Source organism: Erigeron canadensis, chromosome 6, assembly GCF_010389155.1.
Source record: "Erigeron canadensis isolate Cc75 chromosome 6, C_canadensis_v1, whole genome shotgun sequence".
Taxonomy (NCBI): Eukaryota; Viridiplantae; Streptophyta; class Magnoliopsida; order Asterales; family Asteraceae; genus Erigeron; species Erigeron canadensis.
In genome coordinates this window covers 1,972,120-2,116,298 of record NC_057766.1, presented here as the reverse complement: position 1 = coordinate 2,116,298, position 144,179 = coordinate 1,972,120, and the positions used below count along the sequence as shown (strand labels likewise).

At 33.3% G+C, this 144,179-nt stretch overlaps 10 protein-coding genes and 1 long non-coding RNA gene across 17 annotated transcripts; 3 read left to right on the top strand and 8 right to left on the bottom strand.

The window, feature by feature from the left end:
* Positions 1-27,390: 27,390 nt before the first annotated feature.
* LOC122603079 (F-box protein At5g07610-like) lies at positions 27,391-31,168 on the bottom strand. The gene is made up of 5 exons (XM_043775691.1): positions 31,107-31,168; positions 30,475-30,797; positions 30,184-30,410; positions 29,640-30,023; positions 27,391-27,908 (listed from the first exon to the last, which is right to left on the bottom strand). The coding sequence occupies exons 2-4, from the start codon at positions 30,762-30,764 to the stop codon at positions 29,659-29,661; spliced, it is 882 nt and encodes a 293-aa protein (XP_043631626.1). The 5' UTR covers positions 30,765-30,797; positions 31,107-31,168; the 3' UTR covers positions 27,391-27,908; positions 29,640-29,658.
* Positions 31,169-36,956: 5,788 nt separating this feature from the next.
* On the bottom strand, positions 36,957-38,022 carry LOC122605123 (14 kDa proline-rich protein DC2.15-like). Its single transcript, XM_043778004.1, has one exon. It carries the CDS (start codon positions 37,957-37,959, stop codon positions 37,174-37,176), a length of 786 nt encoding a protein of 261 aa, XP_043633939.1. The 5' UTR covers positions 37,960-38,022; the 3' UTR covers positions 36,957-37,173.
* A 16,913-nt stretch (positions 38,023-54,935) lies between these two features.
* LOC122605727 (ATP-dependent zinc metalloprotease FTSH, chloroplastic-like) lies at positions 54,936-60,004 on the bottom strand. The gene is made up of 5 exons (XM_043778686.1): positions 58,658-60,004; positions 57,521-57,767; positions 55,897-56,080; positions 55,331-55,502; positions 54,936-55,243 (listed from the first exon to the last, which is right to left on the bottom strand). Exons 1-5 carry the CDS (start codon positions 59,945-59,947, stop codon positions 55,022-55,024), a joined length of 2,115 nt encoding a protein of 704 aa, XP_043634621.1. The 5' UTR covers positions 59,948-60,004; the 3' UTR covers positions 54,936-55,021.
* Positions 60,005-65,232: 5,228 nt separating this feature from the next.
* LOC122603076 lies at positions 65,233-66,001 on the top strand. The gene has a single exon (XM_043775688.1). It carries the CDS (start codon positions 65,303-65,305, stop codon positions 65,999-66,001), a length of 699 nt encoding a protein of 232 aa, XP_043631623.1. The 5' UTR covers positions 65,233-65,302.
* A 20,153-nt stretch (positions 66,002-86,154) lies between these two features.
* Positions 86,155-89,044, bottom strand: LOC122603075 (disease resistance protein RUN1-like). The gene is made up of 4 exons (XM_043775687.1): positions 88,118-89,044; positions 87,750-88,037; positions 86,705-87,643; positions 86,155-86,601 (listed from the first exon to the last, which is right to left on the bottom strand). Exons 1-4 carry the CDS (start codon positions 89,042-89,044, stop codon positions 86,155-86,157), a joined length of 2,601 nt encoding a protein of 866 aa, XP_043631622.1.
* Positions 89,045-91,038: 1,994 nt separating this feature from the next.
* On the bottom strand, positions 91,039-95,125 carry LOC122605452 (disease resistance protein Roq1-like). 2 transcript variants are annotated; one of them, XM_043778403.1, is made up of 6 exons: positions 94,584-95,125; positions 93,131-94,205; positions 92,764-93,051; positions 92,381-92,668; positions 91,706-91,769; positions 91,518-91,602 (listed from the first exon to the last, which is right to left on the bottom strand). In XM_043778403.1, the coding sequence occupies exons 1-5, from the start codon at positions 95,093-95,095 to the stop codon at positions 91,749-91,751; spliced, it is 2,184 nt and encodes a 727-aa protein (XP_043634338.1). In that variant the 5' UTR covers positions 95,096-95,125; the 3' UTR covers positions 91,518-91,602; positions 91,706-91,748. The 2 variants fall into 2 exon arrangements, with proteins under 2 accessions (XP_043634337.1, XP_043634338.1); XM_043778402.1 differs by having other exon boundaries at positions 91,039-91,602; positions 91,706-92,668.
* A 1,100-nt stretch (positions 95,126-96,225) lies between these two features.
* On the bottom strand, positions 96,226-97,370 carry LOC122605454. The gene is made up of 2 exons (XM_043778405.1): positions 96,852-97,370; positions 96,226-96,586 (listed from the first exon to the last, which is right to left on the bottom strand). Exons 1-2 carry the CDS (start codon positions 97,001-97,003, stop codon positions 96,379-96,381), a joined length of 360 nt encoding a protein of 119 aa, XP_043634340.1. The 5' UTR covers positions 97,004-97,370; the 3' UTR covers positions 96,226-96,378.
* A 1,055-nt stretch (positions 97,371-98,425) lies between these two features.
* Positions 98,426-101,683, top strand: LOC122605453 (cinnamoyl-CoA reductase 2-like). Its single transcript, XM_043778404.1, has 6 exons — positions 98,426-98,679; positions 99,062-99,237; positions 99,687-99,872; positions 99,961-100,123; positions 100,635-100,836; positions 101,414-101,683. Exons 1-6 carry the CDS (start codon positions 98,574-98,576, stop codon positions 101,577-101,579), a joined length of 999 nt encoding a protein of 332 aa, XP_043634339.1. The 5' UTR covers positions 98,426-98,573; the 3' UTR covers positions 101,580-101,683.
* Positions 101,684-103,695: 2,012 nt separating this feature from the next.
* Positions 103,696-107,445, bottom strand: LOC122605856. The gene is made up of 2 exons (XM_043778814.1): positions 106,751-107,445; positions 103,696-104,551 (listed from the first exon to the last, which is right to left on the bottom strand). The coding sequence occupies exons 1-2, from the start codon at positions 107,276-107,278 to the stop codon at positions 103,787-103,789; spliced, it is 1,293 nt and encodes a 430-aa protein (XP_043634749.1). The 5' UTR covers positions 107,279-107,445; the 3' UTR covers positions 103,696-103,786.
* A 4,285-nt stretch (positions 107,446-111,730) lies between these two features.
* LOC122605094 lies at positions 111,731-115,261 on the top strand. Of its 4 annotated transcripts, none has more exons than XR_006324548.1 (5): positions 111,731-112,027; positions 112,302-112,418; positions 112,991-113,119; positions 113,993-114,080; positions 114,671-115,261. It is a non-coding gene; the product is annotated as an uncharacterized LOC122605094 (long non-coding RNA). The 4 variants fall into 4 exon arrangements; XR_006324547.1 differs by having other exon boundaries at positions 114,631-115,261; XR_006324546.1 differs by having other exon boundaries at positions 114,626-115,261.
* A 441-nt stretch (positions 115,262-115,702) lies between these two features.
* On the bottom strand, positions 115,703-122,703 carry LOC122605316 (coiled-coil domain-containing protein 12-like). 3 transcript variants are annotated; one of them, XM_043778234.1, is made up of 6 exons: positions 122,626-122,703; positions 121,995-122,178; positions 120,546-120,678; positions 120,320-120,434; positions 118,688-118,765; positions 115,703-116,123 (listed from the first exon to the last, which is right to left on the bottom strand). In XM_043778234.1, exons 2-5 carry the CDS (start codon positions 122,156-122,158, stop codon positions 118,689-118,691), a joined length of 489 nt encoding a protein of 162 aa, XP_043634169.1. In that variant the 5' UTR covers positions 122,159-122,178; positions 122,626-122,703; the 3' UTR covers positions 115,703-116,123; position 118,688. The 3 variants fall into 3 exon arrangements, with proteins under 3 accessions (XP_043634169.1, XP_043634170.1, XP_043634171.1); XM_043778235.1 differs by lacking the exon at positions 115,703-116,123 and adding an exon at positions 118,049-118,346; XM_043778236.1 differs by lacking the exon at positions 115,703-116,123 and adding an exon at positions 118,420-118,475.
* Between the last annotated feature and the right edge of the window lie 21,476 nt (positions 122,704-144,179).

Here is a 144,179-nt window from a genome sequence, read left to right as displayed (position 1 = left end):
ATGACCAAAAAATTGGAATAGATTTTGATGAAACATTCTCACCTGTTGTGAAAAAGGTTACCATTAGATGTTTGTTATCTGTCTGTGTGCAAAATGAATGGCCTATTTATCAGCTTGATATCAATAATGCCTTTTTATATGGAGATCTTGTTGAAGATGTCTATATGCTTCCTCCTCTTGGATATCATTCCAGTTCTGACCCTAGGGTTTGCAAGCTAGTTAAGTCCTTGTATGGGCTTAAACAAGCCCCAAGAAAATGGAATGAAAAGTTAACTAGTGCATTACTTGAAAATGGCTTTGTTCAAAGCAAAAGTGATTACTCTTTGTACACTAGGACTATTGGAAAGACCTTTGTTGTGTTACTTGTCTATGTGGATGATATAATTATTATAGGTAACTCTATTGATGAAATTGAAAAATGTAAATTGTTTTTAAGTAAAAGTTTTCTATCAAGGATTTAGGGAAACTTAGATCTTTCCTTGGAATAGAAGTTCGTGATGAAAAAGTTGGCCTTTGTGTTACACAAAGGAAGTACTGCCTTGACTTACTTGCTGGATTTGGTCTTCTTGGGTGTAAGCCTTCTCAAACACCCATTGAAACCAGTCTTGTGCTTGATAATGATGATGCCAAGGGTGCTCCTTTAAGGAACATCACTGAGTATCAAAAACTTGTTGGAAAGCTCATCTATTTGACTCTCACAAGACCAGATATTGCATATGCTGTTCATATTCTTAGCCAGTTCATGCATAACCTCATGACTTACATTTGAAGTTAGTCATGAGAGTGATAAAGTATTTGAAAGGTTCTCCAGGTAAAGGCATCCTTTTCAAAAAGGATGACAATCTTTCCCTCTTTGCCTTTGTTGATTCTGACTGGGCCAAGAAGGTGACTGCCAGAAAGAGTATCACTGGATACATTCTCTTTCTTGGTAGTTGCCCTATCTCTTGGAAAAGCAAGAAACAGCAGACCATCTCTGGATCTTCAGCTGAGTCTGAGTTCAGAGCACTGGTTGCTGTAACATGTGAGATAATCTGGGTTCAAAAAATCTTAGAAGAATTAGGTGTACACAAAACCAGGCCTGTAAGTGTGTTCTGTGACAGTAAGCTTGCAATTCAAATTGCAGCCAACCCTGTCTTTCATGAAAAGATGAAACACTTTGAATTAGACCTTTTCTGTATAAGAGAAAAAAATTCTTTTAGGAATCATTGAAACAATTAAAGTTACTTCCGAAGAAAACATTTCTGATATATTCACTAAAGGTCTTCCCTTGAACCAACATCACAAACTATGCATGCATCTTGGACTCTCAGACCCCTTCTCATGATCAAGCTGAGGAGGGGTGTTAAATTATACATCTTGATCACTCATTAACTTGGAAAGTTTTATTGTTGGTATATTTTGTCAAGTTAAAAATAAGAAAGACCATCTTTGACTTATGCTGGAAGATAGGAGTTGGAGGACTAAAGATGTAAGAAGAAAGAAGAAGAGGGTAAAGATACAAACATGTCTGCCTATATATTCATAGCTACTGTAGCTGTTAGGGTTACACAACACATCACACTTTGGGCGATTATTACCGTTATCAAAACCCTAATCCCTTATATCATCACCATGTTTGTTCTGATCATGATTCTGATTATGTAGCTATATTGTTGTCCCTTATCTTTCACTATCAGTGTTGGTTATTGTAATCTTTTATTATTGAATGTTCTTGTTTATGTTTGAAACCTCTTTATTCTGTTTAATAAACTAAATCTTTCGATTATATTTCTTGTTAATCTTGTTATTTCATCAGTATGGACGCCCTGAATCTAGATTGAAATGCGAAACTTGTTTGTCATTCCAATATACTCCGCTGAGAAAATCTCCACAAATCCATCCCATGGAAAAATTGCTACCAATTTTCCATTGACCTGTTTCTGAAGAGTAAATATGTGTTTGCAAGAAAAAAAGTTGTTGAACGCGAGCAGGAGCTATCAGTCGAATATGCACTAGTTTGTAGTGAGGCGAATTTGTGGGATCAAAAGCCAATCTGTGTTTGTCCCAAAAACCATCTAAACTCAAACCATTCGGGTCAAGTGGGAAACTCAAACCAATTTACCCAAACACGACCTCACATATTAAATATCAATTTTAGAGCATTACGACCCCGATAATACCACTTTGCTACCCCGTTTGAGATTTGATGGATACAATTAGATCGAGTGTTTTTGAGTGATATATTCGTCATCCTCGTGAAATACTGAATCTAGGTATATAATCTAATCGTCCAATAGTTAACCATGCAACAAGAAAATCAAGAAAATAGGGTTCGAAATTTTCGAACAAGTTTTTCCTAAGTTCTTCGATTTTGATGTTTTCTGGGTAAAACTAAGGGTTAGGGTATGTTTATCACTTGAATACGAACGTATAGATACAATTTTTACAAGTTTTGGTTGGGTAAATCGCGAAATCGCGTTAGGGAAGATGAACAGTGCGACAACCTCGTATTTAGGGGTTTGCTAGCCCAGAAATACGACCTCGCAAATGTCAATTAATTTTGACTTATGTTGACTTCCAGAATACGAGTTGGATTTACGACCTGAACCAATACGATCCCAAATTGGAAGATACGATATCGTATTTTAGAGTTTGGTTTACCGTATTTTGACCTTGAAATACGACCTCGTACAATGATGAAAAAGAGAGGGAAAAAAATGAATTTCTGATGCTGTTGTTTTATTAAAAAAATGACCAACCCATGTAGCTGCTGCAACTCGAGACTTATAAAGTCACAAAAATAATGTGGGCCTTGGGATTGATTTTGACCAATAGACTCACCTAAATGGACTAGTGATATCAGGAAAAATAAAATATATGTGTTAAAAATATACAAGTATTTTACAATACTTTTTCTTGTACTGATATTCTTTTGATAAATCCAAATAATGTATCATTGAATTCATGGACATGGTCTAATAAATTGGTAGATTTTTATTGTAACTGCTATTAGAAATTAACAAAATGATCTAATTAAGGGTGTTTTATTTTGAATTGATAATTAGTTGTATTATATTTATAAAATTACAATACTATCCTTACACATGTTAATTAAATATTAGTTCTTTCAGTTCTCGATAATTTTTTGATTCTCATTTTATCTTTTGACTATATATATATATATATATTAGCTTATTAACCCGCATAACATGTAGATAATTTAAAAGTATATCTATTATGATAAAACTATGTACATGATGAAAATCTAAAAGACCATGTATAAAATATTAGAGTTTTCAAAAAAAAAAACACCTATTTTTTTAAATAATTTTTTCGTTGAGAAAAATTATGTTTTCAAAGTTTAAATGGTTTAAACTTGCATTTTTAGGTATATTTCCTTCATTCTTAGTTGGTTAATTTTTACATAATTTTTTCGTGTTAGTTTAAACAATCGTATATTACTTTTTATTTATGGTTTGTTATATGTTAATTTTATTTCAATTTACTATCTGTATTTATTTTTGTTAAAAATACGGATTTTCTTCATAGTTATTTAGTTTTAAATATATCTTGGATTTTAAATTGATAAGTGTATGAATTTAGTTTACAATTTATATCAACATCAGTTTAAATTTAACTTTTTTTTTTACCAACTCCTCCAAAGAAGAGTTGGTAAAAGTCATGGTCACAAGTTTGAAGCTTCTTACCGCATGTGATAGTTTACTATTTGTAAATTTGACATGATACTCACGCAATATATTAGGATGGGTTATATTATGTCATAAAAAAAATCAAAAATCAATAACATTAGTTGAGAAATACATAATGATATGTGATACTATGATACTTTTTTTTAGATTTATATTATGCTAAAAACCTTTTTGTTTTATAATTTAAACAAGACATTATTTAAATCCAAATATATCTTGTAATTTAGATTGATTAATGTATTCATTTAAGTTTACAATTTTCCTTAATATGAATGTCAAATTTAAACTTTTTTTATCAGCTCCTTCAAAGAATAGTTAGTAAAAGCCATGGTCACAAGTTCGATCTTCTTACCGCATCGGAAAGTTTACAACTCTTAGAACTAATATGATACTCTCGCAATATACTGGGATGGATATATTATATCATAAAAAGTCCTTAATATTAGTTGAGAAATACATAGTAATATGTGATACTATGATGATTACTTTTTATTTTTTAATATTTATTATTATTTTTTTTTAAGATTGATATTGTGCTAAAAGTCTTTTTGTTTTATAATTTACACAAGACATTATTTAATTTCAATATCTTGGGTTTTAAATTGATAAGTGTATAAATTTAAGTTTATAACAATTTTTATTACAAAAAGTATAAGTTTATGTAACTAAACAACTTTAACATAAAAATTTAGTTTTGTTACAAATTAAAAGTTAAAAGCATTATAACTAAAATCGTATTTTATATATATATATCACATAATAAATATTTCTTGTATGCATTTTGTTTTATACCGTTAATATGTTAAGATATGTTAATAAATAAGACTAAACATTTGTATATAGTGGATACAATAATTTTTAAAATAATGATAACATTATTATTTTTTTATATTTTATTTAAATTTGTTAATATTTGATATTATAAAAAAGTAACATGTCATTAATTATATATTTTTACTCGCGTATTACGCGGGTTAATAATCTAGTATCTATAATATAACAAAGTATTCTGGGTATTTATATAGCAAAGTATTATGGGTTTGTGAAAATCGGAATGGAAATATGGATCTTTGGTGATGATTCGCATGTGTCTGCAATTCTGCGAATGGTATGAAAAATGATTAAATATAATTGAGTTACATGGAATATGGTTAAATATGATTTAATGACATGGAATATCCCATAAGCATTAGAAAAGAAAAGAAAATGAATTTAAAAATTAAAGGTAATCAGTACTTGAACACAGACCCCAAATATGGTTTTCTTTTCTTTTTGTTTTTTTAACTTGAACGTCAGTCCAATTTTTAAGCATCACAAAGGTACAGTAGCTTATCACACAAGCTTGTTAATTTGGGATTTAAGGCTTACAATAATAGGGCAACAGAGAATGGCATATCCATCCATGACTAATTAGTGTCAAATCTTAATTAACAATTACATCATCCTAATAACTTTTGGGCCTAATTTTAGGTTACTTAACCCAATGTCCTTGAGTGCTTGAGATCTCTGTATAGTACATTCACATATTGGCATATTGCTACTGATGTGAATCCTTTTTCAATCGTGCAAACGAAATATTGTGACAACCTAGATATGAGTAATTAACAATAATAGTGTTATTAAAAATATATGTGAAGGCCTAGAGCATCTAATTTCTTTCACAACGTTAGATATGAAAAATAAAATGTTACCCAAAACCAGAAAGCTGATTTACACACTAGCAAAAGATGCAATGAACGGAAAGATGTGGAATTCAGCCAAATAATGTGTATTGATATCACAGAGCATGTGGTGTGGAGAGTCTTCAACAAAAGATTGTATTTTACAATATTTCCGCATACCTCCATCACAACAAACGATCCCTCTTCTCTTCCCCCCACCACAATAAACAGGACCTTGAAAGGAAACCTCCCCGTAGAGATTGTCTGCATTTTAAGAAATGCCGCTAGACTAGCTACTGTCTTCATAATCAACAATGTATCGAACTGACCACCCTGAATACCCATCCCTCATCTCATATATTTTTGACTGTTTGTGATATTGATAATCCCTCGCACAAGCAAGTAACAAACAACCACGGGACTCAAACAAGTTATTATAGTTGTTCCAATGCAATGCAAGGTCTTCGGGAGTAGTGTGGTTGTATCTGGCGAATGCTCTACATCTAACTTGAAATGCCTAACCCGATTGCTGACATCGAACCAATGTAACGCGTCGTTCCAGTACACTCCTCTGTCAAAATTCCCACTAAACCATCGTCTAGGATATATAACACTACCTCTTTCCCAACGACTAGTTTCTGAAGAGTAGATCCGTGTTTGTGACCTATCTGTTGAGCATGCAGTACTTTGTAGTGGGGAGATTTTGCAGGATCAAAAGCCAATCTCATCTGGTCCAAATTTCTGTTGTGATTTAAACCGTGTACTGATGGAAGCATCTTAAACACATTAATGGATGGATTGTATACGTAAATCTTGTAAGATCGATTAGTGCTGTTAACACACAGAACCAAACCATTGCAGGACTGCAAAACCTCTATATTGCCTGCTTCTGTGCCAAAACACCCAAAACTGAATGCTGATGGTTTCTTCTTACGAAATGTTTTTGAAAGTAGTTACGGAGAGGACTTCTTCGCTGCAGAAAGAGACCAAACGGGGAAGGGATATTAAAAAAGCGGGTGAGGAGTAGATTGAAGAAAGCAGGGGAGGTGATGAGAGATAACCAGCGTTTCGATACGGATTTGAAGATAACAAGTGTGAGAACAGGCAAGCGGAGTAAGATCTCGATCAGAAGATCGTCGTTGAACACAACTTGGTGTACGGAGACTGATGATCGGTTGTTGTTCCCGTCGTCATCTGTCATCCGAAGCAGCCTTTTGGATGATGATGATGATGATGATGATACTCTGTTGTTGTTAACAAGGTCGTCGGCCATGATGAGATGAGAACGCAAATCAGAACCCTATTTATCTATCTCATTTCAAACTTAACGACTTCTGAGGTTTTTAGTGAACCTAAAGGAGGTTCGGTTCAAGACTTATAAGATGCTAATAGATCCGAAATTTGTGTTTTGTTTTGACACCTTTATTTAAAATTATACGAGTACTTTTTAAGATGGGAAAAACATATACTGATAAAACTAATTTATAACCTGTTCCTTTTTTTTTTTTAGCTATTCTAAACAAATACATATAAATCCTCATTAATCTTTAGAGGTACCTAAGTTAGGGATCTGATTAGACAATCCAACTTGAAAAACCGGGCTAGGTTGTGTATCTTTGATATGCCGACTTGCCTACCTGATTTTCTTTTTGTTGGGATCGGGTTAGGATTTTCAACCTTTAGGTTGACCCGCTGACACGATACTTTTTTTAATTTATTCTTTTTTAAAATATACATGATACAAATTATATTATATCCTTAAAGTAAAATTAAAGTAAATCACACGAACGATACTTGAACTAGTTTGAAATTACTTTTTTTTTAGAACAGCAAGGGTCGGATCACGTGATATCTGGACTAGATACCGTGGAACTACCCGATCCCCACCCCCCCCCCCCACCCGCCCCACCTGGTAAAAGCTCTACGAAAGTCAGGACAAAATCCTGACGGACAATCGCAGACCGAGAATATTGAACCTGTGACCTCTTGGACAAAAGTCCAGATGTACAACGACTGAGATAATCAGTGAAGGACTTGAAATTACTTTTTTTTAAAATGACAAGTGTTAGATGTTGATCATTCAAATTTTATAAGCCATCTACCAATTATGAAACATAAAAAAAAAAACAAATCTTGGACATCTCCCAAGCTTTACAGAGACATACAATTTGTTATAACTCCAAACAACTAATATATGACCAAGAACTAATCCTTCCATTTTAGGATAAGTGGGTGGAACCCTATCGTCCCATATACCATATGTCTCCATACACAAAGCGTACAAAACATAAAAGTTATGTCCGGTGAAACATCATTCTCATATATTGATTATAAGATGTACTTTTTTTACTTGTCTTTGATGAATTTCTAATTTGTGACCTGGACCCATATGATCATATGGTGGCATACCAATGGGTTTCACCCCTTTGGTTAATCCTTCCATTTTCTCCTTTGTACCTCATATCACCAACGATGACTTTTTAAATTTGTTTACCTTAAATTCTTTCAAACCTAGATAGAGAATAGTAATATTTACAAACTTATTGTTTAATAACACAACAAAAAATTATATGATCAAAGTAAATCTAAAATATATATAAGACAGAAAATGGAGACCAAAGTGTTAATTAAAATGTCAAAATGTTTTCTTTATGGTTACATTTGTCATTTTATTAAAAGACTTAATTCTTTCAAACATTAAAATACATCTAAAAGCTATAGCTAACAGCTTTCAATTAGATCAATAACTATGAGCCACCACCCGTTGCTTCTAGTTATCAACTAGTTTTGTCAAACATACCCTTAATAGTTAGAAAGATTTTACATTCTGATCATATAATACAGATTACATATTGCATCAATGATATTAAAGATTTTCGTATATAGTTCATACCATCAGATTTAAACCCTATCAGTTCTAAATTGAATTTCATAAATAAAAAGTGAGAAATCCATCGAATTGGTCTCACTGGCACATGGCTCTCCATTGCAAATTTACATAACCATCTAGCGAGGTCGAATTTACATCTGGGCAGTTTAATAAAAGGCAAAGTGGGGAACCGTAAGCAAATTAGATTCTGATTGATGCTTGGATTGTTTGACAACCATATATTTCCCAACATCTATAAAATTGATGCAAAGAAAAACCGAATGGTGGGGGAATCAGTTGCACGAGAACATGGCACCAAGTGGTTGAAACTAAGGGAGTTTCAGAGTTGGGGAAAAGTTTCAGAGTCTGTCATAAAACTAAGGGAGTTAAATCAAAAGGCTTATGCATTCTTCTGAATCATCCGCCTACTGTAACATTCTTCTCAATCATCAATCTATTGTCCTAACTCTGATGAGGTGTATGTTGAGCAGGCTTGTAAATAGAAGGTATTAATGTGGGTTGCAACTATAGTTGACGTTTTTTTAGGGGTGTCTCGAAGGAAATTGGTTGAAACATAAACTTTAGGCTACCGACTTCTAAGGCTCCAAAAAATTCACTAGCCATGGCCACATATATAATTTTCTTTGTGACTTGTGAAACCACTATCATTCAGTTTCTGACCAAATACGAATTTTTTATCCTCCTTGTTACATTAGATTTACTCAATATATAGGTTCCATAATGCTTATTCTTGTTGCTTTTGTATATTAACTGTCTATTTTTCATCTCTTCAACCAGCCAAAGGGCTGGTCTGACGGGTTGGGTAAGAAGTCAAACTGGGTACCTTTTCGTACTCCTGGAAATGGGTGGTTGACCCAAGATAGTTTGTCCCAAAAAAAAAACATTATTTTGTGTGGAATTAGGATGTCAAATTAAAATTGAAATAAGAGGCTTTATGCATTAACGATATACTATAAGAGGCTATACACAAAAGAACTATTCTTAAGTAAATCTGTATATGAATCCTAATAGATTTTGGGCTTGATTTTAAGCTAATTGATTCGTTATCCTAGACCTGGAAATCTCGATATACAGTACAATTAACATATTGCCAGTGCTATGAATCCTTTTTCAATATAGCAAACGAACATCGTGACAAATATTGGGTAATAGCTTTGTGATAATGAGTAATCAACAATAGTGTTATCGAAAACATGACTAAAGATGTAAAGCATCTAATAGCTGTCATGACATTAGATATGAGAAATCATACCCGAAACCAGAAAGCTGAATTACACACCAGCAAAAGATGCAATGAACGGAAAGGCCCTGTAATAACGTCTATCGATATCACAGAGCATGTGGAGTGTCTTTGACAAAAGGTTGTATTTTACAACCTTTCCACATAACTCCATCACGACAAACGATTCCTCTTCTCTTTCTCCCGCCATAATAAGCAGGACATTGAAACCAAACCCCACGGACTTCTTCCGCCTTTCAAAGAATGCCTCTATACTACCCTCGAATACCCATTCGTCATCTCATGAATTTCCAATTGTTTGGGATGAGAATTGCCCGCACAAGAAAGTAACAAACTACCACGAAATTGTTTGGGATGAATTTCCATTCGTCACCTTACCACTTGTTGCATTTGAAACATATATTTACTAAGATTTTTCCATATACCTCTAGCATAATCACATTTGAAAAACAAGTGATCATGGCTATCAAGACATCCATTACAGAATACACATTTTAATTCTGCATTACCACTCCTTGTCACCATTTTGTCTTGGGTTAATAGTTTTTCCTGAACTGCAAGCCACATTATGAATGCATGCCTTGGAATCAATTGGTTAAACCAGACCACACCCCTCCACTCAGCTCCACCTCAGGCCAATCATCTCCCAAGTCATACCAAGCTTGTCTTGTAGAAAATTCTCCTTTCTGATTATTATTAGACTGCCACATTATTTTATCCTTTCTCCCACTTCCAAAATTAGGCACCTCAATATTGTTTATACAAGGAAATATCTCTCTCCATCCCTCTGGTCAATTCCAACTCCCATTCACGCCAGAAATCATACCCGAAACCAGAAAGTAGAATTACACGCCAGCAAAAGATGCAATGAACGGAAAGGTGTGGAATTTAGTCAAATTTTTGTCCATATCACAGACCATGCGGAGAGTCTTTGACAAAAAGTTGTATTTTACAACCTTTCCATCTAGGTTCATCACAGCGAAAGATTCCTCTTCTCTTTCACCAACCACCATAAACAGAACATTAAAATCAAAACCCCCGGTAGACAACTTCCAGGTTTTAAAAAATGCCTCTATAATAACCAACAGGTCCCAGGATCGGAACCTGGTTCTGATACCATGATAAGAAACATAAATTAAAAGATGATAATTGTATTGATTTTGTGATGATTTTGATTACATCGTCTGCCTCTATTTATACTATGACTTTGATACATAATTAAAGAAATAAAATCAGAGCTTTGATTTGTATCTTGGAGCCAAAGTTGATATCTTCTTATTTTGGAAATAATGATTTGATCTGATCCAAAATCTTAATTCTAACATTCATATCTAACAACGTATCTCGCTGACCACCCGCAATACTCATTCCTCTTCTCATAAATTTCCAAGCGTTTGGAATTATGAGGATCACGCGAACAAGCAAGTAACAAACAACCACGAGACCCAAGGTTTCTGGGGGTGTTGTGCTTGTAATGCGTGGCGGATGCTCTACATCTAACTTTAAATTAATATTTCTATTCATAGTATCATTAATCCAATAGATTGCGTCATTCCAATATACTCCCTTGTCAAACTGCTCATAAGACCATTCTATCGGAAACTTAATATTATCACCTCTTCTCCAACAACCTGTTTCCGAGGAGTAAATCCGTGTTTGAATGACACCATGATTTATTTTTCGAACAAGAAGCACTTTGTAGTGGGGAGATTTTGTAGGATCAACACCCAATCTCATCTTTTCCAAAATTCTGTTGTGATTCAAACCACGTACTGGTGGGAGCATCTTAAACATATCTAGTGTTGGATTGTATACGTAAATCTTGTGATCGGGATTAGTCCGGTTAACACACAGAACCAGACCATTGCAGGACTGCAAAATTTCCACATCACTCTCGCCAATGCGAGAACACCCAAATAAAATTTTTGATTTTTTCTTCTTGCTCTGGGGGATTCTGCTATTTAAGGACACGAAATTGTATTTATATTTATAATTGGGAAAATTACGTATATAGATTAAAAAGGGATGTCATTTTACAATCTAGACCAAGTTTTCAAAAACTTCCAATTTAGACTAAATACCCGTGATGTACCAGCAGAAACCCTACGGAACTTTTTAGCCACTAAAAAAGACACACATGTCCGCTCCTCATTAGACACCTTGCACTTCCCCAACGCCCTTCTTCTTCTCCCCTTCTTTTCTTTCTCATTACTCTGTAACATGCTTCCCTCAAAACAATTCATAATACATCTCTGATAGATAACCCTTAAAGGGGGTTAGGCTCCAAGAAACATAGAGAACAAAAGAGACAATTAATTGCCAAATATATTTCTTCACTGTGAATTTTCTTAATGCAACCAAGTACAATTTATTAAAAAAAAACTAAAGCAGTTAACTTTCCCTAATTTAACGCAGAAATGGAAAATTCTATCCTAGATACATGCACTTTATGCGGATAAACGTAATACTTTAGAAAAATGATAATAACAGTCTTTAGGGCTGTCACTAACAACATATTACATGCTTAAAAACTTGTATATTATATACTAAAAACCACCCCTGATTTTTCTAACAGCAAGGTACAAATTTTAATGCACCCAGTTAGTTTTTACTGACAACCCTAAGGGCTGTCACTAACAAAACCCAATACTTTAATTAACTAATATGTAAAACTATAAATCATGATATTGCTTTGTTGACCACGTCCATAACTGATAGGAACGTATCAATCTCACAAATGAAACCACCATTTCCATGCTTCTTTCCCCCAACAACATCAAATATAATAGTTTATAGTATTTTCTTCTTTTTGCTTTTTCGCCTCTTTTCATTTGAATCAGAAATACCAGATAGATTGGTTAGATTGGTGCTCTTTTAATGTTTAGTTGTATCTAGAACTCCCCTGTACGTTGCTAGCTACTTGCTAGTTTTTTATCCCGTTATAATATTACTGAATGTTCAAAAAAAAAATAATCAAACTTAACTATTGATTAATCTTTACATGGTAATTGTTTTTAAGTTATATTAAGACATCGTTAAGTGTTCTTCTATATTTGAAAGGCTCGACCCTCGCTCAAAACTTAATCCAACAGCATAAGGAGATCCTCAAGGAATATTTTTCCCATTATGAGATTTGGAATGGACGGGAACAGGTGTTTGGACGAATTGTTAAGGTAAAAATATATGGCATCCCTCTAGCTCTAAGGGACCAAACCGTGTCAAGAAGGTTGCAACTATGATTGGAAAAGTCCTGGAACCTTCTCATCTATCTACTGCCGATGGAAACCTCTCCCAAAAGAGTGCCATCGTTCTCATCAACGCCCATTGAAAAGTTGATCAAGAGGTTCTGTTAAGATGGAAATCAAAGTCTTTCATTACTAGGGTGGTAGAAGATGGAACTGACTAGGTTCCATCATTTCTTAATTCCCCCGAGTTGAACGATTCCGGCGATTTCTCGACGGAAAACCCAAAGTCCCCCCAAGCTCAGATGAATGCATTAATAAGGAAAGAGAAACAAACACACATAATGGATATTTATTCAAAAATGGTGTTTCCAATAATAATTCATTGCCTGACAACCCTTTGGTATCTGACATTCCTGTCTCTCCTAACCTTTCATTTTTCACTTTCTCTCCCTTTAGAAACCAAAAACAACATAATAATGTGGGACCCGTAAATCTTCCTCCACCTCCACCCCAATCGTCACCCATGCAATAAAAAAAAAACTCCTGTTACCCCTCAAAACTCGAGAAAAAGACCCCGCCAACTTTCCTCTATCATGCACGAACCTCCACAAACCCCCTCCTCTCACTTCTCTGACCTCCACAACCAAAATCATACTAGCATGTGGTTTACTGCTCCTCCTCTTCAAACCAATAAAAGCCTCTTGGTAAGAAATACCCTAGATCCTATCTCATTCCAACAACTGAAATAAGGATCAAATTCATGAATAACACTTTCATACTTCATAACCTGCAAACACAAAAATATAATATATATATATATATATTAGAAAATACAGATCAGTTAAATAAATTCAAGCTTAAATAAGTAAAAACACTAGCCAATAAACCCCCCTTATAACTCCAACCCAACCCACCAAAATAATAAACCAAAGACCAGAAGCATTACTTTTGAGGTTCCAATAGCCATCAGCATCACAAGTACGTAAGGCTCAACTTGCTCCAGAAGAAAATTTCTTAAGCAAGCATCTCCCTAAATCTATACCCCATATTATTCTTATAAATACATTAACTACTATCATCTTATACATTAACTAGCATCTCCCCTGTATGCATGAATTATTTGGTTCGGGTTAATATAAAAGAAACAAACTAGTTTACTAAATAGGGGTTTGTATGCTAAACACCTGTTCAGTCAGCTTTTGGCTCATTCGACCTGTATGATCCATTAAAGATAGGACATAACCCGGATTAATAAGTTAAATTTCTCTAAATTGCTCGCGTTAGTTGATCCATAAGTAGTCTAATTATTTAATTGTGTCTGGACTGTTTAATCCAACAAATAGTTAGATACGACAAAAAAAAAAAAAAAAGGAAAATGATTGCATACCAATCCCAAGTAACTCAACTCACAAGCCAAATATGTACAAAGATGTACGTAGAGGCAAAAATAATGATTAACACTTAATTATGAAAAAAAAAATACTTTAAAATGTAGAAAAAAGTGACTGTGAAACGTCAACTTCTATTTTAACCTTGTCGCATTATGCAACCCCCGACCCATCTTTCTTGCACCTGAAGAGCATGGGAAAGAGGATTCACAAAAAGGGTGCCGAAAATTTAGCAGCCGATCACATAAGTCGACTTTGTAGGATTCAGGCCCCTCAACTATACACACAAAAAACACTCAATATATATACGGAGTATTTTGTATGAAGATTGAATTTGAGTAAGATGGAGAATACTCGGTCACAATCTAGACCAACTCTTCACATGACCCGTTTGATAAATCACAACACAACTTGACCCGTTATAGACCCGTAAACAAACCCGATTAATTCCAACAGACTTTTGAACCGAACGAACACCTCATGATGATAGACGATGGAAAGAACGACGAAGTACCATAGGACGACGACTTTGCAAACTACCTGGCTGTAGGAATTATTCCAAAAGGCCTGGCACAAAAATAAAAGGAGAAATTCTTTTCTAACTTAAAGAATTACTTTTAGGAAAGCCCTGCGCGGATGGAATGATAAGAAGATGTGTATATGGTGCTGAAATGCGAGAAATTCTTGACGACTATATGTCACTATGGAATAGCTAGAGGACATTACGGACCTACAATCACGACGTCGAAAAAGGTTTCTGACGTTGGCTTTAATTATTAGCCAACAAATTTCAAACAAGCATTCACACTCAAAAAAGCCGTTGTGGATTACACATTCGGTCGGTGTTCCGGTATCTGTTACTTTTAAGATTACACCTTTGTTGGTGATGGCGTATTAATCTAGAGTATATATATAATTAGTAGCATATAATAGAACACTTAAATAGCATGCATGTAGTTGGTCTTAGAATTTACACGTAGAATACTAATAAGGTAAATGTTCAATATAAAACAACCGACTTTTGATTTCCCACAAACACTTAGTACAGATATTACATGGGTATTTATTCAGATTCACATAAAACTAAAAGAAATCACACACAGAGCTTAGGCACAACGGAAGCCAAGTGGCATTTTCTTGTTACAAGTTTTAAGAAGCAAGATAACATACGCATCAAGTTTGAGCCCCAAAACATTAGGTTTGATAGCAGTGCATAGGCACTCCGCAGCCTCAAGGTTACTAAGGCCTTCAAGTAAGGCGCAACATGGCTTTGCGGATGAGGGCAGTATGAAATTAACCAACAAACCATGCAGATTGCTACACTCCGCCTTTAGTTTCAAGGTGTCTTTAGAGCATTTATTCGTAGATGGCGTTGGTGGCGGTGGCGTTGGTGGCGGTGGCGGTGGCGGTGTTGGCATTGGCATTGGCGATGGGGTTGGTGTTGGTGTTGGTGTTGGTGTTGGTGTTGGTGTTGGTGATGGTGTTGGTGATGGCGTTGGTGATGGCGTTGGTGATGGCGTTGGTGATGGAGTTGGTGCTGGTGTTGGTGATGGGGTTGGTGTTGGTGTTGGTGATGGTGATGGTGTTGGTGATGGTGTTGGTGTTGGTGCTGGTGTTGGTGCTGGGGTTGGTGCTGGTGATGGGGTTGGTGCTGGTGTTGGTGTTGGTGTTGGTGTTGGTGATGGTGTTGGTGATGGGGTTGGTGTTGGTGTTGGTGATGGTGTTGGTGATGGTGTTGGTGTTGGTGTTGGTGATGGGGTTGGTGCTGGGGTTGGGGTTGGTGTTGGTGTTGGTGACGGCGTTGGTGTTGGTGTTGGCGTTGGCGTTGGCGTTGGTGATGGCGTTGGTGTTGGCACTGGTGTTGGTGTCGGCACTGGTGTTGGTGTTGGTGTCCGCGATGGGGTGGGTGTTGGTGTTCGCGATGGGGTTGGTGTTGGTGATGGTGATGGTGTTGGTGTTGGTGTTGGTGATGGGGTTGGTGCTGGTGTTAGGGTTGGTGTTGGTGTTGGTGACGGCCTTGGTGTTGGTGTTGACGTTGGTGACGGCGTTGGTGTTGGTGTTGGCGTTGGCGTTGGCGTTGGTGATGGTGTTGGTGTTGGCACTGGTGTTGGTGTCGGCGTTGGTATTGGTGTTGGTGTCCGCGATGGGGTGGGTGTTGGTGTTCGCGATGGGGTGGGTGTTGGTGTTGGCGCTGATGGTGGTGTTCGCGATGGGGTGGGTGTCGGTGGTTTTGGCGTTGGTTTATTACCTAAATTGTTACTACAATTCGCGCACCCACTCAGCATTGCAAAGAAGATAATAATTATTGATAGTGAAACATTGCTCTTAGAGGCCATCGATCTCTATGGTGAACAACAAAAAAAACCCTTTAAGATTAAGTATGCAGGGGAAAGTGTAGTTAAGGATGATGGGTGAATGTAGAGATTGAAGGGTTTATATAGGTGCAAAAGTTTAGCTTAAGGTCAAGGTTTTACTACTGTAGCATTAATTGGTAAGCATTAACATGCAAATGGAAATTTGACATGTGATCTAATAATTCAACAGTTTGGTTTAATGTTGATTTAAGCTAGATATTAGATTATGAAGCTTTGTTCATCGAAATCCTCATAGCATGCAAGGTAAATGATGCCAGAATATTGTGAACAAAGAGAAACCATACAAATAATTAATTGAATTTCGATAAACCCTAAAAGGGTGCCCTTAATTAAACGGGACTTCAAAAGAATCCTCTATTTCTTTTTAATTCATATTCAACAACTAAACAAAACCATACCTATAAACAACTATATATAATAGTAATTAAAACCTTAAAAATAACTTCAAAGAAAAGATAAATCTTTCCCAAAATATATCTTCTAAAAATAAGTAAACATATTAACTAAAATAAATATAAATAGTAAAACAAACGGGTAGAAAACAACAATATGTTGTTTTTGACCGATCAATATTCTTGAACGACTAAAACTTTTGACTTCACATGTTGATCGAGGAACCGGTAGCTAAGCCAGAAGAGCTGAAGGTCTGATGGAATATATATCTAAATCATTTCTCCCTCTCTTTAAAAAAACTCGTCATCGAGTCTTGGTCCCAAGTCTCTAACTCTGAAACTTTCGAACCCGTCTGTGTTTGAAACTCAATCTTTTGTTATATTTTGAATTAATTAATACTTAATATTATTACATATCTATCTTATTTTCTAACTAAAACAGAATTATGAAAAACTCATTTGGCACCTCCAGGATCTATCCTGAAAATATTTTCTCACCCCTCTTTCTTAATTTAATATATTTTTTATTTTCTCTTTTTTAAATAGATAATTCTTCATTTTCGTTAACATTATCATTTAAATTATTTATTTATATTACTTATTAAAAATTATATACCCTTGATGAAAGTTATAAATTTTAGATACGCGAAACGACTAATATGTCTTTCTTACATATTTATATCATTTATTTATAACTCCCAAAATACATACACCACCCCTCTATTTATATCCTCTTTAGATCATTGCGTAGGTACCCTCTGATATTCTTTTAAATTTACTTAATAGATATAGATTATTACATATTTATTATAATTATTTTAAATTTACATTAACTTTTAATTTGTTATTGATTTTGAATATTCTCTAACTATAATTGTATCTGCGTGATACATATTGGTGAATAATTTATCAAACTTTTACTTTTTGTCACCAACCATTTTTGGGCATTTTTTATGTTTTTTTTTTTCTTTATTTCTAACTAATTTTTTTTTTATTTAATTACAATGGTTAGTACCTTATACTGTTAACTTGATGTTAATTGGTTGTTATCTTCTTAGCATTTGCTATTTGATAGTAGGTGTAATATGATACGGTAGAGTATGAAAAAGTGAAGTGATTGTCTTCATTTAAAAAAACACGATTTTTGCAGTTAAATTTAATCAAATGGATATTTTATAATGTGTTGCAGACACTTGCAGTGATATTAGAAAATGATAATGTTCTTCAAATAGGGCAAGTTTACTCTATTAAAAAAGAAATTTCTTTATATTGTTACCATTTGTAAAATTATTTTTACGACGATATATTGAAATTAATTGTCCGGCCATTAGAGAGGACCTAAAACTAGAATACTATTATGGTATTAGTGTTTGATGAAGCGATGTGATTAAACTAATACAAACTATATATATATATATATATTTATATATATATTTAAATGTTAATTTGCAAACAAATATTTGTATGAAAACCAAAAAACAAATCTCAGCCACTCATTTTGTTTGATCTCAACCATTAATTTGAAATCTATATCTACTTTTTCTCTCCTCCCTCCCTTTCCTTCCATTCCCGTTTTCCTCCACCACCACCAACATCGCCATCGCCATCGTCGTGGATGGCGGAGCTCGTACGGCTAAGGGTGCCGCCTGTAAGGTAGGTCACCCCCATCATTGATCACCGTTAGTAGCTACCTCTTATTAATTTCCTTAAGGTCGCACCCCGATAATAACCAACATTTGTAGTTTATTAATTTCCTACACCTTGTGTATAGTTTTCAATCACAGTGTGATTCAAACACCATGTGTGTGTAGTTTGCAGTCTCACTAAACACAACTTGTTTGGCATGCAACAATGACGATTTAAACACACTATGATTGTGCGTTCCAATCACATAGTGATTGTGCAATCATAATGTGTTTGGTCGGCGACGATGGAGGCCGACAACAATACCCCTGTATAACCGGAAAAAGACACGACGGTGGTGGTGGCAGCGGCCAATCAGAAAAAGATGTTCGGAGATGGCGGATGGTGGTGGAGGAAATGGAAAACAAGATTAGAGGGGTGAGTAAGGAGAGAGAAAGTAGATCTAGATCTTGGAAATGAATGGTTGAGATTTGTTTTTTCAGTTTTCACCATTTTTCTTGTTTTCAAATTATTACACTTCATATATATATACGAGATGGGTACCCGCGCAATGCGCGCGGCGGTGGTGCTAGTGACGGTGGTGACAACGATATGGTTATTAATCTAAAAGTAATTGACGTAAATGGTAGTGTAGTTATTTTGTGGTTAAGAAATGTATATGTTGTAAATAACTTTAAAAAATATATATAGAGAGATATTAGGTGGCCGGAAATATCTATATTAATTAACAAAGGAGATAGATAATTTGAATAAATATGGGTGTAAAATATTTTAGGGATATATTAGGTAGATTTAGTATGTGAGTTAGGAATATGTTAAAAATTAAGGGTATTCTGGGTATGTTAAAAATAGAGAATTAAAAAGAATAGAGGGTAATTTGTTTATTAATATAGTATATATATATATATATGTTAATGTATTTATATGTATGTTCTATATATATATAGAGGGATGGTAATATAAAGTTGTATAATACTTAAGTTTTGGTGTAAAATACTCATATATTAATTTTTTTAATTCATAAAATACATGAGGGCCCAGTAATTTATTTATTTAGAAACAAAAAAATTTAAAAATTAATATATAAAGGGTTTCACACCTAAATTTAGGTGTGTGACAACCTTATATTTACTTTTTTTTCATATATTTATTAAGCTAAAGCAATTTTTCATTATAATATAATATAATATAATATAATAATGTATTTATATTTATGAATACAACATTTATTATTTTAAAGAACATTACAAAACTACGTTTATTACTTTGCATTTGCATTTCCAATTTTTTGATAAAAGTTAAACGTTGTTTTTATATTCTCTCTATTCTTTATTTTATTTTTATATTATTTTTTTGTTGATTTGTGTTACAAAAAAATTTATCAGACAGGATATAATTAGTGAGAATATTCATCTTTTTTAAATATAATATAAGACTATCTATTGTTGTCACCACTTATATTCAAAAGAAATAATTCGATTATTTATATGTCTCGTCCGATTGACGGGGTATAACCAAGTGTCTTATATATAATTAAAAAAAATAGATAATTATTAAGAAAATATGGATCTTTAGATGATTTTCAAAACTTATTATAGCTTTTTGATAATGTTATGAATATTTTAACTAGTTTAACAATTCAAATTCAAAATAAATTTAATATTTAATGATTAGTGAATAGTGAATACTATAATTAGATATTAATGATGTTTAAAAAGGAAAATGAAGAAAATTTGACTTATTGGAAATGATTTTGTATTACATACCACAAGATAATGATGGAAATTTTGACTTACGATCATTAATACCTAATTGAAAACATAATGTTTAATTTTCTTTGTTATTTATGCATATGTTTAATATAAGTTGACGAAGCCCCCTGTTACTTTGTAGTTTTGTAGCTAGTATCTCTCCCACATATACAAATACAATTTCTATCCTAACAAATATAATCTTACAAGCATTTTAAACAAATATAATTCAAAGTAAAAATAATGTTTAATTATTAGTAAATATTCCCATTAGACATCAATGATGCTTAATAAAGGAAAATGAAGAAAGTTTGACTTATTTGGGCATATATTCATTTGGTTTTAACAGGCCTATCATTAACGTGAATAAATTAGTTATATTTTTATTAAAGGAATAAAATTTTGATATGAAAAATAAAAGATTTTATACAGGTTATTGACAATCCTTAGGTCTGTCATTAAAAAAAATCTATTTCATTTTACATACCACAAGTCCATTTAGATATTAAAGAAAAATTTGACTTTTGATCATCTATAATCTCTTATAAAGCATATTGGCTTAAGAAATTAAGCATTTTTTCATTATTTCTAAAATACCCTTAATTACTTTTTAACACTTTTCACATTTTCCTATTTCTTCTAATATACATTCTAATGCATGATGTACCATACATCATAACCACATTACATCAATAACTTCTACTATTCACCAACGTCGCCGCCACCACTGCCGCTCACCACCACCACTCGTTCCCGCTGCCGCCATTACATCATCGTCACCGTCGCAACGCACGGGTACTTTTCTCTCGTTAGTATCTAACTAAAGAGAAAATGTTTAATCTTCTTCTATCTTACTATTATCTTAATAAGGGAAATAAAGTGATGACATAAGAAAAGCTTATAGGGCCGCCATCTAGGCTAGCCAACAATGCTTTTCTGATGTCATCATGATGTCATGATCCACTAACAAAAAATTTCATTAATTAGTATCAAGTATACTAATCTCTCCGTCCCACTAAAAATGTCACATTTTAGCTTAAATATATTTTTGTGTATTATATAATTATTGATGAAATTTATACCCAATGAAATTATATCTAAAACTCAATCAATTCATATAACTTTCATCAACTACTATATAACATAAATAAAAATAATTAAGGTCAAAGTTGATAAAGTAAAGATTTTAAATATTCAAAACAAGACACATCTAATGGGACGGATGAAGTACTATATATAGCTTTAAGGGGATGTGAATTCATGGTTATAAAACATATTATTTATAATCTGATTACAAAAATAAACACATTTTACTCAAATGTTAATTAGTTCATGTAACATCCCGAACTTTCTAGTTAACGGTTGACTTTACTCGTTAAGTCAAAATTCCGTGTCTATTAAGTCTTTAGATGATTCAATGTGTCGATATGTTTATTATGCTTTAAGTGCAAGGCTTTAATGCCTTAATGATTGATGTGTATAAGTGTTTAAAGGTATATTTAAATGCCTTTAGAGGTTCTTACAGTGTTTAATGTGTTGTAAGTGTTCCCTATAGGTGTTTTGAGCTTAATATGAGTCGTTTGGTAGCTTAGGGACTACTTTTGACATAGGGTTAAACTCAAAAACGGGTTAAGGGTCTTTTAAACCTACCATTAGACTCATAATACAGAGATTATACTCTTCCTTTGAAGCCCTAGCTGTCCCCTTGGTTCCATAGCATTCTATTATTCGATTTCATCGTCGTTTGGGTGATTCGATGGTGTTTTGATCAAGTTTTGCATCCCCTTTGCTATCTCCAGGTAATTGATGATTAGTCACATTGATTTTATGCATAATAAGTCCTTTCAACCCATTGATTTCTGGTTTTAGGGTTTGGGTTGGATTCAATTACGTTTATAATTGACTTTAGGTCATTACGGGTTTTAAATCGATTGTATAAAGTTGGTATATGATTCAAGGATTAATTGGTGTTTTCAATGAGTGATATTGGTCTTATTTTAAGTGTATTTGATGTTCATAAGACCTGGAGATGTGTTAAAGTCGTTTGAGATGTGTTTGGTTAGGTTTTGGGGTTGTTTTTCACGACTGGTCGTTGTAACTTCCGTTAGCTGGGTAATTGCGATAACACCGCCACTGTAATTCCCGTTACAAATTTTCATAACTCCCGTTATGCTTGTAACTCCCGTTATATATTTTCGTAACTCCCGTTAGGGACTGATTTTGTTAACATTTTTAAACGACCATAACTTTTGAACCGTAACTCCGTTTTTAAGGAATAAGCTATCCACGGAATTGTAAGAGAGTCTATTTTTTTTATGGTAATGATTTTTAAAGTTGAGGATGATGTCAAGTTTACAGAAAGGTTAATTTAGTGAGTGATTTCCATGTTCCGTCGAGTTATGTAAGCTCTAAAGTATTAAACGAACCTCCGATGCATCAAGTCTTGTCATGGGTGATATTTATAGGTATCTAGGCTTGAGTCATGACCATAAATAGTGGGTAATTGATAGCTCATTATGTCGTTTAATGATTATAGGTAGTCGGGAATACTTGCAAAGCTCGATAACTTACGTTATCATTTGTTGTGTGCTTCTACGAGGTAAGATACACTACTTTGACACGCTGAGGGTTCAACAAAAACATAGTTTTCATATAATAACTTCCCCAAATGGTATCTTGTTTGCTTATGGGTATTCGGGATTATACGGGAGGTGATATGGGCTATGTAGATGCATATTGAAGCCTGAAATGCTACCCCATAGATATGTGACGTTATGATATGATATGAAATGCTTTGAGTTGTTATGAAATACATAATGAAATGAACTATGTTATGCAATGAAAGATGATATGTAACGATATGTTATGAAATGTCATGCAATGATATGAGATGTAATGATATGCTATGAAATGAAATGTAATGTCTTGAGATGAATTGAAATGTGATATATGTGATGATATGTGAAATGTGCATGATTACATGGCTTGTTCATCTAGTTCACTAGACTTATTAAGTTGCCATGACACGTGCACGTTTAAGGGCCCAAACGTAAAAGATGATACGTGATGATGTTTAGGTAACGTGGACACCTAAACTATATGTGATGTAAACCGAGCTCGTATATGATATGAAAGTGTTAAGCTTAACCCATACTTGCCCTTGCCCGGTGAGTGCATATATGGTTGCTTGGGTGGCTCCTTGCAACGTAATTACGTGGTTTGAGTATCTCCGGGTGGAGTGATTACCCACCAATGTCTTTGAACATACGGATTACTCATGGATTGGCTTGTCATTCCTTAACGACATTGATGTACTACTGAATGGTGGTTCATCTAGTCGGGTGCGACTTATGTCACACTTAACGAGATGCATATGCTATATGATGAGATGCGTGACTTTTGTCACAATTATAAAGATGTTCAAATGTGATATGTGATGATGCAAAAGATGACTAGGCACATTTAGGATGACTCATCCTAATATGAATGATGTTGATGATATGATATGTAAGTGTGATGATATGCTGAGGATATGTGCCTTAACGACTTAATATGACTTTTATATAATGTTTTAAATGGACAAACGTTTTATAACTTATGTGTTATCTTACTTAGCTAATTCGTTAGCTAACACTTTCTCTTTTAAATGTGTTGTGCCCTCAAGTCCAACAATAGTGAGCAGGTAGATGTGAAAAGATGTGAGGTATGGGTAGATGATCTTGAAGCTAGCTATAGTTTACCCATAGTGGCTGCTCGCTTTAGACATTTGCTTTATGTTTAAATATTAATGACTTGTATTGATAATGAACTCGGTTGTTTAATGTTGGGCAACCGATGGATTTCCATTTAGACTTATTTTGATGATATGGCTAGTAACACCATTTAATGAATAAACCAAACAGATTTTACTGGTTTGGACTTTTAAAGTTAATTCCGCTTCTTTTAATTCCGTTAGGAAAAAGTTTTTGAAAATCCTTAATTTTAAACGATGGGTGTTACAGTTCACCTTATCGGATATATAAAACAAACTATTTAACCGACTCGCATTTTACGTGGGATCTAAATCTATTACTATTATATAAAGCAAAATGTCTCCTCCATTTTCTCAAAAACAATTCATCTATCCAAATAACTCTCCTTTAATCATTATTTTAAAATCTCTACTTGATATACCTATAATACCCTAACCATTTAACTCCTAAAATAACTACACTTCTTTCTTTTACATCAATAACCTTTGCATCAATAGCCTATATTACTCGGACTGGCACCATCACCACCGGTCGCACCCACCATACAGCCGCTACCACCGTTGTCCCTACCACCATCGCCCACACATTGTGTGGTAATCCGTCTAGTATTACTTAGGCATATTATATATATATATATATTGCTAATACTACAAGAAAAAAAAATTAAACTTATTTTTTTAATCTATATCATGGAAATTCATAAACAAAGAAATCTCAACTATTTAAATTAAAAATCAACTTTGACTATTTTAAATATGATAATTTTCTATTTGATTTAATGTATACTTCTAATAACTAATACCTTGGTAATGAGTTTCAAATGACTTGTAGCGTTTCCAGAAAAATTGATTGGATCACAATGCAACATGAATACAAAATACTTATATATATATATGGATGCATTTGTTCTTTTTCTTGAGTTTTCCAGATTATTTAGGTAGTTGATGCGTTTAAGAGCGGGAACAGTTATAAGACGTTTTTCTACAAGTCTAAGCAGGCTCAGACGTAAGAGAAGACTCAACAGATCAAATTCATCACCTGTCACTACTAGAAAAAACACCTTTAATGACACCGAAATCAGTATCATAAAAGGGGTCAGATGACACGCTTTTTGGTGTCATAAATCGACCTGTCATAAAGCTTTATGACAGGCATTTGGCGCGTCATGAATTTATGACACGCTTTTATAACACTCTTTTATGACATACTTTTATGACGCTATTTTATGACACCAATAATTGCGTGTCATGGTTCAATTTTTTTTTTTTAAAATATTTTTTAAAAAATCATTAATATTCACACATTAAATAACAGTTAATCTAGCTCATAATACAAATAAATACACAAGTGAATGCCGTTGGTTTCTTCTTCTTCTTGCCTGCGGGGACTCTGCTATTAAACGACACGAAATTGGTTTCATGTGGACGGACATATTCTGTTTTCTGGAGAATGAAGCCACACGGTGAATGGATATTTGGAAAGCGGATGAGGTGTAGATTGAAGAAAGCAGGGGAGGTGATGAGAGATAATCAACGTTTGGATACGGATTTGATAAAAAAGAGCGAGAGAAAAAGGTAAACGGAGTAAAATTTTGATCAAAAGGTCGTTGTTGAACAAGACTTCGTGTACGGATGATGATGATGTTCCTGTCATCATCTGTCATCACCCTTTTGGTTGATGATATTCTGTTGTCCATGAGAATATATATTCTGTTAAATTCTTTTTAGGGCCTGTACAACAATAATACATATATTTAAATTTGAATCTGTACCTTAAATTAATACAGTAATAATTAAACTAGACAATATACAATTAAACTTGATTAACAAAAGAGCAGTTACACATATCGAAAGGCGGTGAGCAATAAAATGTGAAGAAAATACCCAAAACTAACAAAACAAAAATCAACCCTAAAACAACAGTACATAATTCTAGAAACTACATTAGCAAGACATGATAATTAAATTAAACTAATACTAGTATATACTGGTAATTATAATTATATAAGCCTATCAAGGTAGAAAAGAAGGAAGGAAAAAGGTCAAACCAAAGAGTCAACTTTGACTTGTAGAACTAAACAACAACAACTGTACTCAATCCCTGAGCGGGATATGGGAGAGGTGAGCTGTAGGTAGTCTTACCTCTACCCAAAGGTAAAGAGACTGCTTCCATAAAATATGTTTAATTGATGAGAATAAAGTATGCTTTACTACACGAACAGTAAGAGTGTGTGTACTTACTGATGAATGGGAATGGATTCGGAGGAGATGGGGTGGTGGGCGTGTATTTCCTGGGGATAGGTAAATATTACTCCCTTCGTTCCCATTAGAAGTGTTACATTTTGAATATTCAAAGTCTTTTTTTTTTAACTTTGACTATAAATATATATATTTTTGTTATATAATATTTGATGAAATTTATACAACTTAATCAATTCATATAACTTTAATCAAATATTATATAACATAAACAAAAATATATAAGGTCAAAGTTATAGAATAAAGACTTTAAAAATCCAAAACATGACACTTTTAGTGACACGGAGGGAGTATTTACTAAGGTAGAATGTGTGATGAGTTTCTAACCTTACTTTTCACCAATTTTTATTTCAACCCTCTGATTCTCATTCTCAAATCCCAACCATCACTCATTTTTATATTCTGTAAAAAAGAAAATATCTATAAAAAATAAACATTTTTAGTCAAAGTTTTAGTTAAGGAAACTTATTTAGGTTTTGAATATTAAAAAGATTTAGCTCTTAAAAACTTTTAATAAATGCAATATCGTTAATTTTTAACGCTAAATATTCATATACTTAACTGCCAACGTAACATGTGGCATCATAAAAGTGTCCACGTGAACTAGTGACATAACTTTTACCATACCAATACTAATAAATCATACTGTAATAAAATTGAAGTCTCCATTCATCGTAATGTAACATTGTATTTATTAAAATAACAAGTAATATATTGGATGATGTATGATATGTTTTACTCCTCCGTCCTATTTTAATTGTCTTATTTTGACTGTTCAAGTCTTTTTTTCCGACTTTGACCATAAATATATTTTTTTTTGTTATATATTAGTTGATAAAAGTTATATCAATGAAAGGTACATTTAAAACTCAATCAATTTATATATGTTATATCAAGTGTTGTATAACATAAACAAAAACATTTACGATCAAAGTTGATAGAAAAAGACTCAAAAAGTCAAAATATGACACTTAATATGAGACAAAGGGATTATATACTTATTGTAGCGCCCGACTCATGTTCAAGTTTAACCGATCTTCATTCAAACCCAGTTTTATAGATATAAAAAGGTCATTTTTTTGGTTCAACCGAATATGACCCGGTTCAACCAATACAAAGATAAACACATTTGGAACCTGTTATCCAACTATCGCAATATGCCACCATAATTTATCTTGATGATATAATAGTTGCAAGATGAAAATTACAATAGTTGAATTTGGAAAGGAGAATATAAAACAAGTCAAAGTACTGACACAACTTTCTCAATCATAAATTAATCTGAAGCCATTCTACTTGGTGGATGGGAAACTAGGACATTTATTAACTACTAACCTTCAGATTTTGGGGCTCAAGAGACTTGAGATAGTTCAACAATTCATTTGATCCATTGGCAGATATTCTTTCTACATGACGATTAAGTTCCTCAACTTCTGCTTCAAGCAACGCAATGTACTTGATTGCATCTATTTTCTCAGGACCGGAAACATTATTCCATCTGATAACTCCCCCTGTAACCTTTTTTCTGTGTACCTGACGCAAAATCTGGTGTATCCTTATATACCATCATGGCACCCATAATATCTTCTTTCGATACACCCTTTCCTTTCCTTTGATCACGACTAAAAACCAGGAAAACTGATGTTTATCACCTGTCACCCGGTCATCCCATACGGCAATTCCCTGCAACAACGAGAATCACAAAAACATCATTTCTTTTCCGTTTTCTCTTGTCTAACAACAATCCGTCTTTCACTCATGCCCTCCGCCAACCTGACACCACCGTCGGTGGAGGCAATCTCCAATCTTCAAACCCGCTTACCAAACCCCTCTTTGATACCAAATCTAGGTTTCAACGCCCCAAATAAACACACAACATACTCACTTTTGTGTTCGTATGTGTATATAGAAAAGATAAAGATATATTGAAACAAGACAGACGGGGACAAATCCAATCCCTTAATTCTTTGATCCCAATTCAATTGTTGTTTGATGTAATAATACAGGTGTCATAAAGTAAAACATGCAGAGGAGACGACAAAACAGCAAAAGCATTCTGTATTTAACTTGAGGAATAATAAACATAACTACATAATATATTAACAATGGGATGGGTATACTCCTGCCCGAGTATACCTGCGTCAACAGGATCAGAATTAGAACTGTGACCCGTGAATAACCCGATTAAGGGGTGAAATGTTGATTGGAAATGTTGAACTGTGACCACTGTGAATTAATAAACCGTCAAAGATGCTTATTCTTGTTGCTTTTGTATACTAGCAACGGTATATTTTTCAACTCTTTAACCAACTAAAGGTTTTTTTCAGAGGTAACAACAGGGCTGGTCAGACGGGTTGGGTAAGTAAAAATAGGTACCTTTTCGTACTCCTGGAAATGGGGTGGTTGACCCAAAAGAGTTTGTCCAAGAAAAACGTTATTTGTGTGCAATTAGTGATACACTGTGGGTGACTTACGACTTGTTGAAACCAAGTGACCTGTTACAAATTTTACATTACCCGAATGGACTATTCTTAAGTAAATCTGTATATGGATCAATAGCTGCCTCTAGTTTCTATTAGCTTCGTTGATACTGTGTTTTAAAACATATGTTCATCTAGTATTCTACTACTTCCGACTAAAAATGAAGTTTCACATGCAGAAGTTACTGTTAATTGTTTAACACAGGTACGAATCTGGTTTCATGTAGATGCTGCATATGCTGGAAGTGTTTTTATATTTGCCCAGAATACCAACATCATTTGATTAATGGTGTCGAAGAAGCCTACTCATTTAACATGAACTGCCATAAATGGTTCTTAACCAACATGGATTGTTCAGCACTACGGATAAAGATTACAACATTCTCTATCTGTATCTGTACTACTTTGTAAAGCATATGGTTCTCTTAATTTTCAAAATTTTCAATACAAGGAATTTAATAAATTTCCCTCCAAGTAACTACTATCTATATATAGATAACTTCATTTAGCTGTATACGTTTGTGTTTTTAAATGTAAAGTTCAGTTTTTGAGCATCACCAAAGGTGCAGAGCCAGAAGCTTATTAGACAAGCTTGTTAAGTTGGGATTTAAGGGATACAATATGGCAACAGAGCAACAGCATCTCCATCCATGGCTAAATAATGTCTATCTTAACTAGTAATTACGAAATCCTAATGACTTGTGGGCTTGATATTAAGTTAATTAACCTATTGTCCTTGGGTGCTAGAGATCTTGACACAGTACTACTAACATTTCCTAATGATGTGAATCCATTTTCAATATAGCAAACAAGAATTGTGACAAACTGGATATAGCTTCAACATAATGAGCAATTAACAACAGTGTTATCGAAAACATAAGTAAAGCGTAGCACATCATAACTCTGACAAGACATTAGTTATGAGAAATCATACCCGAAAACATAAAGTAGCATTACACACCAGCAAAAGATGTAATGAATGGAAAGGTGCCAAAGTTAGTCAAATTTAGGTTAATATCGCAAAGCTCCTGGAGAGTGTTCGACAAAATATTGTATTTTACAACCTTTTCATATAGGTCCAACACAACGAATGATTCCTCTTCTCTTTCACCCAGCACAATAAACAGAACCTTGAAACGAAACGCCGTGACAAACATCTTCGGGGCTTCAAAAAAGGAGGCTATACCAGCTTTATTGTATTTAATAGTGTGTCTAACTGACCAAGAATACCCTCTCCTCATCTCATAAATGTTCAAGCGTTCGGGATGACGATTGCTTGCACAAGCAAGTAACAAGCAACCACGAGACTCGAACAACTCTTACCTGATGCTATCCGAGGCTTCTGGGGGTTCTGTGCTTGTAATGTATTGATGCTCTAAGTTGAAATGCAGAACATGAAAGTAATTATTTGACCAATGAATTGCATTATTCCAATATACTCCGCTGAAGAGTAAATGTATCACCAATTCTCCACGAACCTGCTTCTGAAGAGTAAATCCATGTTTGAATGGAGTGTCCTCGTTGAATGCCACCAGGAGCTATCACTCGAGCACGTGGTACTTTGTAGTGAGGCGATTTTATAGGATCAAAAGCCAATCTCATACGGTCAGAATGCTTGTCCAATTCCACACCATCTACTTGTGGGAGCATCTTAAACATATTTATGGATGGATTGTATACGTAAAACCTGTCAGGAGGATTAGTCCTGATAACACAGAGAACAAGACCATTGCAGGACTGCAAAAATTCCACATTGCTCGCGTCAGAGCCAAAACACCCAAAAGTGAATGTTGTTTAGTTTCATATGGATGGTTATATTTTTTTTCCTGGTGAATGAAGCCACGTGGGGAATGGACATTTGGAAAGCGGGTGAGGTGATGAGAGACAACCAGCGTTTGGATACGGATTTAAAGAATAAGAGTGAGATAACTGGCAATCGGAGTAAGATTTCGATCAGAAGGTCGTCGTTGAACACGACTTGGTGTACGGATGATGATCGGTTGTTGTTCCGGTCATCATCTGTCATCACCCTTTTGTTAGATGATATTCTGTTGTCCATGAGAATATATTTTGTTCAATTGTTTTTTAGGGCCTGTACAACAACAATAAAAGTATTTAAATTTGATTCCGTACCTTAAATCATTAATAAAGTAATGGAATAACTAACTAACTAGACACTATCAAAAATCGGTGAGCAATAAAATATTATTAAGATGTCAAGAAAATACCCTAAACTAATACCACAAAAATCAACCCTAAAACAACATTACATTAAAAACGGAAATGGCTTAGGTTTCAAATCATTGATTGAGGCATGTCAAGTATGGGCTTGTAATTCTAGTAACTACATTAGCAAACAGAGTATGTTTTACAACAAGTATAAAAGAGTGGGTGTACTTACTGATGGATTTGGAGGAGATGATGGAGGGGTGGGCGTGTTATTCGGAGAGTGTGTGTATTTACTGAGGATAGGTAAAATATTTGCTAGGGTGGAATGTGTCATGAGATTCTAACCTCACTCTCCAGTCCCCACCAATTATTTCAACCGTTCGATTATTCTCATTTCCAAATCCCAACTATCACTATTTTTAATTTTCTATAGATGAAAAAATCTTTATAAAGGAAACATGTTTAATCAAAATTTTAAGTAAAGAAACTTATTTAGGTTTTTAATAAAAAGGATTTGTTCTTTAACAAAATTTTAATAAAAGTTTTATCGTTAGTTTTTAACGGTAGATATCCATTAAACTGTCAACGTAGCATGTCACGTCATAAAAGTAACCACGTGAACTATTCACATAGCTTTACATTTATACGTATTTTGTCATTGGGTCTTTTGTTAGCATGCATAAAAAATTACATTTCTTCTTTCATCATAAAATTATGAACGTCAATGACAGCCCTATGGGAGTATGGATTATCATTAACAATACCATATTACTCGTAATATTCTTGTTTTTTACCAACAATTAATGAATTGAAGCTGTTAGAAGCTTCGTGCATTTCATTATATGTAAATTGTAATAGTATTAAGAAATTAAGGTTCATTGAGAAGTAGTCCTTGTGTATTATGCTCAAGGTATTTCTGATATCAACAATAACATTAGAAACAGGTTAGCTCTTCTTATCACTTACAAACAAAATATAAGTTGCAGTTATATACCATAGATCTATATGAATGATCATACTTTTCTAACAAAGCATGACCTCTGCTACAAAAGATGGTCTTATACGTACAAAAGTTGAATTGTTGTGGTAGCCCGTGATTGGCGCTATCTTTGCGCGTATGGGTGTCGGCTTATTTTGTTCTGCAGCCTTTTGTGCTTTGGTAACACACATATCCTTCATTCATCTTTTTTTGTTACATGGAAATGCTAGATTCGGTTCCTGCATAATCGAGTTTAATTAAGTTGGCTGATCAATGGTTCCCCCGAAAGTCTTTGCCTGACCCATATCAGCTTATAAGAAACCTTTTTGTTTATAACTTGTAGAGTGATCGACATAAATCGTCCTTGTGGTTTACCCAAACAGTCAGGTTTCATCCTTTAACTTTCAAAACCTCAGGGATAATCCTTTATAGGATGATAAGGTTCAAATTTAGTCCTTTCCATTAACCGACGTTATCCATTATCCGTTAGTGCCCTCACGTGTAAACCACGTGAGGGTAGTTTTGTATTTAGCCACCCTTTGACTTCCTTTGACTCGCTTTTCTCTCTCTTTTCCTTATAATATTAGCAGATTCATATATATATATATATCTATATATATTTCCCCCTTTTCACAAAAACCCTAAATTAAAAAACTAAATCAAACACAATCCCAACACACACACTTCCTTCTTCCATGTAAAACCTTGATTTTCTGAAACAAATATGACAGGGTGTCCATTGTATACCATTCGTGTGCCTGGTGAAGATTGGGACCTCGACAGTATTTATCGTGAGTATATGTTTGTTTAATTTTGCTCTTTAGTTATTCAAGTTTCAGTATTTAACCAATTTTTTATGTTGTAAAATGCAAACAGTTATGCTGGGTTGTTTTCGATGAAGGTTCATCATGGAGGTTTTTTCACACCATGGCCAGGAATGACATATGAAAAGGGTAAGATTAACTATGCCGATTGCATTAATATTAATCAATTTTCAGTTCATGAAATGGACTCCATTATAGAGGATTTAGGTTATGTGGAAGGGCAAAGGATGTTTTATTACTTTTTGAAACCAGGATGTTCATTAGACGATGGTTTGCAACCCCTAGCTAGTGATCAGGATGTAAATAATTTGGGTAATTATGTTGAACAGACTAATTTGTTTAGTGTTTACATTGAACATGGCATGTCAAATTTAGATCAGTATTATATGCCTGGATCATTAAAAGTTATGATTGAAGAGATCCCTGATGATACACCCACTTCATCTAGGCCTAGACCATCAAAACCCATGAAAAATAAAGGAACTTATAGGAGATTGTTGCTTGATTGGAATGAGAAAGAACCTGTTTTAACCCCTAGTAGTCAAGAGAACATACAAACTGACATTTGGAACCATTTTTGGATATAATTTCAGTAGCACGTTGACACATTTCTGGATCATGCCATCCAATGAATCTACATTTGGAACCCTGGTAACCAACAATGCCCAATTTAGGTCAAACTGTATAACCAAATTACAATTAATTTTTTAGTACAAACTTCTTTGGGACAAGCAAAAAACCTCCTTCCTGGGTTTCTGTCAGTCCATGATGTTCGTAGTATTGCTTGCTTACCGCACCAACAAAACACCATTCTTGATTTTATGATTGATCTGCTATGATACACAAAGAAAGAAATAATATATGGTTTTTAATTTAGGGTTTTTGTGAAAAGGGGGAAATATATATATATAAATATATATATATATATATATATGAATCTGCTAATATTATAAGGAAAAGAGAGAGAAAAGCGAGTCAAAGGAAGTCAAAGGGTGGCTAAATACAAAACTACCCTCACGTGGTTTACACGTGAGGGCACTAACGGATAATGGATAACGTCGGTTAATGGAAAGGACTAAATTTGAACCTTATCCTCCTATAAAGGATTATCCCTGAGGTTTTGAAAGTTAAAGGACGAAACCTGACTGTTTGGGTAAACCACAAGGACTATTTATGTCGATCACTCTAACTTGTAAGAATCTTTTTGTGTTGCCTCTGAAAAACACTTTAAAAGAAAAGAGAAACATAATATATACTTTAGAGATAAACAAAGACTTGCAAATTTACTGTCTGCAGATGTTCACATGTGCTTGAGATAAAACAACTAAGATCCCTTTCATGTTCTGCAGATAATTTCAGATGCTATTCTTGTATAATAACAGTCCAAGGTTCTTCTAAAAAGCGAATGTTGACGTATAATGCATTTGGATTTAGATATACTTCAGATAACTTTAATTTAACTTAACCCTTTTAACCCATTAACGAAAACTGAATTAATGAAATGGTTTTGTGCAGAGCTGGCTATAGCCTCAATTCCTCAAATATTATAAGCAAAACTTACTGCTGCAATCGAATTACAGTTGAAGCTAACTGCCTCTAACGTCTTGTTTTTTTCCACTAACTATTCGATGTGGTATATGTTTCGTCTGATTGTTTCACACATTTTGTGGCATATTTTACTGAAGCAGCTATTATAAATGACATAAAATATCAAATTCTACATTTAGATGTTACAACGTAGCATATTGTATAAACATACCTTTAAAAGTGTGTCATAACTCATGTATATATACTCGTAAATCAAACATAAGTAGCCTTTTAAAGTTAATATATTGAAATTAACTCATGGGCTGCAAGATGTTTGTATGGGTCTTAACATGGTTTTACGAAAATGGATTAATGGATTTGCTTTACATGAAATGGTTTACATTTAGAAGTTTATTCCTCCCTTTTACTATTGTATTGGACTTACTCAAATTATATCTTTTTTCTACATACATATGTAAAAAATGCATAACAAATATTAGGCAACTAGCAACTGCAAGTATCAGTCCAGTTTTTGAGCATCACAAAGGTGCAGCTTACAATATGGCAACAGAGAGCAATGGCATCTCCATCCATGAATAATTAGTGTGAATGTTGATTAGTACAGTTATTAGTTACAGAAATCTCAATAACTTTTGGGTGCTAGAGATCTCGATACAGTACATTAACATATTGCTATTAATGTGAATCCTTTTTCAATAGTGCAAACAAACATTGTGACAAGCTGGATATAGCTTCAACATAATGAATAATAAGAAAAATAGATTAGATAAATAGTGTAATCAAAAATATAAGTAAAGGCGTAAAGCACATAATTTCTGTCACCACACCAGATAAGAAAAATAATAATCAAAACCAGAAACCTAAATTATACACCTGCAAAAGATGCAATGAACTTATTGTTCAATAATAAATTTTTCAAACTTATTGTTCAATAATATAACAAAAAAAATTACATGATCACCTCTTTAGCAAGATATAACAAGATAGAGAAAACCATGAATGAGAAAATCAGTGTTTTATTTACAACTTTTTGTGGGAGTTTTCAAATTAAGAGGTGAACTTGGAGCCTGACTTGGGACCTCCTAGTGTGACGGTAACGAAAGTTTTTAAATTGGATTTGCCCAGCGAGACCTTTGGGGTGTTGAATTCTGTATCTCAGAGGAAACACTGCTTGTTACTACTATTCTTGGGTTTTATATCCAATTATTTGTCTGCTACCCATCATCATGTATTACAGATTACATGTTGAATCTATAATGTTGAAATATTAATAAAGATGTTTGTGTGTCGTTCATACGAGCTGATCATATAGGTTGATCAGCTTTAAACTAACAGTTTGAAATTGAATTTCATAAATAAAAAGTCTGAAATCTAGACAAGATGAAGTTTAGTTTTGCCGTTTTTCCATCAATCAAAAGGCTTACGCATTCTTCTCCATCATTCATCTACTGTCCCATCCCATCTCGATAGGTTGACCAAGCCTGCAGATGCATAGTATATAATGTGGGATGTAACAATAGTTGCCCCATGTTTTTAAGAGGTGTCTCAAGGCCGGGTAAATCATTGAAGTTACGAATTTTAAGTCTCTAAACAAATTGCTAGCCATGGCCACATATAGAGTTTTGATTGTGACTACCATCTTTTGTGACAAATGAGGCATTGAGAACTAGCAACTGTAAAAGTTTGTATTGTTTTCATTTTCTAGTTTTTAGCTTGAATGTCAGTCTAGTTTTTTGAGCATAACGAAGGTGCACTTATTAGACAAGCTTGTTAATTTTGGATTTGAGGCTTATAATATGGCAACAGAGCGATGGGTGCTAGAGATGTCATACAGCTGATGTATGAAGTCCTTAGGTTGTCCACCTAAGCAAACAACAATCCCAACCTTGATTTTGTTTGATGATTGTCCAGGAGATACAGGACGACGAAGATAATTAAGATGACAAGACTGAATGCTAGAGTGTGTCAATGAAGTATATGATGCTCTCCTCACAGCTCTGAATGAACAGAACGACGACAACCGGAGTGGCAGATATCAAGTGCCTTGGGCTACATTTGTTGGAATGGTAGTTTTCAAAAAACGGTTCGCAAAAAGCAGGGAGTCAAATAGGGCCCTGTTTCCTGAGGTTGCCAAACTCGAGTTTCTGAATCCCAATAACATTTGGGCTTGATTTTAAGTTAATTAACCGGATGTCATTGAGTGCTAGAGATCTCAATACAGTACAATTAACAATAGTATTATCGAAAACATAAGTAAATTAAAGCACAACAACAGATAAGAAAAATAATACCGGAAACCAGAAAACTGAATTAGACACCTGCAAAAGATGCAATGAACGGAAAGGAGGAGCGGACTTCGGTCAAATATGTGTCGATATCACAGAGCAGATGGAGAGTCTTCAACAAAAGATTGTATTTTACAACCTTTCCACATAACTTCATCACAACATGTAAAATAAATCACAAACTCATGACAATCTGCTATATGCAATAAGCACATAACTAAGATTCAACACCAACAATGAAACGAAAAGGAGCAGCTACATTAATAATGAAAGAAAAGGTTTTGTAGGATCAAAAGCTAATCTCATCTTGTCCAAAGATCTCTCCCATTTCGAACAGTCAAAGTTTAAAGTAAAAGACTTTAAAAGTTGAAATAAGACACTTAAGATGGGACGGATGAAGTATATATATAGTAAATGTTCAATGTCAATATAATACAAACGAGATCTTCCAAGTTTCAATTCATTTCCAACAAACACCATCAGCTTGCTAGCTAATACATATTTTACATAGGATTTTATTCAGTTTCACGCATAAGATAAATAATAGAAAGCAAAGAAATGAGATATCAACCACATGAGCCTTAAAGATATCTAAGCTCTTACGTACGGTAGAAAAATAACACACAAAACCCGCAAAAGAAATAACACACAGCGGCTTAATAATTAGGCAGTACAGCTGAAGCCACTAGGGAGTTTCTTGTCACAAGCATTGAGAAGCAACTCAAGAGAGACAGGCACATTAAGGTTGACCCCCAAAACATTAGCTTTGATGGCTATGCATAGACAAACCGCAGCCTCAAGGTCAGCAACGCCTTCGAGTAGGGTGCAACATGGCTTTGTGGATGGGGAACCCAATATGACACCGACCAACCCACCGAGTAGGTTGCCACATACACCTAGCTTTAAGGTGTCTTTAGAGCATGTAAGCGATGATGGCATTGGTGATGGGGTTGGTGTTGTTGGCATTGGCATTGGCGATTCTGAGGGGGTAGGGCAGATAGCGGTAGGTGGCGATGGGGGTGGTGTTTCGGTTGGTGTTGGTGGGGAGACATCAGGGCAAGGAACCGTAGGTGGCATTGACGATGGGGTTGGTGCTGGTGTTTCCACTGGTGTTGGTGCTGGTGTTTCCACGGGTGTTGGAGCTGGTGGAGTTTGCATGGGGTCAGGGCATGCAAGCGTAGGTGGCATTGGCACTGGCGGTAAGCTTGGTGTAGGTGTCAGTGCTGGTGTTGGTGATGGCGTTGGCGATGGCGTTGGTGTTGGTGTCAGTGATGGTGTTGGTGCTAGCGATGGCATTGGTGTTGGAGGCAATATTGGTGTTGGTGTTGGCAATGAAATTGGTGTTGGTGTTGGTAATGGGAAAGGGTCACCACAAGTCCCATGTCCACTCAACATTGCAAATAAAAGAATGTTTAGTGCAAGTAGTGAAGCATTGCTCTTAGAGGCCATTGATCTCTATATATGAACAACAACAAAAACCCTTTTAATATTAGGTATAGGAGTGTGTAGTACTTAGGGATGATGGGTGAATGTAGAGACCAATTGAAGGGTTATATATAGGTGGAAAATTAAGCTTGGTTTAAGGTCAAGGTCGTTTTACTATAGAGAGCATCTAATTAAGAGGTAGACATTCACACGCAAATAGTCGATCATTTGATATATCGACATGTTATTTAGCGTCCTAGCTGATAATGTATCAGATTCAGTAATCCATCTTATCAGATCCAATGGTAAAAACTTTACTAATATTTATTAGGTAAAATCTAAACAAAATGTATAAATTAAATTTAGATTGAGTCATTGACCGAACACTTTTAATCGTGTTGTGATATTGGTTAACGGTTTTTTTTTGTTGACGTTTACTTGTAGGCTTCAATATTACCGTATCGATCATATATAGTTACAACAACGCTAGCAAGACAAACATCCAAGATTATGATTGTGATGGATCAACTATGATATGAAATATTTGTATTAAACCTAAAAATTGATTCCATTAGATATTAGATGATGAAGACTTGTTCATCGACATCATGAAAAAGCATGCAAGGCTAGGGAAAATGCGAATCTAGGAAAGTCATGATACGTTAATTGATAATAATTTGTCTGTAACTACAACATTTATAGGTTAAGGTTGTAACTACAACATTTATAGGTTAACGTTAAGGGGTTTTATTGCAGTTGTTATAAACTCAATCGTTTGTTATATTATGAGTAATTAATATAATTAAGACTTCATCTATAAATCTATAAACCCTTATAAAGAAAATAAGGTTTAAGACTTTAAACACTTTTTATAATATCTCTAAATTACCCCTAACCTTAAAATAAGTAACACACGTTTATTTTACACTACTTCTTTGTCTCCCTTTCTTTCATACTATAACTTTCCAGTGTGACAGTGTCCATCATCACCGACACCTCGGTCATCGTCTTCCGTATCCATCATCACCACACTTATCGTTTTTTAAATGGTACCGCTGCAACGCGCGGACACTCATCTAGTATTATATATTGCATACATATACATATCAGTGTTCGACTTGGTTAATTAGTCCCATCTTTGTTAGAAATTTAATAAATTTAAATTTATAAACTCATTATATGTCACCGGGTTGTAATAATTTTAAACTAAAATTTTTGTGAAAACTATAAAACTGACCAAAATACACTGTGATTTGAATTTAATACAATGTGTTTTTAATTTTATTTTTTTAAGGAAACATATTGTGTTAAGTGAATCACAATATGTTTGAACAATTTTTTGATTTTCACATGCTATCAAAAACACATTGTGATTTAAAACTTAACACAATGTGTTTTTAAATTACACAATTAAAACACATTGTGTTAAATTCAGATTACAGTGTGTGTTTTAAGCAGTTTTTTTTATTTTCACAGAAATTTTAGTTTCAAATGAATATTTCACATATGTAATGTCACCAATAGAATAAGTAAAGAGAAACATGGAATAGAAAACTGATTATTTGTTAATTTGTTCACCTCACGTATCAAGTTAATTTGTATATTTATTTCTAATTTGTTTATAGTTTTCTCAATTTAATAAGTGTTGATTTTTAATTTTTGGGTTTGTTTGATTTTTAGCTAAGGGCTTAATAAAAAATAATGTTTTAATTTTTGGTTTGTTTGACAATAAAAATTGTTTGATTATTACCTAGGGTTTAAAAGTTTATTATAACAAGCAAATGCATATAGCTTTTTTGGAACGGAAATGCATATAGCTTAAGTTTGATATCTGAAATTTAGAGCAGAAAATTGATCATATTTTACTAAACAAATTTGATTATCAAATGTAATAAACTTTGATCTTAATTTATTTCTTTAAACAAAGAGAGGTTAAATGTATTTTTTTATTATTTTATATAGAATATAAAAACTGGTAATTTAACTTAATAAATAAACGTTATAACTACTTATTAGTTAATTACTCAATTCATATATATATATATATATATATATTAAGTTAAACATTTTATCCACTCAATAAGACAATAATAATTAATGGTTGAAAAAACAAACAAGGTGAAGTTAGTTAAATATAAATAGTGGTTTATTCGGAAAAAACAAACAGGTTGAAGTTAGTTTTTTTTTTTTTTTTTTTGAAAAGTAAGGTTGAAGTTAGTTAATTATACTAATATACCGTAATCGATGATTTCTTAACAAATTAAAATATTAAAATTTTCATGTAAAATCAACTTTTTTTAAAAAAATCCATAAACTTGGCTTACTACATGTAGCTAGATCAGATAGTCACTAGCGGGTGACTTCCTCATTCCCGACTAGATTTCGTCATTCGTGACCATATGTTATTTAACGTTCAAGTATATTTTATATTTTCATTATTGGTAATTTTGTATATATATATTTTTTGAAAGGTTGTTGTATTATTTTATATTAAGAATAATGAGATCGGTTAAAGAATTCAACCAAGAAAAAAAACATTGCAATATATATTCTCAACCACTCAATTCAAAAAATATCAGCTCTTTATCTCTAGATATATAATAACTAAATTAGATTTAACCTCTCGATCAAATTAAAGATTTATTGATGAAATAAAGATAAAAAAAAAACATTACATTTACTACTCAAATTTGTTTAATAAAATATGATCAATTTTCTTTTCTGAAATTTCAGAAATTAAAATTAAGCCATATACATTTCCGTTCCAAAAAAAGCTATTTGCATTTGTTTGTTACTCGATCGTATATAATTATAAATAACGGTAATCTTATGAAATAGTTTAAACGAATGACACGTATTGGTAGACCCACTTCACAAACAAATTTGTCACATCATTTTTTGGCATATTGTATAAAGCTGTAATAAATAAGACAAAGTGGGGCTAACACACAAGTACACAACCCACTAAAAACGATTTCAACAGTTAATTTAATTAAGATGCTCATATAAATATAAATATATATATATATATATATCCATATTAGGTCTTTTACCCGCACGATATACGACTATTTAAAAAGGTTATTCGTATTGTTTAGTTATATATGTATTAATAATAACTATTGACAATTATAACTTGTTTTTTAAGCATGTATATATAAATTTATATTTATCGGTTATGAAACTATTTATATATATATTGAAATAGATTAATCCAAAGTACTTTAACTATTAGTCGATTAATGAGTAAAACAATTATTATTATTATTTAATATGTATAATAAAATTATTTATACCAACCTTTTGGGACAATTATACATTATCAAATATTCATATTTAATATCACATATTATACTTCATACAATACCAATAAACATAAAATTAAATTAAAGTGTAATGTAACATAAGACCAAAATAATCTATTACTTTTACAAACTGATATGTAATCCATTTACAACAACATATATTTAAGAAAGAAGTTGTTCATAATAAGATAAAAATAACCAAATAAAATATATCCAGAAAGCTAAACTTATATTCAAAAAAAAAATAGTTAACACAAAATTGAAATGAGATATAAAGATAAACATAAAAGATGTTGGGGAAAAACCAATCTAATGGATGTTGTTGATGATGAATAACTTATAGGAGAAGAATTAGAGATAAATAAAAACGGAATTTACAAATTTCATACGAAACTATGAAAGGAGGAAAATCTGTCTTTTCAGAAAGATTTAGAAGGTATAGTTTTATGTATAGTTTTAAATATTAGATATTACATTATTTACTGATATTCTTATATTATTAGTTTGAAGATCTAAATTAATATATTACTATATTAATAATATTATAAATATACGGGAGTAATAGTTAAAATTTGGTTGCCAAAATTTGGGATTTGCATACATATGCAATTGATATATACCCATGATATAAAAAAATTGATTTAATATTGCTATTTTAATATTTCATAGATTGTTACTTTGATCGAAAATATGCACATTAGACTATTATTATATTGATATTTTATAATAGTTTTGATTAGTATATATAAATGATAATAAAAAATAAATATTGTGAGGAAAAACGTGGAGATGCCACATAGAAAAAATCCTATGTGGCAATGTTTAAAAATAATTTTGAAGTGAAATAGATGCCTTTAAAATGTTAGGATAACTACTGTTTTATAAGATGTATAGATAGATATATGTCGTCGTATTACTGGAAAAATAAAAGGCTAGTAATCATCTAACTTAAATACTATGATTGTTTTAACTTTTACCCATCGAATTATTTTATTGAATATAAGGGTTAGTTTAAATACAATTTGACCTCCATGCTACACTCGCATTCAGGTGGAGTGGACTGAGTATTTTTTTCTGTCATGTTTCAAATTGGGGAAAAAATGATCACCTGAAATTTTTTTTTTTTTTTTGTGATATAGGGATATATTGTTTTCGTGTAGAAAAATTTCGATATACTCGGTTTCGACCCTCCATTTACCCGAAAAATAGCCTTAGGGAAAAAAACATTTAGATCCCGACCCCCCACTGAAACTTTTCAAGCTTCGCCACTAAAGTCAACAACACAACATATAAAATTTTCTCTCGAGTATATATATATATATATGTAAATACTTCAAAATTTGAGTTTACGATCCGTAACCAATGACTATTTACCGTCATCCACTATGCTTAAAAGTTTCGATTTTGATGTGATTTTAAAAATTTATAGTAAACCCAAAACTCTAACTAAACACATTATATTTATCATTGTTGTTTATTATAATTTAGCTTCAATTATCGATTTACTTTAAGTTGAATTTATTTCATGTTTACGAATCATACATATGAGACATATTCGAATTTCTTTATGATACTATCTATATAGCTATCCTAATACTCGTACGATGTACGGTAGCTATATATTATATCATAAAGAAATTTGAATATGCTCATACATTATTAGTGAGTATGAAATAAATTCTGGTTAAAGTAAACCGATGATCGAAGCTAAATTATAATAAATATAATACGAGTATATGTTTAGTTAACATTTTGGATTTACCTTAAATTTTTACAATCACATCTAATATACGTAAGTTGATCTTTTAGTTAATATTATTTATTATTATTAAAGCTTTTCTAAATGTATCTCATATAGATATGGATAATAATATGAAAACATTATATCTTATAATAATTAGAATTGTAGTCAAAGACTAACAATATAGATGTTGGTTTAACTTTTTTTAATTTATTATACTAAAAAGACATTTGTCACTTTAAGGCAGTGTCACGTGTTATTAAATAAGGGTTATAATCTTGTTTTAGTTTATTAATAGATATATATCTTTAGTAATATATAAAAATTATCACACTCTTTTTTTTCTAACGCTTTTCAACATTCTTTCTTATAAAAATGTCTCCATACGAAATGATTTTTCTACCCTTAATGAATTAATTAATTTTCCTTTTTTTATTTAATTATTTAAACATTCTCACTTAAAATACCTATAATAACTTTAACGAAATAATTTAAAACATAAATCTATCAACTCCTAAAATAACTACACTACCCTGTTCTTTTACATTAATTGTTTTTACAATAATAACAACACTGCCACTATCCGTCACGCCACCACCGCCGCCGCCACAACCACAGTGCCGCCAACACCACACCGCTGCTACCATCATCGTCGTCGCATTGCGCGGGTAAAATGCTAATATACTCGTATAATTTTAGCTATAAAACAGTAATCATTTTAACTACTTTTCTTTTGAATCTAAATTTAAATTTGAAACAATAATCACGTCCCTTTTATCTTAAATGATAAAAACTTTTATAGTTTAGGATTATATCATTTCGAAAAAAGTTGAATAGTTAGAATGAATTATGTAAAAGTGTCCGATGATAGAAAAATTATATACATATATATTACAATAAACTATAACAATATTCATGCATGGTTTATAATGAATAATGAAGAAAATTAAATGTTTAGTCTTATAATTAATTACTCGTATAATATAATTAGCTTTTCAAATACAAAGCTAGAGAGCTTAAATTTAGTCATGCGATAGCTAGCCAATAATGATAGCCACTAGCCAGCGGTTAGAAACGTTCATGATTTTATTAAAGAATATGAGTTCAATCTTTAGGAATTGTGATAGTCTTGAAGTTTTCCTTCCGAATTTTCTAATCGTCTAAAATACATGTAAAGTTTTACCTTTAAATGGTGAAGTTTGTCTAACATCATATACTGACTTATGATTCGGGAAAAAAATTTCATCCAACATTTATCAGGTATAACTTATTTAATTTAGATACTCCTAATACATAAGAAAAAGCACCAAACAAGTCAACAGATAGAATAGCCATTAATTAGCTATCAAACACAATGAATAGGCCAAGTGGCATTTTCAACATATTTATTACACGTTCATCCGTTCATGCTGTTTTTTATTATACGAAAAATAATCTAATATACACCAAAATGTTCTTGTTCTTAATACTTTTGTTTTAAAAACTGTTCCATGCAAATAATCAAACATATAAAAACGTGTATAGACGATAACACGTATTTATACCATTTACATTTGATACTTTTGGGTTTTTTTTTTACTTAGGCGGATCATTGGGATATACCTGGTAGTGCCTAAAGACAAGTAGAGTAAGAGTAACTTTACGACAAATTTATAATGCAGTTTTTAAATGTCAGGATTCTGTTATATAAAAAAGAATTAGTAACGCAACTTGTTGTCCCGTTTGTTTTCTCTATATCCATATAGAATGCTCGATCGAATGTTAATCATTATTATAATTGTATATCTAAATATCTAGCTAGATTTATATTAATAGTATAGTAGCTAGAGAGATAATATTCTTATCAATATTTTTTATACTTTATTAACACATATAACTTACATGTAATTTATATATGAGGTTGTATACGTATATATATGTCAATAATGCATAGTTATGATAAAAGTATTGCATAACGTGTATTCGTGTATTCACAAACAAAAAAAAGATATACATTCCATATATATATATATATATATATATTTACTATAATTTATGATATATAATGGGGTTGGCTGACCCCTCTCTTCACAAGATATCTCCGTAGTCCTCACCACACACATGTGATTCAAAACCAATGTCTTCTTGTAACCTCTTTCTCTGATTTCCAGTGATGAGAAGAAGATGTCAAAAATCAATGGACCAAAGTTCGTGTTCGACGATCGTCGACTTCATTGCTTCACAAGATGCTAAAAGAAGAAGAAAACCAGTCACAATCATTTAGTGTGAATATTTAAGGCGAAAACTGTGTAGCCAAGATGAAGACAACATTAGTACTTGTATTAGTCACGATGTATTGTCGACGAATTATAATATATGATGCCCCCCTAAGATATAATTCGATCTTAGCTAGACTCACACTCGAAACAAAATATCAAACTAATAATTATTTGCTGAAATGAAATACGTGGGGACTAATGACGAATCGACCATACTTGGCATGGTTTGGAATTTTAAGACGTGACTTTCTATTTTGTTGTTGCTTAATTGAGACAACTATGACTGAAGAACCAAAACACGCTATAATAATTCATAATATTAACAGTTATTCTGCAGTTTTCAACCAAGTAGGAAGGAGATGAGATGTAAATAGTCTTAAGACAGTTTAATTTCAAGAGAACTTCTAACTCGTGTACATGATTCATTGATATTTGTACTATTAAATTTGATATATTTACTACCAGTATGCAGTATTGATTTGTATAGTCAAGTATAAAACTTGTACATTATGGTAAATAAATCAAGAATAGTGTGGTACGTTTATTACTTCCATTCATTTATAGATAATTAGAGACAAAGGCATAACTCACATTGAGCCATGCCATAAGTAAATTTCTCTAAATTGCCCGGGCTAGTGCGTGGCAAAACGGCAATTGACTAATTAAGACCTTGTGGTGAGTCGTAGGGTTGAGAGCATTAAGAGTCACTCGTCACATACTTGTGCAATGTGGTCCTAATAGTGATATTAGACTCGTGGTGATTTTTGTCTAGAGGCTGTCGATTGTTCAGAATGGTCAATATTACCAATAATATATGAAATCGATCCGTTTAATCAGATATATCTAATTAATTAATTACTAAACTAGCTTGTGTTTATAGGGTCGGGGTTACTAGATAATGTACATTTTTTAATTGTTTTTATGCTAAATTAAATACATATAATCTTGTAACTACTAGTTTACAATAATATATAGGTTGTAAAGAGTACGTGTTAGGCTGAGATTTCTCGATCGCTTGAGAATCATCTTGTTGCGAAACCTTATTTTTTGGGTTGAATTTTTGTAGGTGTGTCAGTGAGTATATGTCACCCATGTTTGTGGTCCTTATATGAACATGTACGTACCTTTACCTTTGACCCTTTGTGAAATCGTTGTAACTTTCTTTAATTTTCTCTCGTTACGTACAAAATGATTATATACTTTTATCATAAAAAAACAATTTAATTTCTTTTTATCATTCATGTATTATGAGGGTTTCACAGTTAATCTTAAGTGTATGAGAACTCTATATTCATTTTATAGACTTCCCTTTATTTCAAGAATCAACTTTTTTTAAAACAATTGTGGAAACTTTTAAGTTATGTATTAGATTACATGTTTTTAAAGTTTATTTATATGTGAAATGTTATAAAAATGTATGTTGTAGAAAAAAAAAAAATTTTAAACCTTTCAAATAGTCTGTTGTGAATGAATATGTTCAGGTTCCGTTCACATGTAAACAAACGGCTATATATATATATATATATATATATATAAGATTTTGGGAAAAAAAAGTTTCTTCTACAACATTTTTTTTTATAACATTTCACATGTGAATGAACAAAAAAGATAAAGTCCAATACATAATTTAAGAGTTGTCACCATTCTTTTTTAAATAAAATGGTTTTCAAGATAAGGGTTCAACCATATAATGTTGTTAGCTAATCTAAACTTATATGTGGAACGCCCACATCTTAAAAATTAGTATTTGAGATATTTTTTGTTTTTTAAATCAATTGGTTGAAGTTATCTATAGCTAGAAATTATTTTTGAAATGTTATTTTTATATTTAGTAACAACCAAAATTCAAAAGAAAACTATAAAGAATAGATTTGAATTTTAAATGAACTATAGAGAATAGATTTAAATATTAAATGAGTCAGAAATCATTTTTAGTATAAAACTTAATAATTACAAACTCAACTTCTATAATACAATTATACATTCAAAAAAACAAATACCCTTGAGGCATCCATTTACAAGTATTTATTATCTTTAAATTTCTGTCTATATCTATACTTTTTTATAAAACAAATTCTTCTTCCCCTTCTTAATTTTAAGAATCTGAAATGATACATTTACCCTCCATCTTAATACATCTTTGATTCTATTTTATAAACTGTTACTAAAATGGCCTTAAAAAGAATTCAACATCTATCTCTCCAATCGCATAACAAAAACCCTAACTCAAAATTTGTCCCCTCCTCCCCCGCTTTCATATCCCCCGCAACAATTTATCACATCTCCGACCGCAATAAAATTACTTTTACGTTGTCGTTATCGCTGCATTACGCGGGCATCAATCTAACTTTTATAACCCATTTGCATTTAATATATATTGTATTTGATTTTACTTCCCAATTTATCATTTCTCTATTCAAAAGAAACTAGTTATCTATATTATATTATAAAATAAATCAATTTTTAATTTTTAACTTAAAATTTCAATAGTGATTTTAAGTTTCAACAATGTACACATTCTAATGCATGATGTACTATACATTATAGCCACATTACTGTTGAGATTTCATTAGCCGAATAACAAAAATTGCGTCGGGTTACTGACCCAGTTTGGATGACAAATCAAAATTATTTTCAAATCAAATCAGAGTGCGTAACGGAAGCGTGTTAATGAACTGGTAGCAACTATTAAAACCATGTGGTATCATTTTGAAAACAATTAATAGTTCTAACGTCCTATCTCAGAATCACCATGCAATGCAATATAAGTAACTTAAAGTAAATACAAGAAAACTAACCACGTTGCGGTAGACGAGACCCTCCATGATGTGGAAAGTTCCGGAAATGAGATTCGAAGAGTGAAAACCCTCCGTAGGTGCGTACACGAATAATGCCTCAACCAAGGATCTGCTAGACACCTTTAAGCTTACGACCGCAACCGAACGAAACCCACTTGATGAACCCTAAGGTCGAATTCGACCTCCCTTGTAATAAGGGAGTCGATTTTCGTATCCCTCTTAAGGTTTCTTGAATTCGACTACTTGTTGAAACTCATTTAGGGTTTAACTAAAACCCTAAATAATTAAACCTAAAACAATTTGAGGTTTTTGTTTCTTTGGTTTAGTGATTTCGACCCACACATAAAGGAGAAGAAAATTTCACCTTTAAGTTTGTGTTTAAGGATTTGTGAATGAATGAATTAATTAGGGATTTCTTCGGGTATTGATAGGGATGTCTTCTAATCAAATTAGGAAACAAAAATCCTAAAAATTTCTCCCTAATTTCATCCTACCCTTCCTTGGATTGATCAAGAACCACCCCAAATGCTAGGTGGGTTGGACCGAGCTTTCCTTATTTGATTAATTAACTATTAATTAATTAATGACTTTAACTATTAATTATCCAACTCGTTAACTTATTTAATTAATTAAACTAATTTTAATTAATAAGTTATTTATCTATCAATTAAAACTAACTTTAATCGACTACTATAAATAACAATTTTCGGTTTATCCGTTTATCCTTAATTAACTCGTGTTAATTTATAAACGTATAATTTAATTAAAGACTACAAAATCAAATGCGTAAATGATGAAATATCATTTCGTAGCTTTATGGTTAAACATTATAGATGTCAATTGTGTATGACCCTACGGGCTCAAAGATCTGAGACATATAGTTAGTCATGTCTACGAAAGTTCACACAAATTCAATAAATACATCAATAACTTCCACTACTAACCGGCGTTACCGCCACTACCACCAATCTCTGCCGCCGCCGCCGCCGCTACCGCCGCTCGCAACCACCAACCTTCAGCGCCACCGCCATTACATTACCATCACCACTGCCACCTCCATCAATGTCGCAACGCACGGTACCTTTCTCTCATATATTCTATAGGAAAATGATTAATCCTACTAACAAAATAATCTAAAACTCCTCCTAACTATTAAATAATGAGATGTGGAAAAATCAAGGGTCAATATTAGAAAAGAAAATTAGTGTATATCACATGTCACCTTCTTATAGTTTTAAAACGATTTTATGCTAATATTGAGAAAATTTTATCATTTTCCCATTCTAAAATGTCAATTGTGCTTTCATTTCATGTCCAAATAAGTGTTATTAGAAACTTAAAATTTTGTTTTAAAAAATAGGTTCTGCTTATATAATAACCATATCTTTTTTGGAAAAAAGTAAACATAAAACCGACTTCTTACCAACCATTTCAAACTAGTTCATTAAAAAACTGACACTAATTAAACCGGTTAACCGACCTGGTTGTTAAAACACTACCGTTATCTCTATTTTCTCTTATTTGAAATTTTGTTTTGGTTTTCACCTTTGAACATGTGTGTACTAGATTATATCCCCAGGTATAAATTAATTACCAATCACATATGAGTTTTATTTTATCATATCAAATGATAAATCAAAACATATGTAAACTCAAATAATTTTAATAAAAGCTATTAAGATTTAACACTTTATAAAAGTTGATTCTATTACTTATCAATAAACTTTACAATAAAACTAAAAAGACATACACTCATATTATGTATGTCAAATTTGAAAGGAAAATGATTCTATTGTATGTCAAATTTGAAAGGAAAATAAAGTAGACTTTAGGTAAAGGGAGGGGGAGGGAGATATAAAAACATACAGGTGAAATTTAAATCGAATATGAAAATTTTAATATTAAAATATGCGTGTGAAATTAATATAATAAAGAGTTAATTGCATAAATCGTCTTTCCGGTTTTACCAAAAAATCACGTTTCATCCTTTAAACTTTAAACTGAAACTGGTAGTCCTTTATACGCGGATAATGGTCACGTTTCGTCCTTTAATCTGACGGATAATGGTCACGTTTCGTCCTTTAATCTAACAGATGATGGTCACGTTTCGTCCTTTATACGGTCGACTAAAGGACGAAACATGACCATTATCCGCGTATAAAGGACTACCAGTGTCATTTTGAAGTTTAAAGAATGAAACTTGATTTTTTGGTAAAACCATAAGGACGATTTTTGAAATTAACTCTAAAATAAATTTTTTTTTTTTTGAACAACAGTGGTGATTGAATTCAGCGGCATGCCTCTTAATCGTCTGGTAGAGATCGACCATGTCACCAGCACAGTCAATCTGAGGGCATGACTAGAGGTGGAACTCCCACTATCATTCTGGAGGAAACTAGCTAAATGCTAGAGAAAACCCCACGCTCCACCTCATTGGCAAAGACTTCCCAATATGCCTTTACAAGGTTTTGAACCCGTGACCAACATTTTCTTGAAAGACATTAGGGGCATTAAATGTTTAGTTGGGATAAATCCCAAGAACAATAAATATCTTATTTAACATTGATAATAGGGAAAATATATATTACAAAATAATCAAGTGATTTGTGAAATAATATTAGAAGTTAGAAGTTAGAAATCATGACTTATCTTGCTTTGACTTTTTATCTGCTATTTAAAGTTGATAAAAACAAATTCCCATATAGAAAAATAATGTCATGACGAATGAATTGTCATATGAGCACATATTTAATTGTCATCATATTAAAAAAAAAAAAGGAGTTAATTACAGAAATTGTCCATGTCGTGGTACTCAACTTGCAAGTTTCATCCCTAACTTTTATAAATTACAGTTTTCGTCCAAAATAGTTTGCTCCGTTAACACTTTTAGTCCTACTCTTAATCACGTGTCAAATACGTGATGGATAATTTCATCCTTTTTTGGTTATGGTGAAGGGTATATTATCTTTTCATCTTTTTAGATCAATACACCATCATCATCATCTAAAACAAAACCTAGAAAAACAAATATCATCATCACCTCTGTGTCAAAATCAGATCACCAAATCAAAATAAAAACAAAACCAAATCAAAGCAAATCTAATACCAACAATAAATTTTAATGAAACAAATCAAGCCCTGTATATCATAATTTATTTCAACATTATAATCCAAATCATAGATAATTATGATAAAAATATAAAACAAATGAACAAAACATCAGCTAGTTATAGATCTTATGATAGTTTCCATGAAAATCATGATGCTATTGATTATGGGTCGTGTTTCCAGTATGAACTTCAAGTTCTAATGGATACCCGCATAGTCTTCGGGGAAGATGTAATAGGGACTTTTGTGAATGCCTGCCACCGCCGCTCAACCACTGTCGGCTACCACCCAGCCACCGTCCGGTCATGGGCAGGTGGCTTATGGAGCGACTAAGTCATAGTAGACACCCAAGTCGAGCCAAATCATAAATCCATTGCAGGTGATCCATCTTGTTCAAAATAAACAATCTTGGAAGCCTTTGATCTGGGTGATGGTGATTTTTGAAATGAAGCAGAAGTATAATTTATTTTATTATCATATGGTCTCGGTGAAGAAATATATCCGAGTAGAGGATTTTTTTGTAATGTTACAAGTGAACTCAAAGAGCTTTTTGGGTTGTATATGAAGAAATATGGTTTTGATTTGTATATGAAGCAAACAAATGATATTTAATATATATGGAGGTTTGAATGGCAGTATCAATTTTTAATATGTAAATATCAAATCTTTATATGGGAATTGCTTGAATTTTTGGGTTTTTTTTTAAGGTTTAGAGAGTTATTGGATCATTAAAAAAAATCAAAAATTTGTTTTCATAAAGAACTTTTGATGGATTTAAGGGTTTTTTGTTATTTTAAAAATCTCTTAAATATGAAGAACAACATATGAATATATGATGAAAGAAAGAGAGAAAGTTAAAAAACAATGAAAATGGGGATTAAATTGTGTGGTTGGGGTGTTAAGGGTAGAATTTATGAGATTACCCATCACATGCAGATCATGTGACATGGTTATAAACAGAAGTTTAATGGTAGAACTAAAAGTGTTAACGGACAACAACTGTAATTTATGAAATCTAGGGATGAAACCTGCAAGTTAAGTACAACGACAGGGACGATTTCTGTGATTAACTTTAAAAAAAATAAAAATTATCATAAAATGATACATAAGCCAAAATAGAGTTACTCAAACATTTAAAAAACCACATTTATCCTATGTACTAAAAACCAACCTGTTTTTTACAACCAGGTAATGCATAAGGTACAAACAGTGTCTTTACTAGCCATAATGCACATGATACAATTTTCTTATGCATTAGACTTTCCAGTTCTAAAACATGTCAAAAATCATTCTACTGTAAATCCTTTAATTAAAGTTTAAAACCCGTTCTACCCCATTTTTCACAAATAATACAAGAACATATCTATATCCAATTCCTACAAAAAAATCTTCATACTTTATCAAGAGAAGCAATCAATACACATTCATGAGCTTCACATGTTTGTCGGTCACCACCTCATCTTGATCTATAAACCCGGCAAGCAAACACCACCGCCAACAACCTTTAGACCGCCGGTTAAACACTACTAAACACCACACCACCTCATCTGGATCTATAACACCACCGTCCACCGGGAACCACATCATTTGAATGTATACCACCTCTGACCATAAATATTGTTCCTGACATCAGCATAGGGTGCGAACAGGTTCTGATGCTATCGCGCTGTATCTTCCGTCAACCACCATGTGGTGCCAGAATCCACTGAGTATGTGTAAAAAACGGGTGAGTAGCAAAATCTGTTTGGTATTTTTCAAAGTGTACGTAGATGAAGAAGATTTTAGAAGCAACTAAATTAGGTTTTTTAATGGATGAAACTAAGTGAGAAATGGAATTCAAAGAAAATGAAAAGATGGAAGATGGAAAGAGAGAGCGGTGATTAAAGGGAAAAAGTATTGAAACAGTATTTCCTTGAAAAATATACAATGCGGATGTTCGGTATCACAGGTCACAGGTGTCATAGCTTTGCCTATTACGTGTACAATTTTCTTTTGTACTCAGTGTTAAAATGACAAAAATAGTGTTTCTAAAATGGAATGTACTTATTAAATGTATTATACATAGCAAAAGATTTGACATGTAATCACTAGATTAAAAAATTGACATGTAATGAGTAGATTAAAAATTAAAAAATTAACATCTGATTAGTGGGTTTATAAATTTGACATGTAAATATGTAATTACTAGATTATTGTTTTCATATAACTTGAAAGCATAAAAACTTCTCTTTTATTAGATTCATAATCAATAAACTAAGTACAATGATTTATAACAAAATCTGCAATTCGGTATTTAAGCATAAACTTTACTTGCATTATGTTCATTGTACCCGCAGCGAAACGTTCGCTGCGGTTAAATAACCTAGTAAGATCTAAAATTTCCTCACCTAGTTATTGTATAGGTATCAAACAAGTTGTAAAACATCTCTGAAGTCTCTTTGTATTCTTCTTTGGGCTTTTTTGGGTTGTCAAGCATTAGTCTAGTTTTTTATATGAACTGCAGAAAGCCTTTATTCAGCAAAATGATAATCAAGTATTCAAGAAGCCAACGGCCCAACATTGATAATAGTAAAAAAAAAAAATATTGTATTAATGGCTAAATATTATGCATTTATGCCACATCTATTCTACTCCTAAAAGTATTTACATGCCTATGTCAAAATTTAAATCTTTGTCTTTTCTCTTAGCATTAGGGGGAGAGGATTCATGTCTCCCAAATTTTCATCTCTCGTAAATCTCATTAATCAAATACATTCAACTCAATTTTTCTTTTCAACCCTCCCAACCATTTTTAATGGCATTCATGACCTTCTCAACCCTCCCAAATTTTATTTATTTATTTTTTATTTAATTTAATCAAACTTTTTCTTCTCTAATAAAAACTTAAATATTTCAATTAAAATTAAACTAAACATCACATAAACATGAATTAAAAAGTACATAAATTTAAATTCTACTTTTCTAATGAAGATAACTAAATCAAACTTGCAACTAATGGTGGCGAGTGTCGGAAGAGGTGCCGGTATCTTCAAGCTCGACGTACACTTGATTAAAAAACTGAAAAGTACTCCCCGTAGACAAATCGTTTAACTCCGGTGGAACACAAAATGAAGAAATGGGGAAGAGGAATCCATTTTTTAGTAATGTGGTGTTTTTTTTTGGTGAAAGTGTGAAGATATGGTTTTGTTTGATGATTGTTTTGGTTAAAATGAAGTGTATATATAGATAAAGAGATAGGAGAAAATTTTTTTTATATAATTAGTGTGCAATGGTCAAAAGTGGGCTGGACCCCACCTTCCACGCTTCCCCACGCTCCCCTCCAACGGTCGAAACCATTCATCCCTCGCAGGGCTTAAAGCCCGTTGAACCTCATGCCGCTGGGAAGCCGTTTTGATGGCGGTGGTGTTACTTTGGTGGGTTGGCCATGCCGGCTATGAGCCCGCTCCCACTCCTCTCCCCCTTAGTGGGTTAGCCCCGCATTGATTGGTAATACCTATTAATTATTATTATTGATATGTAAGTCTACAAATTTTATATAGATAGATTCATATACTTGTTTAACAGATGAATAAATATAGACATATATATAGTGATGTGTAAATGAAAATTTAGTTGATATGAAGTAACTGGTAACAATTTATCTGATCATATAAATTAGTTCATGAAGAAGATAACTAAAAGCATATAAAGCAATAATTTTCTACTCTTCTATTAAACAGTTTCCCTTTTTTTTGGTTATTGTCTCCCCTAGATAGTTGAACAATCACAAACATGATCTATGTATCATAACTTTAAAAACTAATTACAAGTCAATATATAAGATAATCAGCTTTAAACTGCATTCACTTTACATTAACAGAGTGTAAAATGTGACATCTAAGAAATGTAGAGTTCTGCTTTCCCATCAATAAAAAGGCTCATGAACTCTTCTCCGTCGACTGTTTCTTTCTCCATAAGGAGTTGAGCAAGCTTGTGCAAGATATCAATTTGTGTGGTAATAATTGTCGTTGCCCTCTCGTATGCCCTTTCAACAAGTTCCCTCACTTCAGCATCCACAATATCGGCGGTAGCCATGGAATAATCTTTTTGGGATGACATCTGCAGATAATTTTGATATTAGGGGCCAGAATATTTGCCAGGGAAAATAATTGCTTTGAAATATAAATGCATGTATATCTTTATTACCGATTGTCCCAAGAATGGATTTCCGCCACCACCACCAATTGCTACCTGACCAATCTTCTTGCTAAATCCAAACCTCTCAACCATCTGTCTTGCCACACGAGAAACTTGCATAAAGTCATTTGATGCTCCTGTTGTTACATTGTCTTTTCCAAAGATAACCTCTTCAGCAACCCTGCAATGTAGTTATGGGTTTCAACCAATTCAGTACCAAACTGACAACCACCTCCTGTTTCCTTAAAATTTGAAAATTATTAACCTAAAGTAATGCTAATCTATAGGGTTTGAAAAGGCCAACAAACAGACAGAACATGTGGGTTTTTGTTTTCATTTTTAAGAGGACCAGAACCAGATATGACTTTTAGAAAACTTAAATCAAGAACTGGTATTTGAAAAGTTCAAGAACCATGAACTGAATTGAATATAGCTAGTTTGAGTTCATGAAGATATACTGGCATTTATGCCTCTAGAATATGTCCTACAAGGACGTTATTTCTCCTACAATCTTAATGGAAAGAATCCCCGAGATGAACTCTACAAAAAGTTGAAGAATAAGAATGTGTTTTTACCTTCCACCGAGAGCGACAGCCATTTGGTTTTCAAGGTAGCTTCTGCTGTATAAACCAGACTCGAGCCTTTCTTCACTTGGGGCAAAAAAGGTGAGACCACCTGCTTGACCACGAGGAATGATGGATATTTTTGCTACAGGGTCATACTCTGGCATGAGGGCACCAACTAGGGCATGCCCGGCCTCTGCATATTCAACATAACGCTTTTCTGTCTTAGTAAATGTCTAAAAACTAACTGTCCTTATGAAAAAAACAAAATTATATCAATATTTTTACGATGATGACAGTAGGCAATCAAAGTGGCTATTTTTGCTTAAAGACGTCCCAAATAATGAAAATTTGCAGTGTGAAAACAATGTTGTATCTTTCTAGACATGATGCCTAAATTGTGGACGAAAATCAATGAGATCAATGTACAATGATTCAATGTAAGGTAGCTCAGAGCTTAAGGTTTTTCCAAAGAATAAAAGTATACACTTCTCAGCCATTCAAAAAAAATAATGCTTCTCTTAAGAGAGTGAGGGTGTGAAAGGTTAAGTTGTAATGTAACTAACTAATGTCTTTTGAAAAACATGTTTTGCTCATAGCATAAATGCAAAACGTCTTGAATCCCCTTTCATGAGCATGGATCGGAAATATAAGATGACTAACATCAAATTACAAAAACAAATGGGTAAAATTCACTTGAAACTTGAGAATTTCCCGAAAGATTAAATAATGCAATTCTCACCAAAAGAGTGGATGTAAAAGGTAAAACATGTTCTGGTTATTAAAAATGGAGAGTCTTTTTGACACGGATGTAGGAGGCCGAAGAGGTATCCTCATGACTGTGTTTGACCATTTCCCTGGCCAATCCGAAGATGTTTAACTAGGAAGGTTTCGAACTTGAGACCATGAGACCTCATCTGAAAAAACAGGACACCTAGCCACAAAGCAACCTTGGTGGTGGTTCATGGTCTTGTTATTATATAATATATGCAATTAGCTACATGACATCACTCTTAGCAATATGTCTTTTGTGGATCAGGTTCATATGATCAATAGTTGAGCCTCAATGGTGAATGGACAAATATTTTCAGATAAAAAATATTTAAAGCAAACAATGCAATTCTCCACAAGAACAAAAGGTGTCCATGAAAAAGCATGTTTCCGTAACCATGATATGTAACTAGCCACATGACGCTTAGGATGTTTAATTCTTGGCCGATTGTATTAAATTCCCTATTTGTTTAATAGGTTGGAGTGTAAAGGAGTTGGGTTGATTACATTTAATTTTGAAATAATATTTAAATTTCAAACCCAACTTATAAACCAAACAAAATCTTTACAAAGATAACAACCAAATTAATTTCAGATGCTACCAAACCTATATCCATTGTGATTTTAGTTAACCAAACACCACTTAATAGACTAATGCTAGAGTGATAACACGTAGTGGACAACTAGGTAATTTCAGGTACAAAAACTTTTCATAGCAAAATAATGCAATTCTCACGGTAACAAAGGCTGTAAAGGTAAAGCATGTGTTACTACAATAGGCAATTAGCATGTCTGACACTTGGTATAATGTTTAAAATACCGTTTCATGGGTTAAAAAAAGTTAAAAGAAGAGTAAATGGGTTACCATGATATGCCACAAGCTTCTTCTTCTCTTCTGAGACGACAGCATTTTTCTTCTCGGGCCCAGCAATAATTCTCTCAAGAGCGTCTGCAATCTCGTCTTTGCTAATCTCCTTAAGCTCACGCCTCGCAGCTAGAATAGCAGCTTCATTCATCAGGTTTTGCAAATCAGCACCAGTGAATCCTGGAGTTCTCCTAGCAATCTTATCAAAATCCACATCTTTTGCAAGTGCCTTCCCCCTTGAGTGCACCTGCAGATTACAAGAGAAGTTACACATAGTTTTAGGTATATTCTAATTTACACATAGTTTGAGGTATATTCTAATCACTAAACTGTTAGGTTGCCAATTCAAGTATCATTAGAGAGGTAAAGTGTATGATTTTGATTATTTTGACTTTGAATATGTCGTAGAGCTAGTCCTCTTATAGCAACTCCTTACCTGCATATCCAAATATGAATATCTAGATTCTAGACTCTAAAATATTCAAACTAGTAATGACAATAAGTCGTGTCCAAACACCCTGTAAGGAATCATTCGTAGTGTGTTTTCGGCTTGTCCTAGAGGTGGCTATTTCAACCTATTTACCTAATTACCTAACAAATGGGCCGATTTGGATTATGTTTTATGATCTCTAAATGGTTCAGTGGAAGAAAAGAATAGGTTAGGTTAAGAGTATACTTCTAATGCATAAAACAATTTACCTCCCTCTAAGGGAACTAAATTGATAGCATAACAATCTAGTTCTTGTAATCTATATCTATTCTTCAGCACAATAAGCACCTATAAAACTACTTGTTTAAATCGTTACCAACTCTGCACATCTTGTCCCCTACATCTACATATTCAAAAATCTTAGTAATGCTAATGGGATCCATTTACTTTTTGTCAGCACATGTATGATTGGTTATGCATTTCAGTCAATCAAAAACCACATATATGACCCGTTACCCAATCTGCCCATTTTGGCACCTAAGTCTACATGATTGAAAATCTTATTGAAGCTAATTGAATTCATGTAAATTCTTTTTCAAGACCTATGTACTTTCTTCTCGGTTCCCAGATTCCAATCAATCAAACTACTTGCATATTCGAAACATAATTCACGAAGTAGGCATGTTGGATGATCAATTTAGTCATACCTGAAGGATCTTGACTCTGCCTGCGACATCAGGCCTGTCAACAGTCACCTGCCTATCAAATCTCCCTGGTCTCAACAAAGCCGAATCAAGAACATCGGGCCTGTTAGTAGCAGCCAGCACAATAACACCTGAATTACCCGAAAAACCATCCATTTCAGTCAACAACTGATTGATCGTTTGCTCCCTCTCATCATTTCCACCTCCTAAACCCGCCCCTCTCTGCCTCCCCACTGCGTCTATCTCATCAATGAATACAATACAAGGTGCTTTCGATTTCGCCTTTTCAAACAAATCCCTAACCCTAGATGCACCAACACCCACAAACAACTCAACAAATTCAGAAGCAGCACACGAAAAAAATGGCACACCAGCCTCCCCTGCAACCGCTCTAGCTAACAGGGTCTTACCGGTTCCAGGTGGTCCAACTAACAAACACCCTTTTGGAATCTTAGCTCCTAAGGCAGTATACTTATCAGGGTTTTTCAAAAAATCAACAACTTCTTGCAATTCTAACTTAGCCTGATCGGCTCCAGCCACATCAGCAAAGGAAACCCCAGTTTCAGGAACTTCCTGAAACTTGGATTTCGATCTGCCAAAATCCATTGGTCCGCCGAGCCCACCTGGCCCACCAGGGCCACCTTGGGACCGGCGGAACAAGAAAAACAAACCACCAAATGCTAATAAAGGAAACAATAAATTACCAATAAAACCAAGTAACCCATTACTTGCTTCCCCTTCAGAAACCGAAATATCGACACCATTCATCGCCAAAATATCGATAAGATCAGGATCATTTGGAACAACCACAGATGCTCTTCTTCCATCCACAGCAGTCAACTGCAAAACCCCACCATCTTTATTAAACCTAACTCTCTCAACTTTCCCTTTTTTTACTGCATTCAAAAACTCACTGTATCTCCATTGACTTCCTTCAGGCAAGTCAGAATTAGCCTGTGGTTTTGGGGCAGTAAGAACATTTGACTGTGAAAAAGTTAATGAATTTGTTGATGGGCTTTGTTTAATTAACTCAGTTTGAAGTGGGGTTTGTGGGGGAGGCTGTAAATTAGTATCTGCAGCCAAAGCCACTTGTTGTGAAGAAAAAAACAGAGCAGCTGCAGCAGCAGCTAGAGTGGCTTTTGATTCAAAGTTTAAATCTTTTGACAAATTTGGTTTCTGGGATTTGTCAAGAATTGATTGGGGAATCATAAATCTGGTTCTTGATTTTTGAGTTTTGGGTGTTGGTGTTGAAAGTAAGATATTTGAGCCAAAGAAATTGGTTGTGGTTGCCATTTTTGTTTTCTTGAAATTGAATGAAGAAATGAGTGTGTATGTGTATGTATAGGTTTGTTATAAATATAAGTGTGATTTTATGTATATATGTATGTATAGGTGAAGAAAAATGGGGATGATTTTATGTGAAGGATGAAAGGGTTTCATGCATCAATGAAAGCCATAGGTTTTTTGAGTGATGGGATTGGATTGTATCTACGTGTTCTTTTGATCACCCTGTTTATCCACACACTGATATTTTTTTTTTTATATGCTTTTCAAGTTGAGTTTTGTTTCTTAAACTAATGTTTAGACACCGTGGACTATGGAGTATGGACTTTAATCAACTTCAATAAATTATGACCATAAAATGTTGCAGTAGTGTTAAAGTTAATAAAGGAAATTTCCATGAGAGCTTAGAAATGTTCTTCAAGTTTATAGGACAAAAATATATTTTTTAAGGCCTTATTAAGTTTTAGAATTTAAAATTTTCTTTTAATATGTTATTGTGTCTTTGAACGAATTATTAAGGGGTTATATTCCATTAGAGGTATAGGGTGAGGGTTTATTAGCGTGGACTGAATTAAAACAACATAGTTTAAACTTTAAACCTTCTATTCAATCTAAACCTGTCAAAAAATAAAACAAAAGTAATTTCCAACCTCTCAAAAATGAAGGTAATTTCTAATAATAACAGAAGAAGTTACATTAAACTTTGGCAGAAAAAACCAGTTCCAAAAAAACGAACGAAAAAAAGAAAAGTCGAAATTGAAAAAAAAAACAGTTCATGAGGAAGTGATTAGGTTCCTCTAGGAACCGTTGATTCCAAAATCGATTTTGTTTTTAGAAAAACGGTTCCAAAATCGGTTCCTAGAAACTAGTTCCAGCAACCGATCCAGAGAAACCGATTTGGAATCGGTTTTATAGTCATAATTTACCGTTATTTCTAGCCCTTTTTTTCACCATTTAATCAGCATTTACCATCCTATTACTTGTATACATATCTAGATTTAGTTTCATTAGTTTAATGAACGAAATACTCAAAAATCTCTTAAAAAGTCATTAAATATCACTAAATATACACTATATATGTCAGAACTCTCACGAAATGGAGGCTAATTATGCTTCATAGACGTTATCTACCGGTGTTGGTTCTATAAGTGCGGCAACACTGGTGGCTATATTACCAACTACTAGAAAGCAAGAAGTGTTTAGTTAGACATTGTCACCATCTTTTGACAAAATGTGCAAACTCAACATTGTCAAAACATATAGATAGACATCGTCCGGCAAAAAAACAACCAGCATCATCATCAGTCATCACAAGGTCAACAAACGATTAAGTTTACGACGAACCTTTAAATGCGGCTTGAACTATTGATTTATGTATTTGGAAGTTAGGTTTACTGACGAAACCTAAAATTCTTTTAACGACAGATTACAAATATGTTCCATTTCTACCATCAAATCATCAATGTGACGAATTGAATCCTCAAATCCATCCGAGAGGAAAAAAGTATCTTCTAAATGGGTTAACCCCTCACAACCCTTATAGTCAGCCCAGTTGTAAGTCCATATATTCTTACTTACGTATCAGGGAGCCCATGCAGTATTCCAAGACTTCTACAATCAATAAACCAACAATAAAAACTACAACTGTTTCTGCAACTATTGCATATTGAGTTCGAACCAAAAGATTTAAATATAATCATAGCACATTTTAACATTAAGTCTCCAAGAATGTATATTTACCTTTATGGGGACAAGACGGTTCCAACAAGTTAGGGGAATCGATAAGAAAAATGGTATCAATGTGTTTCTAACCGAAAAAGTTTCGGGTAAGAACAACAAAGGGTATCACTTCCAATCCAAAAGTTAATGCCATATTGCAACTCGATCGATGTTGTTCGGAAACTCTTTCTTTCTTACGGCTAAATTTATAAAAGCTAGCACTAACCTAGCAACTTAGCAAGGTACTAAGGCAAATGCACCGACTATAATTAAAAGAGGAGACTGAGAATACATTCCATAGATTAAAGTTTTCTTATTTTGATTTTTTATGCTTTCCAATACGCATAGATACTTCAAATAATATAAAATATAACATGTAACCATCATTTATTTCACATCTCCTTAACTTTGTGGTAAGCTCTTTTCTAATCATCTTTCTTGGTTATTATTAGTTGATTGATTTTGATTATTGTTGTAGCATGTTCTTTGATCTATGTTTTTTTCATAACCTAGCTTTGGGTTTTCAAAAACTAGAAACTTTTTATTGATAATTATACCTATATAAATCAAATATTATACTTATATATTGCTTATGTCTTTCCGACAAGTGGTCTTCAGAGAATTTCTATATAGCACAAGTATTAGTACTAGTATGTATATATATATATATATCTTTAAGTATTTTAATAATATTCATTCCGAATTGACATAGTAATTCAAAATACAAATAAGCCTATAATTAATCAAAAGTGTAACAATTAAAAGTGTTGTTACCAAAACATAAAAGGATTACAAAACTTAAAAACAAATGCCACCCATATATATTTTAGTATCATGATTTTAAGGTCATAACATTCATTATTAACAAAATAATTAACATCATTAACAAATGTTCAAAAAAAAATATTACTATTAACACTTTTATGATCCATGTATTGTATATTAGTTTTCATCAAGAAAATATGCATTAAATAAATTATACTTAAAGTTAAACTTTTTTAAAATATTTGTATATAATATAAATTAATAAATCCGTATATCATACGAGTATTATTACTACTAATATATAAAAAATTCTATTATCTATTTAGTATAGTTTTTATCCAAATTAAGTTAATTGGCCCACCACAATATATAATTTGTTGTTCGTCCCCTAGACATTTATATATATACTAAAAACCAACTGGTTTTTTATAAGTTTCTATGCACATGGTACAACTACACATGCATGCAACTTTGAACCCTTTACCTTTTAACCCCTTAAAGATTTTACCTTTTACATTTAAGTCCATCATCTTTTACTACTTTACATTTCAACTCCCTAAAGTTTTCTCTTTACTTTTTAACCCCCAAAGTTTTTTCCTTTTACAGTTTAGCTCATCAACTTTTATGTCTTTACCTTTTAACCCCCTAAAGTTTTTATCTTTTACAGTTTAGCCTATCAATAAAATGCTTTATTGTTACAATGTCAAATAAATGTTTGTTGGTGACTTTATCAATTTTGTACCAAAACATTGTCATCTGAAAAGATAATTTACTTGAGTCTCGCCGCAAGTTGTGTAATATAATTTGCGGCAACGTGTTTAAGCTTAACGAATCATTGTTCACGACGTTACTATAAAAGCTCCGCAGCAACGCGCGGGTATTTATTTCTAGTAGATTCCTGGCTACGACGCTATGCCACCACTCATATAGTTGTTTGACTTCTCACAATTATAAGTCTTTGAACATCTCCTCCATTTCACTTCGAATCCAATTAATTTGTGAATCACACACTATTATTTCCTGATGAAGTTTCCGGCCACATGAAGATAGACATGAATTGACCGAGGTAGATTAACAGTATTATGATATTAGATGATTGTTTTAGTCTCTTAAAAATCTAGGGCCTCAATCTTTTGTAATTTCAATTTAATGTTTTGATTTTGGCTAAGTACCACTATTTTTTCTATTTTATTTGTGCTTTAATTTATTGTTTTTTTTAATTTATATTCTAATGAACAAAACTCAAAAATTGATATCGTTTAATGTCATCAAAAATTTTAAACTGGCACCTTGAATTGGACCCTTCCTCTCCCACACTCTCAGTTGATTAATTTACGTCTGTGACATTTTATTTTATTTTCAGTTTTCACTTGATTTTTGGTTAAATGAATGTGTAAAATAGTCAAACCTAGTTTATTAGTATTTTGAGTCCGCATGCACTGTACGTTCGAGCTAGTGACTTAGGCTCTGTTTGATTTTCACTGAATGGGATGGTTCAGCACTTGGTGCTGAATCGGTCAGCATCCTAATTGTTTGTTATGTTGTTCTGAATACTGAACGAGAGAAAAAAAACTCTGAACCATTTCACCTTTAGATGCTCTCTTAACCATTCATTATCCACTTCTTACTCAAATACCCTTCTACTCCCTTTTTCATCCCAATCTATTTCTGCCGTTTCTCTCCCCATCTACCTTATTTTTGCTTCTTTTTTTTTCTACTAATTCTATGGCATAGATATCTGTCATAATCTCTTTTTATTTATTTTTTCCTCTCCTACTTTTTTCATTCTTTTCTTATGTATGTTTTAAATGGTGGTCTCCTATTAAAAACAAGAACATCAAGTTCCATTATTGCCTTCCAAGTCACGTGATTTAGTGGAATCAAATGTAGATGATGATTCTGTATTTCTGTTAGAGCTTTTGTTGTTGTGACACATGATAAGAAAGGTGGTTGTTTGAATTTGTGAATAAAAATGGATTCTCAGAGTGAAATTTGATGGGGTTTAATGGAAGTTCTTAATGGTGAAGGTGGAAAAATGTGGTGGTGGTGAATAGTGATTGTGGTCAGAAAAGATGAGGAAGGAGAGATGATGATGATGACATTCTCTTGGCCATTAAAATATATGAACATTTTTTATTTTTTTTTAATGTTTTAAGATAATTATTATATTCAATGTTTTTATTATCTTTTTTATATTTTTATATACAATGCTTGCAACTAAAAACAAAAGTTAGGCTATGTTTGATTAATCAAAAATCTTTTCCGTAAGGTAAAACTTGTAATTTTTCATTATTCAAAGTATACATTCAGACTAGAAATCAAACATATTATTTTCATTCAGAATCAAGTTCATTCTGTGTCTTTGAACCATTCAGGCTAAAAAATCATTCAGCACTAAATCATTCTGCATTATCAAACACAACCTTAATTTGGTATCTGATCGATCTAACCAGAAGAATATAATCTCTTTTAAAATCTCTCTTTATCACTCCCTGTCGCTACACACTTATTTGTTTATATTCATGTATAATGACAATAATGTTTATATAAATATATTAATATTAAATAATGATCATATATATCCTGGAAGTTTCAATTGGAGACAAACTTAGTGTACCTATCTGTTGCCAATTTGTCATCAACGTACGGATCAAAATGTACACTTTCCTATCCTTTTCCTTTCATATCTCAAATCATATTTAAAGATTAAAATAACAAAAAATTATGAGGCTAATCCAATCCAACTTCTATATATATCATAAGCGAGTTATCTATTTAAAAGCATTCTATATCAAATAAGTACTAGTAATTAAGCTTAGTTATAAAAATTCTAGATTTTTTATTTCTAAGAACCTTAATTCATCATTCACCATGTCAACCATGAATTTCTTTTCACTAAGAGACATGCATGATTCCGCAAATGACATGCTTTGTTCGCCTAGCCTAAAACGAGCCCTTTCCCATCAAGAACAAGACCAAATGGTTGTTGAACAATTTTCCGAATCCTCTTTGAAGATGTTGGATTCTTGTGGAAGAACCAAAGACATTGTCATTCTTGTCAAAAATCACATCCAAGAACTCCAATCCACGTTTCACCGAATCACTCTTGGTGGAAAAACCACGGCGGAAAAGGAGTTCTCAGCGTACCATCTACATAGAAAAGATTTGAAGAAACAAATGTTAAAGCGGCTAAAATCACTAAAAATGACCAAAGACACAAGCACAAGCAATGTGTATGACGACGATAACCTAGCGATTGTGGCAAATGTGTTGGCGGAAGTCAGAGACACGATCACTTCACTTGTGGAGTCACTAATGTTACTTATGTCCATGCCAAGACCTCACCCTAAAGATAGAAAATCGATGAATTTTAATGGGTTAATTGCGGCGAAAGCAAAGTTTGTGAGGATGAATAGTTTGAGTCCATGGGAGAGGTGCGACGTGCATGCGGTTAGGCATGTGATAGAGAGATTGGAAGCTGTGGAGAGTGCTGTGGAAGATTTGGAGGTTGAATTGGAGTGCATCTTCAAGAGATTAATAAGAACTAGAGTTTTGTTACTTAACATACTCTCCGATTAATTAGATATATGTATGCACGTTGTTATAGATTCTTTGATTCTTCGCTTTGTATTTCGATAATGATAGATCATGACTCCAAATGCTTGAAACATTTTCGTAATTAGATATATGTATGAGTTCTCAATTCTCAATCTAGCTAGCTTACATGTAACTCCTTGTTATTATACAAGCTATCATGTTTTCTTTAATTAATTGGATCACTAACGTAGTAATGTACCATTGTACGTTGAAGTATTATCGTACCATGAGTCTAATCATATTCTGTCGGATATTTTGGTATAATTAGGTTAATTGGTTATTTAAGTCATAATAATACATCATATAAATTTTCGGAACTTGAAGGACCAAAATTGGCAATTCCGAAAACTCAAAATTTTAACAGCATAAATGACAGTTACGGGCCTGGATCCTTCATTCTGGATAATACAAATTCATAGAATTCTCTCCCCTTTTTCACACACACTCTCAAACACAAATCACACAGAACGTTCTCGAATCTCTGATTGTATCCGATTGAGTAATTTGGGGTAAACCACCGAATTGATTCAATCTGATAGTGATCACACGCCTTCAGAGATTGAATAATATCCGGTTTTGTTCGTTATTGACTGCATATCCTCAACATATTCTAACATCAAGTCATCAATTATAGAAGAAACCTAATTTTTCCATCGAACATCTTATGGTTGTATCATAAACCAAAGTAATATATATATATATATATATAATAGAATTCATTGTGTGCTTTACTTTCTTGGCTTTATTTGTGTGACTAGAAATTCTTTCAACTATGACCTGATGTCAAAATTGAGTTGAAAATGTCAAATCAAACATATACCAACTTGTTAACCCCCACAAAACGGGTTAGCGGGTTGAATTTAGAGTTGGTTGTCAAATAGGTTGGTTTGTTGATTTCAAGTCGATTTCAGGTCAAATTGGTTATGGGTTGCGGGTTCACGGATCAAATTGGTTGGTGACTTGGTGGGTCGATGAATTAAAAAAAGTATATATTTGATTAAAAAAATTTCAGGTTGACGAGGAGACCTGCTAACCCGAAAAGTCAACCTGAATCTAACCCAAAAAATTAAGTTGTCAAAACTCATAACGAGATTCCACAACCCTAGGGGGGCGTTTGGTTCGCTGAATATTTCTGAAGGAATTGGAATCTTTCAATGAAATTGGATTTTAATAGATTGGAATCTGAAAGTTTTAAAATTTGTATTTTGTTTGGTTGGCAGAATTCAATAGAATTTATTAAAGAAATTGGAATGTAATTTATGTCAAATTGACAAAAATACCCTTTAATCACTTTTTATTTAATAATTATCTTCTAGCAAAATTTATAATATTTTTCTTGTTACTATAATAAAATATATATATCTACCAATATATATATAACAAGGTCCTAAATTCATTCCTAAACAAATAAGAACCCTTGGATGACTTCCAACTTTGATTTAGAACCATTAGATCATATTTAATTATTTCGTATTTTATAAATGACAATATTAATACTTATACTTTATATAATTTGCTAAAATATACCCTTAACATTAAAAATAATATTTGCTAACATTCCTTAATTATATATACACGTAAATCTATATATAAAGCAAGATTAGCTAATTTAGGATAATCATCCAAAAATAGAGGTTATAGTATTTGAGTTATTTCTTAACTATATCTACTCTATTCACTTTTTTAGCCGAGAATCTTTTGTTTAACGAAAAATGTTAGATATTAATGTTTGGGACCCTAGCAGTGAGCCAGTGACACCAAGTTGGATAGTATGTTAAAAGTTGAAACTCACGTACTCTTGCACAACGTGAATGATAACACGTAAGCTCACAGGCTCAAGAAACAAATGTCTAAAACCACGACAAACCAAGATTTACTCTTGGGTCTACAAGCTAATATCCTTTCCGTCAGTTTTTCCAAAGAGGGTCTCAGTTAGCCATTTGATCCAGGATCTAGTGGTTTATTAATCGGGAATCTAACCTCTCTTATTATTAGAAAAACATATTAACCTACGTAAACTATCCCTATCATTTAACTACGTTAAATATCTTCATCTAATATTGTATATCTATAATACCTTTTAATGAAATTTCTGTAACATATATCATCAACCCTTAAGATAACTGCATCACCCATTCTACATCAATTATTTTACATTAAGAAGTTAATAACTACAACGCTACTACCGCCATCACCACCACCACCTATCATCACCGCCACCACCACAACCACAACCACAACCACAACCGCCACCACATTCCCCACCGACTGTCATTGTTGACGTTGCCTCTACCACTATCAGCCGTCGCCACTACACCGTCGCATCATTTATTCTTAGATATTTTTATATCTTTTTTTATGAACAAATTGATGTCATAAATTAAATAAACTTCTCACTTAATAATAATAATAATAATACATAAATATATCTAGTAAGTAATATATTTGATCAGCTTAACACTTATATTTGTTTTTATTTTAAAAGCCCAAGTATTATTTAAATATATAATTTGAATAAATAAAGTTGAGATATGTTTTAAATTATATATGCTAATAATATTAAAATTTACATCATCATTATATAAAGATATAGCAAACATATCGAACGAATCATATACAATAAAAACCATTGTCAAATTATAATATCTTTATTTTCAGCCGGTAGTCATTACATTTATATTTACAACGTCATTAAATCTCTTTTTTTATATAAAAATTTAAACACCCCATCTTTTTGAAAGGGAAGTGATAGTTGTACAATAGCTTTGGTTTATTAAGTGAAGAAACAAATATATTTGATTGACTAAATGGATTAAGACAATTAAGATTAATTCATGACTTTATACTTAAGATATTACCAAACACTACCTAATAGCACTTCCCTTTTAGATTATGCAATAAGAAAGTTAGTTCAGAAATGAGGCAATTGTTCTTAATGAACCCCAATGGTAAGAGTTATATTAAATGACCTAATTCGTAATTAATGAATTAATTTACACTCTAAACCACTTACATCACTCGACATTGTCACCACCACACCACCAATAGTAACGGCCATTTCCACCCGTCGCCGTCATCATATCCGCATTACATGGGTACCGTGTTATGAAGATATAACATACATATTCTACTAACCAATTTTGATACAAAATATTTTTTGAATGATAATATCATCAAATTTTAACATGTTTTATCCCTAATGAATAATTAATATGTTTATCTCGCGTATTACGCGGGAAAATAATCTAGTATATATATATATAATATATAATTGAAAACGAGCAGGGAGCATATATATATAGAAATTGAAAACTAGCAGCAAGCATATATATATATATACTAGTGCTTAGACCCCGTGCGATGCACGGACAACCCTAAATAATTTTTCTTAAACTTTATTTTAAGATTGTATCAATGAATAAATATAACTGAGTTGGACATAATAAAAATATTCTTATGAGTTGATTAATTTTAAGAAGAAGAATGCTAGATATACCTTGGGATTTATTAATGATACACGAGGGCTTAAAACGCGTACATTGCACGCTGGAGAGAAATTATAAAATGGATTGCCTATAGTAGGTGCATATAAGAAGGATTATGTTGGTTACCTGGATGTGATAGGTATTATGAATTTTCCCCCACTTTGTAATATAGACCCACATGGATGCACTATAACCTTAAATAATTTCTTTAACACCAGTTCAAGCATGCATGTAGCGAAGTAAATATACTCCTATTACCACTAATGACCATTTTAAAAAAAATTAATGACTTAAAATGCATAGAAAAGTCTTATTTAGCACTAAAATAAACCATATATACCTCATAATTTTCATCACAAATTTGATAGACTGTTCTTTGTATAAGATTTGAAATTTGTTGATCATTCATTTTAACTCCAATAGCACCAGTGGCATCTACAATCCTAACTTGCACATTAAACCTACCAAAAAAAAAAAACAGAGATACAATTTTACCACACAACTTAATAATTATAAAGTTTTAATATGAAATATAAATATATACCTAGGATTGATGAGAACTCCTTCCTTGTTACATGAACAACAAATCCACATTTTGTTGTCCCTTAAAGCATCAATAATGTCGACTGCATCCATGTAGAGATCGATCAACTTAACTTCTTGAGAACAGTTCACACATTCCATTGAATACCATAACTGGTCGGTTGGAATAAAACCGATTGTTGCAACAACAACCACTTTATCAAACTGTCAAAATGAAAATGTTTATACATTAGAATGTTAAAAAGCTAGTTATAAATTCGAAAGAAAGTTATGTTAAAAAGTAATCTAATCAAAAAAGAAAAATTCACAAACAATGAATACTTACATGTTCGTCCATCAGGATCATCTCAATACTACCTATGTTATTAACATCTCCGTATAGAGGTTGCTTCCATAGCCGCAAATTCTAACCGTTATCGTACATGGCTTATTATTTGGACGCAAATTTCTAATTGAAACATGGTTTAGTGAAGCCATGCTAAAATTGATTTGTTATGTGTTTACGTTTTAAAATGCCTTAAAACTGAATGGAAGTGGCCTTATATAGACATAGACATGCAATGAAGTAACCGCCACAAGCAATACACGAACGGTTACATATTCAAAATTTCAAAAATTTGAACTTCTTAAAAGCATAACTAATCCATTTTCGAAAATTTGAACTTCTTATAAAAGTAACTAATCCGTAGACCTTCCAAGGAAGTAACCGCCACAAGTAATATACGAACGGTTACATATTCAAATTTTCGAAAACTTGAACTTGTATAAAGCATAACTAATCCGTTTTCAAAAATTTGAACTTCTTATAAAATAACTAATCCGTAGACCTTCCAAGGAGCAATATTTAGATGATTTTTGGGCTTTCTTGCATTTTTAAGCATGCCACATAGGCAATAACTAACAAATTTTGAAGTGAGATTTATATAATGTAGATATATATATATATATAATTCAACACGAGCAGCAAGCATATATATGTATAATAGAAAGCGAGCAGGTAGCATTTATACTAGCATAATAACATAATAATAAGAAAATCCCAAATTAAAATTTCATGATGATAAGAGAGGTGAAAAAGAAAATCAGTAACATAAATATATTACATGAGAAAAATAAACGTAAAAACTATAAAGAATAAGAGAGAATATCTTCTTTGGAGATAAAAAGAATAGTCAAATATTACTCTTTTGGAAGAATAGTGTAGATCTAGATCGGATATGTGAAGCTTGTTTTTGAGAGCAGATGAGTGAAGAAGATAGAATATGTCACAGCTAGGTTTTTGCGATGGGGTTTTCTTGTTCAAAATGTTTCAATTCCAAAGGAATTAGAAACTTTCCATCAATATATGGAAGAAATTCTAGATTCATTGATTTAAAGAATCCGATGAAAAATTCTAAATTCCAATTCCATCTTCTTGTTGAACCAAACATGGGAAAGAGGGGGATTTCAATTCCAATTTATAGGAATTCTTAAGAATTCCATGAACCAAACACCCTCTAGCTTTATTTTTCAAAGTCAAATTTGGAATTGGGTCAAGTATTAATAGCCTTAAAATGTAAAAAAAAAAAAAGGGTAAGTGGGTGGCCACCCTCTGGAGCCATGTACCTATTGGTACTCAGCGCGTTTACCGCATATACGCATGCCCGGTGAAAACCCCTGAAGACTTGGTTGGGAACGAGATTCGAACCCAGGACGTGCGCCCCCAAGCCCCCATTGTTAAGGATACGGTACCACTGAGCTATTAACCCATTGGTTTAAAATGTATAATGAGAATATTACCATTTATAGTTATTATTACAATTACAATCTAGTCTCCTCATTCAAATAAAAATGAGTCCCAAACTTTATAAATTTGATTGAATTTTATATCCCTTAAAACTAGATCGAGTGGTGTTTGTACAGAATTTAAGTAGAACATTTTTTTTCTTTATTCCTGAGTATAAAAAATCAAGACCGGTCTTGTTCATAAGTTTGTATATTTAATTTGTAGATTATAAAAATTTTGCAGGAGTCAAGTGATAAAGAGAAAAATAAAATTATGTCCCCAATCGTATAAATGTTTGGATCCGCCAGTGTATATAAAGTAGGATATTTTTAAATCATACTGTCATGACTCATGTGTAACGCAACGACATATAAAATAAGATATATTTATAAATTATTTTGTCTATTATTGTGCCATCACTATATCAACCTTGTTGGTCAGTATATATTATATGAGCAATATGCATATGAAATGTATGATTGTGAATGTATATCTATTTTGTCCACTTAAATTATTTTTACCGTTACAACAACAGTAAACAGTCTTTTTAATTAGTAGCATATATTATATGAGATATACAGAATTACAGATATATAGAAATCGAATGAACACAATAACGTTGTTTCCTTTGTCTCAAATAATAATAAATAAAAATGTATATTATAGATTTTAAGTATTCCAAATTGTCACCCCTCACATGCGTACGTACAGGTATATACCTTGTCGCTCATATCCTCGACTCCTCGTGCAAATATTACTTAATTAACTAGGAGACAAACTTAGTGAATCTAGCTGTTGCCAATTTGTCATCAATGCATGTACGGATCACAAAGTACACTTTCCTATCTCCCTATTTTACTATTCAAATCAAATCTTTCAAAATGACATACTCTTTACGTTTCAATTTATACGTCCAGACTTGCTAAGTATTTCTCTTTTAATTTTGATTGTAAATAGTTTTTTTTTTTATATAATACAATGTCTAATAAAAATAATATCAATAAAAAAAAGTACATTTAAAACTCATTTTATCTATATATTTTACATCAAATAACATAAACAAAAAAATGTATCGTCAAAACTACGAAAGAAAAACTTAAAAGGTAAAAATATAACATTTAACTTAAGAGGGAGAGAGTATTAACGAACATAAGGATAATCCACATGAAAGGTGTGCGTATTCATTCAACAACAATATAATTTATTGAACCCAAACACACAATTAGCTTTCATCAATTAATCTCAAAAAAGCTCTAAACATTTATTAGTCATGGCTTAAACAATTCAGCAAATGCTTAATTTGCTTCGTTCACCTAGCCCTAGATGCAATGGCGGATCTAGAATTTTAGATAGGGTGTGCTAAATTAAATGATATTCCCTCATATAGTAAAAGTTTGACAAATATTTGGTTTTTTTTGTGTTCGGACTGGATAGAAAAAAATAAGTGCCTGCAATTATTATAAGTTTTTCCATTTGAAAATCGTACTTAAAAATATGCTCTTTATATATGTGGTAACAGAAAATAAGCTTTATGACATTGTTAAAAACTAGACTTTTTATTCAACTTAAATATATTGTAATGTATGATATTAAGAAGCGTTTTAGTTCTTTAAAAAAAAAATTAATCTAATGTAGTACGTATAAAATCTAAAACCAATTAATGGACAATATCCTAAAGTAACAACTTAGAATCCTAGATCGGTTATAGGATGAAAAGAAATAGAAAAAATTTTGAGGGATGAAACAATAAACTTAGTTAAAAAAAATTTATAAAAAATACTTTAATAGTTCAATTTCTTCACAGATACACTACAAACAATATTGCATTTGTTCACACTTTTAAGTGAGTGTAAACAAATTAAACATTTTGTCACGTTTTTTAGTGTGTATAAATATATTGAGTTAAAAGTGTATGAAAATTTCTACACACTAAAAACTGTGTAGAAATAAAGTTCACACTTTTTAGTGTAAACTTTCATAATTATTTTGTCACACCTCATTTGTTCACGTTAACTTTTTTAGTTACCGTGGACAAATAGGGTGTGACAAAATAATTGTGAAAGTTCACACTAAAAAATGTGAACTTTATTTCTACACACTTTTTAGTGTGGAGAAATTTATACACACTTTTAATTTAATATATTTTTACACAATAAAAAGCGTGATAAAATTTTTAATTTGTTTACACTCACCTAAAAATGTGAACAAATGCAATATGATTTGTAGTGATAAGATTAGAAACCTACCATTTTCTCCATGAAAGCACTTTATAGTTGTAACATCCCAAAACTTTTTGACGTTGACCGTTAACTCGTCGATAGCGACCATTAGTGACTATGTGTTTTGTATGTGCGTATGTGAATTAAATGATTAACGTGAGATATGTGTTAAAGTGATTTAAAGTAATGAAATTAAAGTTGATAATGATTAATAAAGTAAATTAGTGTTCCTGATACGATATAAGTGTCTTAAAGTGTTTTCGAATGCGTTAAACGAATAGTTAAGTGACGAAACGAGCATTAAGAAAGTGCAAGGGCCTATATGTAAGATTTAGAAAGTTGTTCCAGCAGATATAGGGGATATATCACGACCCTAATGCCATATAATCAGATTATTAACCATAGAAACTTTCACAAACAAAACCGTAAGAGCCTCCTTCAAGTTTAGAGCAATTTCGGAGTGATTCGGTGGTGGTTTCTTCTAGTTTTGGATCCATTAATCTTTCCTATAGGTATTATATCATCAATTGATTGTTGAACAAGTCTTAAATAGGTTTTGTTCCTGTAGATTCGACCATGAGGGTTGGGGTTGTTGGAAGTGGATGTTTTCAGTTAAAAACGACGTTTTCGTGAGTAAAATCATTAATTGAGTTGGTTAACTACGTCAAGATGCTAACTTTAATGTTGATTTATGATGTTTATATATGTATGAGTAAATCCCAGGTGTTCAATTAGATCCATGTGTGTTCAATTGTGTTTTTGAACCAAACGTTGTAATTTCGAGTCGTTTTGATGATCAAAAAGGGGATTCATGTTTACAATTGATTCAAGGATTAATTGATGCTTTCAAAGGCTTAATTGTGACCTAATTAATGTTAATTTAATGGGTATAAGTCATGGTGGAGGTTTGGGATTCGTTTGGAAGGAGATTAAGGAGAAGCAAAACAAGAGTGTTGGTTCGTCCAGTAGGTGCGACGCACCTAGTGTTGTGAGGGGAGGTTTGGTAGTGTGTCATCAGTAGGTGTGGCACACATCTCAATAGGTGTGGCGCACTCATTGATACCGAGAAGGGGTGCGATAGAGGGTGCGTTATAGGGTGCGGCACACCTTTATGTTCCTCCTAACTTTCTTTTAGTTGGTGCGGCGCACCATGGTTAGGGGTGCGGCACACCTAGCCTATTTGTGGTGAAAATCATTGTTTAATGCTTAGCTCGCTAATTATTCGTTCTAGGTTTCCGGGAGTCCGTATCAAGCACCGTAAGCTTACTTTAAGTTGTTGTGGGCCCGTGTAAGGTAAGATATATAACTTTTCTCACGCTGGAGGCACAACAAAATGTGGTTTTCTATAAGTAACCTCTTAATCGGATTATCTTATATGTGTTGGGTTTTCCGGGTTATGCGGGAGGTTATGTGGGAATATATGCATGTTGAAATGATTTATGTTGATATGATGACGTTTAAAGTAGAAGTATATATATGTGCATATGAAGTATGATGCTTATAATGACGTTGCTAGGAAATGTTTAAGATATGTGTTGTTGATAATGTCGTTGATATGCCTTGATGTTGATATGTGATGGCTTATATGTGGGACTTAAGTATGATATGTCTAGTTCACTAAATACACGTGGGAATTGTTATGAGTTGTGCACGTTAGTGGGATTAAATGCAAAAGTAGACGTGGGTAACGATTGTGCCTAATGTTAAAGTAAAATGTGCGATGTGGGAAACCGTTCTAGCCCTAGTGTTAGTGCGTAAAAAGTATGAAAGATATAAATACATGGGAAATGCTATAGCTAAATATGTGAGATTGACGTGGGAAGTGTTAAGCTTAACCCGTGCTAGTTTATGCCAAGCTAGTGCGTACGTGGTCGCTTGAGTGGCTTCTTGCGGCATAGTTACGTGGGACTAGTATTTCCGGGTGGAGTGACTAACTACCAATGTTAAAAGCATAACGGGATACTACGGAAATGGCATTGCCTTTCCTAAAAGTTAAGACGTGGGAAATCGTGCTAGTTGTAAAGCTAGTGCGTGATATGTAAGATATAAGAATAAGTTGATTTAGATAATTACAAGAATATGTGAGAATAATGTACATGTAATCTAAGACGTGGGATTGCAATATAACGTGAGATTAAGTAAGATATGTAAGACGTATGATTTAACGATGGATAGGCACAATTAGGAGTAAATACTCTACATGTGCTATACGTATATATGTGATATGTTTATGTGAGATATGTAAGACCTGACATGGTGATTAAGTTGTATATATGTTGATATGATATGATGTGTTGGGATGTGGGAATAAGTAAAGATGGGATTATCTATGATTTTTGTGGATGATACGTAATGTGATTATGTTTTGAGAAGTAAAATATGACGAAGTTTTATGAAAGTAAAATGAAGAACGTTTTATAAATGTGTGTATCGTACTTAGCTAATTTATTAGCTAACACTTGTTTTTATGAAAATGTTGTGTCCTTCAGGATAAGCAGGTTTGAGCTAGGAAAAGATTAGCTCGGTGAGATGGGTAGATGCAATAAAGAAGACTAGCATAGTTTGTTGAATGCTTAGATTTACCCATAGCCTATGTTTCGGCTACAATATTTACGTTTTGATGCATGTAATAATGAATGGCATTTATGTTTGTGCCATGACTTGGATTTCATTTATATTGTCTTGATGATGCGCTTTAGTAACACCATTTTATGAAAAGTACCATCCGGTTACGGATGATGAAGTTTTAAAGTGATCATTTTCCGCTACCTTTTAAACGCCGTTTGGCAAAGTTTTTGAAATCCAGGTTTTAAAAACAGGTGTTACAATAGTGAATAAGATTTTCTTTGATGTTTACTTACCTCTTTTATTTAATGTGTATGCACATCTTTTTTTTTAGGTTATGCGCGCACTCTTAAAAAATAAAACCAACAAAACCTCTGAATTTTTTATTTACCATTGTTAGGAACAATCATAGGGCATGCAAGTGCTACTCTATGTGGTATATAGATCCGCCCCTGCTCAAATGTACCCTTTCTAATAACCAACAAGACCAAAATTGTCTACAAATGAATAGAATCCGAGCCGTCATTGAAGATGTTGGATTCTTGTGGGAGAACCAAAGACATACTCTTTTGTGTCAATACTGATATCCAAGAACTCCAAGCTACATTTTCTCGAATCACTGTTGGAGTAACATCTTTCGTTGAAAAGAATTTTTCGGCATATTATCTTCATAGAAGGATTTAAAGAAACAAATGTTAAAGCGTCTAAAATAATTAAAAACAACCAAAAATACTACAAACATTACAAATCATATTGCATTTGTTCACACTTTTAGGTGAGTATGAACAAATTAAAAATTTTGTCACCCTTTTTAGTGTGTAGAAATATATTGAATTAAAAGTGTGTGAAAATTTCTCCACGCTAAAAAGTGTGTACAAATAAAAGTTCACACTTTTTAGTGTGAGCTGTCATAATTAATTTGTCACACTCCATTTGTCCACGGTAATTAAAAAAGTTACCGTGAACAAATGAGTTGTGACAAAATAACTATGAAAGTTCACACTAAAAAGTGTGAACTTTTATTTATACACACTTTTTAATGTGGAGAAATTTTCATACACTTTTAATTCAATATATTTTTACACACTAAAAAACGTGATAAAATTTTTAATTTGTTCACACTCACCTAAAAGTGTGAACAAATGCAATATTGTTTGTAGTGAAAATGGTTATGGTGACAATAACCTAAGGGTCCATTTGTAACAACCCTCAAATTTCGAGTAGGATAATTTACTTGGACTTTATCCCTAGAGATTTATTAAGAGAATCGACCTTTTAGACATTCAAAGCATAGTGATAATTGCCCTATGGTATGGTGAGATGCCTTAGAAATACCATAGATGACTAGCTATCTTAGAAATGCTATAACCAATAACTATAATCAATCAAGCCGATCTCAAGCTACATATATTAGTTCTAATTGAGCTTGACAAAATGCCAATGAATCAAAAATTTTATTTCAAGAAGTTAAGTTATATAAATAATAAGGTAAGACTCACAAGTTGTGATAACAATCATAAATCTTAGGAAATGTCCAACAATCTAAATCACCAAGCTAATTGAAGTACATTTGAATATAGAAATATAATGACCATCTTACAATACATACTTATAAACTATTGTGTACATAAAATGAGTTTAAATAATAATGAGCATATATACGTCTAACATGAGTAACGGTTTATAATAAAGAGCGAAGTAACAAATTAAAATACAAACGTACATGCATATGTATATACACGGCATGCATACTTACATACAAACACAACTTAACAAAGATATATACAAGCACTTAACTAAATTTACATCCATCCATACAAATATATTTATAAACTTAGGAAAAACAACTACAAAATTAAAAATACAAACTTATATCCATACATACACTTCATACATCAAAAAATTCAAAATCCCCTCCAAAACACTACCCCAAAACCGGCCTCCCCCTTCCCAAACAACTCAACCAATAAAAAATTAACTAGTCTCTTTATTCTTACACTTCCAATGCATGCTACAACCATACTTACACTCCAACTCACACTTTACACTCCCTAAACACTCCAACACTTCCCAATACACTTAATCTCTTATTTCTCTCTCATTTTTCTCTCAAAAATCTGCACATTATCATCTTCCTCTCTTCATCATTTTCGGTTCAAAGAAAGCAACAAAAAGGCAAGAAAAATCAATCTAAAGTTATAGTAATAATAAGGGTTTTTAAAGGATTAAACAAGGGTTGATTCAAGATACTTTTAAGGGTTATTTTAAGCTTGGAATAAGGGTTATATAGAGCATAAAGGCCACGAAATTTCTGCCCAAATTCATCTCCAAAACCGAGTGCAAGAAGGGTATAAATCTTCATCTCTTTGTTTAATCTATCTTGTTCTTGTATATACTAAAAGATCTTTATCAAAGACCATGTTTTTCTTTGATTTTCTTCTTGAAAATATACTTGATGAAGGCAATTTGATAGAATCTTCTTCCTCATGCTCATGCATGTTGAAATCTAGAAGAAAGATTCAAAGATTCAACTAGTTTAAGACCCAAAGGTGTTGTCATAGATTAAATAGATTTTAAGGTGATTCTTCCTTTGAAATATGGTCATATTTTTATATATTTTGATGAATATATTTCTGGAGTTTTTCATAAAAATATGTTTTTAAGTTGTTAAATTGAAGATGGATAAAGATTTGTTGTTAAAATGATGAGATGATAACATGCATGCTTAGATTTGCACTAGTTTAATTTGGTTTTGATATGGGACTTGAGATGGATCTTTTAAGGATGATTGATGAACTTGAAATTGATTGAAATCTGTATATTTGATGTTAAGAGATACAAAATAAAGTAATAATTTTGTTAGTGGGAATCTAGAGGTTAAAGCAAGCAAACAAAACCATTGGTGGGATGCATTAACCAATAAACATTCTGACAGAATTGGTCTTCTGTCTTGTAACGAATAAACTGAACATTTGAGGACATTTTCAAGAAGAACTATCAAAATAAAAGTTGTAAAGATTAACCTCCAACTGGAATTACTCAAAAATACTAAACCGAACGAAAGATATGATTTTTCTACTGAAACTGGTCAAAACTGTAATTTTGTATGAATATTTTATAAACTTTAACAATTTTTATCTCCTAATCCATAAAGTTCCAGGAAGTCATACTTGGTGGAAAGTAATTTCAATGTGTTGTGAACTTAAAATAAAATCACGGGATTTTTCTAACAATAAAACTTCTGATGTCGCAAGCAGTGCCCATTCGGGACAGTTTGTGTTTGGATAATTTTTACGGACACCAAATATCATCTAAAAATTCACCAAAAATTCACAAAAATACTAGATACATGTAAGTCACTGTGTAAAAATCATGAAGATCCAAATAATTCGTCTTGACCCCAAAATAGTAGCTAACATTTCTTAAAAATAAAGTATAAAACTAGAAAATTTGTAAGTAATCTTATAAATGGCATAATGGGCTATGTAATGAACTAAGAACCATAATGGGCTAACCCGGCCCAAATAATGAACCCATAAGGAACACAAATTAGTAGGCCCACTTGGCCCAATAAGCCTTATAGCCCAATAACCACTATGACCCATTATGCACCTAACCCAAATAAGGTAAAGCCCAATAACTAATGTAAGCCCAAAACATTTAAAAGCCCATGACACCTAAGGCCCAATTGATAATGACCCATAACACTTAAACGAATTTCATGAGATAAGTGTAATCAAAATAAAACAAAGATAATTAAGTGAGATTGACGTAAGTAATTATGTTAACCAAGCTATATATTGATATCACAAATGTTAATTCACGCTAAAATCGGTTACACAACAAATGATGAATAAAGAATAACATAACTTAATATGGCATTTCTATATGATAACCTAATATATCAAGTGAAACCACAAATGAAGCCAAGTTGCCGAAAATCTAACAACTTATAACTACGCACGTAATTAAAGTAACCTTTTACACCATCAATCGCTACAACCAAAACAATGCGAATGTTAGCAATATACTTAGATTTCACAATTGATAGCAACATAATGAAAGTGGCATTTCTAAGTGATGGCTTGAGATAGGAACTTACGTGTATTAGTCCTATCGTAGGGATAGTCTTGGCTTTGAAATGTGATTGGGAAACGTGACGGATGTATGATGGAGCGATTGATGGGAAGTACCCATTTTGGATAAGTGAATATAATATGCGGCATATCAAGGTGAGTCATAGCCCCCTTTCAAACTATTTTATGTGTTTAACTTTCGGGGTGAAAAGCATGATAAGTGAAGTTATTTTATATATATATATATATATATATATATGAAGTGTTTCTTGAAAGAAAGTTTGATATATGAAATGACTCTTGATAAGTATGATTATGATATGAAGTTATAACGTATGTTCCAAGTGATAATTGTTATATGATGAACTTGAGTTCTGTCAACCCGTTTTCTTTTCGGTACACTACTATTTACTCCTAAGGGAGGCCTGTAGTTAGATAGTTGCGCAACTAGGAGTCGTCCACCCGTCCAGAGCGTAACGGTGGAAGGTTAGTTGCCTTCGTGATGACCATCACTTCCAGTCCGACCATTAGGGTGTTCTAGCTACGTAAGTTTAATCGGTCGTCCTCATGACACGACCCCAAGTATAAGTAAGACACTTGATTGACAACTTGTGCAAAGATAAGAAGTATTATAAAGCTTGGACTTGAAAATGGTAGTAGTAGTGGCTCAAGCATTTACTCATCAAAATTATGTAAATTATGCCTTTGTGGCTAAATTAAATTGATATTGAATTATGCCTTGTGGCTAAGTGAAATTGATATTAGTATTGTTGATAATTGGAAATTGTTTGAACATACGGATTGGGTATCGTCCCTCATATGATATCTTGAAAGACGTTGGAATTGGTGATATTGAAATGATTTTGGTAACCGAATGATTTTTGGTATGATATACGATTAATCGATTTATATACTTTTTCTCTCATGATGATTTGACAAATGAGAACCTGAAATTTTACTATGGATTTTTTCAAGTCTTGATATGACATTATGGTATTTGGAAACTTGATAACATGATATGAAAATTTTGTCGATCATATGGTTTGGATATTTCGAAATGTAATAGTAATCGGTTTTCTAAGTATTAATACGGTGATGTACCAAGATTTATATAAAAACCTATGCACTCACCAACTACGTTTTCGTAGTTGACACTTTTTCTTCATGCTTTTCAGGAAATAAGCTTAAGCATTGAGGATTTATATGCTTTATGATTATTTGCATTGCACTTTGGAGTCAAAGATCAAACTTTGTGATAGGCAATGGAATCCGCCTTGATCATTGTAGTTTACTATTTCATGTGCTTGTTGTTTGATCGTGGACTTAATATCCAAGTATGGTGGACGCATTTGTACTTGGAAATTGGTTCACATGTTTGTACATTGTAAATTATTTTTATCAAATAAAGCTATGGTGAATGTTATTTATAATCCTTTGTTTTGAATACTCGACTTTCTGTACATCTCATTGTTCCGCCTTAGTTGGGGTGTTACACCATTTGGTTCGCAATTTTTTTTTTTTTAAAGGAATTGAAATTTGATAAAATTGAAATCTAAAGAGATTGAAATCTGATAGAATTGAAATTTGATTGAATTATAATTTTTTTCTGTTTGGTTGAACGAAATTGAATGGAATTTATAATATTAAATATAATAATAACAAAAGTTAAAATATATATTTTTAATTAGTAATATTAATACTTTTTACAAAATAAAAAAATGATATAAAATATTATTAATTTTGTATAAAACAAACAATTTTTTTGTAAAATAATAATAAATATTATAAACTAAAGTTAGTTTTTCAATAAGGAAGTTGTTTTATTAAGTAGTAATACATTTTATAAATATTTATAAAGTTTTAAATATTCTTTGTACAATAATAATATAATTTTCACAAATAAATATATAATTATTAATTTTATTTTTTAAAATAACATTTTTATAATATTTTTGAAAATATATATATATTATTAAAAAATTTATAAAATAATATTTTTTAAAATTTATATATGTAACTTTTAAAAAGTTTTATATTATAATACTTTTATAATATTTTTAAAAAATTATATATACTATTAAAACTTTTATAAAATAATATTTTTATATAGAATAATATTAAACTTTACAAGCTAAAGTTAGATTTTCATATAAAACATTTTTAAAAATTGGTAATATACTTAATAAAATTAATAATTTTATAAAATTTTAAATAATATTTAACTAAGATGAAGTAATTATTAAAAATAATATTAATTATTTAATAAATTAATAAGTATATTTATATAAATTTAATAATTTTAACAATATAATGATGGTAATAATAATAATAAATAAATAATTCTGAAATATTATAATAATTTTACCAATCAAAGAATAATTATAAAAGATTTAGTTTTACGAAACTTATTCTACTTGAGAATATAAAGAGATTTTTGTTTAAAGACCTACTTGAGAATATTAATACGAATCTTGTATAATGTGCAAATAAAACATATCACTTATAAATGTTACGAGTACATGTTAAAATCTATGTTAAAATCTATGTGTTGTGTGTCACCAATCTATTTTAATTAACGTGCCCTTCATAGTTTTACACATCATGTGCAGTATTGACCTTCGAAAAATATTATATGCGATTCTAAATTATTTTGTCCACAAAAGATTGCTATTTTTTCATTTTTCTTCGTTGCCACATAACGTCCAACACTTGAACACCTTGGCTAGTATCAATAATTTCGTAGATACAGATGTACATGCCGGACGTGCATTTACGATATGAATAATCGACACATTTTAATTACTAATATAATTATAATTTTGTATTTATGCTCTAACATTGTACCCGCACGATATGGCGACAGTTTGGTGGTGAAGGCAACTGACGATGGTAATGGCGGTCGTGGTGGTGTTGTTGGTGGTGGGTGTAACTGTGTAACTAATTGATGTAAAAGGGTAGTGAAGATAATTTAATAAAGAGATATGTACCTGGAAATGTAATAAACTATGCACGAATATTTATGTTGTGTAATGAATTACTTGAATATTTATTGTATGTAATGAATTTTCAATTCATGGTTATTGAATATACCCAGTTATATGTGGTAACCACATAAGCTGCAATTTGTAAGTTTTTGATTGGTCTGATACATCCAATAACCTGGATTGAAAAGTTCTTTACATACAATAAACATCCAAGTAGTTCATTAAACAACATAGACATTTGTGCATAGTTCATTACATTCCCAGGTCTTATCCTTTTAATAATTAAGGATTGATGATGAAAATCAATTTATTTAAAGTAAAATGGTAATTTTTTTTTATAGATATTCACTATATATTAACATTCTAAAAAAACTAACGATTAACTGGCTTGGGTATACCCATGTTTAAATCTAAGGGGTAGGCGGATTAGTAGGGGTTTCCCCTATCGGGTATTTGAAAAGGAAATTTCTATTTCGAGGGAACTCTCTAGCACAAGCTCGATTAAAACAATGTATGCTAAACTTCCCGCTGTCAAATCATGATATGAAGTATCCAGCGAAATTACCTTTACATAAAAAAAATGGCTGAAGATTAGAGCTGACAATTTCCGACACGGACCTGTTAGCACGACACGACACGGCCTGGTTTTTTCGTGTTTGGCCTTAACGTGTTTCGTGTCTTAACAGGTCCGGACCTGTTAAGACACGATATGACATGATAAGACACGATAAGACAAGTAGTATATATATGGACATGTTAAAGACACGTTAAAGACCTGTTAAAGACACGTTAAAGACCTGTTAAAGACACGTTAAAGACATGTTAAAGACACGTTAAGGACACGTTAAGACACGTTAAGACACGATAAGATACGTTATCAGGTCCCTTAACAGGTCCCTTATCGTGTAACTTTTAACAAGTCTCTTAACAGGTCCCTTATCGTGTAACCTGTTAAAAATCGTGTCGTGTTCGTGTTTGGAAAAACTGACACGATTAGCTATCGTGTCGTGTTCGTGTTTAACCTTATCGTGTTCGTGTCTTATCGTGTCATGTCGGACACGATATGCCAGTTCTACTGAAGATGTCAAGGACCAAAGGGGGGCTATGGTCCCACCAAACTTTTAGGCCATATTTAGCAATTATATGTATTATTGTAAAAGAAATTTTTAACGTGTTTTAACTTCCTCATAAACAAAACATAGATACAGAAAACCTAAAACCCCAAATCACATTTGAAAAAGAAATAAAAAGACGTCTGAGACCTTCAAACACTATTGCAGTATTGGATTTATAAATCTTCAAAGGAATCTTTTTTTTTTTTTTTAAATAAGTAACTATTATTCACAACGGCCGAACTACCACCAAATCGGTAAAGTAGCTAACTATACAACAACAAAATTACACATTAAGCCCATAATTCTTAGTTTCATAAATTGCGATGTGTTTTTTATTGATATTATTGATTGTCAAATTCATATATAATACTATGTGGCTGTGATTTATGTATATAGAAATACATTCCACGTAAAAAAAAATTTTACCCTCGATAATGTCGTTCAAATTCTGCTTGCTAGCTAGCTAGCCCTGTTGAAATTCATAGATTTTTTATAAAATTATGTGTGCCATTGTTGGTTTGAGGTGAAAAAACTTGTACACTTCCACTCGGATCATATCCCATATGTATCATCATATCTATAATTTATTTTATTATTAATCAACTTAAAAAGTTATGTTAGTTATATCTCTAGGTACGGTCTAAATGGATATATGCCTAACTTCAGGTAATGATTGACATAATTAATTTTTTTTTTTAAATGTAAATTTTGCTTGAAATTTAGTGTCGCACTAAAACACCAGAGTCCAGGACTACTCGAGCTAATGATGGAGCACTTTCCTTTTAACTTTTAACCAATTTGGCATTGCCTTAAATTTTCAAATGATCCATACAATTCACAATTATTCAAAAACACCAATTTCAATTTACGTGTATCATACTTAGGGTAATGGGCCTGGGCAATATAACGGCTCACTGGGCCGTATAACTACACAGCATGATTTACACCCAGCTTAATTTTGTCAAACAACTGAACAAAAGTTTTGACTTTTGATCAAAGTTTGCATTGACATTTTATTTTGGCTTGAAAAACGACAAATATTTCATCTGAATATTAGTATGTCAACTCACGACACAAATGACTTCACGTCCTTAATACGTTGGTTCATAGTGCCAAGGTTGATACTAGTTCAAACACCTTGTTTGTTATAAAAAGTTCTGTTTGGCTTGCGGGCTGATCGATTTTTTATTATTATTATTTTTAATAAAAAAGAGGACAGTACCTCTAAAATTTATTATGCACCAAGGAAAATTACAAAATCAATCTCACATATACTTTACGAAATACTCCTCTTCCAGCAATCTGAAGTCTGAACACGAAGAACCTCTTGCATTTACCCATTTACCGCAATTAAGACACAGAAAATTGACCACCTCGTTCTTTTTATATACAAGTTGATCTGGTACATGGAATCGATTCCACATCTTGTTTATACATAAGACGTGTCGCACATCTTATAGCTTTTGTTCCATTCAGTGTCAGATTAATGACCAGACTACCGCCATACCAATCTTGATATTGAACTAAACTACATGTTCTATATGAAGTCCAAATATTCCCGTTCTCTGATGCTACAGATGCATCAACACAATCAACTTCTTTCGTACGACTGGACTTTCCACCCTTTTTAAATGTTATTGTGATAAATGGATAATAATATTTTTCTTTCCACTTCCCGTGAAATAAACCACATATCGCATATCCAATAATTTCAGCGTCGCTTTTAACCCTTAATTCAAATTTGCATCCAGGTTTATCTTCTTTGAACCAGCTTGGAATTTTATTTCCAGGAATAGCCGTCCTTAGTTGACGGTCCCCTGCAGCACATCGCTGAACCAAAAACAATATATATTACATATACTCAAAAATCGTTAGTTAAGGTATGAATCATATGAAAGATATAGATAGAAACAGAGAAATAGAAATAGGCCACCTTCAGGAATGATTCTTGCAACAGGTTATCCAGGTATTTTTGATTATCTATATCCTCGAGAAGTTTGTAGCAGTTAATGAAGGAAATCTCGTAAAGCAACTCATACTCTTTTGAAAGATCTTCAATCTTTTTCAATGAGATACAATTATTTGCCTCCAACACTTGTATTTTTGATGGGAGGGTATGCAAGCTTTCAAGTCTACGACACTCGTCCAATCTTAAGCATCTAAGACGTGAAAGATGGGAGATACTTGTAGGTAATCGAATTAATTTATTGTTGCCACTAAGAATTAATTTTTCCAGGGCGTAAAATGCATGAAGATCTTTCGGGAATTCTTCTTCGTGGATCTGTCTCAAACTAAGATTTAATGTTTTCAAGGAATATAAATTCGTTAGACAACGTATACTCATGGACTTTGGAATACTTATTAGTTCTTTGGTAAGCATTTCTAAATTCTTAGTGCTTCGACGCTCCTCTTGAAATTTTTGTTTTTTGCAGTTTTGAGGTATCAGGGTTTCGGTGCTTTCGAGATTCTCAAAACTTGCACTTGTTTTGAGATTCAAATAGGTTAGACCGGACAAATATCCAAATGATGGTGGCAAATCCTTTATATGAAAACAAAAATCAAGATTTATACAATCAAGTTTTAGCATACATGGGGAGACGTCGGGAAATCTTTCAAGAGTGTAGCATTTACTGAGCTTTAAAATCCTCAAAGATTCCATCTCAATCCTGGATGGGAGATGCCTGAGCCGCTCGCAACCAATCATATCCAATCTCACAAGTTTTTTGTGAGATCCAAGAGATTCATGAACCTCAACCAAATTCTTACAATTTAACAATACTAATCTTTCGATGTTTGGAGCTCCTGAGACATCTGGAATTCTTGTTAGGCAGTCCAACTGTTGAAGTTTAATAAACTTCAAGTTGGGCATAATCTGACAACATCAATAGAAATGAAGAGTTATAAATGAAGTTACTCTGTTATATGTGTAACTATGTATGTATGACAAATTATTCCAAAGAGAGATTGATGCCAAATACCTTTTGTCCCTTCCAAAACTGTTTGATACTTCCTTTGGCCATTTCAATCCCGACAAGCTTACGCAGGTTTCCAATTGGAAGAGAAGAAAATGGGTACTCATTCCAACAAAGCCATCTTAACTCATCCGGAAGAAACGTAGGCTCACAAAAAGTGAATTTCCCTTTAACATCGAGTAGTCGAAGATTCTTCATAGATCTAAAGATATCGGTGCTAAACTTTGCTTCTTCAAACAAGTCAGCATCGTTTTGCTTGTCCTGCACTACTATGGCTTCAACTGCTTTTAGTTTCTGCAACAAATAACTTTTTACTTATATTACTGAAACATATAAATTTAGAGAAGACGAAATTACAAAAGGTAATTTATCACCTTAATTCTTCTGATGAAATCCTGGATTTCGTCAAGTTGCCATAACCTGCTATTTGGAAAACTCTGACGAACTACTTCCCATCCCATTTCTTGTATGAGATCATGCATTTCTAGTCCTTTATTAGAAATGGTGATAAGATATTTTTCGACTAGAACAGTAATTCCTATTAACGGGTCAAAACCACAGCCATCGAGGACTCTAGTCACATGTCCTGCATTTTTTCCTTTGAAGAAACACGCAATGTGTAGGAATATATTTTTCTCAGAATCCTCTAACGCATCAAAACTTAATTTGAGTGTCTCAAAAATCTCATCATTGGGTTTTTTTGCTAGTCTATTAAAGGCACTTTCCCAAACCTCGACCTTCCTACCACGGAAGAAAGAACCTAACACTTTTACAGCTAGAGGAAGATAGCCAGCATAGCTTATTGCACGAAATGACAACTCGTCATACCCGTCTGGAGGGCTATTTTTCTTGAAAGCATGTCTGCTAAACAGCTCAAGAGCATCGTCCATTGACAAAAAACTTGGTTTGTACCTTGCATTTGTATCGGACAACAATTGCTTGTTTCTGGTGGTTATGATGATTCTACTTCCAGGACCAAACCAGTGATGTGTAGCAGCTAAGAATTCTAATTGCTTACCATTATCCACATCATCTAAAACTAAAAGAATACTTTTATGAACAAATCTTGTCCGTATTATATTTGCTCCATCTTCAGGATCTTGAATATTGAACTTATGATTCGTCATTAGTATCTCCCTAAGAACCTTTTCTTGTAGGGCACATATATCTCTTTTACTTGAACTATTTTCCCTAACATCTTTTACAAAGCTGCTACCCGCAAAGTTACAAGAAATTCTTCTAAACAAAGCTTGGGCAAGAGTTGTCTTTCCAATTCCTCCCATCCCGTATATCCCTACCATGCACACCTCATCTTTCGCCTCCATATCCAATAGAGATTGCAATGCATCTACACGAGACTCTATGCCCACTAAATTGTTTTGTGTGTCAAAAGTTCTTAGGTCACCTAAAATCTCTTGAACAATCTTGTTGACAAATGTGGATTCACCCCTGCAGAATTAATGTTAATGTTAGCAAGCTAAATAACATTCGGATTCTAAAGGTATCAATTTTGAGATGATGCTTGAATACATAAAATTGGGAGCATATCAACAAAATTACTAAGGAATTTGCATCACTAAAATCTTCTCCGAGCATGTCACAGAGTTGTATAGGTAAGTCGCGTTATACTTGGACGTATTTGGGGCATGAATTATAAAGTCACAAAAGTCCTATACAATATATACTGCAAATTATTCTCCTTGCTTTCTATTCTTCTAATGAAACTTTTTCTACTTATTTCTCTTCATTAATTAAGTGTGGGCAACTAAAAGCGTTTGTTAGTTATATATGGAATAAACAGATCAATGAAAACTAACTCTTTCATATTGTTTGATATATGCAATCCAGATAAGCCGGCTGTTGCAGACAAAGCTTCCCTCCACGTATTCACTTTATCCTTCTCTTCCTCAAACGTTTTCTCGTGTTGCTCAAACGCAATACCAAAGTCTTTAGTTTGTGCGCGCACAACTGATGGATCAACATGGTAGAACACCGGTAACACTTTTTGTCCCAGGCAGTTATGGCATTCGATGATTTTGGCAAGCTCAAACAAACACCATGAAGAGTTTGCATAATTTTTAGAGATAATAACCACCGCAAACTTTGATTCTTCGATGGCTGTCATGATTTCAAGAGAGATTTCTTCTCCTTTATGAAGCATCTCATCATCTTTGAACACAAGGATGCCTCTCTGAACTAGAGCAGCATACAAATGATCTACAAAATTGAGTCGAGTGTCTTCGCCTCTAAAGCTTAGGAAAACATCATATTTCCATCCTCCTTTAGGTATAGATGATGATGATGATAATGATGATGATGATGATGATGGTGGTGGTGGTGGTGGTGGTGGAGAAAACTTAAAAGATGCCATTCACATACAAGAACTAAGGTTTTGACTTTTGAGGATTTGAAGCCGTGAAATGTGAGAGCAAGTTTTTATTCATTTAAAAAAATGGCCCAAAAGAAAGTAAACGCCTTACATTTGCAAAGAAATTTCTTCTCTATATTAGAAATAGAATAAATATGGTCTGTTGGTGTATTTTATATAATTATATTGGTGATGAAGAAATTTTTTGTCCAATTTCATTTGGATTGTGATATGAATCACTACACATTGATGGATCCTAATTTTCCCACAAATTGAACAACAATTGAAACAGTTAAATATTTTTATTTAGTTAGATTAGAATCTATTACAATATATACCATCAAACTCATTGCCCAACTAACGATAACTTATAGCCTGCCTAGAATAAACTAATTCACAAAACTCTGGATAGAAAAACCAAAAGCAACACTTCTTGTGCCTTTCAAATTAAAAAATCATATAACTATGTCAAATCAATCAGTTTGTAAAACTTTTGAATCGATATTGACCCTGTAAACCAAACTACATATTCCATTATTCGGTATGCTCCTCCTTGTTGTGCTTTACACCAGAGACAGATCCAAAAAAAAAAACATCAAATGACCTTTCCAATTTTGTAGCTTATATACGGGCAATTTAACGGTTCACTGGGCCGTATACCCAGCTTAATTTTGTCAAAGTCAAACAACTGAACAAGTGTTTTGACTTTTGACTTTTTATCAAAGTTTGAATTGACATTTTATTTTGGATTGACAAACGACATTTCATCTGCATTTTAGTATGTCGACTCATGAAACAACTGACTTCACGTCCTTAATACGTTGGTTCATAGTGTCAAGGTTGATACTGGTTCGAACACCTTGTTATAGAATGTTCTGTTTGGTTTGTGGGCTAATGTGTTTTTTTTTCTATTAAGAAAAAGGACCATACCTCTAAAATTTATTATTCACCAAAGAAAATTACAAAATCAATCTCATATACTTCTCTGAAATACTCGGGCCCTAACTAAAGACATCGAAAGAGCTATTATAACCACCTCGATCTTCTTTATATACACGTTCTGGTACAAGGAATCGATTCCACATCTTGTTTATACATAAGACGTGACGCACATCTTATAGCTTTTGTCCCATTTAGTGTCAGATTAATGACCAGACTACCACCATACCAATCTTGACATTGAACTGAACTAAATGTTCTATATGAAGTCCATATATTCCCAATCTCATATGCTACAGATGCATCAACACAATCAACTTCTTTCGTATGACTGGACTTCCCATCCTTTTTAAAAGTCGTGGTGATAAATGGATAATAATATTTTTCTTTCCACTCCCCAGGAAATAAACCGCATATCGCATATCCAATTATTTCAGCGTTGCTATCAACCCTTAATTCAAATTTACATCCAGGTTGATCTTCTTTGAACCAGCTTGGAATTTTATTTCCAGGAATAGCCATCCTTAGTTGACGGTCCCCAGCAGCACATCGCTGAACCAAAAAAAAAGAAATATACACGTATACTCAAATCGTTAGTTAGGATATGAATCATATGATAGATACAGATAGAAACAGAGAAATAGAAAGAGGCCACCTTTAGGAATGATTCTTGCAACAAGTTATCCAGGTATCTTTGATTATCTATATCCTCGAGAAGTCTGTAGCAGTTAATGAAGGAAATCTCATAAAGCAACTCATACTCTTTTGATAGATCTTCAATCTTCTTTAATGAACTACAATTATTTGCCTCCAACACTTGTATTCTTGATGGGAGGGTATGCAAGCTTTCAAGTCTATGACACTCGTCCAGTTTTAAGCATTTAAGGTGTGAAAGATGGGAGATGCTTGTAGGTAATCGGATTAATTTATTGTTTCCACTAAGAATTAATTTTTCCAAGGCGGAAAATGCATGAAGATCTTTGGGGAAGTCTTCTTCGTGGATTTGTCTTAAACTAAGATTTAATGTTTTCAAGGAATACATATTTGTTAGATTACCAACACTCATGGACTTAGGTAAACTTTTTGTGGCATCAGTAAGGATTTCTAAAATTTCAATGCTTCTATGATGCTCTTGAAATCTCGGTTGTTTCTTGTTGTTCTGAAATACAAGGTGCTTGAAACACTTTGACTCACAATTGATGTTTTGGAGATTCTCAAAACTTGTACATGTTTTGAGATTCAGATAGGTAAGACCAGACAGATATCCAAAGGATGATGGCAACTCTTCTAAGTTAAAACAGCAATCAAGATTTATACAATCAAGTTTTACCATAGACGGGGAGACTTCTGGAAACCTTTCAAGAGTGTAGCATTTACTGAGTCTTAAAACCTTGAAAGATTCCATCTCAATCCTGGATGGGAGATGCCTGAGTCGCTCGCAACCAATCATGTCCCATTTGACAAGCTTTTTGTGAGATCCAAGAGACTCGTGAACCTCAACCAAATTCTTACAATTCAACAATACTAATCTTTCGATGTTTGGAGCTCCTGAGACATCTGGAATTCTTGTTAGGCAGTCTAACCGTTGAAGTTTAACAAACTTCAAGTTGGGCATAATCTGACAACATCGATAGAAAAGAACAAAGTTATATGTGTAACTCTGTATGCATGACAAATTATTTCAAAGAGAGATTGATTTATTCTACCATGTACCTTTTGTCCCTTCCAAAACTGTTTGATACTTCCTTTGGCCACTTCAATCCCAACGAGCTTACGCAAGTTTCCAATTGGAAGAGAAGAAAATGGGTACTCATTCCAACAAATCCATCTTAACTCATCTGGAAGAAACGTAGGCTCACAAAAAGTGAATTTCCCTTTCACATCGAGTAGTCGAAGATTCTTCATAGTTACAAAGATATCAGTGCTAAAATTTGCCTCTTCAAACGGGTCATCATCGTTTTGCTTGTCTTGCACTACTATGGCTTCAACTGCTTTTAGTTTCTGCAATAAATAACTTTACTTATTATACTGAAACATTTAAATTTAGAGAAGACCAGAATTACAAAAGAAAATTTATTACCTTAGTTCTTCTGATGAAATCCTGGATTTCGTTAAGTTGCCATAACCTACTATTTGGAAAACTCTGACGAACTACTTCCCAGCCCATTTCTTGTATGAGATCATGCATTTCTAGTCCTTTATTAGAAATGGTGATTAGAGATTTTTCGACTAGAACAGTAATTCCTATTAACGGGTCAAAACCACAGCCATCGAGGACTCTAGTCACATGTCCTGCATTTTTTCCTTTAAAGAAACACGCAATGTCTAGGAATATATTTTTTTCAGAATCCTCTAACGCATCAAAACTTAATTTCAGTGTCTCGAAAATCTCATCATTTGGTTTTTTTGCTAGTCTATTAAAGGCACTTTCCCAAATATCTGCCTTCCTACCACGGAAGAAAGAACCTAACACTTTTACAGCTAGAGGAAGATAGCCAGCATAGCTTATTGCACGAAATGACAACTCCCCATACCCGTCTGGAGGGCTATTTTTCTTGAAAGCATGTCTGCTAAACAGCTCAAGAGCATCGTCCTTTGACAAATAACTTGGTTTGTACTTTGCATTTGTATCGGACAACAATTGCTCGTTTCTGGTGGTTATGATGATTCTACTTCCAGGACCAAGCCAGTGATGTGTAGCAGCTAAGAATTCTAACTGCTTGCCATTATCCACATCATCTAAAACTAAAAGTATACATTTATGGATAAATCTTGTTCGTATTATTTTTGCACCATCTTCAGGATCTTGAATATTGAACTTGTGATTCGTCATTAGTATCTCTCTAAGAACCTTTTCTTGTAAGGCACATATATCTCTTTTACTAGAACTATTTTCCCTAACGTCTTTTACAAAGCTGCTACCCCCAAAGTTACAAGAAATTCTTCTAAACAAAGCTTGGGCAAGAGTTGTCTTTCCGATTCCTCCCATTCCATATATCCCTACCATGCGCACCTCATCTTTCGCCTTCACATCCAATAGCGGTTGAAATTCATCTACACGAGACTCTATACCCACTAAATTGTTCTGTGTGTCAAATGTTCGTAAATCACCTAAAATCTCTTGAACAATTTTGTTGATATATGTGGATTCACCCCTGCAGAGTTAAGGCTGCTGTTAGGAAGCTAAGTAACATTCGGATTCTAAAGGTAACAATTTTGAGATGATGCTTGAATACATAAAATTGGGAACATATCAGCAAAATGACTAAGGAATTTGCATCACTATGTCACACGGTTGTATTATACGTAGACGTATTAAGGGCATGAATCCTAAAGTGCACGAAAAGACCAATAGAATATATTCTGCAAATTATGATCCTTGTTTTCTATTCTTCAAATGGAACTTTTTCTACTTAATTCTCTTCCTTAATTGTGGGCAACTAAAAGTCTTTGTTAGTTATGGAATAAACGGATCAAAGTTACAACCTTTTGTTAGCTATTCGTATATAGTAAACGGATCAAAGAAAACTAACTCTTTAATAGTGTTTGATATATGCAATCCAGATAAGCCGGCTGTTGCAGACAAAGCTTCCCTCCACGTATTCACTTTATCCTTCTCTCCAGTAAACTTTTGCTCGTGTTGCTCAAGCGCAATACCAAAGTCTTTAGTTTGTGCACGCACATCTGATGGATCAACATGGTAGAACACCGGTAACACTTTTTGTCCCAGGCAGTTATGGCATTCGATGATTTTGGCAAGCTCAACCAAACACCATGAAGAGTTTGCATAATTTTTAGAGATAATAACCACCGCAAACTTTGATTCTTCGATGGCTGTCATGATTTCAAGAGAGATTTCTTCTCCTTTATGAAGCATCTCATCATCTTTGAACACAAGGATGCCTCTCTGAACTAGAGCAACATACAAATGATCTACAAAATTGAGTCGAGTGTCTTCGCCTCTAAAGCTTAGGAAAACATCATATTTCCATCCTCCTTTAGGTATAGATGATGACGAAGATGGAGAAAACTTAAAAGATGCCATTCACATACAAGAACGAAGGTTTCAAGGATTTGAAGCCAAGAAATGCAAGAAAACTTTTTTTTTTAATTTAATTAATATGAGAGGCTGAAAAGAAAGTAAACGCCTTGCATATACAAAGAAATTTATTTTCTATATATAGAAATAGGATATGTAGTGTTTACATTGGTGATAAAGACTTTTTGTGTCCAGTTTCATTTGGATTGTCATATTAGTCACTACATATTACGAAACAACAAAATCAAACAATAAGACATTTTCAATTTGTTTTGTTTTTAGGAATCTAGAAAACTATTATGTAAAGATCCTTCTTATTTTTATCGATTTATCTACAAATCTTCGCTAGTCTAATTAACTAAATTCGAATTCCGATCCAAGATGCTTGAATCACCCCAAATGGTGATAGCTCTTTGAAACAAACATATAAATTACCGCCCAACTTAACAGAGCCTAGCTAGAATAAACTGTGGATAGAAACACCAAAACCAATACTTATTGTGCCTTCAAAACTGAAAATCCAAATAACTTTGTTAAACACATCGGTTTGTAAAACTTTTGAATCGACAATGACACTGTAAAGCCAAACTACATATGCCATTTTTGGGTATGTTTCTCCTACTTGTGCTTTACACCAGAGACATCCAAAAAAATCTTCAAAGGAAGGAGAAACTAACGAATTTTATCATGATAACCATTTTAATCTTGTAGTGGTTATACAGGGACAAGATACTATAATCTCGTAATTATGGGTTAAGAAATTACACATCATTCGCCGGGCAGCTCCTAATTAGTGTTAAGCTTCACACTCTTCACCATGTAGAGGAGTTGCCCTTTTTATGCATAAACAAACCAATCCAGATTATTTTGTCAAACTGGTAAAAAGTCATCTAAAGTGTATTTTTAATATGCTAAAATCCTATTAGATAATTATATAGGGTAACAAGTTAATCATTTAGAATGCTAAAAAACAAAAGGCCCGAGTGTGAGTCGAATAAACTTGGCACCCATACTTATCCTACCTGGTTTGACTATTACCCAACCCATCCATTTTGACACCCCTATTTACAAGTTAGCCAAAGTTCTATGCGTTTATGAACAATAACCAACAATAGCTACCACGGTAAACAATAATACAAGTAAACTTCAGTTCTTGGAGCAATGTAATTTACATGTACACATAACCTACTACATATGAGCGTACTCTTGGAAACATCATAAAGTTCCGATCTTGAACCACAAATTGAGACAGAGTATGGTTACCATTAAGAATCATTGATATATGATTTCTACATTGATAAAGGAAGCATCATCATTTGCTTGGTTTTCTTGCTCAATTTTACTTGCTTGAATACCTTCATACATAATAGTAGTAACCATGAGACAGTTGCTAATATTAAAGTGAGACTCATGTGACTGAAATATAACGAGATGGCTGAGGATACGATCAACGATAGAATCAGAAGTTCCCAAATTACAAACAACATCATATCCATCCTGTATCAATATAAATCATAAATGATGTAGATTAGACACTATTTTCTTTAATGTTTAAGAAAATGTATAGAATCGGTATGTCATAAGAAATGCCAATGGGCTTTAAAGTTCAAAAAATTATTATTTGTATGCATTTTGTGACATTTTATCATGTACCTGTCATGTTTTTATATTGCCGTAAAATCATCAAAACATTATTGAAAGAATTTTATCAATTCAAAACTAGATGACCAGATTATATATATTAAAGAAACATAAATGGTACCTAGAAGATGAAGGAATTCTAGCGTTCGATGAAATGAAGGAGACGGAAGCCCAGTTATGATTTGAGCGGATTTGATATTCTCGTAGCTGATCCACCAAATCTGATCGTTTAATTTTATTTTGTTTATACAATGTACTCAAATGCAATGACATCTTTAAGCTCCGGGCTTCTCTGTTTCCTTTACAAGAAGTATTTCTTCTTCAATAGAATTGAAGAAAACTCAAGCCAATATATTTGGCTTTTCGGATATGGTTATATGTCACGACAAGATGATGATGATGCAGAATCACCGAGGCCGGTGATCATCCATAGTTAGCCATCAACAATGATGCCGTTGACCAACACCTGCGGATGATACAGGATAGAACACAGGAGAGAAAGAGAGAGGGAGGGACCAACCAACGTCCCTTTCTCTCCAAAAATTAAGGCATAAATGGATTGTTAATCACATATATTAATGGTATTTTATATCCACACGATTTACAGATTTCTCCATTCAATACATCTATTTCGAGAAATATGCCCTCATGAGTAAAAAATTTAAATTGCACAAAATTTTTGACCTGTAATAATTCACCATCACCAACCTGCGAACTTCACTCATTTTAGGTCGGGTCCGGGTTGGTCATTTAGCTCATCGGGTCGACCTGTGAACTCCTCGCTCTCTCTATATATTTTTGGAAAATGCTAAACAAAGCTCTTAGGGCTTCACATAACGTGCATAAAAATATTGTACATTTTCATATTAAAAGTCCACCCCTGAATTTTATGGTAAGTGTACAACTAATTAATGCACCTTAACGAAAGTCCTTCGTTTAGTAAAACATATTTTTTATATTTATTATTATTTTTTTTTAACGTCAACCTTTCATAATTAATATGAAATCTTTGAAAATCGTATATGCATTTTAGTAGTTTACAAGTAATTATTCTTTAATGCTTAACCTCAAAGTCTAAATTCCTTGCCCCCTTTAGGTTGAGAAAGTCAAACCCAACTCCAAGCCTAAAATTATCCAAACATTTTGAGTAAGTTGACTTAATCAAATGCAAGCCTTGCTGAGACATTCACCCCAAACATGTAACCAAAGCTTCCTATATTTGTTTTTGGATGATGGATCTAGTTTGTGAAAACCATGTGTCATTGGTTACCTCACGAGACATTGGCCCCAATAATCTTAACTTTCGTAAGTTGCTGTAGCCCGTGGATGTAATAACTAATAACGAGTTGATCGTGGTATGTAACTATACCTTAGACAGTGTCGAATCCAGAAATTTGTGTTAGGGTATGCATTTTTTAGTTAGTACATAGTTTTTCTTTGGGTGATTTTGGGGTTTCATATTTTGGTAACTAATTTTCGGGTTAGTTGCTAATGTTTTATTGATTAAATCGACATTTTTTCTTTTTTCTCTTATAGTTAGACTTTTTAAGAAATTAATGTTCAAAGTTGATTTGGCTTTTCCAACTTCACTTATTTTGTTATCATATATTTTAGATTTTTAAATTTGTGGAATTCAGTGTTATCTTACACATGTGTAGTATTTTAATCACTTAAGCTCTAATATTTTATATACTCCTGTCTTCCTACTGTCTGCTACAAGCAATAGGACAAAACACCATGCATTTATATGTATCTGTGTATGATCTATATATATGATATCATTATACAAATTTGTTTATTAGTTGAAGGTTGAAAACTAAATAAAAATTTTAAAAAATAATAAATGAAGAAGGTGTGTGTAACAGGAGCAGGAGGTTATATTGCTTCATGGGTTGTAAAGTTTTTGCTTTCCAAAGGTTATATGGTCCATGGGACTGTTAGAGACCCATGTATGTTTTTCTTACTTTTCTTCTTCCTTCTTTTAGTTTCACTTTAGTTTGTTTCATAATATCATTTTAGCTAGATGATATTTTTCTTTTAGGATCTCGCTAAATAGTCCTCTAGCTATGGTTAATTGGTAGAAAAGTACTGTATTGTACATGACAGTTGACTGTTATATCTTAAGGATTGTTATTTTTATGGACACGTGTTTCCACGCAAGGCTATGGTTGGCAAAATCCTTTTATTAGTTCATGAATCATGATCTTTACTTCTGATAGGTTTCCAGCTTTCTTAACAAAACCAGTGTGATTCGGTTTGGTATAAATATTGTATCTATGTAACTATGTAAGTATGTATCTTTTTTGAAGTCGGAGGGTAATTGATGTGAAGGTGATGAAAAAAAGAATGGTCATTTGAAGAAGTTGGAAAATGCTGAAGAGAGGTTGCACCTCTTCAAGGCAGACTTGCTAGATTACGAAGGCCTTTGTGCCGCCTTTGCAGGTTGCTCTGGGGTTCTTCATGTCGCCTCCCCTGTTCCTGCTGATCGACACGTACCTAATCCCCAAGTAATCCCTTACTTTACCGGCAACAATTTTCTTTAAGACTTGTTTTGAATTTTGTATGCCATACATAAGGATATGATGTTGAGCAGAGGTAGAGAGTTTTGACCCATTTAGTAGTGAATCGGTCAAATCAAGTTATGTATTTTACTCAGTGGGTCAAATATGTGAAATCGATAAATTTAGCTGAAACTAGAGAGGGTCAATAAGGTCAAAAGTCATCCAGAGTTCATTGTCAAAAGTCAAATATGTGAAATTAATTATTAGATCCCCTTGTATAACTAAAACACAAGTTAAATATCAAGAAATGTTCAAAATTTTGGACAAACTATCGAGTCAACCCAATCCTGCGTGTTTTAGAACCCTGGAGATATTAATTAAAGAAAATTATTAGTACCCATTAATGTTTGAATGAAACTTCCAGTAATTAGCGTAAACAAACTATAAATTCACAGGTGGAACTGCTTGATCCAGCAATATTAGGAACACAAAATGTATTAAATGCGTGTTTAAAGGCTAGAGTGGAGAAGGTCGTGGTTGTCTCTTCCGGATCTGCAGTTTTAGTGAATCCCAACTGGCCGTTGGACCAAGAAATGGATGAAAGCTGCTGGACAGATATAGAATATGCCAAATCTATTGAAGTATCATCTCACCACTATATACCAAAAAATCATATCTTTTATAATCATTGCAAAATATATTTATTAGAAATTGTGATGTGGTTTTCAGCAATGGTATGCTGTATCCAAGACATTAGCAGAGATGGAAGCTTTGGAATTTGCAAAACGAGACGACCTGACTGTGATAACAATTTGTCCTTCCCTAGTCATCGGGCCAATGTTGCAGCCCATCATAAATACTACTAGTTTACTTCTTTTGAGCTACATGAAAGGTCAGTGAGGATTTGCGAGTCATTTTTTAAGATTACCAGTCTACCAGCAGGTAGACCGTAGATGTATGCAACAGTCAGTTTTAATAAACAAAACAGAATAACGAAACTGATTTTGGACCCGAAAGGCCATATTTACTTCGGGTCAGTTCTTAGTTTTTTGATTTTTTTTTAAAAACCAATCACTGCTCTGAGCACATATAGGATCCAAACACATCTTTTTGAAAAAGTAGAACTCTGTATGTGATCGGACTCGTTATTCTGCTTTTGTCCTCCGAACAACAGACATAGCTGCAAGAATTCTCAAAGCTCCAATTCTAAATAGTCTCATAAAGGTTATTTTTTTAACTGATGGTCCACTACACTAACTTTAAAATTGAAAATAAATATCTAGTAATCAGCATTCTTTCTGTTTGTACTGCTTTATGTAAAAATTAAGGGAATATCAAGAGGCAAAACTATAAAACCTGAAACTTTCCCTGATTTATGTTTGTCATTTTCCATCTGTTTAAAGTGGAAGGTAGAACTGGAGGGGATGTAATGGAGAACACTGAACGTCCTTATGTAGATGTTCGGGACTTGTCTGAGGCTATTTTACTGTTATACGAAAATCCAGAATCCGAGGGAAGATATATATGCTCTGCGTACTCGATTAGAACCAAGGAGTTTGTTGCAAAAATGGAGAGCATGTTTCCGGGCTACAACTATCCTAAAATGTAAGCTCAGCTAATGCCTTCATTAGTTTATGTTATTAGCACTACAGCAAAAGTAGCTTGATACAACATCCAAAAGTATCCTAAAATGTTACTTTATAGGACCTATGAGATAATAAGACCACTAGTACACACGTCTTTTGTAACGGGGTCGTATAAAGTTACGGCACCAATTAAACCACAAGAAATGACATTGTATGATGTTTTATGACACGTATTAACGTCTTAAAATTGGATGAATCAAATATTACATATATAGAAGTGGTGATTTTAACCCATCTATATGTAAATATTACTTTCATCTGTCCCACTAAACTTGTCCACTTTTAAATTTTCGAAATCAAACTTTATTAATTTTGACCACAAATATTTTTGCTTGTGCTATATAATAATTGATGAAAGTTATATAAATTGATTGTGTTTTAGATGTGTGTTTCATTGGTATAACTTTTATCAACTATTATATAAAACAACTAAAAATATATATGGTTAAAGTTCGTAAAGTTTAACTTTGAAAATTCAAAAGTGGACAAGTTATCGCTTTCTAAATCTTACCCTTTTTTTTTTGGGAGAATGACAGTTTTACTGAGAAAAATGGTCGTGCAATACTGAACTCAAAGAAGTTGAAGGGACTGGGATGGAATTATAGGCCATTGGAAGAAAGCATCGTTGATACGGTAAAGAATTATGTAGATGATGGTTTGTTGGAAAAAGGGAAGCCATTTCCATCTTCATTGAGGTTCTAGTATCATGTTTTATAAAACAAAAATATTATTGAAGATGATCATAGACTTTCTTTTCATTCTAATAAATTGGGAATGTTAAATACATGGATAGCATATTTTGTGTATTTCAATTTGAGTGATTATCCTGACAATCCTCTAATTTGTGAGATATAGTTACTTTAGAATGGAATTAAATAGAAAGTTGCAATGCATATGATAAACATAGATTCAAAACTCAAGGTTATCTTTGAAAATTAAATTTATATATAAAAGGTAAGGATCTCATCAAGTTAAATAACTTCGAGAGGCCAAATTGAGATATCATATCTTCAATCATTAGATTAAAATTAAAGGTAAATTACAAAAATCATACCTGAGGTTTGTTCGAAACTACACTGGTCATACCTACAATTTAAAAATTACGCGAGACATACCTATCGTTGTCAAAAACTTACACTGACCATACATATCGCTGACGGTCGTCTATTTGACCGTTAACTCAAGTCACGTGCCTTGCATGTGAGGTATCAAAATCGTAATTTCGCGTATACTTCAGGTATCATCTGTGTAATTTACTTTAATAAAAAAATATTAAGATATTTATGTTTATATTTCAATTATTAAAGTGGGTAGATATTCTATATTAAATTTTATATATATATAGTAACACTCTAGGAAGAACACATTGATCCGTCAAAATACATTAAATACATTATTTTGATGCATTAAAATATAAATATTATTTTGATGCATTAAAAGTCCATAAAACTAACATAGTGCATAACTAAATATCATTATATAAGTGTTTAAAAACACATTGATCCGTCAAAATCAGAAAAATCACATTTTTTATTGGATACATCATTTTGAAGAAATATGCATCCAAGATGGACGTACAAAACAAAAAACATGTTTTTCTCTGAAACTCCAAACCCAAAATGCTACAGATTGTTAATTTGAGAAATATTTTAAAACTGTAATGAGTCTTCAATTTTGCTTTACCCTATAATTTTAAGGATGGCAAAAACCATATGAAAAAAGTTATATTGTTTTTTTAAAAAAAAAAAAAATTGTATCTTTTAATATATAGGTTTCCATCAAAAAAAAAAAAAATCATAACAAATAAAATAATAATTATAATATAAAAGTAAAACTTTAGTGGTTTTATGGTTATCATCCTTGTTATATTCACTATACAAAATAATAATGATATATGTAATAATAAATGCATTCTTGTATCAATTATTTTTCTCAATACATTTTTCATTAAAAAAAACTTTTTTTTCATAATTAAATTGTTTTCTTTTTTTCTCTTTTTCATATCTACCCAACTTAATAATTGAAGTATAGATAAAACTCTTGAATTCTAAATAATTTTTTTATTCGAGTAAATTACACAAATGATACCTGAAATATACTAGAAATTACGATTTTAATACCTCACATGCACGACACGTGAGTTTACTTAACGGTCAAATAGATGACCGTCAGCGATAGGTATAGTCAGTGTAAGTTTTTGACAACGTTGGGTATGTCTCGCGTAATTTTTAAATTGTAGGTATGACCAGTGTAGTTTCGAACAAACTTCAGGTATGATTTTTATAATTTACCTTAAAATTAATTGAACTATTGCCTCTAATTCAATGGTTGAACCTCTTAGGCTGAATTGAAAGAATCTTCCCCCAACAAAGTTATATTTTAGACCATATTAGTATGTATAGAAATTTTTTACTGTTATACTTAATGTAAACATTGTTAAATAAATACTCGTAACATGCATAAAGTGCTTGAAAATCAAAGTAATTTGTGTTTGTGCTTTGCATACAATTTTGAAAACTTTTTTTTGACCTCGTGCCAGATAGCTCTTTTTTTTTTTTTGAAAATTAAAGTACATACATATATTCACAAATCCTTACCGGGTGCAAGCGACTAAATTACAACCGAGCTATACAGGTTACAAGAACCAATTGATACATGACTGTCTATTTCTATTCTTATACCAAAGATACCCGATAGATTTGATATTGTGAAAAATCTTCAATGGGCAAACCTCTACGTTATTAAACCTTTTATCGTTTCTTGTCTTCCACACCAACACGTAACCAAATAGCTAGTAACCTCTTAAACGATGTGCATATCATTTCCAAAAACAATGACGTGTCAATCCATATTTACCCTCAAAAGAAAAAAAAACGTATAGACAATGTTTTGTTTTCTATATCTATAATCTATCGAAGAGGCTGACAAACTTCCTCCAGCGACGGCACATCCCAAACCGCCGATCGCCGTTTCATAACCTGAAAATCTTTAACGCATTCATCAAACTTCAATTTCTCAACTCTTTTTCTCTCTACCACCAATTTCTTTCCAACAGCTTTATCAAACACATCTTGCCACCCTTTTTCCCATTCCTTATGCCCATCACAAAGCTGCATTGTCCCATTCCTGCTTTCGGTCCAACTCCATTGTCGATCCAGCCCATTTACAACCCCCTCGGCCCATTTACTAGAAAAACTAGACTTACATGGCCTGCATTTCGCCCCACTCAACGGCCCATTACTTGACATAGCCGCCACAGGAACACCGAATTTCCCAGGAGGGAAATCATATGTTCGATCCGACACGACACAGAACGGGACACGTTTTGTGACGTATGAAACGTTTCGTATTCTTAGTTGGGAGAGAAACGATGATTCTGAGTTGAGTTCGTGGAGTTTGGCGGTGTCGAGTTCTTGGATCATTGAGAGACGCGACAAGGCGGTGATGGAGGTGTTGAAGTCGCCTATACCAAAACGGTCGTTGAGACCGCCGTATGAGGATCCGGATGGGACGACGTAATGTCCTGGGATGAACATGTCGTGTTTGAGTCGGGTCGACCAGTACCCGTCGACCCGGGTTCGGATAATCCAGTGGTAGGTGAAGTTGTTTTGTTGTTGGTATGATTTGATCATTGTTAAGCAACCTTCTACCAGATTGAAATACTGCAACAAACCCTGGATTGAAAAAGAATTGAAGTAAATTAAAGGTGGCATTGTTAATTGACTATTATATCCTTGGGGTTAAACTATTTGTATAATAATAAGAAGATTGATTATAAAGATCCTAAATAAAATTATGGCAAACAAAAATGTTTAGAAGAGATACTTTGTATACAGTATTTCTGAATTTATATCGATAATTTCAATTCTACCCTTTGACTTAGAAAAGTACTTCGTATGATATAATTGAACTTTGCCCTTTGACTTGAAAAAGTATAATTTTTTAATTGAACTTTTCGTGTCAACTATGTTAGCCGACGACACTTATAGAAATTTCAATTTCACGTTTTATTTTTGATTTTGTCAATACACTTAAAAAAATACATATCCTATGATTCAAATGAATATATATATATATATATATATTCCATGAAATAGTAAGTAAAATCTTTATTTGAGAAGAGAATGTATATACAGTTGAATGCCATTCAATATATGGATTCAATCTGCAATTAGTTAAAACTTTTGTAGTGCCTTTCCTTTTCAATCTAAAAAGGAATAAATGGAAAGAAAAAACAAAATTAAGCCCAAATCAAGATGGGAGCATTCTTTCACGTAGCATTTGATTCCTTAGGTGAAAAACTCTATATATCAATGGAATAAAATGCCTAAAAATCTTAAATATACGAATGAATTGCGAGAATAAAATATACTTTATTGATATTTGTATCAAATAGTATATTCCTGTAAAATTAATATGACAATAATTATAAGTTTGAGCAAATAATAGGCGACCACAAAATGCATCATATCCCCACAAAATGTACGTCTTTAGAGATAGCTATTTCTTTCGAGAGTTATTATGCATTTCACCAACCGATCGATAGCTACAACTAACCAAGATTTGAATGCGACACTTTCCACTTCTTTCAATTGTTCATTCTTTTAAGCTTACGTTTTAGTCATTAACTTACAAATCAAAAGATAATTGTTTTGTAATTCCAAGTTATAGAATATATAGAAACGGTAGTGATTGTTTTCTTGAATAACACGAATTTTGATAGTATTTTTTATTTCTCATTTAAAAAAAAAAAAAAAGTTTTGTGAGAACAAAAAATATTTCACTAACTAAACGCAACCTTACTTTTTTTCACACATGTTATCATATTAAGTTATTTTTGACAATGATTTCTTACAAATCCATCCTTATATCTATACAAAACCACGTAATATATAAAAGCTACAAATAGATGTACGCAACCCGTCCATGATTTTCTATTAAGTTAGCTCATTGGTTGTCAACCAACTTAACACCATCTTTCTCTCCCAACAACTTAACATATACTTTTTTAATGTCTAAAATAATTTTCGTTTTTATCAAGATATTGACATGTTCTATTTCTAGGATATATGAAAGAAACATCAACGGATTCAATTGAAATCTTTCTTATTTTTACTTTTTTTATAGAAAAATTGCTTATAATTTTCTATATTATAAATATAGAGTTCTCATTATGCAGATTATTTTGATAAAAATGAATCTTTGAGTAAAATGTATAACATTTTAACATAATATCTCCCGAACCATTTTCAAATTGAATAATAAAAAAGTAAAACAACATATTTATGAGTTTTCCATCACCAATTAGTTTATATTAAATGAAAAACAAACAAAACGTAAATAAAAAACATTTTGGTTTATTTTTAATACTTTTTAAAAGTTTGATCGACCGGTTATGGAAGTTGTACCACACACAATAACACATCTATACATCAAAACACATGCATTCCATGGCCCATCCAAAAAGAGCCAATCTCTATTACTCCTAACGTACTATTCTTATCTTTATTAATTATTATTATCGGCTATTTAATATAATCTACACGACATATTTTTGGACCATATATTCATTAAATATATTTTTAATTTTGTTTTATATTTTATGAAGTATATTTATTGGTGTATCATTAAAAAAATTAATGTATATATATAGTATAACTACTTACCTCTGGCTCTTATATTATACAGATTATATATATCTATAGGTTATTTTTTTAATCAACTTTTTATCTACCAAACTTTTTACGTTTCAACTAATTAATCCTTTACGTTATATTTCCTAAAAATAGAAAATTAAATTAAATAAATCCAAATTAGATAAAAAGAAGATAAAAACAGCAAATAATTAAGACAAAAACTAATGTAATAATTACCTGGATGCCATTAGGCGAGTTACTCGCCGTCAACACTCTGACAGCCGCATCACTTTCCGGTATCTTCTCCGGCTTAAAAATCCTAATCTCCGCAATTCTCGGAGCCGATTTCAGCAACGAAAACTTATAAGAATTTAAATCTAACGGACTGTTTAAATACAAGTCAGCATTCGGATACTCTTCTAGAACCTTCTCAATAATCGACGGTCCAGTCAGTTCAAACCGCCTTGCTCCACCTACTAAACAAACCGCAATTCTAGACCGTCGTAATTCGGATAATAAAGGATCAGTCGAGTTATTAGCCGAAAGACGATTATTTCGATTATTATTATTTTTATTGTTGTTGAAAAATAATGATGAGTTAAGTTTGAGATTATTTAAATAATATTGCAAAGGATTGCTGGTGATGGAGAGAAAAAGGAAAAGAGAAATCGGAATGATCATAAATAGTAGAATAAACCGCCATTTGCGATCCGATAAACGTTTTGTTATTTGCGATATGAGTTTTTGTAAAGTAATCGTAGTCATGATCAAACGACGATTATTATAGATATAAATATATATGAATGATATGTGTGTGTATATATATATGAAGTTTAGAAAGAGTAGTAGGGAAGGGAGGGGGGGATATGAAGGAAGGGGATTAGGAGAAGATGGTTTTAAACGTGTGTTGGTGTTTTTATAGGTTGGGAAGAGTAATACTAATGCGAAATTTTAATTTATTTATTGTGTTTTCCTTAATTAACACCTTTTATTTATGTTATATATATATATATATTATTTTATCTTTTTAACAGCAAATCCTATTCTAATATAAATTTTATGTTTTTTTTTTTATTTTTTAATTTTTAACCGTAAATTCAACATCAAGTCGCCAATGTTTGATTTCAATTTCAAATGGTGACCTTCGGACAGTTATAGTTATAGGTGTTTGTTTATAAATATATGTTTATTTATTGTTAAACGTAATTGTAACCATTGTATCATCCTCTCTCTTGTATGAAGTCTTGTGTTCAAGTCCAGAGAAGATAAAGAATTAAGTCTTTTTATGAGGGCTTAACATATATACGTATACCCAGATTTAAGTTTGAGAGAGCAAGATTTACCCCCATCAATCGTCGTGTCTTCGGGCGGATTAGCAGGGGGTTTTCCCCCTATCGGTTACTTAGAATACGCATTCTACTTCGAAAGAGCTCTCTAGTGCGGACCCTGTTAAAACAACGTATGCTAGACCTCCCGACTCCCGCTGTCGAATCGCGATACGAAGTTTTCAACGAAATTCACCTTTCAAAAAAAGTTCACCTTCACTGATTATCTCAGTAGTTGGGCATCAGACGTTTGTCTATGGGTTCTCAAGTTCAATACTCTCGGGTGTGGAATATACATGTTTTAGGTTTCCTGTGCCTTCGTGTAGCATTTACCGGGTGGGCGAGCGGGGGAGAGGGAAACGTGTAGGTCCACGGTATTCAGTCCGGATACCCGTGATTCGGCCCTTGCTATTTTAAAAAATATATATAAATAAATGAATGAAACTTACGAAAGCTAGCTATATATATAGTTTTTTGACAAATCATACATAGTACTAATGAAATGTGGAATTTTAATAGTTGTATTTAATATATTTGATTTTGACCCGTTTACTTAAATCAATCTAAAATTAATTCCTTTAATGGGACCAAATTATCCAAAATATGAAAAATCTATACCGAAATTGTGGCCAGAAGTTGCTTACATGTTTTTCGTTGATTTTTCCGATATATTAAACGACGTGTAATTTGGTTCAAAAGTCAGGCGAATAATATTTAGAATTTGTAATGCTTAAATAAAAAAATATTGTTATATATAGCGTTTAAAAATCATTTTTAAAAGAGATTATTTTTATTAATTTAATTTTAATCCATGTAATTTTATTAGTTAATCACATGTTTGTGATTTAAATTAAGGTTATTATAAATACTTGATGATTTTACATCGAGTAAGCGTGCTAACAACCAACGAAAAATCGAAAATTACACAGTGTAGGTTTTCCGTCACGTACGTCTTATATTATAATAGCTGACTTTATAATTTATAAATAAATCTTCAATAGTAATGTATTTTTATATTTATACGACAAAATATGATGCCTTGACATAATCCTTCCTTTTCAAAAAATAAAGAAGAAAGATGTTAAATTAGCCAAACGGCTGAAATTTCTCTTGTAATTAAGTTTTCATTTTTCATTGTCGTAAAAGAAAATACAAACTTAATGACCAAAATTAACTGCTCCTATTATCCTTATCCTTTATATATATATATATATATTATAATATATAATATATAATAATATAACAATTGAGTTTTGAAACAACTCTAATTCTTAAATAATCTCTCTTCATAATTATTGGTATAAGTCTAATAGCATAACTATGTGGGTTATTACTTATTAGTAGGTATAATAATTATTTTTGAAATTTTCGGTGATGATATTGAATCTATATATCTATATTTAATGTTATTAATATTATTGAGCATGGGAAGCTAAAAAAATCCGAATGTGAAAGAGGCTCTTTAGTTCTCAATTCATTTATTATGAAGTAGGTGGTTCAAAGCCCTGCGTTGCAGGGCCGGAATTATCATGGTCGTACGTCATCGTTGTGAGTGAGAAAAAAATGTATTATATGCATTTATTTTCAAAAATCACAAAAAACATAGCATCCAAATACATAATTATATATAGAGGCAATCCAGCAACTATAAAAAAAGGTAAAAGTAATAAATAAAATTTTATATACAAAACCAAATGTAGAACATAAAACATCTTATATTAAATTAAAAAAACATAACAAAAAAAAAAAATTGAGAGTAAACTAATATATCAATAAAAACAAATATAAAAGCTGGAGGTTATTTATGTAAGTTTCAAAAGGATGATAACCTAACTTTAAAAATCCAAAAAATTAAAATGGGGTTGTGCAGGTGTTGAACTTGTGTCTCTTCCACCAAAGAATACGAGCAGCACCATCTTTTCTAAATGGCTTCATGTTTACTTCTTCTTTTATTAACTATTTATTATGGGTTATTTTGTAACCCTTTTACTGTTCACATCAACTTCCTTTATTAAAAGCTAAGTATTTCATATCGTCTGATGGACGGTTTCGGTCTCTAAAAGTTTATGCGTTGATGGGTCGGTGCTAAAGAAGACCACAAACGTTTTCAAAATAGAACAAATATTAAAAAATTAACGTTGCAACGTCTTTGTTTTATCTTTTTAGGACAATACTACAACGAAATATTCATGTTTGTGTTTACTTTTAAAATGACCAAAAGAAAAAATGTAATAAAAAATCCAAAAAACAAAGGAAAAACAAAACTACAACAAAATCTTATAGGAAAAAAATTTTCATAAAAAATAATCTAATATTATAAAAGGAATTGTTGAAAAATAAAATATAATATAATAAAAACAAATAAGTTTCAAAAAAAAAATGTTAAAATAACAAAAAGTTATAAAACAAGTTTAAAAAGAAAAACAAAATGTTTAAACGAACTTCCAAAATAAAATCAAAATAGACTAAAATGTTTTTAAAAAAAAACCCTCAAAATTCAAAACAAAACAAATGAATGCAAGTAAATGTGAAAAGAAAGTTACATAAACATAAGAATTTTAAATATATATATATATATAAGAAAAAGAAAAAAACCCATATGTTATTGTAAACTCAAAAATAAAATATGAGGGAGTAAAACATAAATTTCAAAGCATCCTAAACAATAAAATACAAAACAAAAAAAAATTAGGGGAAAGGGTTTTGAACCTGTGACCCCTCCTTTTGAAACCAAGAGATAAGCCACTCCAGCCAAGGCAATCCCTACATTATATAAATCTCACTTCAAAATTTGTTGGTTATTGTGTATGTGGCATGCTTAAAAATGCAAGAAAGCCCAAAAATCATTACAATACTGCTACTTGGAAGGTCTACGGATTAATTACTTTTATAAGAAGTTTAAATTTTCGAAAATGGATTAGTTATGCTTTTAAGAAGTTCAAATTTTTGAAATTTTGAATATGTAACCGTTCGTGTATTGCTTGTGGCGGTTACTTCCTTGCATGTCTATGTCTATATAAGGCCACTTCCATTCAGTTTTAAGGCATTTCAAAACGTAAACACATAACATATCAATTTTAGCATGGTTTCACTAAACCATGTTTCAATTAGAAATTTGCGTCAAAATAATAAGCCATGTACGATAACGGTTATAATTTGCGGCTATGGAAGCAACCTCTATATGGAGATGTTAATAACATAGGTAGTATTGAGATGATCCTGATGGACGAACATGTAAGTATTCATTGTTTGTGAATTTTTCTTTTTTGATTAGATTACTTTTTAACATAACTTTCTTTCGAATTTATAACTAGCTTTTTAACATTCAAATGTATAAACATTTTCATTTTGATAGTTTGATAAAGTGGTTGTTGTTGCAACAATCGGTTTATTCCAACCGACCAGTTATGGTATTCAATGGAATGTGTGAACTGTTCTCAAGAAGTTAAGTTGACCAATCTCTATATGGATGCAGTCGACATTATTGATGCTTTAAGGGACAACAAAATGTGGATTTGTTGTTCATGTAACAACGAAGCAGTTCTCATCAATCCTAGGTATAAATTTATGTTTCATATATATATATAAATAAGAAAAAATAAAGTTGTCCGTACATCGCACGGGGTCTAAGCACTATATATATATATAAATAAGAAAAAATAAATAAAAAAAACCCATATGTTATTGTAAACTCAAAAATAAAATACGAGGAGGTAAAATATAAATTTTAAAGCATTCTAAACAATAAAATAATCAAGAGAAGGGGTGAAAGGATTTTGAACATGTGACCCCTTCTTTTGAAACTAAGAGACAAGCCACTCAAGTTAAGAGAACATTTATTTTATAATTACTAAATGTCTAAAAGTTTCAGGTAAAAGAAAAAAACTTCACAACCAACTGCTTTATTAGAGGAAGCAATGAGGATGGTTAACTGACACTTGCGGCTTATTTCTCATCATTCCAATCACTTTGACCCCTAATTCCCTTTTACAGAAGGTTCATCTTGTTCCTTTTTTGTCTTTCATTCGCTCTAGCCATATGATGCCGGCCAACATATTGATTCCGTAGTTTATTCGAAAGCCTAATAGGTTTTCTGACATTTCTTTGTTTATCGACAAAAACTTCTTCTTTTTATTTTATGATAGGATTCGGATTATGATATGGCATATGTTGACGGAAAATAATTCAAGTAACCATCCTATCCGGTTTTGTTTTTATTTCTTCATTGATAACTTATAAGTTTGTTATTTATCCGAAGCAACTGAAGATTATGGAATGTCGAATCATTAGAAATTGCTAAATTTATTTTTAGATTTGTTTTGCCCACCAAGTGTTTGTGTTTGTGTCTGTTATCTTTTTTTTTTTTTTTTTAAATTATATTGTTATTATCATTGACTCATTGTTTGATTATGTTTAAAATGTCGATTTTTCTACATATAATTTGTTTGTTTTATGATTTGCAGTCATATAGCTTGGGATATAAATATATAATTGACCACAATTGCCACTCTTAGTTCGACCATGATGGGAAATCAACGGGTTTTATTATGCACTCGGGAAAAAAGCCACTCTATGTGAAGGTAATGCATCCTTATTGCCACATTTAAATATAAGTTGATAAGGTATGATAAATATTAGTAGTATAGTAGAGTGCACGAGAACAACTTCGGTTTTGATGATCTTGATTTTGGCTGTAATACTATTCTCTATTAATATTATTGGATTTATTGATTAACAAACGTGGAAAGGTCACTTGCAGATGCTACATGGATACTTATTTAGTCTATTCTGTATAAAATGATGTATCAATGCTTGAACCTGTCTTGAGTTTCTACTATATTCCAATTTATTTAAGTCTTAGCATTTTATGTTAGTTATATAGCATTATATTTTGCAGTCCTTGCAAAGTGTTTTCAAGGAGGTGCATGTCTTTATCCTAAACCTACTATTATGTTTAATTACCATAATAATTTATTTGCCCGCTTATGCTATTGGATTTTGCTCATAATATTTTAGTAATGTTCTCCTTAATAGTCCAGTTCAGTTGATTATGTGACTAGGCGAATCAGCATAACATTGTTGTCTCATGTTCTTTTTAATGCTTATGTGTCTAAGCTCATCAATTCAGTTTACTTATTTCTATAATCCGTAGTGAAAAAGTATGATTGGATTACATTGCTTTTGTCATTGCTCCTATGGGTGGCAAGTTCATTCCATGATTGGGGTAGCAAAGAACGTTGTCCTTCCATTTAAGGTGGCTCCCCCCTGCGAACAGGATCAGGTAATATATTTGACTCCATAAAACTTTTTGTTATTTTTTCGCATATGTATTCGAAAAATCATCATATTAAAGTTGAAACAGATATACCAAATATTAAAGAAACTGCTCACTACCGCGGGTTTTGAGCCCCAATATTTTGATGGTGTATGAGGGGGTTATGATGTAGGCAGACTTTGCCCCTACCAAATATGGATGTGAGTAAGCCAAAGTAGGTATCTTTCACATGGGATAAATTAGGATATCTTTTATATGGGATTGGGAGACACTAGAACAACTATATATAATATTAATCATATTCTTTCACTGAACATTTATTTTGTTATGAATAGTTTGGGAATTTGGTCTTTTGGGGATTTTTTATGATGTACGTAATAAAGTATATGGGTGTTTCCATGTTCTCACTATATATGTACAGCTATCTTATCATGTTAAAGTTTGTTATATACCTATACAGGTAGAAAAAATTACAACATTGTGCTCTTTCAATAGCAGTTCCCGCTATTGGTGAAATACTTCAATAAAACTATTTTTAAAATTGCTACTATGCTTAATGTTAACAATTGCTAATGTGTTTTATACTTTCATGTCAACAATTACTGCAGTGGAAGGGACAAGAGTAGGTTTAAAATTTTTAATTTATATCACTTTGAGTTAGTTTAAAATCTTAAAAATCTTATCTTTGTTAATGTGAGTTCATGATTAACCTGCCATGTGTATTTGGGTGAAGTAATGGAATCTATATTATATAGCTATTTGTGGTATGGGTTAATTTTTGTTTAAAGTTGATTCTTTTTGTCCATGGATTCATGCAGAGATAAAACACATCCAAATTGATCGATTAAATGGATTTTGAAAAGTTTACTTTGACGACAGGTTAAATCCCGCAAATTTTCTAAGAAAAGTTTACTTTGACGACAGTTTACTACGATCTGTAGTGGAAGGGACAAGAGTAAAACCCTGCGTAAGTTTCAAAACTTTAAATTGCATCTCTTTGAGTTGATTAAAAGACTTATCTTTGTTAATGACACTTCATTATTAACCTGCTAAATTTCGAAAGAATGACCTTTTAAAATAAGCATGTTGGTACGTACTTTTTTTCCAGAGTAGATAAACAGCTTGAAAACCCAATCTGAAGTGTTGCGTTATGTAAAGATGAGTTGTTTCAATAAGAGCTTTATAATCATAGAAATATGGTTTAGACATTTTTTGTTTCATTCAAAACACATTTTTGGTCCCTTTTAAGCCTTTTGACCCGTTAGATATATAACATATTCTGAATCTACCTGTATATAAGTAAATGGGTCAAAATTTGCAGGATTTATTCCCTAATGTATAGCAAGTAATATCGTTGCATTTTTATGATGCTTTTAGGGTATGGAAACTTAACACATGAGTTGTTATATTCTAGAAAGTCCTTATTTTCCAGTTCATGTTTTGTAATAGATATCTTAGTTTCTGTGGTATCAATAAAATGGTTGCTAAAACAGGTTTGTTGATTGATACAAGTGTAGGAGGAGTTAAATTCCATAATGGACTATGTTATGTTGGTAGGGAAAGACTTACAAAACATTATAGACATCCAAATGGTGAAAGACCAGAAGTTTACCTGATGAGCGAAGATCTGGACCATACAGGTGCACATAAGATTAACAATGCAGTTACTCAAGCTTTGTTAGCCAAGAAGTTGGGTAAAGAACATATCGTTGCTGAAACTGGGTGTGTCCCCGTTTAGAGTTGCAGTGTATTATTTATATGGGTGCTCAACATATGGAAAGACAGGCACTTAATGTGTTCAGAATGAAGCTACATGGATCAGAGGTTTGTTTGTTAGTCTCTCTCCGACTTTAACTTATCCAACCATTAAGAGATGTGAACTTACCTCACCGTAGAAGTGTTAAAAAAACTGGTTATGTGATTCTGATTATTCAGGTCACAACACATCCTAGCATTCTTAGTTTCAGATCAAGGCGAACCTGTCAAGCCCCATCAAGTGTGATGTTTACTGATGCACCTGGTTTGTCTTGCTTATGCTTCATTTGATTTGTATGTGTGTTTCTATGTAACTATGTGGGCACTGTATAATAATTTGTTGGGTTCTTCTGATAAGCACTATATAATTATTAATTAATATGGTTTAGACAATTTCTTTGCATTTAAAACTCATTTCAATATGTCAGGTATGTAATAGAATTCACCTCATATTATGAACAAACTTAGGAAGCCGAATTTAGGATATCGAGTTCTTTACATTTAAAACTTTGTCTGGAACCCACCCCCGGCTTAGACAGACTTCATAAGGAGCCAACTTCCATAAAGGTAAGCTCTGCAAGTGTTTTGGTTGTTAGCATGGTTTCACTTAGTGCGTCTAACATCCCAGTTTTTTGTTTTTTTTTTACACAACACAATATCTTTATGTTACGAACCATCCCCATGCCACACGCTCAGCATAATCCTTTATAAATGCACTTATTCCGCACAATCAATTATAAAACGCGCTTTAAGCCCTCGTTTGTTGTATATTCGCATAGTAGTAGTAGGGTGTTACCTCTTGCATTTGAACATCTTTATACAGATTGCTAAACATTTTGCTAACTAGGCTTTTTAAAAACCTTTTTTTCAAAACGGACAATTGTTTCATTAAATAGAAAAATAGAAAGTTGTTAAAAACCAAGTTACATTCACAAGTAAGGCCGGTTCTTATAAGAATTAGAGTCCTCAAGCTTCTTATCTGCCACATCAGTAGGACTCCCCCCAGGACTTTCTCTGTCTATAAGACAAGCTTCCTCAAGACTTTGGAAATAATAAAACAATAAAAAAAGGATTTTCTTTTACTCACATCCGCTCCTCGCTGGCCCACCATCCTGCGTCTTTAATAGTCCTCACGAGGACTCTTGCTTGAAGACGAATAAAGATGGACACTCGGTGATAATGGTGTCTAGCGTCCTTTCCCATGAAGACTCTCACAAGGACGCTCTATAAAAACCGCCCAGAAGTGTATCCAATCCTGACATAAATAGGGTATGTGACAATGTGACATTTACAATTTACAAGAAAGAAAAACACAATAAAAATACAACGATTAAGCGGTGATAAACCCAACATATATAGCAAATTATGAATTTAACCAACTAAAATTACAAATTTTGCTTCTATTGAAATTTCGATTTAAATGATAATTGATTGATTCATCCAATTTTATCCAAGTTTACATTGTAGTAAATGAATTCTCAAAATTCAATCGAGTAACCCATCATCTCTATTCTTCTCTTGGTTATCTTTTCAATTGACTTAGTCAAATATTAAAACTAGCATAATATTGTAATCATCAGACTTCAAACATTCTTAACCACAAAATTCAAGGCTTTTATTACAACAAAATAAACTTAACATTTAAGAACCTAATCATTCAGTTAAATTTCATGTTTCCCTTTTGACTTAATAAACAAAATAACCGTTGGTTACTTATATTTTTTACTTAAAACATACAAAAATTCTTAATGCAATTAATCACTTAATATACTCAACACTTAATAAATAAATAAAAAAAGGATCCCGGATAACCCTTTCATTAATTAACTGGTAAAAATAGGTAGACATTGGTCATATCAAGATACACCAGAAAGTACGTATTTGCAAAATGCAAGCGAAAAGGAATAAAGAAAGAGGGACCAGAGAAGACAAAACCCAATATGGAATTCAATTCCTTGTCCAATACCAATTTTCCTTTATATCACAATCAAATATTATCACATTTCTTTTCAATCAATAGTTATCTCATTCATTTTTAATCAATATGTTGATAAAAACACAAGTTTGTAATATTTTTGTCAAAATTATATTGGATAAAATTTGGAAGTACATTTTTTTTTTTAGTTTTGTAATACCCTTGTTTAAGAAGGCTTTCAGAGTTTCAGCATCTCAACAAGAAAATGCTAAACATGTAGCTGATTTCAAGCTCATGACATGACATCTGAATACAATATTTTGATACTCATATTATCAAACTTTATAAAATATAGGAAAATGATCCGTATTGCAGATTTTACTTATTTTAGGTACTACCATATTAGAAAAAGGTTATAAATTAAACTTTTGAATTTAATAAACATACATAACCGCCCCCTAAATTTTACATTATCTTCCCTAAAATACACATGTTTTACCTAAGATAGGTACTGCATGCTTTACCTAAGATAAGTACTGCATGCTTTACCTAAGATTTCTCCATAAAATATATATCTTGATAATTGTCAACCTCATTATCCTATATCCTATATCTTATATGCTTCTCTTTTGAAAATAGAAGAAAAAAAAAAAGGAAAAAATCAGTATACAATAAATGTTTATCATTGTCAACCTTATTATCCTATATAAGTATATTAGATCAAGTATATGCTCCTCTTTTGAGGAGTGAACAAATCAAAATCTTAATTGCAAGCTTGGGTGAAGCCAGAATTGTTGTCAGGTGGTTTTTTGATCGAAATTATCAAGGCTCGTGGACAAAATTAAGAGATTCAAAATCAAATTTTTACATGAAATTTACCCTAAATAACACTATTATATTAAGGAAAAAAGTTACTACGTATAATAAGGAAATAAGTTACTCCCGTCCTCGTACCCGATTTTCAGGCAATGGGGCAGGTATTGTAGGGGATCTCAATCCCCATCCTCGTACCAATTTTCACTTGTAATCCCCATCCCCGTCCCCATCTCCGTCGGGGAATTAAATTACATCCCCATACGCGTTCCCATCGAGTATCGGGGATACCTTTTTTGAATGAACATGAATTTATCTTGATAGAAGATATGTAGACGAATGTGTATTTCAACATTTTCTTTCTATGTATAAACTAATATATATATATATATATATTAAGTAAATTATTAATAAAGTATAACACATAAAAAGTATTAAACAAAAGCTCTGAATTTAAAATTGATTCTAGACAAATATTGAATTTTTTAAAATTATGTTTTCAATAGCATAAATTATCAGTATACTAATTAATAATCTGAAGACACCCCAATACATTTGTTATCAAGAAAACAGATATATATCATAAAAATGTTGGTATGTCAACCTGCACATGCTTTGACCCATTTTACCCACTAGGACCAACCTTTTTGCAGCCTCTAATAGTGTCAATGGCCATTAAGTCCACTCGTATTTGGTTAAGCAATTCAACAACTGACTGAGCAGCTATGCTAAGCAGCTGAAACATTGACACTACACACAGATTGTATACCCGGTTCAGAATAGGGAAAGAGCAATCTAACAATGTGACTGAACCACCGGCATGTCATCACACTTGAACACATGTTAAATATCTTCTAAAAAAATCCTATATCAATGTTCCTATAAAAAAAAATAATATAGAAACAAATCCAACCAAGTGAGCCTTTTACCAGTCTACATTACAAACCTTACAAAACCACAGCCATCGTATCAAGTTTTAAGTGCATAACTAAGTGTACCCTCTTCAAAACAAAAGCTTAGCCAAAAGAAAAGTCATTTAAGGCTAAGACATTACAAATGTTTTAAAAGTAAGCTAAGTTGCAATTGTATACCTTAGAAAGCTGTTTTCGAGTTCTCAGAATCATCTTCTCTACCATCTTCAGCCAATAGCTTTTGTTTTTCTTGTTGCTCTGAGGTATTTATTAGAAGGTATTTTAGACAGGTGAGGTGCCAAAAAGCCAAAAAAATTCATTTTGAGAATGTTTAAGCCAAACAGTATGATGTTCATAGGTAAGAAGGTAGAATAACTAATGGTATATGGCATAAAAAAACAGTTGACCATTTTAAAGCAATCTCAAAATTGAATTGTTTTCCACATGTAAGATCGATAATATGGTATGCTAGTTTTAACTTATAAGTCAAACTTATTAAAGAATTCATAAGATGCCGGAAACCGAAGTGCAATCTGTTTTTGGTACAGAAAGGCAATGGAATGTAGACAACAAAAGATAATGAACTTGATAAACGCCTAGAATGCATGATTTTAAGATGTAAAATCGAATTGTTTTGTGAAGCTTAATGACGATTAGGGGTACCTTTATGTTTGTTAAGTGTTTGAGGCACTGGCACTAGGCACTAGGTGATGAAATGGAGCTAATTGAATCAAGAAACGAGTCAAGGAACCAAGAAGCAAAAATCTGGAATTTTGAAGAAACAAAGGGCGTAACTTACGCCAGACTTGGTAGTAGGTTACGCCAGTTGAAAATACAAGGGGCGTAACTTACGCCCAGGGGGGTAGTAGGTTACGCCAGTTGCTGTGCGAAAATTCGAATTTTTTGGGTTTTAATTATTTTCAGTTTATATTCAATTAAAACACGACTTAGGGAAGTTACCACTCATATTTTCTCATCCCTCGAGCAGTTCCTAACATTCCCAAGACCCCAATTTCATCATCAAATCACAATTCCATGGAGATTAAAGTCTTAATTGAAGAATCAATGATGATATCAATGATGAAGATTTTAGGCTAATTCTCTTTTGATCATTCTCATGTGAACAATTATGTAAGACAATTGTATTCAACTTTTCTTATGTTCATGTTGGATTAGATGCTTAATTTCTCATTAGCCTTTTAATATCTAATGTTGTTTGGATTGTTTGAATGATTACTAGTTTATAACTTTGAATGAATTCCATCTATCTTTTGATTTCAAATTATTGTTAATCAACTATTATTGAAAGAATCTCTTATGAACGTGTAATCTTGTTAATGAATAGATAATTTAGTTGTGTCAATTCCCCGGTTTTCATTATCGTGAATCATCACAACCCAATTGATCAGTTCTTAGCATTCATTCAATCCAAGTTTATAACGAATCATGTCTATGTGATTTCCAACGAACATAAGTTAGGTTATACTTTCGAAAACATAATTTGAAGCATGAGAATGATCTCCTTTATTATCATTGTTTAATTTGTTCATTTTCATAATCAGTTTTAGTTTTTAATCAAATCAAATCAAAAATCAATCGGTTTTAGGTTTATGTCTAGATTAATTAATTCTTGTAACTTGTTTAGCACTTTCCCATGATTCCCTGCGAAAACGATACTCGACTTACCCTAGGTAATTAGTGGTATTTAGTTTATATTTTTGATCGGTCCAACGACAACGATCAGAACTACACGTTTGAGTAGAATGCTACTCATTAACATACAGCATAAATAGATAGTAAGGATTCACATACCCATAACTTGAAAGATGGCCTTCTGTGTGCGCTTTTCAAGCTTATCAAGTTTCTTCTGAACATCCCTTCTAAGATCCCAGTTTGGCTTTTTGGGGGCAATGTTCAAGAAAGGATCCTGGAGAATATTTAATGATGTGGTATACAATTATATAAAATTTATTATAACACGCGGTTTCATAAAAGAAAGAACTAACAGATTAAAAAATCAATAGAAGCCCTAACTTACCTCTTTTTTCTCTTCAACTGGAGGTTCACTAGCAACAGGGTCTTCAAACTTCGGTAACTGGGGTGGAGCAAGTTTACCCTCCTGAAGCTGCTTATCATGAGGTAGGTAATTTCGGAATTTGACATTGACATCACTACAAAGGTTTAGTAATTTGTTAACAAATCACACATACATATTGATTCCTAACATAACTTGGAAAAATGAAGTGAATCATCTGGCACGAATGGTAAAAATATGTTTAAGATTTATCTATAATATTTGAGTTTATACGTTTACTGCAAGCAAAAATGTTGGGCTATAGATATATCCTCCAAGTTCCAACCATATAAAACACTATCAACTAAACTAACAAAATACAATATGCATGCTTTCCAAATAACAGGCAGCAAAAAAATATCAATAGCTATTTTATACTTGCGACAAAATCATCAATGAATGCTTGTGCATACCTTCCCAATAATTAACCATTAGTTTTGCATATCTATGTCACCATGTGCTGATTCAATAAAACAATTAAACCACCCAATCATTTTAACTTGGATTAAGTAGCAACTTCTTGGAGATTGTATTGTCAATAAATTTAATCCGAATGTGGCATTATAACTTAATATTGAAATTTAACTTGTATAATTTCCGCATATAGCATTACTTGATGTATCTTCTTATATGCAGCATATCCAGAACAATGTACTTTATGTGAAAGCAACTAAATGGAGGAAACATCTGTAATCCATTTCCACACACCAACTTAGACTGACAAGTTATCAGTTCCGTAGTAGGAACCACAAGACCACAGCTAATGTAAAACGTGATGTGTGGCATAAGGACGTATGATGCTAGATGCAATTACGAATTACCACATAGACTAATGTCTGTATTTCACTTTTTCATAACGTTTCTCACTCTTGAAAGATAATCTTACAACATTAAAAAGAGGTTGCAGGTTGGGTTGTCAGACAAAATGCGTTCAGCGATAAGAAATTTTTTTTGTCCATTTTTAAACTAAAAATACACGAGTTACAAGCGATTAATGTCGTAACTGTATCTAATAAGCAAAAGTGTTTACACTAACAAATCAGCTCATTGAAAAGAACCAATTTGGATGGCTGTATGCCTATAAATAGACTTTGGGCTACTTTAAACCCATTTCCATTTTAACCCGTTTGAGAAAACACAAGTATTTAAAAAACCAGTCCAACATGATAGAATAAAACTAGTCTGGGAGGCTGTATGCATAACATGCTGACTTTCAACTTGTTCTAGCTATAAAAATTATTTGACCAGTTTGAGAAAAACACAACCCAAATCGACCCATCCATAAGTAAATGGGTTGAAACTGACATCTCCAGATTAGTAATTAACTTTAGCAAAACATATACCAACCACAATAAACATCGATTTGAGAAATCAAAAGTAGTCCATAAAAGAATAGGGATTGTAGCTGCTTACTTGTCTTCATCGTCAGTTCCATTTTCACCGTCAGGTTTATCACTGTCCGGAGCTCCATCATCCTCGGGATTTTCAAGAAGTTGTTGAGCAGCTTTGAGAGCTTTCAACCTCTCACGACGAGCTGCCGCCGCTTGCTCTATAGTTTCTTCTTCTTCAATAGCCATGTCTTAAGATCACAACCAACCTACATATTTTCGTATGACGATAATAATTAACATATGACGATAATAATTGAAGATTAACTACAAAGCTTCTTGCTAAGCGGATTTCGTACGCCTAATCTAAGAGTTCGAAGCTCAATGTCATCTTAAACAAACAATATTTGCGGAAAAGCCCTAATAACATTTTCGAATAGAGAGATACAGTAATTGGGGAAAGCATGAGTTGCAGTCATTCAAGCAACTTTAAGATATCGAAAACAGCCCCATGACAAGTCGTTAAATCGAAACGACAAGAAGGTGATGTCACTACTAGAATAGGTATTAAGAATTAGGGTTTTATTATGATAGATACATATGTATCTCAACAGCAGCTTAATAACTACCTAAATCAATTAACTTTTTCACCTTCAGAAGAGAAAAATAATAATAATATTATAAATAGATACACAGACGCAAAAGAGAAAACTCACCTGACCAACTGATGAATGAACCCCAAAATCTCGCTCCCTCAGAAAGAGTTTTATTCTTTTTTTCCTTTAAATGTTGGCTTTTAATTAGCTTTTTAATTAGAGCTAACTTCAAGAATGGTCCTTGTTGTTTCCAAAACATCAGGTTTTGTCATATCCACACTAGAGATAAGTAAGTCAGTAACTGCTCAGTGCCGTCTTCTGCGGGTTTTGAGGCTTAATACCTTGACGGTGTATGGGGAGGTTAAGATGTAAGCAGACCTTACCTCTACCTAAGTAGAGAGGCTGCTTCCAGTTTCTACCTAAATGGTAGAAAAGACCCTTAAACTTTTGCATGGGATGAGGATCGAACCTATGACCTCTGTCTCCAGAGACAAAGGTATTTACCACTGATCCAACCATGCTGCTTAGTTATCATATCCACACTAGTGATCCTTTATAGAATTATAGATCCCTGATTTTAGTTTGTAGTTTTCTATATATTCCGGTGTTCTATTCTTGAGAATATAAGGTTCAAACTTCGTCGATCATTTCTTTTGAGGGCCATTAACAGGTGTCCGTTTACTCGCTCACGTGCCTTCAACGTGAAAGTATTTACGTCATTTGGAATCATTAAAGGACCAAACATGAAATTTAATTATTGTATCATTTTAATTAGTATATATAAAAAACCTAACCATTTTTGGATAATAATCACAAGATCTAAATTTCTTCTACCAATCTTTGAATTTACAAACCCACTTTGTATACAATAGTATGGTTTCGCCTTTCAATAAAAAAAGATTAAAAGAAAAGTTTAAAGGTCTTTATATCATCTCTAATAGTAGAATTTTTATAAATCTTTAATCTAAAAATACCTTTATTATTGAAACAAATCCTAAGCTATGAATATATGGATAAACTAGCTAATTAACCGGGTTCAACTCGGGTATTCTAAACAAGTTTCATAAATAAATGTCTATTATCATAATGAAGCATAAAAAAACCGTAATGTAAAATTATCTATATTTTTAGTTGCAAGTTATCAATGTTGCTATAATAAAAAGAGAAGATTTAACATTTACTACATTATAAAAAAAAAAGTTATATGAATTAGACTTATTTTATATTAGGCTTGATAAATTTTAAAAACTTTCCAATGAAGAGACTAAAATTTAAAATTCAAAATATGATGTCTTAAATTAATTAGATAAAAAAATAAATATTTAATAAGAAAAAATCTAATGATACCAAATAATATTTTCTTAAATTTATAGATGTCGTAACAATTTTACTTTATTAATATCTTTAACTCGGGATGTCAGACATCATTACACTTGTTTTGTATATGAAATATATGTGGTAGCCGTGGGCAAAAGTCAGTCTTCGACCCAAACCGGACCCGACCCGCTCCAAACCGGTTTTGTGGCGTTGACCAAGATCCGTTTTGACCGAAAACCCGAACCGGTTTCAATACCGAAACCGGTTTTGAGGGTGAAATACCCAACCCATTTGGAACCGATTGGGGTAGGGTTGGAACCGGGTCGGGTCAAAACCGATGACTCAAACCGATTTCAAATATATATATATATTTTTTTTTGCAAAATAAGCCCTAACGGCCATTAAAAGTTGGCCTAACGCTCGTTAGCGAGTGGGAGAATGGACCTTCAGCGCCTAACGGCCGTTACAAAAGTATTAACGGCCGTTACAACCTCTTTTTTCAACGTAAATCAATTTTGGGCCACTTGATTGCTAATACACCGAGCCTTAAGAACTAAAATACCTTCATAATGATAATATTTAGTGATTTAACACAAAAAACTCCAAGTTATTTAACAAAAAGCACTTGAAAAAATTGAAAACTCGCTAATAAGTCATTTAACAGCCGTTTAGACCAATTTTTTCATCGTAAATCAATTTTGGGTCACTTTATTGCTAATGGCTCGAGCCTAAAACCCAAGATACCTTCCAAAATGATAATATCTAATGAATTAACACAAAAACTTCAAGTTATTTCACAAAAAGCACTTAAAAAAAATTGAAAACTCGCTAATAATTCATTTAACGGCCGTTTAGGCCACTTTTTTCATCGTAAATCAATTTTGGACCACTTGATTGCTAATACACCGAGTCTTAAGACCTAAAATACCTTCATAATGATAATATCTAGTGATTTAACACAAAAAACTCCAAGTTATTTAACAAAAAGCACTTGAAAAAATTGAAAACTCGCTAATAATTCATTTAATGGCCCTTTAGGCCAATTTTTTCCATCGTAAATCAATTTTGGGTCACTTTATTGCTAATGGCTCGAGCCTAAAACCCAAGATACATTCCAAAATGATAATATCTAGTGAATTAACACAAAAAACTTCAAGTTATTTCACAAAAAGCACTTAAAAAACTTGAAAACTCGCTAATAATTCATTTAACGGCCGTTACAACCTCTTTTTTCATCGTAAATCAATTTTGGGCTACTTGATTGCTAATAAACCGAGCCTTAAGACCTAAAATACCTTCATAATGATAATATCTAGGGAATTAACACAAAAAACTCCAAGTTATTTAACAAAATGCACTTGAAAAAAATTTGAAAACTCACTAATAATTCATTTAACGGCCGTTTAGGCCAATTTTTTCATCGTAAATCAATTTTGGGTCACTTTATTGCTAATGGCTCGAGCCTAAGACCCGAAATACCTTCCAAAATGATAAGATTTAGTTAATTGACACAAAAAACTCCAAGTTATTTAACAAAAAACACTTTAAAAATTTGAAAACTCGCTAATAATTCATTCAAAAGTCACTTTTTTATTATAGATCAAATTGTCTTCAAGCAAATCTTCAAGCAAGTTCAAATACATAGTCTTCTTATGAATTACATAGTCTTCTAAGAATTACATAGTCTTCATACGAATTACAACTTCAAATAACAACATAGTCTTCTACGAATTACAACTTCAAATAAGAACATAGTCTTCATACGAAATTACGAATTACAACTTCATTGGTCTTCGAATCTTCATTGGTCTTCAAATTTTCATTGGTCTTTAAATTTTCATTGGTCTTCTTAAAACAATTACAAAAGTATTCATCCAGATACAAGGTCCTTAACACATAATAAAAATCTTCAAACAAATACTAAAAGTCTTCAAAGATATACTAAAAGTCTTCAAACAAATAGGTGCTCTTCATTGGTCTTCAATATTCTTATTCGGAGTTTCCACGCATTGCTTCATCATGTAGGAGTTCTTCATCGGAAAGTGAGATTGCTTCACCATGTTCCACCTCTTCATTGAATATTTGTTCTTCAAGGTCGAGTGCACTATATTCAAGACTTGATACGTGTTGTACACCTTCAATGGCATCATAGTAATCTTTTAAGCAAATGCACATCTCCAAAGATGCCGGTGTTAGTCTTGTTCTTCGGATGGATAAGACCTACCACTAAGAGAAAAAGCGGATTCCGAAGCTACCGTAGAAGATTGGACACTTAGTAAATCTCGGGCCATGGTGGATAGCACGGGAAATTGACCTTCCCTTTCTTTCCACCAAGCCAAAATATCAAAGTTGGCGTATTCCTCAATTCTCATGTGTTCCAAAAAGTTGGTTCCAATGTACCTCCCAAGTTCGTTATTATTAGCATTTGAACCTTTACCCCTAGCCCGTTTAGTGTTTTCTTGTCTTACCATATTATACAAGTGTATATATGGATCACTAACTTTAGTAGTAGTAACAAATGAGCTAGAACTTGAACTAGAAGCACCTTTTGAACCAACTTTATCATGATAGAAACAAAACAACAACTTCAAATCTTCAAGAAAAGCATGTTTCATCTTTTGGACAAAAATGGGTCTTTTTTGTGCAACTTCAAATTCAGACATATGTTTTCCAAAAGCAAATCCACCCCACTAGTGTTTAAACATGGGTTCAAAGCGGCAGCACAAGTAAAAACCGTGGCATTTCCTCAATATTTTTTCATTTTTTCTTTCATCGAATCAAGCATTGGTTCAAACAATTCATCTTCATACTCATATTCCCCCAACTTTTCACAAATTAACCAAATTTGTCTAAGTACCAAATGACTAGTGGGATAATAAACACCCGAAACCAAGTTGGTAGCATCTTTAAAAATTTCAAGTAATTTGCTTAATTTTTTAACTATCTCCCAATCCGACCCACTAAATGCCTTTTCAACCTTTCGTTTCCTAACTAGACCATCATGAAAATGTTGCAAAGTAGATTGTTGACGTAAAGCACATTTAAACATGTTATACGTCGAGTTCCATCTAGTAGGAACATCCCAATTAGGACTCAAAAAAAGTGAATCCGTTTCCTTACACAACTTCATATAGTTTTGGTATCTCACTTTTGGTCGACAAAATACTTGTTGCATCATTTTCTTAAAATTGCTTTTGACAACATCTATTTTGGGTACACCCAACCCATCTTGCACACACAAGTTTAAAATGTGTGTAACACATCGAGTATGATAAAACTCCTATTTACGCAAGGTTTATATGTCAGTTTTAACTTTTGAACCGCATTAGTATTATTACTTGCGTTATCAAATGAGATTGAAAAAACCTTTTGTTCAATTTTATAAAAAACCATCACACGTTTTAATAAATAAAATAGATTATTGATGTGACTAATTTACACCCATTACCCACATCATTAATGGCCATTTATTTGTGTATTTTAAGTTGATTGTATGTGCATTTGGCGCGTTTATGGTGTTTGTTAGTGTTTTCAGGCGCTTAACAGGTTACGTGTTCATTTGGCACATTTTCGGATGATCTTTGGCCAAGATAAAGATTCTTGATAACGAGAGTCGCTTGAAGTGGTAGAGAGAATGTAAGTTGGAGTTAAAAGCAGGGAAAAGATGAATTCGGCTAAGATATGCTCCACTGCGACGCAGTGGAGAGGTACACATGCCCACTGCGCCGCAGTGGGAATCGTTGCAAGAAAAGGATTTGATCAAAAGAATTAGGCTGCGCCGCAGTGGGTGGTATCACATTCCACTGCGCCGCAGTGAAACGGAAGTCAACAATCTCCCAGGTCAAAGGCTTAACTGCGCCGCAATCAGGAGGACACCAGTCCACTGCGCCGCAATCAGAGTTATGGAAAACGTGCACTTTGGTCAGAGGAAATTGGCTGCGACACAGTGGGAGGCCACATAGCCACTGCGCCGCAGTGGAAGGTCGAATCTGAAAAAGATTTCAGCCGACTTAAGCATCAGATTTGAAGGGGTATAAATATAAACCAGAACCTAATTTTTCCAGTTATCAAAAATCTTTCTAGGAGCTGTTCTACAAGGGTTCTTCTTCCTTCAATCAAGATTATTTCTTAGGCGGATTCGTTGAAGATTCACGGGCACCCATCTAGATCGTATCTACTTATTGTCTTGCATTTTATTTTCTTCAAACAATTGGCACATCATGTTTCTCTTCTACTTTATTCATTATTATGAATTGATCATGAGTGGCTAACTTTTTAATCATCCACCTTGATGAAACTAGACGGATAATGTGATTGCACTATTTTTAATTCAAAAGGGTTTATTTAATTATCGTTGTTTTGTGATCTTGATGATATTAATTCTTTTCATTAATTAATTTCGATATTGGTCGCATATGATTCTTCGTTGGTGGTACCAGTTGAATGTGTATGTGATTTTAAAACGGTTACTTGTCTATAAGTAATTATCACTATTTCATGGTATGATAGTGAATATCATTTTAAGAAAAGATTAATTTTGTCAACGTGATTCTTTTCATTAATTAATTTCGACATTGGTTGCATATGATTCTTCGTTGGTGGTACCACGTTATTGTCACATAGGTTCAATTGATAATTTGATAGTCAATAAAACTGATTGTTAGAAGAATTGTCTTGGTTTTGGTGGTACCGGCTTGGGTAATTCGACTAGTAGTTAGGTGATTCGATAATTTGTTCACGGTTGGTGGTACCACGTGAGTAGCTTAATCTTTTCACGACTATCTTTTAAACTCTAAGAGAATTTGTTCTTCATCAAATGCAATCACATTTGAAGTCAAGGGAAGTCAAGGTGGATGACTTTTAATTATACTGTCTGAACTTTTCTTTTAAATTTATGCAATCATTTTGCAAACCAAGTTATTTAATTGTCAAAAAGGAATTTCGAAGCAACACCCCTTTTTCAAACCATTTTACAAGCAACTAATCATTTCACATTCCCTGAGAACGAACTCAGACTTACCTCTTAACTATATTACAAACGATCGGGTCCACTGCCCGTGAGTGCGTAGTAGTGAGTTCTTTGGTAGTTTTAGTTTATAAATTTTAAAGCTCGATTTTGCACATCAATTATCACCGGTGTGTGGAGATTCAAATTGTTCAAAAGCAATGGTACGCTTCATCATTTGCCAACTACTGGGATCAATCCAATGCGCCATAGCGCAAAGGTATGAAGTAGGCTAACCATGAGGAGCCGACCAAACATCCTTTGTTAAACTTACACTAGTATTTAAGTTTTCAAATAATGTTACTAGTTGTTGTTTAGCCATTTTCCACATGTTCATACATTGCCATTTTAAGTGTTGAACGAGTTAAAGTTTTATAACGAGGTTGGAGAGTGTTTTGAATTACCCTAGTTAGTCGCGGATTGTCGAAGTGGGTGAAAGGCAAAGCATCTCGAATCACGAATTGAGAAAGTTGCTCACGAACCGCCGCCTCCGAGTATGCAAAAACCCTCCCATCTTTTGCTATGGGTGCTTGATCTTTGTTCTTTGCCCTCTTCACCTCCGGACAATACTTTATTGCATGATTACTCAATGTTGTGTTCACCTTTGGACACAATAACATTTGACATTTTTTACAACGAGCCTTTTGCTCACCATTCGACATTTGACACAAATCAAAGTGTTCCCATGTTTTTTTACTTCTAGTTGTTTGTATTATAGCCACTACCGTTGATGAATTTGGAGGATTTGATGTACCAACGGTATTGGATTGTGTTTGAGAAGCGGAAAACGCATCCATATTATATGATTTTTTGATAATAAAATTATATAAGTGATTTTTGAGACATAAATATAGTTTTAGTGTGTTGAAAATATAGTTTTTGAGTGTTCTAGATAAACAAAATACAAGCTGTAAACTTATAGGAAGGTTAGAATGGCAAAATGGTGAATAAATGGTGAAAAAATAGGTCAAAAACGATCACTGACGGTCCCCAAAGTTAAAAAACGGTCACTGGCAGTCCTTTCTAACGATCAGATCTGTCAACTCTGTCAGTAACGGTCAAACCAGTTTTGAAACCGATTTTGACCGAAATCGGTTTGGTTAGAACCGGTATTGGAATCGGTTTTCTCCCACGAGCCCAGAACCGGTCTCGGTTCACCGGTTTGACATACAACCCGAACCGATTTGGTAAAACCGAGTTTGACCGGGTTTGATTTCCGGTTTGGTCGAACCGGGTCGGCCCAAATCGTTTTTTTTTTGGCACGGCTAACATGTGGAGTCTGAAAAAGGAATATAAACACCATGTCACTTTTTGTACGGATACGAAAATTTCTGATCCATTTGGTGTAAATACGGTCTTGATTTTTCTAGGCCAAAGCCGGTGTCTAAGACACCGGTCTTACATTACGTGGCGTACCATTATGAAAAGGGCGTACTTTTATGACAAAGCCGGTGTTCTCCACTTATTCACCCAAACCTGGTCTCTTAGAGAACGACTCTGTTTCAGTTTCTGTTGTTTATTCAAATATACAATATATGGTTTCACATATACTCAAACTAAAGCTCACACTGTATGATTTTATATATATTGCACATGGCCGGCCATAATAAATTTTTTGCTTTCACACACATACATATATATATATATATCTACTACCTTATAAAAGAAACCCCTCCCCCCACAATAAATATGTTTCTGTCTTTAAAATTACATAATTGCCCTTGGACTTACCTTTTTTGTTTTTTGTTTTTTTTAAGAGTAAATTGCATTTTTTACCGCTGTGTTATCACACATTTTGCACCGGTGGTCCAAAATCAATTATCATTGCATGGCAGTCCAAAAATAGGTTTTTTATAGCATCGATGGTCCAAATTGCAACGGACGTGTAATTAATCCGTCAGTTCAAGACATATGCGACCCACGTGATGGGCACTTCTGTAATAAACCACCCCAACCCATCCATCCTTATAAAACCCTTTCACCTACCGATTATTACCCCCAAATCAATTGCAAAAGCAATCCCTAATTTATCACATAGTAAAATACGATCCATATAAATGCAAAAATAATCATAAAATTTTTAGTCTGAACCAACAATGGTGGAGACGACATGGTATATTCGAACTGAAACTGCAGAGGTTGACCACGATAAACTATATGGTATGTCGTTTTTTACTCATGTTTTTTATACTCTATAATATACATATGTGTATATATATATATATGTATTTACTGCATGTTTTTTTGTATATTATAATCAATTTTTTATATATTATTACTATTTATTATTTATTTTTTTCAAAAAAAAACCCTACATTGTTTTCATTGGAAATCCATCATGGGGGGGTTTTTTCCATGGGAGAATCAAGGACTTATATTGATGGAAAAGTGATGTATCATATTTTATACCATTTCCCACGTGATTTTAGAACCAATTATTCGTCATTTTCATAGTTTTATATCCAACTTTCTATGCTTTGAAGGTATGTTGAGTGTTTTCAGGTTGGAAATTGATTAGACGAATGAATTGGTTGATTTTGATGAGTTATGGAAGAAACGGGAGAAGGATTCGGGTGAAATCAAGCGAAAGATGAAGAAAACGAAATCTGGAAGTTGTAACTGCCGTTCCTGTAGTAACGACCGTTATAGAGGTGATTTGTGGTTTCTCCTGTAACTGGCAGTTACAAGTGTAACGGCCGTTAGAAATTAACTGGAGTGTAACGACCGTTACTGGGTAACGCCCGTTAGTGGTCAAGTATAAGTGTAACGGCCAGTTAGTCCAGTAACGGCCGTTACACGCGTATTTTGTATATGGGATCAGTTAGGGTTCTGCACTTTGGACGATTTGTTAACACAATTTTATGAGTTTTTTCATACTTTGGAATACTAGAGAGCAAACAAGTGATTAGGGTTTTACATATTTTCAGCTTTGGATTGTAATCATCATTGCTACCGGATTATCTTCATTCATTTGATATAATATGATTTCTTCTCTATTTGTTTGTTCTTGTGTTTTTAATATGAGTAGCTAAATCTTTAGCACCCGCTTGGGTAGTAAGCATGTCATAGGGTCGAATTAATGTTGCTTGTGAATGTTGAACAAGGTTTATATGTTTAATCGAAGATCCACATTTATTTGGATTTAAATATTGTTTTCAACTTTTATATTAATTGATTGATAATTGTAATTAGAAGTTCGGGAGAAATCTATGTCATTATCAATTGATTTATGAAATGGTTAATCGGTCTATAATTAACCTAAAATCGTTGGAGTTCGGGAGAAATCAACGATAAAGATTAAAAAAACAATTAACTTCATTTTGAATGTGTAAACGCCTATGATAGATGGATCTGATTAGGCAAATAAGTAGTTCGGGAGAAAGCTTTCAAAAGATTAAATCATAAAATCAACTCAGGAATTTAATGCTTAACTGTTTAGAGTAGAAATTAAGTTCGGGAGCAATAATTATGTTTTGAGCAGTTAAGGTTTCAAGTATAACGAGAGTTCATCTTGTCTACTTTTTGAGTTGTTCAACAAATGCAAGTAATATTTAGACCCGATGATTGGCATGTGAGCTGATCCAAGTAGGTGTTCATTTTTAAATCTGTGTTAAGATTCAATCAATCAAATACTCTTTGCGATTAATCCTACGGGATTACTGACTTTCTTCACTAACTTTGCAACGTGACAATTCGGTCACAAAACCCCCCTTTTAATCTGAATCACTTTGCTGTAACATTTGCTTAATAAGTCCTTGTGTTCGACTTCGGTTTACCAAGTCAACTATATTGCATACGAACGGGTTCACTGCCCGCAAGTGTGTAGTAGTCAGTAGCTAGGTATTTCGTGTTCGTAAATTTAAGACTAGAAAATACACATCAAGTTTTTGGCGCCGCTGCCGGGGACTTAATTTAAGTAGTTGTTCAGTTTTGTGATTCGATCCTTCCTTGCATTCAGTTGTGAGGAAGTTATTTGTTTTAATAGATAGATTTTATTTTTGTTTTAGTTTTATTTTGTTGGTTTCTGGTGCGGTTAACGGTATTTCTTGTGGTGAGTGTGTAGGTGCTTTGTAGTTGATGAACACAAGAGCCTCTGATAGACCTCTGCTTAGTCCTCAATCTAATCCAGGGAAAGCCAGACGACGCTTACTCAGATCAAACAACACGGAGCCCTCAAACACCGGAAACATAGATTCAAACACCGAAAACCGTGACCACCCGGACGTAGATTTGGATCAATATTACTCAAAGAAAGGTTCAACGTCTGAGGTGCGCTTAAGTCCTAAATTCTCCGAAGGTAGTGGGTTGTTCAAAACTGGTGATAGTTCAGGGGAAGAAGATAATCGGGATAAAACTGATCAACAGGATTTAACTGAGATTCCTAGAGAAAATCCTCAACCAACTCAACCAGTCAGAGCCAGGAGAATGGGTGATAGGAGGCCGGAAAACCCCAATAACCGTCTTTACGGTGACCGTAGGTTAAATGTCCCTACTAATAGGGGCACTCCTATTCGCCTTCCAACCACCGGAGTAAACTTTCCTATTAAAGGAAGTCATTTGAAAAGTGTGGAGGAAGAGAAGTTCGATGGGGTGACTAATAATGATCCATATGGGCATTTAGAGAGGTTCGAGAAGATTTGTAGGTTTTATCACTATGGCGCGAACCAAGATGACAATGTGAAGCTTGAGCTTTTTCCACTCACCTTATGTGGAGGAGTTAGGGCATGGTTAAAGGAGTAACCAGATGATCTGTATACGACTTGGGATGAGCTTCGTGTTGGGTTTATTGATGAGTTCTATTCTATAAGGACTCAGAGACAGTTGGAGAATAAGATCCGATCATTCACTCAAGATCCGGAGGAAGATGTAGTAGATGCCTGGAAACGATATAAGGAGATGATCAGGAATTGCCCAGGAAACAATCTGAACACAGAAGCAGTGGTTGAGATCTTCTATGCTGGGTTGCTAAAGAGAACTAGAAGGGAATTAGCCGGGGCATTTGGAGGTAGTTTGAACAACGTCACCCCAGCTGAAGGATACAAAATCTTGGATGATATGGCCAAGGAGTTCTCTGATCGCGATGAGCTTGTAAGCAAGAGAACTGGTGGTAAGACTGTGGCAAAGGTGGAGAGTGGTGAAGAATCGAGCTTGGTTGCTGAAGTCAAAGCCCTCACAAAGCAGATGAACGAGAGGTTTGACAACCAAGACGTGAGATTCAAAAGCATTGAAAGGGATGTTAAGGTGATTGCTGATGGGTGTGATTATTGTGGGGACATGCATTATTCAGAAGATTGTCCGGATAAGCCAGCTCAGGAAGTTAACTATGTCCAGAATCAGCAAGGGAACTTCAGTCAGGGTACCGATTATCAAAATCGGTCATCAGGTACTTCTTTTCCTTCATCCAATTTTAATGCTAATAATTCTGGTTTTAGTGGAAGCAGGTTTAGCAGGTTCAACAGTCAGCAGAATGCGAATGCTGAATTGAGAGATATCATGAAGGATTTGGTAGGTGCTCAGAAAGCTACCAATGAGAAGATGGCCTCTCAATGGGATGCTATGACTACTAGGTTGGATGGATTGGCAAATAAGCTTGAGCAAAGCTCGAAAAGTACTCAAGCAACATTTCAGGATATCGAGGCTAAGCTTGAAAGGATAGGAACATCAAATAGGCAGCCCGGTACATTACCGAGCAGTACCCAGCAGAATCCTAAGCCTCAGCAAAAGAGCCAAGGATCAGGAGCCAAGTATAGCCACCCGAACGCTAGAAACGAGCAAGTCAACGCGATCACAACAAGAGCAGGTAACACTTATAATTCTGCAAACCCATTGCCAAATGATGTTACTCCTCTTGTGCAGGTTGAAGCCGATGGAACCGTTGATGATGAGATTGAGATGGAACTGGAACCAACCGTGAAGACACCGGCCGTTCCATTCAAGACTGCTGAGAAGACTCCTATTGAGAAACCACCGGTTAAACCGTATCAGCCAAAGATACCTTTTCCTCAACGATTGAGGAAAGCGAAGATCAAGGAAAATTTTAAAAAGTTTGTTGATTTGATTCAGAATGTTAACATTACTGTTCCTTTAGTTGATCTTCTTGCAGGTATGCCAAATTATGCAAAGTTTCTCAAAGATCTTGTTTCGGATAGGAAGAAGTTAGAAGAGGCAAAGACAACTGTACTGAGTGTCGAGGTGTCAGCTATCATCAAGAATGAGATCCCTCCTAAGCTAGAAGACCCAGAGAGTTTTCTTATCTCTTGTGCTTTTGGTGCTGTCTTGTATAAGGCATTAGCCGATTTAGGGGCTAGCATAAATTTAATGCCTTATTCTGTGTACAAAAGATTGTCTTTAGGTGATTTGACCACTACCCGCATGAGCATTAGGCTAGCGGATCGTTCATTCCAATATCCCATGGGTATAGCGGAAAATTTGCAAATTAGGGTAGGTCACATGATATTCCCGGTAGATTTTGTTGTTCTTGAAATGGAGGCGGATATTAATGTCCCTCTAATTCTTGGCCGACCGTTCCTCATGACCGCGGATGCTATCATACGTGTTAAAGCTAAGGAGATTTCCTTAGGGGTTGGCGATGACCGGGTTGTTTTTAATATTGATAGGGCTTTTAAGCATCCTTACTCATGTGATGAATCTTGTTTCAGGATCGATTTAGTCGAGAAAGAAGATGTTTTGGAAAAGGAGCTCATGGATTTTCTAGATATGGAGGAAGATGAAGCATTTCTAGCTTGTAGTGAAGAAGAACAAGAAATGGTTGGTGAAATGGTGCAGGAGATCATGGCGTCGAGTGTTGATGAAACGCCACCGGAAGATGAAACTTTTGAAGAGATCACCGTTAATGATAGAAGACGAGGGCTAACTTCGGTGGAGAATCCTCCTACCGATTTGGAACTCAAGCCACTTCCGGACCATCTAGAGTATGCTTATCTTGAAGGTACATCTTTCTTGCCCGTTGTCATTTCCTCCTCACTTTTGGAGGATGAAAAGTCTAGACTTATGACCGTCCTAAAGTCCCATAAAAAGGCCTTTGCATGGAAAATTTCTGATATTCCAGGGATAAGTCCAGAATTTTGTAAGCACACCATAAATTTTATTGATGATTTTAAACCGGTTGTGCAAAGACAACGTAGATTGAATCCAAACATGAAAGATGTGGTAAAAAAAGAGATAATAAAATTACTTGATGCGGGAATCATATTCCCCATTTTGGATAGTTCATGGGTAAGTCCGGTGCATTGTGTGCCGAAAAAGGGTGGGATGACCGTAGTTTTGAATGAAAAGAACGAATTGATTCCCACTAGAACTGTCACGGGGTGGAGGGTATGTATTGATTATCGGAAATTGAATGATGCAACCCGCAAAGATCACTTTCCTTTACCCTTTATTGATCAAATGCTCGAACGGTTAGCCGGAAACGAGTATTTTTGCTTTTTGGATGGGTTCTCCGGGTACTTCCAAATACCCATTGACCCCAAAGACCAAGAAAAGACCACGTTTACTTGTCCCTATGGCACTTATGCTTATAGGAGGATGCCATTTGGTCTTTGCAATGCTCCCGGAACTTTTCAAAGATGTATGATTGCCATTTTTCAAGACATGATCGAAACCTCCATGGAAGTTTTCATGGATGATTTTTCTATTTTTGGTAGTTCGTTTGAGAGTTGTCTAGAGAGTCTTGATAAAATGCTTGAAAGATGTGAAAAGGCACATTTGGTTTTAAATTGGGAGAAATGCCATTTTATGGTAAAGGAGGGTATTGTGTTAGGACATAAAGTTTCTAAAGCAGGTCTAGAGGTTGATAAAGCAAAAATTGATGTTATCGCTAAGTTACCTCCACCTACTAATGTCAAATCAATTAGAAGCTTTTTGGGTCATGCCGGTTTTTATAGTAGGTTCATAAAAGATTTTTCGAAAATAACCCGACCAATGACCAAGTTGTTGGAAAAAGATGTCCCGTTTGTGTTTGATGATGATTGTCTTAACGCATTTAACTTGTTAAAGAAAGAGTTGATTAATGCACCAATTATGATTTCACCCGATTGGTCATTACCTTTTGAGTTAATGTGTGATGCTAGTGATTATGCCTTAGGGGCCGTTTTAGGCTAAAAGGAGGATAAACATTTCCGTCCCATTTCTTATGCTAGCAAGACCTTGAATCCGGCTCAACAAAATTACACCGTGACCGAGAAAGAGTTGTTGGCCGTTGTGTATGCTTTTGACAAATTTCGTCCCTACTTGGTTTTGAATAAGACTATTGTTTACACCGACCATTCCGCATTGAGGTACTTGTTTTCCAAACAAGATGCCAAACCCCGTCTCGTTCGTTGGGTTTTGCTTTTGCAAGAATTCAACATAGAGATCAAGGATAAAAAGGCGGCGGAAAATGTGGCGGCCGACCATTTGGTAGGCTCGAAAACCCTCGCCTTGAGGAGTTGCAAGAGCATGAGATTAATGATTATTTTCCTGATGAAGATTTGATGCAGGTACAAGGAGAAGAAGAACCATGGTTTGCAGACATTGCTAATTATCTTTGTGCTAACGTTCTTCCTGAAGAAATGACATCTCAACAAAAGAAGAAATTCTTTTCTGAGATTAAGCATTATTTTTGGGAGGAACCGTATTTGTTTAGAATGTGTGCAGATGGAATGATCAGGAGATGTGTTTCCGGTGCTGAAACCCGTGTGATTTTGGATGCATGCCACCATGGTCCTACCGGTGGTCATTACGGACCATCTATGACTGGTAAGAAGGTATATGATGCAGGGTTCTATTGGCCCACCATTTTTAGGGAAGCAAAAACGTTGGTGGAAGTGTGCGATGCATGTCAACGTCAAGGTAATATCACTAAGAGAGACGAAATGCCTCAACAAACAGGTATGTGAGGTTTTTGATGTATGGGGGATTGACTTTATGGGTCCTTTTCCTCCATCACATAAGTTTCTTTATATTTTGGTAGCCGTTGATTATGTGTCCAAGTGGGCCGAGGCTAAAGCCCTTCTGACTAATGATGCTAGAGTTGTAATTGAATTCTTGAAAAAGTTGTTTAGTCGTTTTGGTGTACCAAAGGCCTTAATTAGTGATTGCGGATCCCATTTCGTGAATCACCAGCTTGCTAAGGTGTTAAAGAGGTATGGGGTCACCCATAGGTTCTCCACCTCTTATCACCCTCAAACAAGCGGCCAAGTGGAAAACACAAATAGGGCTTTGAAAAGGATCCTTGAAAAGACCGTGCAAGATAACCCAAAAATTTGGGCCAAGAGGCTTGATGATGCCTTGTGGGCGTTTCGAACCGCCTATAAGACTCCAATTGGTACTACTCCTTATAAGCTTCTTTATGGAAAAACTTGTCATCTCCCGATTGAGATTGAACACAAAGCCTATTGGGCCTTGCAAAATTGTAATATGGATCTAATCTTGGCTGGTGAGAAAAGGTTTTTGCAGTTGCACGAGTTGGATGAAATGAGGTTGCAAGCTTATGACAACTCCATGCTATTCAAGGAGCGTACAAAAGCTTAGCATGATAAGAAGATCAAGAGGAAGGAATTTAAAGCCGGTGACAAGGTACTTTTGTTTCAATCAAAGTACAAAATCAAAGCACCGAAGCTCAAGTCGAGATGGATTGGACCGTATGTGGTGAAAAGAAGTTATTCGTCCGGATATGTGGAGTTGTATGGCAATGATGAGAGCTTTATTGTAAATGGACAACGCTTGAAGCATTATCATGAAGAAGATGAAGAAAATGCGGAGGTGTTCGAAATTGGCGTTTATGCCATCAACAAGTGAAAGTATCAGGTGATCGAGTCAAGCTAAGGACTCGTTAATAAATTAAGCGCTTCTCGGGAGGCAACCCGAGTTTGTTTCATTTTTATCTTGTCATTTTCTTTTCCTAAAATCGAAAACCCATAAAAAGTTTAAAATTTATAAATAGCCAAAAAGATTTTGTTTATTTCCGTTAGTTTCAATTATTTTTCATGTTTTTTTAATGTCTTTGTATCAAGAATTGCAGGTCCGAAAGTCGTCTCGCGCGTTGAGGTAAGTGATGTGAAGAGGTATGTAAATGTGTCGTTAGAAAGTTGACACGATTGGTCCTGTCGTTTGTTATGTCTCAGGGGGCCGTTAAAAACTGACATGCAAGTGTGCGTGTAACGCCCGTTACCCTCCTAATGCCCGTTAGGAGGGGAGTTTTGGTTCTTCCCTGTAACGGCCAGTTAGATCCCAAACGACCGTTAGCCTCCTTTTGTTTAGTAACGCCCGTTACTGGTATAATGACCGTTAGTCTTTATATTGAACTGTAACGCCCGTTAGGCCAGTAACGGCCGTTACACGCGTTTTTGCAGGATAAGATAAGTCGATTTCTGTCAGGAAAATCTAAATAAAAAAAAAAAGAATCTAATCCTCATACATACACACACACACGATCTGCAACAGAGAAAAGAAAAAAAAGAGGGTATACTAGCTTTGAATCTTTGTCTTCTTTTCCTCTTATTAATCTCCAAAATCTTTGTCATTCATCAAATTCTTTAGGTATGATTCTTCAATCTTTTCTTTTAATTTTTGTTTTTATTATTGAAGATAATTATCATTCTTGGAGATAGTGTGTGTGGAAGGGTTCAAATCAATTGGGTATGGCTATTGTTATTCATGCTAGATTTCGAAACCATAGTCATAAGCTTCATAATGCTAGTTGTTTCTTCCCCATTATTTAGTTTAAGTGTGGGGGAAGATTAAAGTTTGTTGAACTAAGAATCATAGATAATGTTTGTTACTAGTCGCTTAAATTGATCTTGTCATAATTAGAGTTTAATTTTTTTCTTTAATTAGGGGATGGACTCTAATGTGATAATTTATGTGATTATTTAACAAATATGAGTTTTGAGAATTGGAAAGGATAATGATGGTGGGTTTGTTTGTATGAAAAATCACTTAAATTGATTTTGTCAGAATTAAGGTTTTTGTTCTATTATTTAGAGAAAGATTTTAATTAGATGATTTCTGTGATTTAATTTTTGGTTTAAGTTTTTGTAGACTTGGAAGTCATTACATTGTTTTGTAGCCTTATATATGTGTATGCTTGATTTTGTAGATGGCTACCAAGAGACAGCGTGACATGCAAAGGGCTGCCGCTGCAGCTGAAGCTTCAGCCTCAAGAGCTAGACAACCGGTAGCTCGAGCCCCCGTCATCCGTACTCCCAAGGAGGTACCCGCAAAGTACCAACCTAAGATTACTTTAGATGCGGTGAGGCGTAAGCCTATTATTGCTAATCGTAGGTTAGATTTCGATAACCTGGGGGAGTTAGGGGTAACTGTTGAGGAATTGAACGGATTGTTGACACCCCCTTGGAGGGCCTTGTTCTCCATTAACACTAACATCTGGAGACACTTGTGCAATGAATTCTTTAGTTCGTTTAGGTTGAATACGGACAAGGGAAGTTGTAAGAAAACAGTTATGACATTCCATCTAGGAGGTCAAATTCATTGTATGTCCTACCAAGAGTTCGGGGTCCATTTAGGTTTTTATAGTGAGGATGATGTTCAGAGGGTGGCTTTTACTAAGGGGATTGTTCAATGGCCTGCATCTATGACTGCAACTAGGTTTTGGGAGGAGGAGAATTTGAGTGACCAAGAATTCCATTATAATGTCAAACAATCTGCTGTTCTGAATCCGGTTTATAAGTTGCTTTTGAGAATGATAGCCGAGACCATTTCCAATAGGCATAGTAGTTCAAATAATGCTACTAGCACTGATCTATTTTTCTTGTATTGCATGGTTAGGAAGGTCTCTTGCAACTTAGCTAGGGTTGTGGCTTTATATTTGTATGAAAAGGGGCATGGTAAAGCCAAGGGTCATGTAGCCGGTGGTTTCCTTGTTTGTCATTTGGCAAGGCGGATGGGTTTGGTCCAGACGGATCAATTTGGTCTTTTACCCGGTTTTCAAGCTTATTGTCGCAGTGGGGTACTTGATAGGGCGACAGTGATTAGAATGGGTATGGTTAGCCAGAATGAGGACTCGGAGGATGAAGGAGACGATATGGATGTTGAGGATGATGAGGATGAGATGGATGAGGAGCCGGATACTGGTGTTGGTGCTTCTGCGCCAACTAGAGGTGCTACCTTTAGCTCACATGCTTTTGATTTTTCAGGTTTAGGACAGTGTGTGGACGAGATCTTTCATGGGATCACTGGGATTAATGACCGGTTGGACCGCCAGGATGATTGGTCGCGTTTTGTCGGTAGTCAGGTTAACCGAATAGCATATCAACAGGAGTACTTCCAGCCTTACATGCAGAGTTGGATTGCTTCAGGGTCTCCTCCACAGGTTCCTTCTGTGCCATTACAGGTACCTCCCCAGCAATTCCCTCCTCAGCAGCCGTTTATGCCACCGACGATTTACCCCATCAGCCAGAATGCTTTTGATCACTACTATCCCAGTACGGTCAGGCGGCTCCATCTGATGCAGGTACCAGTAGTTCTCAACCGCCTCCCTACAGTGGTGATAGGTACTCTGGTAATGCCTTTGATTTCTATGGTATATTTGGTGGGCGACGTGATGGTGACGGTGATGGCGCTCCTTCAGCTTTTCCTCCTCCTGAATTTTGAGCATTGATGGTTTTGGTTATTATCATTGAAACATTTTTACATTTTTAGTTTATCTTTGGATGTGTATTTAATTGTTTGTGTCCACCTTTGAGAGGTGATGAGACTATTTTCCTTCCCTTGCATGTTGGTTTGATTGCATGGAATTCTACGTTGCAGGGTTTTCTTTTTATATATACATTAACGTTTTATTGTGTGTTCGTGGTGATAGCACGTTGATTGTCATATGCATATGCTGGCAGTAAGTTCAGCGCTCATGTTTCTTGTTGGCATCATTCACGCATGGAACACCTTTCATACCCGGCAAGTTTTTCTTATTCCTTATTTTTGCTTCTTAGTTTACTTTCCCTATTTCCCTTAGATTGGCTTAGTTTATTGGACATTGAGGACATTGTCCAACTTAAGTGTAGGGGGGGGGGGATGGTAAATAGGAAAAGTCGGGTATTTTAGAGGAATTTTGAAACTTTTGCTTGCTTGTCCTTATAGTTAATTGCTTTTGTCACCTAATTATACATATAATTGAGCAATGTAACTACACCCTTGGCAAAAATTTTAATATGTGGAATGTGTTTTGACTGATTAACGTGGCATCCCTTTTGGATTAATAACATTACTAGCATGCTTATAGCACCAAAACACCAAAATTGTGAGATATTATTGATTCATTGCTAGATATGATAGGTGTTACGGTTTTGGAACTTTTAGCCTTGTAAATTTGTCCCTCTCTTAGGCTTTTGGATTTGTCCGAAAGTAAGGGTCTCTTTTAGAGCTCTGAACTAAGATGTGCAAGTTTGAGGGTGATTTTCCATTTCCGAATTATTTCATTGCTATGAGTATGCCGGTGATTGCGTTGATTCTAGAACTGTGCATGTTTTGTGATGTGCTTAGTAGGTAACTACACTGGTTAGTGAACCACCCATAGGAAACCCGTATGTTGCACTCAATTTTAGTACAAGAAACAATATAAAACATTTGTTGTCATTAGCCTGTTCTTTGTTAAATCCACTTAAATATAAAACTTTCCTCGCCATACCGATAGTCGAAGTCCTGGTGGGTCATTGGTTGCCTTTGCTAGATTGGATGGTTTGGGTTTTGTCTTATTATGTTGGGTCGGGATATTCTCATCATTTGGGGGTAGTTTGATTTCGTCATGGTTCTTGGAAAAAGTCTAAATTGTTCATCTTAGCATCTTTTGATATGATTTGTCGCTACTTCTTAAATTATGTAAGAGAATACCAATTAGTCAGAGTAAAAGTAGCTCTCTCAAAAAAAAAAGAAAAAAAGAAAAGAAAAAATTTGAGCTTGGGCTGTCAGTTGGTATTTCTCCTTTCTGTCAAATCATTTTATGTAAGTTGGTTCGTCGTTATAACCAACAAAGTGCGCTGAAGTTTAATATATAAATGGTTAGAGTGTTTGGAGTTGGCAAGTTTATTTGAAGTCAACATTGGTTAGTTTTGGTTGATAAGTTGTTTGATGGAGAACTTTTGGGATGTGGACCGCTGGCAACTAATGACACGGGTTTGTTTGGACTAGACTATTTGTGAAAATTTTGTTGAATGTTTTGTTAGTTCTTTGTTAACACCATTTGTTTACCCAAATTTCCATACCTTGTTTAATTACCCGGTTAAGCCTCATAAATGATACAACCCTTAAAGTCCTCTTCTGATAGACGTTATAGGGCACGTGCGCCTTGGCCACTTATGAACGATCCTTGCACAAACCTATGGTTAAAAGATTATGCATCACGACTTGGCATTGAGTGACTATATTCAAATATTTAACCCCAAAAGTAAGTTAGTTGGAGTAGGATAGGCGATTTGTCACTTGTTCGTTTCATTTGTGCTTAGTCGTGTTATAAAGGCTTGTGTATCGGTCAAATATTCTCAAACATTCCGGTTTTTATTTAAGATTAAAACTGCATAACCATTTATTCTCATTCTTGATTGTGGTTGAGCTTCTTTTTGATTACTGAAATGTGGTTCCATGATATGCCAAGGAATTTTATGATTTTCAGTTTGGATTTGCTTGAGGACAAGCAAAGCTTAAGTGTGGGGGGATTTGATGTGTCATATTTTATACCATTTCCTACGTGATTTTAGAACCAATTATTCGTCATTTTGATAGTTTTATATCCAACTTTCGATGCTTTAAAGGTATGTTGAGTGTTTTCAGGTTGGAAATTGATTAGACGAATGAATTGGTTGATTTTGATGAGTTATGGAAGAAACGGGAGAAGGATTCGGGTGAAATCAAGCAAAAGATGAAGAAAACGAAATCTGGAAGTTGTAACTGCCATTACTGTAGTAACGGCCGTTATAGAGGTGATTTGTGGTTTCTCCTGTAACTGGCAGTTACAAGTGTAACGGCCATTAGAAATTAACTGGAGTGTAACGGCCGTTACTGGGGTAACGCCCGTTAGTGGTCAAGTATAAGTGTAACGACCAATTAGTCCAATAACGGCCGTTACACGCGTATTTTGCATATGGGATCAGTTAGGGTTCTGCACTTTGGACGATTCGTTAACACAATTTTATGAGTTTTTTCATACTTTGGAATACTAGAGAGCAAACAAGTGATTAGGGTTTCACATATTTTCAGCTTTGGATTGTAATCATCATTGCTACCAGATTATTTTCATTCATTTGGTATAATATGATTTCTTCTCTATTTGTTTGTTCTTGTGTTTTTAATATGAGTAGCTAAATCTTTAGCACCCGCTTGGGTAGTAAGCATGTCATAGGGT

Excerpts from the sequence above, each read along its gene's own strand:
- LOC122605856 (XM_043778814.1), bottom strand. The coding sequence starts at position 107,278 with ATGACTACGATTACTTTACAAAAACTCATATCGCAAATAACAAAACGT. Across the intron at positions 104,552-106,750 it reads ACTCGCCTAATGGCATCCAG|GGTTTGTTGCAGTATTTCAA; the intron begins GTAATTATTACA and ends TTTTCAATCCAG.
- LOC122605123 (XM_043778004.1), bottom strand. The coding sequence starts at position 37,959 with ATGGCCTCTAAGAGCAATGCTTCACTACTTGCACTAAACATTCTTTTA.
- LOC122605453 (XM_043778404.1), top strand. The coding sequence starts at position 98,574 with ATGAAGAAGGTGTGTGTAACAGGAGCAGGAGGTTATATTGCTTCATGG. Across the intron at positions 98,680-99,061 it reads TGGGACTGTTAGAGACCCAT|GTGATGAAAAAAAGAATGGT; the intron begins GTATGTTTTTCT and ends ATTGATGTGAAG. Across the intron at positions 100,837-101,413 it reads GGCTACAACTATCCTAAAAT|TTTTACTGAGAAAAATGGTC; the intron begins GTAAGCTCAGCT and ends GGAGAATGACAG.
- LOC122603079 (XM_043775691.1), bottom strand. The coding sequence starts at position 30,764 with ATGGACAACAGAATATCATCTAACAAAAGGGTGATGACAGATGATGAC. Across the intron at positions 30,411-30,474 it reads ATTCACTTTTGGGTGTTTTG|GACTAATCCTCCTGACAGGT; the intron begins GCTCTGACGCGA and ends CTGTGTTATCAG. Across the intron at positions 30,024-30,183 it reads GATTTACTCTTCAGAAGCAG|AGTTGTTCGAGTCTCGTGGT; the intron begins GTTCGTGGAGAA and ends GCATCAGGTAAG.
- LOC122605452 (XM_043778402.1), bottom strand. The coding sequence starts at position 95,095 with ATGGCATCTTTTAAGTTTTCTCCATCTTCGTCATCATCTATACCTAAA. Across the intron at positions 94,206-94,583 it reads ATATCAAACACTATTAAAGA|GGGTGAATCCACATATATCA; the intron begins GTTAGTTTTCTT and ends TTAACTCTGCAG. Across the intron at positions 91,603-91,705 it reads TGCAAGAATCATTCCTAAAG|CGATGTGCTGCTGGGGACCG; the intron begins GTGGCCTCTTTC and ends TTTTTGGTTCAG.
- LOC122605454 (XM_043778405.1), bottom strand. The coding sequence starts at position 97,003 with ATGTCATTGCATTTGAGTACATTGTATAAACAAAATAAAATTAAACGA. Across the intron at positions 96,587-96,851 it reads AGAATTCCTTCATCTTCTAG|GATGGATATGATGTTGTTTG; the intron begins GTACCATTTATG and ends ATATTGATACAG.
- LOC122603075 (XM_043775687.1), bottom strand. The coding sequence starts at position 89,044 with ATGGTAGGGATATACGGGATGGGAGGAATTGGAAAGACAACTCTTGCC. Across the intron at positions 87,644-87,749 it reads AGTTTTGGAAGGGACAAAAG|ATTATGCCCAACTTGAAGTT; the intron begins GTATTTGGCATC and ends TGATGTTGTCAG. Across the intron at positions 86,602-86,704 it reads TGCAAGAATCATTCCTGAAG|CGATGTGCTGCAGGGGACCG; the intron begins GTGGCCTATTTC and ends TTTTTGGTTCAG.
- LOC122605316 (XM_043778234.1), bottom strand. The coding sequence starts at position 122,158 with ATGGCTATTGAAGAAGAAGAAACTATAGAGCAAGCGGCGGCAGCTCGT. Across the intron at positions 120,679-121,994 it reads GGAACTGACGATGAAGACAA|TGATGTCAATGTCAAATTCC; the intron begins GTAAGCAGCTAC and ends AAACCTTTGTAG. Across the intron at positions 120,435-120,545 it reads CAGTTGAAGAGAAAAAAGAG|GATCCTTTCTTGAACATTGC; the intron begins GTAAGTTAGGGC and ends AATATTCTCCAG.
- LOC122603076 (XM_043775688.1), top strand. The coding sequence starts at position 65,303 with ATGAATTTCTTTTCACTAAGAGACATGCATGATTCCGCAAATGACATG.
- LOC122605727 (XM_043778686.1), bottom strand. The coding sequence starts at position 59,947 with ATGGCAACCACAACCAATTTCTTTGGCTCAAATATCTTACTTTCAACA. Across the intron at positions 56,081-57,520 it reads GAAGCTTGTGGCATATCATG|AGGCCGGGCATGCCCTAGTT; the intron begins GTAACCCATTTA and ends TTGAATATGCAG. Across the intron at positions 55,244-55,330 it reads ATCCATTCTTGGGACAATCG|ATGTCATCCCAAAAAGATTA; the intron begins GTAATAAAGATA and ends AATTATCTGCAG.